Below are 122,500 nucleotides of genomic sequence, written 5' to 3' on the forward strand. Positions count from 1 at the left end.
TTTCCTTTCCTGGCTGTGCCCTGGGTGCCCTCCAACGGTGTCAGTTTGCTCTCCATCAGTTCCGGCTGGGTGCCTGACACAGTGCCCTGCCAGCCTCACCCTTCTCTCTCTGACCTTGTCCATGACGTGCCGGAGGCCTCAGTAGAGGCTGATGTGTATGGAATCGGATCACTGCCAATACTCCTAACTTCAAATAAAGGTTTCAGAACCTTGAAAACCTTTTTTGCAAGACTGAAAACTCGTTTCGAATCTCTGAAAAAAGTGTTGAATCTCTGAAAAAAGTGTTGAATCTCTGAAAAAAGTGTTGATAGGCCGAAAAAAAATTTCAAAACTCTGAACAAATATTTTACAGTGTTTCGCCAACACATTTTCAGAGTTTCAAATTTGTCACAAACACACTTTCAGAATATGCATTTTGGCACTGTTCTCCCTGGGTATTATTTTGTTTTACATGTGTGAAACCTTGTAAACTCCTGACTTAAAATAAAGGGTTCAAAAGGCTTGAAAATAATTTCAAGACTGAGAACTGGTTTTGAATCTTTGAAAAAAGTGTTGATAGGCTGAAAGTGTTTCTCAAATCCTTGCAAACACATTTTACAGTGTTTCGTCAACACCTTTTCAGAGTTTCAAATTGGTCACAAACACACTTTCAGAATATGCATTTTGGCACTGTTCTCCTTGGGTATTATTTTGTTTTCCATGTTAGAAACCTTTTAAATGGGAATCGTTTTTGAAACTAGCAACTTTATTGTTGAAAGACTGAAAAAAAAATCAATGGTTAAACTTTATTTTGAAACTGTGATTTAGCGTCACACACACAGCAGCACATTCTCCTCAAATCTCTGAACACACACACACACACGCGCGCGCGCACGCACACACACAGCAGCAGCGGCGGCAGAGGCATGCCATAAGTGTTGAAACTCTGAAACTGCTACTCGAAACCTCGCAGGGAGGCGGGGGGGAGCGGAGGTGGGACCAGAGGCGGGGCCGTTTGAAGTCCATTCCATTCGCTCCAAATGACACACTTCAGTTTTATTCATGGTTTACACAGGAAATAATGAACTGATTACAATAATGTAAATTCTCTCAAATCAGTAACAGGTAGGTGATACATATGCCCATCAAATATGGTTTTATTGAAAGGCAATCCAGGTACCAACATTCGGGGAATATCTGACGGCTTGGAGCGCCTCAGTGCGGCTGCAGAGTTCATCTTGGAATTTGTCATTACAATTTTACTGTAATCCACATTCCTAAACCCCCCCACTCCTACACCCCCCCCCCAAAGGGACCCCCCCCGAACCCCCCCCCCCCCCCTGGCCCAAGGGGTCACTCATAATAATTCTATATCAGCATATTTTGTGCATTCAAACAGAACAGTTGCGATTTCATTTGGCCAGATCTCTGGCAATTGTACTTGAATTCTTATAATTTTAATGTTTATATGGTCTTTCAAGTTTATATTTTCATTTGGTATCAGTCATGAATTTATTAGAATGTATTAGAATTCATTTTCTCTATTGATATCAAGCCGGATTTTTCCACGTGCGCAAGTGCATGCTGTAACATAATAATACACAACGTGTACTGTACATATATATAGCCCACTGTAGGCTAACATTTTTGGGGGTTTTAGCTATGGACCCTCAAGCTCCAAGCTCCACCTTAGCGCCGCTAATGGAGCAGTTTCAGAAAAGAAAAATGAAAAAAAATAAACCGAAAAAAAGGTGTGTCTGTCTGTCTGTCTATCTATAAATCTATCTAAATATCTATCTATCTATCAAACTATCTATCTCCAGCATGTTGTTCAACAAATAGCAGATCTACAAGCTCACAACAACTGTTATTGTGAGCTTATCTGCTATTTTCAAATAGCGTATGTATAAAATACGTCTGAATTGGTTAGTGATTCATAATATAATCATTTATATCTGCGAAGTGTAGGATTATTATAATTATTATTATTATATCACAATTAAAGTAAGCGCATTGGTTAGTGTGATTCGGTCGGTCTGTCTGTCGGTCTGTCTGTCTGTCTGTCTGTCTGTCTGTCTGTCTGTCTGTCTGTGTATATGTATCTATCTATCTATGTATCTTGTAGATCGATCGATCTGTCTGTCTGTCTGTCTGTCTGTCTGTCTGTCTGTCTGTCTGTCTGTCTGTCTGTCTGTCTGTCTGTCTGTCTGTCTGTCTGTCTGTCTGTCTGTCTGTCTGCCTGTCCGTCTGTCTATCTAACTATCTATCTCCAGCAATATGTACCACTTGCCTACAGCTGCCCCCCCCCCCCCCCCCCCAATAAATAATATCAGTCCAGTAATGACAGCCCCAGATGTAAGCTCCCAACGCGGTGATTAGCAACACGTTGTTCAACAAATAGCAGATCTACAAGCTCGGTTACTGTGAGCTTGTAGATCTGCTATTTTCAAATAGCGTATGTATAAAATAGGTCTGAAGTGGTTAGTGTATGGTTCATAATATAATAATTTATATCAGACAGACAGACAGACAGACAGACAGACAGACTGGTTCAGTCCATTAATGTTGTATTCAGAATAATAAAAAAATATATATATTATTATTATTATTATTATCATCATTATTATTACCCTTATTATTATTATTATTATTACCCATATTATTATTATTACTACAACTTGTTATATCCACATAATAAGGCACGCTACTAGAAGGGTGAGCTTTATAGGTCCATCTTTACTGGGTAACAAACATGTACGCTGGCAACGCACGTTACAAGCCGGTACAACAACAGAGCAGTCACACTTTACGGTCTAGTGTCGTAAACACAACGGTACACTCATACACAACATTTCCCCCCCCCATAGAAAACCATGAAACACAACCCCACCCCCCCAATGTCTTATGCATTCAGAAATTGGTAACATAGTCCTTGAGGTAATCTGGTCGAGCCCGGTCTCGAACTGGCCGTGCCACGGGCACCACCGGGTGGTCATTAGGTGCCGGAGGGCGCACCGGGGGCGCACCGGGGGCAAGTCCATATCACCTGCTGTAAGTATTAGCCCACATACCTGCGGCAGCAGGCGGTGTAACAGGCATGGCAGCCTCCGGCCCCACGACAGCAGGTGGTGGCACTCGCCGAATGCGCCTGGCATGCCAGCGTGACCCATCGGACAGGCGGAAAGTGGCAGGCCCCAGCTGGTCGGTTATCTGCATAGGCGTGGACCAGAAAGACTGCAGCTTGTGGCCCCTGTGAGGGCGGCGGACGCGGACCCAGTCCAGGGCCGCGAACGATGGAGTCTTCACCCTCCGTGTCCTGTCGAAACGCTGCTTCATCTGACGCTGCCGGTGGCGGACTCTGTTGCGCCCTCGAGCTGAAGGTGGCACCATCACGGAAGCCCTCAGTCGATCCAAAGGCAGCTGCAGCTCCCGTCCCAACATGAGGAATGCTGGGGAGCAACCGGTAGTGGAATGCTGTGAGGCTCTGTAGTGCAGAAGCGTGCGGCGAAGAGCTGTAGAGAAGGAGAAGCCATCTGCCAGGTGAGCTCTGATGCCATTCTTCAGTGTCTGGTTAAATCTTTCCACCCCCCCGTTGGCCTCAGGGTGGTAGAATGATGTACGGACGTGCTTTATGCCCTTGTCCTCCAGGAAGGCAGCAAACTCCGCAGAGATAAACTGGGGGCCATTATCCGTCGTGATGGCCGTAGGGTGCCCCCAGCGGGAGAAGAGCAAGTCCAGGAACTCAGTCACCACGCGGGTGGTAACAGTCCCCGTGGAGAGCACCTCAGGCCACTTGGAATGAAGGTCGTACACCACCACCATGAAACGCTGGTGGTGTGGGACTGCATGAAGCTCCCCGCAGATGTAGAGCTGGAGGTGCTCCCAGGGCTTGTCAGGCCAATGCAGCGGTTGCAGCGGCGGCGGGGCGGGTGGGCCGGTTTTTCCACTGAGAAGGCAAGCTGTACAGTCCCTCACTAAGGCCTTGATGTCTCTGTCAATGCCAGGCCACCACACCAGGTCACGACAGCGCTGCTTCACCCTCACAATGCCCAGATGACCCTCGTGGGCCATGGTCAAGATACATGGTCTTAGGCAATCAGGCACCACGGTGCAGAGGCCGCGGGCTATGCAGACGTCATTCCAGCAGGACAGCTCGTCCTTGACCCGGTGAAAGGGAACCAGCTGGTCTGGGACCTTAGCGGGCCACCCCGAGCGGATAAAAGTGCGGAGCTGGGAGAGCACCGGGTCCTGTTCCGAGGCTGTCTGGAGCTCTTGGAGTGAGACTGTAGGCTGGAGTGGAGAGTGGAGCATCTGGATGAGGCCCTGCTCAGCGGAGTCAGGACCAGGATCTGGAGAAGGGCCGGGGGTTGCCCGTGACAGTAGGTCTGCTACTACTGTACGTTGTCACGACCTGGAGTGAATTGCAGGCTGAAGTTATACTGCTGGAGCCGCTCCGACCAGCGATGGATCCTGAGTGGCCTATGCCCTGTGCCAGACGTTGCGAGCAGAGCCGTGAGGGCCTGGTGATCCGTCCGCAGTGTGAAGGAACGGCCATACAAGTACATATGCCAACGCTCGCTCGCTCAGATGCAAGCCAAGGCCTCCCGTTCCCCCACTGAGTACTTTTGTTCTGCTGAGTTAGAGCCCGAGAGGCAAAAGCGATGGGCCGCTCAACGCCAGCATGGATCTGGGACAGCACAGCCCCCAGCGCTGGAGGCGTCACAGGTGAGGAGTGTGGGGCTTGCGAGGTCGAAGTGTGCGAGCACGGGTGGCGAGGTGAGCTGGACTTTGAGCTGCTGGACGGCGTCTGAACAGGCGGGGGTCCAAACCCATGGTGCGTCCTTCTTCAACAGCTCGCGCAGCGGGGCTGTGGTGGCCGAATACTGAGGGAGAAAACGTAAGTAGTAGGCTGTCATTCCGAGGAACGAGGCCACTTGGGCTGGACAGGCAGGCTCAGGGAGGCGTAGCACAGCCTCCACATTAGACTGGAGTGGACGGAGCCCCTTGGCATTCAGGCGGAACCCCACAAACTCTATCTCAGGCACGGCGAAGACACATTTGTCCCCGTTCAGAGTGAGGTGCTGGCTGGCAAGGACATGGAGGACTCGGCGAAGGCGCTCGTCGTGGGCAGCAGGCGTTGAGCCATGAACCACAATGTCAATCAAATAGATCGCTACCCCAGGGATGCCTGCTAGTATGGTGGCCATGATTTTCTGGAAACAGCTGGGGGCCGAGCTGGGTCCGAAAGGCATCCTCGTGTATCGAAACACCCCCATGTGTGTGACAAAGGCGGTGAGACTCCGGCTGTCAGGGTGTAGAGGAACCTGCAGATAGCCCTGCCGAAGATCCAGCTTTGTGAATATGGTAGAACCATGGAACTGTGTGGTCAGTTCCTCCGCTGTAGGCAACGGGTACTTGTCGGGGATGACTGCCTTGTTAACTGCCTTGAGATCAATGCACAGGCGCAGCTTCCCTGTCTTCTTCCGCACAGCCACCAGATTCGAGATCCATGGTGCCGCGTTGACTGGCTCAATTATGCCTGCCTCCAAGAGGTTGTTGAGCTCTCCAGCCACCTCGTCGCGCAGGGCAAGAGGAACGCGTCGCAGGGGCTGGATGACAGGGTGTACATCAGGGTTGAGGAGGGGCTGGTAGTTAAAGGCAGTGAGGCAACCCAGCCCAGCGAACAGTCCAGGCCATTGTTGGGGCCACAGTGAATCAACATGGTGGATAGTGAGCCCACTGTAATCCATGAGCACAAAACCTAGGTCAGTGAACAAGTCCAGGCCCATGAGGTTAGCACCGTGGCTTGCCACTTGGAATGTGAAAGAGGAAACAGTCTTAGTGCCATAGCGCACCGCAGAGCTGAAGGTGCCCACAATGTTAATTTTGGAATTACCATAACCCTTGAGGGGCACTTTGGACGGCGCAGCAAGCGTGTGGTGTGGGAAAAATTGTGTGACTGTAGCCGCATTCAAGAGGGACACGTTAGCCCCAGTGTCGAGCAGTAACGGCAGGCACACGCCATCAAGCTCCACAGTACACACCTTGAACGGCCGGCGAGCAGCACTCACAGAGTGTATAGTAGTCGTGGGTGCAGGGTCAGTAGCTGAGAAAGGCTGCCGTGGGGTGGTGGCCGGGGCAGAACGGCAAACCTTGGAAAAATGGTTTTGTTTACCACAACGTTGGCAACGCTGGCCCCTGGCGGGACAGTTTTGGGCTCTGGAAGCATGTGATGATGAGCCGCAGTTACTGCAGCGCTGACCTGGGGGGCGCTGTCGTCCAGCATAGTTTATGTGGGAAGCGTCCTGGAGAGGATCAGGGCTAGCTGAACGCGATGGGGACTCGACCTGCTGTGCTGTGAGTGCAGGCAGTGGAGATGAGGCGCAAGCCAATTGCCTGGCAAACCCCTCTGCTGTCTCAAGTTGAAAAGCTATTTCCACAGCCTTATGGAGAGTCAGATCATCTGGGGACATTATCAATTTCTCACGAACCTTTGGGTTGTTTGTGTGCTCGGCTAGCTGGTCTCTAATCATTTCGTCCTGTAATGCTTCAAACTTGCACAGGCTGGCCAAACCCCTCAGATCGGCCACATATTGGTGAACTGACTCACCCGCACGTTGTCGGCGCTGGCGAAACAAAATCCTACGGAGGATAACGCTTTGTGGGGCTGCAAAATGTCCAGACAGTAATGTGACACAGTCTGCATATTTTTCGGCGGTCCCAAGAGTGGTGAATATCCGCTGTCCTTCTGTGCCCAGGCAGTGGATTAAGATGGCCCTTTTCCGTGCATCGCTTACGTCCGTGAGTCCCAGAGCCGTGATGTAGGTCTCGAACGACCCCAGCCGGCGAGTCCATGGTACAGGAGGCTCGCCCGGGAACGATAAGAAAGCGGGAGGCGGTGAGAAAGTCATCTCCATCCTCGTCGTCAATGTTATATCCACATAATAAGGCACGCTACTAGAAGGGTGAGCTTTATAGGTCCGTCTTTACTGGGTAACAAACATGTACGCTGGCAACGCACGTTACAAGCCGGTACAACAACAGAGCAGTCACACTTTACGGTCTAGTGTCGTAAACACAACGGTACACTCATACACAACACAACTACTATTACGCTATTGTTATTATTATTATTATTATTATTATTATTATTATTATTATTATTATTATTATTATTATTATTACTATTATTATTATTATTATTATTACATTAATGTTGATGTTCTGTCACAGCTCACTGTTGCGCGCACGTTGATTGACGGGTCAGGGTCAGTAATCATCACGTATAGGCCTACTCAGAGACGCTCACATGCTGCAGGTTTCTCAGATGTTTTCTCGTTAATTAACCCACTTGTCACATCTCACATGAATAGTATACGCATCAGACAGACAGACAGACAGACAGACCCAGACCCAATCACACTAACCGATGCGCTTACTTTAATTGTAATATAATAATAATAATTATAATAATCCTACACTTCGCAGATATAAATGATTATATTATGAATCACTAACCAATTCAGACATATTTTATACATACGCTATTTGAAAATAGCAGATAAGCTCACAATAACAGTTGTTGTGAGCTTGTAGATCTGCTATTTGTTGAACAACATGCTGGAGATAGATAGTTTGATAGATAGATAGATAGATAGATAGATAGATAGATATTTAAATAGATTTATAGACAGACAGACAGACAGACAGACAGACAGACAGGCCTTTTTTTCGGTTTAATTTTTTTCATTTTTCTTTTCTGAAACCGCTCCATTAGCGGCGCCAAGGTGGAGCTTAGAGCTTGGGGGTCCATAGCTAAAACCCCCAAAAGTGTTAGCCTAGTGGGCTATATATATGTACAGTACACGTTGTGTATTATTATGTTACAGCATGCACTTGCGCACGTGGAAAAATCCGGCTTGATATCAATAGAGAAAATGAATTCTAATACATTCTAATAAATTCATGACTGATACCAAATGAAAATATAAACTTGAAAGACCATATAAACATTAAAATTATAAGAATTCAAGTACAATTGCCAGAGATCTGGCCAAATGAAATCTCAACTGTTCTGTTTGAATGCACAAAATATGCTGATATAGAATTATTATGAGTGACCCCTTGGGCCAGGGGGGGGGGGGGGGGGGTTCGGGGGGGGTCACTTTGGGGGGGGGGGTGTAGGAGTGGGGGGGTTTAGGAATGTGGATTACAGTAAAATTGTAATGACAAATTCCAAGATGAACTCTGCAGCCGCACTGAGGCGCTCCAAGCCGTCAGATATTCCCCGAATGTTGGTACCTGGATTGCCTTTCAATAAAACCATATTTGATGGGCATATGTATCACCTACCTGTTACTGATTTGAGAGAATTTACATTATTGTAATCAGTTCATTATTTCCTGTGTAAACCATGAATAAAACTGAAGTGTGTCATTTGGAGCGAATGGAATGGACTTCAAACGGCCCCGCCTCTGGTCCCGCCTCCGCTCCCCCCCGCCTCCCTGCGAGGTTTCGAGTAGCAGTTTCAGAGTTTCAACACTTATGGCATGCCTCTGCCGCCGCTGCTGCTGTGTGTGCGTGCGCGCGCGCGTGTGTGTGTGTGTGCGTGTGTTCAGGGATTTGAGGAGAATGTGCTGCTGTGTGTGTGACGCTAAATCACAGTTTCAAAATAAAGTTTAACCATTGATTTTTTTTTCAGTCTTTCAACAATAAAGTTGCTAGTTTCAAAAACGATTCCCATTTAAAAGGTTTCTAACATGGAAAACAAAATAATACCCAAGGAGAACAGTGCCAAAATGCATATTCTGAAAGTGTGTTTGTGACCAATTTGAAACTCTGAAAAGGTGTTGACGAAACACTGTAAAATGTGTTTGCAAGGATTTGAGAAACACTTTCAGCCTATCAACACTTTTTTCAAAGATTCAAAACCAGTTCTCAGTCTTGAAATTATTTTCAAGCCTTTTGAACCCTTTATTTTAAGTCAGGAGTTTACAAGGTTTCACACATGTAAAACAAAATAATACCCAGGGAGAACAGTGCCAAAATGCATATTCTGAAAGTGTGTTTGTGACAAATTTGAAACTCTGAAAATGTGTTGGCGAAACACTGTAAAATATTTGTTCAGAGTTTTGAATTTTTTTTTCGGCCTATCAACACTTTTTTCAGAGATTCAACACTTTTTTCAGAGATTCAACACTTTTTTCAGAGATTCGAAACGAGTTTTCAGTCTTGCAAAAAAGGTTTTCAAGGTTCTGAAACCTTTATTTGAAGTTAGGAGTATTGGCAGTGATCCGATTCCATAGATGTGGTCAAGTGCCATTCGTAGCATTCTTGTGTAGACACCATCCAGGGCCTTTTTCTGCTGTGCTGTGAGTGTCCATGTCTCGGCGCCGTACAGCAGTACTGACTCCACTGTAGCCATGGACAGCTGCCTCTTCTTCTCCCATGTCAGATTTCCACACTCTCCTCATCCCATGCAGGCCATTCCATCCTTGAGTCATGTAGCTTCAGAATCAGAACTGATTCTGAAGCTATGTGTGCAAGCACCCTGAGTGGCACGCACCATCACAGAGACCTGGATTTGCTTCTCAACAGGCTCTGGCTTTGCTGGGCGCTGCAATGAACACAATTATATTCTATTGCCATTTCTGTTTGCACATACAGTAGCTACAACAAATGTGTCTCAGTAAGTTTGGTGTATTACACTGAAGTATATAAACATCTAAATTATTTCCAATTAATTCAAAATATAAGCATATATAACCATATATAAAATATAAAGGTGAGACCATGTAAGACTAAGTGAACCAGATCACTTCATCACTGTCTTCATATATTAATGACCAATGCCCGTGTCCAAGTTTTGATCAACCCACTGAGGAGAATAATGTGTTCAGACAGAGAGAGATTCCTTAGATTCATATAGTAGGATACAGTCTGTCAACAGAAGTTCAACAGTGAGTATGTAAATATTTATATTAACAATGAAATGACAGTTTGACAATGTACATCCTAGTAGTCCATGTGTAAAGGGCACCAGAGTCCATGCAGCAGTCTGGAGTCAACAGTCAGTAACAGGTCTTCACATTTCTCATTATGGGGGTCAAGCTTGGTTGTGGAGCCTGATGGCACCTGACATAAAGTACTGTACATTAGGCTCCATGCAAAGCAGCTATATTAGAAAGATTTTGGGCCTCTTTCTTGTGTGCTTCAGAATGTGAACATTTTGAGAGTTCAACAATAACACTTTTACTGAAACAATAATATTGTGATGCCTAGATTGCCTACATATTGTTATAAATGTCCTTTAAGCCCATATGGGGTTCCTTGGCACCAGGAATGATGCATATCACTTTAACCACTTTAGAGTTTAGGCATTTAGCAGACGCTCTTAATCCAGAGCGATTTACAGTAAGCTTTAACCCTGGTGTCCTGGTTTTGGAGAGGTCATTATCGGCAGAAATTGTCATTCATTGCATGAAGTATTGGCATAAAAATTTACTTAAAGTACCAAAAGTAAAATGACTCATTATGCAGAATGTCCCATTTCACAAGTTTTAAGGGGCTGAAGTGGTTAGTGTGTTTTGTAATAATAATCAAAATCTACAAAGTAACTAGTAACTCAAGTTTTGCCTCTGAGATGTAGTGGCGTAGAAGTAAAAGTACTGAAAATTGGAAATACTCCAATAAAGTAAAACAATGCCTCAAAACTACCGTAGTACAGTACTTGAGTAAATGTACTTAGTTACTTTACACCACTGCTAAAGTATGGCAATAATAATAATCTAATCCTATCCTATTTTATATTTAAGTCATTTAATTATGTCATGCAAAAATAACGATCTACAAGCTCACAAGTCACAAAGTGTAATTGCAATTGTTGTGTCCTTCTAGATCTTCTATTATAGCAATGAATGAAATCTTCTGCCAATAATGACATCCCCAAAACCAGGACACCAGGGTTAAAGCTTACTGTAAATCGCTCTGGATTGAGAGGGTCTGCTAAATGCCTAAATTGTAAATTGTAAAGTGGTTAAAGTGATATGCATCTTTCCTGGTGCCAAGGAACCCCATATGGGCTTAAAGGACATTTATAACAATATGTAGGCAATCTAGGCATCACAATATTATTGTTTCAGTAAAAGTGTTATTGTTGAACTCTCAAAATGTTCACAGGGTCATACATGGCTGTTATTAAAAACACTGAATGACTTTGCTGTTGCAATAAAACAACTTATTTGTATGTACACAGAGTACACACATTACAGCCTTCACTATGTATAAGTTAAGAATTTCCTGTTATGCCATCCTCATATAGCCTATAGATCTAGCCTATAAAAGATACATTCTCAGATCATCAATAGCAACCCTTGTTTTCTATACTTTAGCTAACTAGCCAAAGTTCTGATTGCATGCAGATTTTTTTTTTGCATGTAATCATGTTCATACTTCACCCATTCATAATAGTCCTCTACTACTGCTTCTTTTTTATTTCCTATTCTATTTCCTATTCTATGTATATGCTTGACTCCTCTTGCGCATTTGATTGAGCACTGCTGCTATTGATTGGTGATTGTATATTCTGCACATTGCCTGCATTAAGCTGCTACTACATTATACGCTATTGTACCCAAAACCTCTCTCTTTCCATTACCTCCAGTATTTTATCTTTATTGTATATTTTTATAATAAATAAAAACCGATGAGCAGTAAATAAAAATATACCGCTCATCGGTTAGTATTTGGGACCTCGCTGCGCGGCCAGAGGCAAAAAAAGAATAATCTGCGCACAGTCCCTTTGGCCACACGCCTTAAGGGCCTCTCTATCCCCAGGCTGAATTAGGGGCCTAGCATGTCCCTGACTCTAAGTTAAACCTATTAATATGTTTTTCCTAACTGACCTAACCTTCTCCCATAGTGCTTACAGTGAAGATGAAAGAGTAAAGATAAGACCAGAAATGGGAGTATAACACCTCCTCACTGTAAAAAAATAAGTAAAAAAGGACATTAACTGCACCTCCACAAAGGCTTTAACTTATGAGGTCACCTTCCATTAGTGGCAGCTGTTTCTACAATGCTATTATCTAAATTATGAAACTATCAGAAGAAGATTTATATGGAACTGATAGAGCAGTTATGAATGTTGGGTAACTTAACAAAACACAACCTTAGATCATACTGCTACTGCATAAAAGAAAGGAGATAGTTTAAACCTTTTTTGGCCAGCATTAGTGACAGCATTTGTAATGTGAAATACAGTTTTGATATACTCAACTGAGTGCAAGGATTCATTTATAATGGGAGGGATATTTCGCTCCATTAGTGATGATTGTGTTTATACTGTAGCATTACTATCTTCAGAAATGTAATATAAACGTGATAAGAAGAACTGGGTCACATAACAAATTAGTAACATAATGAACTCAGATCAAAGGATCACAATCCAACGTATATAACAAATAGTGACATCTGTTTTATACTTCCACCTACTGTAGTACCTTAACCAGGGTTGATATCACAACCGTGTATATTTTTACATCATACTGTGCACAACTGCTGGACAGACTTTTTTTAGTTTTTCAATCAATTTAGAATTATAGTCCATTGTTTTACCCCATTTTTGCCGCCAATTTAGTCATTCTGCCAATTCCATTTCTCCCCACACATTTATGTGTTGCCACTGCTGTTGTAACCTATAGTACTGGCTCACCTGCCCATGAGGAGCCCCCACCAGGAGGACGTAGCGCCTCCATCCTATGCCTCAGTCCTTCTTGAAGTCGCCCTTCTTCCCTCCCCCACACACAGCCAATTTTGTTTGTATAGATGCTTTGCCAAACCGGATGCACCACGGTGGATTAAAAAATGTCAGACTCCGCAGTGAGTCTAAAGCACACTGCGCTTTGGCAGTGGCACCGGTCTACTCATGGACCACGCAAGTAGGAAACAATTTGGGACTACTGTACATGTCCCACCCGTTGTGCCTGTTGTCTGTGTTCTCGCTGCACCCGCATTGTTAGAGTACCCAGTACTGTACCCGTTACCACAGAACTAATAATGTTAGATACAATCAATGTGTTATTTATAAACGGGCACCGGCCTACTCAGCAATGATGCAAGTCAGGAACATTGCAAATGGGAATGCATCCCCCACACGTTTATGCAATACCGCTTGTCTACAGCACTTATTGTACTCATAGTACTTGTCAGAGTATCCAGTGCGGTACCCATGCACTATCATACAAGCGAATGACTTAATATGGAGGTACAGGGATCCCTGATATCATCAGAAACTGCTGATATTTTTTTTTCTGTTATTTTTTGTAGATAGAAGATATTATTTGCCTACCTAGTTATATTTACAGGTAGGTCTTCTGGTCCTACTGTGTTTCAACATTATACAAAGAAACAATTTCTGTGCATTATTTCCAACACAATATACTTATATTTCACTCAACTCAACTATGAAAGACAGCTTTGTTTTGTCTGACAAATTTGATCTCATCCAATCGAGAACAAAGGGAGGTGCTCTCAGACCAATCAGCTGCTGAATTCAGACTGTGCTCTTGACAGTTATGATGAAGTGAAAACTCGCAGGGAGGTCATCCTGTTGCCAGCGGTTACCGACAGGCTTTTAAGCCCTAAAGTAAACACACTATAACTCCCCAGACTTCGTGGTAACATTAACCCTCATTTATCAAAAGAGTGAAGCGGTGAACACTCCCCAAAGCACCAGGAGCCATATAAGATGGTGGCCTCTACTTGAAGTCTGATACACTTGCTGTGGTTGCAAAGCTTCCAGACGTCAACATGCATTCTGGCAGTTTGGAAAAAGAGGCAAAGTGAAGCATGGAGGCAAGAATGGGGAGTAATATTTGGTGCTCAGTATCTGAAGAGACGTTGCAAAAGTGAACTTTACATCAAGTCCATTATTTTATATTTCTAAAATGTGATGGATCTAGTGTGTAAAAGTATAGTTTTTTCAACCAAGGGACGTGTAGGCCTACCACAATGTATTACATTTTGAAGTTATGCTTGTTTTACAATTTATTTTCGCTATTTTACATGATGAGCCAAACAAACTAAAAAGGAATTTTGATTGTACGATGTATGGTTCACGAGTTATAGGCTAAAACGACATGTTATAGCACCGCCATGAGGCAGATAGAAAAAAGTGCAGTGGAGGTTAATTCTTCCTTGGCCTACTGGGAGTGTGCATGCAAAGTTTCACACTGATGTGTCCAACAGCTTCAGAGAGTAGCTGTACACACACACACACACGCACACGCACACGCACACGCACACGCACACGCACACGCACACGCACACGCACACGCACACGCACACGCACACGCACACACACACACACACACACACTCTTAATCTCCACCTCCCGGCCTTTCAGCCTGGCAGAGATAAATAATGCACATATGTATTGACTTTCCACTGAGCTGAGGCCGTGGTGTCTCCTTAGTAAATTCAGGATAAAAGCATACATAATCACTACAGACAAGTTATACAGAAAGCATAAGGAACAATGATAATGTACATAGCCTACTAAAAACTAACACACTATTAGGAAATGATTAAGAAGCTGAACTTTTGATGATCCCACGTGAGGGATTTAGCGTAAGTGTTCAAGCCAAGGATGATTATATATATATGAGTGTGTGCGTGCGTGGTTCGTGTGAGCTTATAGATTGGCTATTTTCGGTGAAGACATTTTGTGTTCAGGGAAAAAAGGAGCGGATCTATATAGATCCCTGGGAGACCTCGGTCAACTAAGTATAGCCTGTATAGGGTTTAAGTGGTCAATAGTAAATCACAACCAGAATTTTATAAACAGCAATCATCAACATGCAGTTACGGAGACTCAGGGTCTATTTTACACAAAGGACAGCCATTTGATTCAGTAGCAGTGTGGAGATTTGTGTGTTTGTGTGTCTGTGCAGATGTAGTGGAGTTTGTGTGTGCATGTACAGTATGTGTGTATATGGGACTACATATAGCCTACTGTATATGTGTATGGCAAAAAAGCAACAACCCAGAAAGTGGAAATAGTGGCGCGTTTTGGCCAGAGCCTTCATCAGAGCATAGGGTATGGCTGTATGCAGTATACTGTATACTATAATGTCTGCAAACATTTAGGTTTTTCTCTGTGAATGCCAGTTTTACAGAATTCCCACCCGTGCACGTGTGCATGCTCTTAATCACATAACCCTGTCATCCCTATTTTGGGCATGTTATTATAGGCTAAAATGTTCACAAACGTTTTCAAAATAGTAAGAAATAGCTGATCTACAAGCTTAAAATGCGTCACATTGACATATTGTGAGCTTGTTGATCAGCTATTTGCGCTATTTGTCACAGGACAAAGTATACAGGGCTTAAGTGGTTACAATAACAACCAACGCAACAACCTCTACATCAAATATCTGCCTTATCTGTGTTTGCATTTACAGATTGCACCGGCATTTAGACCAATAGTAAAAAATCATGAACACACACTCAGCCATTGTTCTGTGTTGCACTTGGAGCGAGTGACGTATGTTATAAAACATAAGACCACAGCATTGGCCAAAAACCATTAGCACTGTGTGAAATAAAGTGTCCTTCCCAGTGTAGACAGCCAAGATATCCACCGAGCGTTTATAGGAAAAAATATCTGTATAATTAGTTATGAAAGATGGCTTTTAAGAGTGGGTTTCAACGCAATTGACCTGATCTCATCATCTGTGTTTTGAGGTCAGTGTGAGGGTTGTTGCCGTTACTATGAAGTTATTTATTTAACCTTAAGTTAACTTGGCCGTACCATCGAATCAAAATTGGACCTGGTACAAAATAGCAGATAATATCACTGAGAAAGACGCAGATGTTGTTTACATAGCGCCACAGTAGCGGAGAAACACCAAACAACACTATTACATGCAAAATAGAGTCAAAGGCCAACAGTGAGAGCAGTTGAAATTTACCTGAGTGAAAACTTTTCTAGTTTCTGACTATCTGACCATCTGTGTTGAGAGCGCTTCCATTGACTGTGACAATTAGCCCGCTAGTGGTGGGGCTCTAAGGATGGCAATGTCAGTACGTCTGTCCGTCCATTTCGCCAAACATTTTGGCTGATTCCAACATGTCTCAAACACTACTGTCTGGATTGCCACAGAATTAGCTGTGCACCTTCCTGCTCCCCCAATAATTAACCTACCAATTTTGTGACCCCAAATGACCTTTCCTGTACCGCCACCCTGCAGGACAAAATTCCCACTTGCACACAACATATATCTCAACATCTTGTGGTTAGCTGGCCTCATGCTCCCCGGAGTATGAACCCATGACCTTTCCTCTAGCACCACTCTTAGGCCAAAATTTGTTTTCTTAAAATGTTTACTTAAAGTAATACTAGGTAACGTTTTCAACAAAACTAAAGTTAAATTGTATATCTTTTGTCAGTGGCAAAAGTTTCACAACACCCACTCCATGAATTTCACCCCCGGAAGCCTTTTATTTATATATTTTCTATTGAACGGTGAAGGGGGGGACTTTCCCGGGAAAATGACGTTCCTGGCCAACGTCATGACGTCGTGGCCGACGTCCCCAGGAACTACCGCAACGGTTTCCTGTTTGGCCAGGAACTACCGCGGTAATAGCAAAAAGGAACCTCACGCTGATGTTAAGAGAATGTAGGATTGGAAGATCGAAAAAGAACAGAAAAAGAAAGCACAGCTCATGGTAACTAATGCTCCACTGGCTAAGAGAAACGATCCGTAGATAGTATAAAACAATTAAAAGATCGCTTTTTGAAACGCTTCCGGCTTCCGGTGAAAACGAATGGAATTCTGGGTAATCGAGGATTACGGAAATTGTATGCAGTGACGGTAGTGACCAGCAGAGGTTGCTAAAAATCGTTATTTGGGATTCTGCATTGTACAACTTTAATATATATTAGTTAGCCCTTCAGAGAATATATAGACAGAGCAACTTTCACTTGTAGCTGAGTAATATTTAACCAGGAGTATATACTTTGACTCAAGTAGTTTACTGGGGTTGAGTCCACCACTGGTGAGAACGTCTCACAACATCAAGATCAAGTTCTTACTCCTTGCAAGAACATAGATTTACCACTAGATGGAGACATCACAACACATATTCTCAACTCTGGTCCCGAGGAGTCAGTAATATGCCTACTTCTTTATATTATAAAATTTTAGTTTTCACATAAAATACATATGAAAGGCATAAACAAAATAAAACAATAATGCATTTTTTAAACAATCTAATGCATCAATAATGGGTTTAAAATTAAGCCACATTATTGAAACAACCAGCTTTTTAGTGAGATTTTTGTAATTTTCTTTTAAATGTACAATAGGCTACTCAATTCAAGGATAGTTGAGGGATATAGCATAGACCCTGCTGGTAACGCCATTTAGACTTTTAAGTCCATTTAAGTCAGAGAATGTACAAATTAATGCTGGTACCATGCTGGTAATTAATGCTGGTAGTACCACCATTAATTCATGCTGGCAGTGGCAGCATTAATTAATGCTGGTACCAGCATTCATTTGTTGTAGCCTACACTCTCGAGTTGCATTAAGGAGGATGTAAGAGCCCATTGATTTATGTTATTATAGCTCATTAGAGCAGTTGTTCTCAAACTTTTTCATGTCAAGGACGCCCAAATTGATATGTAATTGGCTGCGGACCCCCATCTAAAAATATTTTATAAGAGAAGATTTATGTAAAAAACATGTATATATATTCAAAACATTAAACAAACATTTTCAATATTTTTCAAATATTCTCAAAAATAGCAGATGTACAAGCTTGCAGCACAGCACGAAGTGACGTACTGTGAGCTTGTAGATCTGCTACTTTTGAATAGCCAACGTATAAATGGATGTGGTTAAAATCATTTTGATGCTATGTTAACTACTTTTGCTGGGGACCCCCTTGAGAACCACTGCTCTATACCCTAACATGATTTTAAAGATTCCAATACTGTTTTGCACTTGCTCTTTGCATGCCCCTCTAAAGTCCTATAGATAAACTGGATAAACATGCCCTTAAAAAGCATTATGATGGTTTCTTTCTTGTAACATCTACAAAGTGAATGTTTAGGCTATTCCTTCACTTTTCAGTAGGACGTTTGGGGCTGTTATTGACATGAATGACCAAGCCCTTTGACAAGAAATGTAAAGTTATTAACAGCGTCTATTTCACGCAAAGGCTCGGGCTAGGGGCCCCTGGAGCCCCCTGATCTCTTGGGAACCCCCCTTGATTAGAGGTCAAGGCCAAGGTTGGCCTAGTACTTAGTGTCAATCAAGAGCAGGTGTGGTTGATTAGGAAGAGACAAATTGTTTTTGACTGTGCTCTTTGTGCTGTGCTGTGCTCAGATTACATTTGGGCTGTATTTTGGCCTCAATATTTTTGTAGGCTCACAAGCTACTGAAACCAGTGGTGTAAAGTAAGTAGATTTACTGAAGTACCGTGCTTACGTAAAGTTTTGAGGTACATTTACTTTACTGGAGTATTTCCAATTGTTTATACTTTTACTTTTACTCAACTACATCTCAGAGTCAAATATTGTACTTTTTTACTCCACTACAATTATTAGAAAACTTTAGTTACTTTGTAGATTTGGATTATTATTACAAAACATACATCAACCACTTCAGCCCTATTTAAACTTTGACTATTTGAAAATAGACGATCTACAAGCTCACAATGCCAGGCGTGGTGTATATTTTATACATAATGATACCACATTCTGCATAATTAGTTATCTTACTTTTGATACGTCAGTAAAAAAAATAAGTATTTTTTCCACCACTGCCCTGTACTGAAAGTGACAGAAATAAATAGGCCAGCCTAATTTGTCATGAACTAGTGTTTGGACATCCGTTCTGTTGTTGAGCACACTCATTTATCTAATCTAATTGGTTAAAGACAAGTACAGGACTATTATTTAGAGTAGCAATTATTGTTTTACTCCTTTTTCTCCCCAATTTAGTCGCTATGCCAATTGATTCCTCCCCACACACATTTCTGTGTTGTCACTGCTGTCATATCCTACTGTCTCACCTGCCAGTGAGAAGCCGTAGAGCCTTCGTCCTACTCCCGCCCAACACTCCCCACTGACAGGTGCCGACCCAGCCTGTAGGAGTACGTGCTCTGGGTGTCCTTGAAATGAAAACGTTTGAAAATGACTGCAGTAAATGTCATATCCAGCAGGTGTCACTGTTTAACCATTTATGTTTACGGCGTGGCTCTGTCTGTGTATCTGTTTGTCCAGAACTGATCTCACAAACCGCTGGACCGACCAGCGTCCAGGCAGGGCTGGCGCCAGCCAGGCCAGGTTCATATGTATTTGCATTTTTCACTGACACAAATGTGTACGGTGTCTTTTTGACATGACACAGTGTTAGTTGCATACATATATTTTCTTTCTGCATACATAGTTATTTTTTTAACGACACTGTCATTCTCAAAGACACCTGACTTAATATTTTGAGTTCGCCCCCTTTAGTTTGTCACCCGCCCCCTCCTCTGTTCTCCATTCCTAACGGTTCCCAAATAATGGAACCAGAACCAGTTGAGCCTGCTCTTGCTCGCGCAGCTGCAGCCCATCAAGCCTAATTTATGCTCCGTCCCTCAAAGGTGTCGCGCGCAGAGGACGGCCGTGAACAGCAGACCTTTAAGCTCACAAGTAACGGTCGCATCCGCGACGCGGTTGTGAGCTTGTATGTCAGCTATTCTCAGCGCTGAGAATGTATCAAAATTAATACATCTTTAAAGACATGTGAAAATGTGGGCTATTTTTGAAACATAATATCATCAACACCACAAATCGTATTATATGGAGGTCCCTGGCACAAAATGTTTTCAGATGTGGGTCCACGGCCAAATATACAGCGTTATTTTGTTGACTAAAAAGTTTGAGAACCATGGGGTCGCATTCCCTGCCGAAGAGAGCCGGACTGTGCCAAGTGTTCAGTGTTCACACTCGTGTGTCTAGAGACACGCGGAGGAGAGACTGTCTGCTGTCTGAACTGAACTGAACTGGAGACTCACTCAAACAAATCCCCTGATGGAGGAAGGAACTATTCTGCCTGCTCAGATCACTTTATTCCGCTTTTTAAGGCTTTGTTAAAGATTATTTCCACTTTCTACGTCGTTAAAAGAGACAGCTATAAAACTTTGTCTACCATGGGGTGATTCTGTAGCCAATTAAAAAGGGAAACAACATTCCTGAGCTTCTGGAAGACATTTGCAGGTGAGGCTCTTTTATTTTTATTATTATGCTTTAATCAACTTGTATTACACAACATATTAATTTTTATTCTGTATTAGTATTTAAACATTCAAGCTCAAACGAAAATGTGAGTTAATGCCTGCTTTGTAGAATAGCATAATATATAATATAATGTAGCTAATATAATGTAATATAATAGCCTATAAACTATTGTCTTAAAAGTTCACATTTGAGTAATGGCAGAAATGAGAACGGACTACACACACTACAAGGACAATAATAACATGCCAGCATATTCCAGCCCATGTTTTTGAAAAGTCACAAATATTAGGCTATAGCTATATTTTGAGGAGAGCTATTATTTGCAGGACATTTACTTTTAATTAAATCTGCTTAAGTCTATGAATCTGTATAGAGGGATATTGGACTGGACATTTTTTTTCTTGCCCTGGGATTTTAAGCCGCACTGCTTCTGCTGAATTATAGATCAACTTTATTTCTGTATATGCATGGAAATCCCCCTGGGACCACAGACAGCATGGATGGACCCTGTGTAATGAGAGAGAGAGAGAGAGAGAGAGAGAGAGAGAGAGAGAGAGAGAGAGAGAGAGCGAGAGAGAGAGAGAGATGATTGTGTATTACCTATACATTATGCCTGTAGTTCTCAAACTTTTTCATGTCAAAGACCCCCAAATTAATATGTAGCGTATTTGGCTGCGGACCCCCCGACTGAAAATGTTGGGGGGTGTTTAATTATGTAAGAATTAAGCTATTAGCTTGCAGCATGGTGCCTACAATTCAATTAGTTAAAAAAATTAAGTAAGATAATATCAACTATTGATCCTGCTATCTATCTAGGGTCATATTAACTACCTACTATTGATTTTGATTTGCTAATGCATCCACTCACAAAATGTTTACCTTGGTGGCGTAGGCCTACAGTATATATGCCTTCTCATGTTTCTCTGTGCGTGCATTTTACACTACTCTATAAATAGTTATGAGAGAGAAAATTAACCACTTAAACCCCAGCATCCGTATTGTGGGGAAAGCTTTCGCAGAAAATCGACAAGCAGATCGACAAGCTCACAATGCGTTGTGAGCTTGTCGATGTGTGTGGGTTTTGGGATGGTTTATAATATATGATACAGGATTAAGAATAATGGCTTTCATACCAAAATGCTGAGTAGATTGTAAACATAATAGTACAGTCACTGCAGGGGGGTATCATGCACCCCCCGGAATTATACTTCTAATCAGGTTTTTCTTATTGGAAAAAATTTGCTGAAAATGATGAGCTATGATAAAAAGTTGTCAAAATGTCCCACCTACCTCAAAATCCCCTTTTTTGTATATGGCTCTGGCGAAATTATGTAAATGCAAATATTAATTCACCAAAATTCCATAAATAGACATGGTAGTCTGAAATGTATCATGGACTATCCTGACACATAAGGGTAAGTAGCAGAATAGCATTTTGGGGCTTGCAACCATTGTATTTATAAATATAAAAAGTCCTTTTCATAGACTATAAGTCTGTTAAAACACAACAAATTACTTTAAAAAATGGCTGTAAAATATGATTGCACTCAGAACATATATCAGCTATTGAATAATATTAACAGTTTTTGTCATTCAATTCTCCAACACAGAAATACACATTAAGCAAACATACCAAAAAGAAAATCTGCACCCGCAGCACCTCCGGTTATATGCATCCTTCATGTGTCATCCTTATCAGATCATGGTAATTTTACACCCCTCACAAAAATCAAAGGAACTGCTGAAGAAAAACTACAGCGACTTCATAAGATCCGGGACCAACGACTCCAACAATCACATGAGTCTCCATATCGCATGCAGTCAGTCTGTGACCAGATCCCTTCAACTCTCCCTGATGACCTGGAAAGTGTCGGATATCACCGCAACTGTTATCTGCGCTTTACTGCCAACCTTAATCTCCTAGGACATGATGCCGAACCAGAACCAGAACCATCAACCTCAGGGGGGTATCGATCGCCTCGCCGATCGTCATCTGGTCCCATCTTCCCACCAGAGTGCATTTTTTGTAACAAAGTTGCGATCAAAGTCAGTCATCGGAAAACAGAGAGACCTGAATTGTTCTCATCTTATAGGAACAAAACAATTGCATGGGAGAAAATTGAATCAAGGGCAGAGAAAATGGGTCTAGTTCGACTTCATAGACAGGTGAAAGGCAAAGATCTCTTTGCTTGTGAGGCCAAACATCACCATTCATGCTTTAACTCTTTCCACACAGCATTCACTAACTATGAACGCAGGATTCAAAGAGCCAAAGGAGCCAAGGGTACTGAACAGGATTGTATGTCAGCTGCCCATGAAAAAGCATTCATCTCGGTATTGGAACACATTCAAACTCATATCATCCAGCAAAATGAAGTCCTACAGCTATGTTCCTTACGCTTGGTCTATGTCGAACAATTGAAACTGAATGGGCACGAGAACTCAAATTATCGTTCTGAAAAGCTAATGAAACGCCTACAGAAAGACCCCATCAAGGAGCATATCAACTTCACGAAGGTAGAACATCATAAAGCTGATGCCATTTCATTCTGGCTTGTGTACAGTTCACATCTCACAGTTTCTAGTTCTCTTGCACAAGCTTACACTCTAGGAAGCACAGACGAGCACCAAAATGTTGCTCTCCAACTTTGTCAGAGTATTCAACAGGCTTCCAGCGACTCCAAAGACCTACCGTGGCCTCCTACAGCCGATTACATGGAGCTTACATCTGAAAATCTCTTGCCCCCAGCCCTTGTTCGGTTCCTACGCACGGTTATGACTGGCAAGGAAAACATGGAGACTGATGAAAAGGTGAATCGTCTGGTATACTCCATTGGGCAAGACATTATATTTATACATTATATTTTTAATGTTAAACACCACATCAACATAACACCACGTTATACATGTATCATTCCAGGTTATTCAGTATCAGGAGCAAAGCAACATTGCATTCCAGCTCCTCGTTAAGTCTCAGAGTCAAGATGAGCCATTAGTCTTGGAAGAACTGATTAAATACTGCCTGGTGCCTGTACCCCCCAGCCTAGGGACTTTCTCCAAGACCAATAAAGCCTCTTTCTTACACTACCTTCTGGAAGATTCAACCCCTGGAAATCTGACCTACCCCAAGGATGCTCTCTTCATCCAGGATGGCATGGCACTGCTTCATGTTCTTACCAACCTTCCCCCAACCTGTGGTGATATATGTCTATGTCTTTTTGTTCTCAACTGACAGTTACCATCCAGACTCAATTAAATCCCAAGAAAGGTTGAGGCGTGGCAGCTCAGAGAGAATCATTTTGGCTGGACCAGCAACTAGGAAGCCATATGACTTCAAGACGTTTCTTGCCAATGATGACAACAAAAAGCAGTTTTGCCAGCTCCTGCTACGTGTATGGAGTGACCAACAGGCAGCTTCAAGGCTGGAGAGAACAGAGATGGCAGTGCTGATCGTGGAGGGGAAAGCCCATCAACTGGCCTCAACAAATGGAAAGGTAAATAGGAAGCCTATATTCTTCTTCTTGAGATTTTTTGTCTAGATCTAGAATTGGTGGTGAAGTAATCAAAATGCAATGGCCCTGTGTTTCAGGTTGAGGTGTGTGAGCGCCCTGAAATCTACAGCAACCAGGAAGAAACTGACACAAGGGTGGTGCTGTACCTTCATTATGCTGCTGTGCTAGGATACGAGAGTGCTGTGGTCAGAACGCCTGACACAGACATTTTTGCTATTCTTCTGTACCATGCTCATGCCATCAAGTTGACAGTTTACCTAGATACAGGATCAGAGAAGCATCGCCAACTTCTCAACCTCTCTGAGCTTGCAGAATCCCTGGGAGAAGACTACTGTGCCACTCTTCTGGGATTCTATGTGTTCAGTGGAGAAGACTGCACCAGTGCATTCAAAGGGAAGGGGAAGGTGGGAGCCCTTGAAAAAGCTGGAAAATAATCCCAGGTTTCACGAGGCATTTCGTCAGCTTGGTGACGACTGGAATGTCAATCCTGAGGTGATGAGGCAGTTGGAGCAATTCACGTGTCTGTTGTATGGACAGAGTCGCGAGTCTTCAGTGGACATCGCCCGTGCCAAGTTGCTGCAGAAAATGGTGGGGGCGGATGACAAACTCAGTTCTAAATCTAAAGTTGACCTAGCTCGCCTTCCTCCATGCTACTCTGCTCTGAAGCCACACATCCAACGTGTGAACCACCGTGTTGCCTTTTACAAGCGAGCTGATGAAGCTATTGTGGAAAAACCAAACCCCTATGATGAAGGGCAGGGATGGTTGAAAACCGAAGGGGAATTGACACCAGTGTGGTCCTGCGGTCCAGTCCTACCAACCTCACTGGTTGATCTCCTTGACACTGGAGATCATGGACAAGAAGACAACGAGATTGAGGAATTTGAGGAAAATTTTGACTCTGACGAGTTCTATGATGACTGATTAATGTGACTGTGCATTTTGTTCTGCATGGTGCAAGTTAGTGTATATGGTGGACACTGTTTGTACACTGTTGCTTACAAATGTCCCTGTGTACAGGGCAGGATACTGTAATGTGTGTATTTAGTTCATTGTTCATTACAGAGGATGTTGTTTTGTGTGTGATGTTATGCTATGTTATAAAGCTTGCTTAAAAACTCTGTTTAGACATCTTATTTGCACATAGAAACCTATTGTTGGATTCTAGGCTTCTAGAAAGCTACTGACTGAATTTAATATTTTCTCCGATTTGAGGTATAGTGCAGACTTTTGGCTACAGAAAGAGTAATTTTCAAGATAGAAAGGTCATCTTGGGCTTAAATTAAAGCTTAGGGATATGGGTAGTTTTCTATATACAAGTGGGGCAGTGATACTCACAAAAAAGTGCTGGAAAATTACCATCTTTGTTGTTGTTTGTCAAGCTTACAGTATATTTTTCTGTGTTTCTGGGGATTATATAGGTCATATTTATAAATACAATGGTTGCAAGCCCCAAAATGCTATTCTGCTACTTACCCTTATGTCATATAATTTCGCCAGAGCCATATACAAAAAAGGGGATTTTGAGGTAGGTGGGACATTTTGACAACTTTTTATCATAGCTCATCATTTTCAGCACATTTTTTCCAATAAGAAAAACCTGATTAGAAGTATAATTCCGGGGGGTGCATGATACCCCCCTGCAGTGACTAGACTATAATGTAAACTAATTTATAAAACAAAACAACTTTTTGTCTGTTGGATATGAATCATATAATACTGCAGCATTTTATTATTAACCAAAAAGGTACAAAAAGGTGTAGTACTTAATCTAATTTTTTGCTCATGCCATTAATTATGTCTGTCTTTCACAAATGAATGACTACTACTAGGGCAGGGCCACACACACACACACACACACACACACACACACACACACACACACACACACACACACACACACACACACACACACACACACACACACACACACACACACACACACACACACACACTCAAATGTCACAGGTGTTTACAGGCCTGGCATGGGTTCATTAGTCAGGGGGTGCACTGCACTCCACTGAGGGTGAGTAGAGGGCCAGCCTGTACTGTTTATATGTAAAACACTATTATGTCAATCGAAACCAGAAGTACTTTTGTATAGTTTAAAAGCCAAAGGTCACAACCAAAGTTTAGTTTAAAAGTATTATGCCCATATTTGGTACAAAGGCAATATACTGTTTACTTCAGTTCTAACAACTATATGGGTCAAACATGAGATGGATAATGTTAAGATATACAATCTATGATCATTTTGACTTTGTCAGACAGCAGTACAGAAGAAACATTGCAGTCTGTGTTTTACTTTACACTTTAACATGTTGACCATGGGACAGGACTTTTGACCGCATTTTGCAATCCACTGTACCCTGCAGACTCCGTTTTAATCTATAGACTCTGATTCAGTCAGGGGACATGTTTGACTAGACTTCAACTAGACTTCACAGGTTTACAGGTGTAAACAAGTGTTATTTCTTTTTCGTAGATGCTCCCATCATTTGCAGTTTTCAGGAAAGGGAAGAAGAATAGAGAAAGAGAAAGAAAGAAAGAAAGAAAGAGAAAGAAAGTAATATAACAAGGAAAACAGGTCAGATATTCCAAATATTGTTGTGATTGTTGATTAGAGTAACATAAATATACTGTACATACATAAGTTGCATGGTGCATGGTTAGAAGAAATGGTAATGGAATGAGGCAGATAAAGCAGATAAAGCAGCAGATATATATACTGTTGTAACAGATACTGATACAGTGCATGAGCAACATTAGAGCAGTGCATTGCAGCAATAGAATAGCAACAGATTGTTTTGACTTTGTGCATGTATTCAATTCAATTCAATTCAATCTTTATTTCAGACCCAGGGAGATCCATATCACAATTAAAAACACAACACAATAAAATAACAGAAAGGAAAAGAAAAAAAGAAATGCAAATAGCCCACATTGTTCAGTTTCTGAACAACAATATATATAGTCTCATGAGCAGGTGAGACATCATTTAGCAGCATATCAGACATTTCAACATACTGTAGGTGGCAGACTAGAATCTGTTTTAGTCACGGGACATGTCTGTCTTTAGCCTATAGAGTCTGTTTTAGTCACGGGACATGTCTGTCTTGAGCCTATAGAGTCTGTTTTAGTCACGGGAACATGTCTGTCTTGAGCCTATAGTTTGTTTTAACCAGATAAGGACTGGCCATCTGTAGGCTATGACTATATTACAATTTACAATTTAGGCATTTAGCAGACGCTCTTTATCCAGAGCGACTTACAAGGCAAGGCAAACACATACATCAAATGCAGAGAGACAGTGTAGTGCAGTGATATTTAACTGGTGGCCCATGGGACAATGCCATGGGGAGTTTTCTTGTGAACCTGGAACACATTCCATATTCCACTGTAAAAAAAAACAATGGTTGTACAGGATGACCATTTTGAATGTTTTTCATAAACGTTAACCAAAGCTCATGAGTGTTTAATTAAGGCACTTACGTCACATTTTAATGTTTGAGAGGATAATATCTTTGCCAGGCCTTTAGAGTGAACAGGCTTTGAATTTGAATTTGAGAAGGAAGTAGGTAGCATATTTCAATGTGTTCTGTGCACGGGTAAATTTTGTCAAAGAGAGAAGAGATTTGGAGAGGCATGCTGACATGGTGAAAGATTTTCCATGTTCGTATGAATGAAAGTTTTTTTTTGTTCATGTTTGAGCACCTGTCTGTTCACTAGGAAAGACCAAGCATCAGACAAAATAGATTTAAGGTTGTTTATTGAATAAACCCAGGAGTATGGTCGTTTATGGGCGCGTCGCATGCGCAGCATGGGACGTGCGGCATAAACGGTCAAGGATGCAGAGTGCCGAATGTTCATCTAAGGTCATCACTACACGCAAGCGTGGAGTGTGCGGCTTAGATGGCCAAGTCACGAACAGCATGGGGGGTGCTGGTGTGGTCATCTAGGTCATCACTACACGCAAGCGTGGAGTGTGCGGCTTAGATGGCCAAGGCACGGAATGACGTTCGGGGTGCCGGCGTGGTCATCTAAGGTCATCACTACACGCAAGCGTGGAGTGTGCGTCTTAGATGGCCAAGGGCATGGGGGTGAGTGCCGGCGTGATCATCTAAGAAGGTCATCACTACCTTACCTTTCCTTGTTGAGGCGTGGAGATTCCTGGGGGGGGTCGTGGACCCAGATACTTTGGCTTAGGGGTCCGAGGCGTAAGCCATGCGGAGGTAGGTTTAGGGACCTGGAAACTAGCACACCGCCATTTTTTAAATCTGGGTTTAAATACCCCGGTAGTTGGCAGGGGAGGAGTTGTCGGCTTGATTGGAGATGGGTGAGTGGTTGGCACGGGGTGGAGTTGCCGGTGGCTGGCTAGAGTTGTGATTGGTTGTCTTCTCCTTGGTCAAACCTCCCGAACATCAGTTGTACCCAGTGGCGTACCCACCATAGAGGCAAGGCAGGCGGCCGCCTGCCCAACTAAAATCTCGCCACCCCTAGAAAATAAAGTAAAAGACTGACAGACAGCGGCCGTCATTCACGCGGGCAGGCAACAATCACTACCGTATCCATTCAGCAGAGCGACCCACGCCTATAGTGATGCATATCATGTATGCCATTGTCTTCATGGGGTACTAGGAGTGCCAGGAGTGGGGGTCTAGCTGGGCCATCACCTGTACTCGCCTGACATAAAAAGTACACACAGAAGTACAATGACAACCTCTCGCCTAGTCTGTGTCTCCTAGCGTTTGAGACATTTATAGATATTTTCAAGTGCAGCAAGCCCCGTCGTCTCATGTTTTGAGACATCACTACATGCTTGAAAACTATTTGATTTGGCTGTTATTGTTACTGTTGTAATCGCAATGTTGAAATGAGTCAATAATTTGTGCAGGACATCATGTTCTGTAATGCTGCTTTTTTTTAGAATAAAAATACATACATTGATTATACTTATTATTGTTTTTATTAACGTTTTTCAGTTTTGTAGTCAGGTAGTGTTGTTGTGTTAACTTGTTTCCCCGAGATTTTCCCCCGAGTACCGCCCCCCCCCCCCCCCTTTGGAGGGGGGGGGGGGGGGGGGGGGATCTCGCCTGCCCTAAATGTAATTTCTGGGAAAGCCACTGGTTGTACCAACTCCATTTAAGGGCACACATGCTGTTTCTTGAACCATTAGCTGAGAGTTCATCATGACATTCAGCCCAGGCTGCTATTGAGTGATTGAAGGAAACATACAACTGTGTGAAAGCTAATGGATGAGATGGAGAATTCTTTCTTTGGTGTGATGGACAAAATCCACTTAAAACTCAGAAATGGATAGCTACAAAAAAAGGGTGATGGGTGATAGACGAACTGCAGTCAAAACTCATGCTGTGCTCTTTTGTGTTGATGTGCCATTGAAAATGTAGTGACGTAACCTTTGTCAAGCTATTCAGCTACATGGTGAAAAGAAAAAAATCATCATTTTGAAAGTAGTGTAGCCACAAGCTACTTGGAAATGTAAGCTGGACACACTGACCGGTGTAGGTCATTCACCTGAAATATTTGTACTGGGACAAATTATCCAGTCTCTTTATTTATTTATTAAAAGTTTTCAAAAAGTTAAAATCGGTTAATTATAACGCAATGAGAGAAACAAAAAACATGTTTCTGGCTGTTTTGTTTCTTTGTACTATGGAAAGCTTGATACTTTTACTTTTTCTTTTGACACTTGATTTTAACACCAGATACTTTTCTTAAGTACATTATGTGAGCTAGTTTAACATTTTGACCCAAGGGATTTCCTTATGGGTGAATTTAACGTTTACAGGAGTAAAAATATCTTTAACCCCTACAATCCGGGAAAGCATCTGTGTCATTTTAAATGTTGCCAAGGTTTTTCAGAAAACTGTTGGGATTTAGAAGGTGTTTTTAGAATCGGCCTCAGGTCTAAATGGGTTAGAGTCAGTTTTAGTTTTACTCAAGTATGGCTTTCAAGGACCCCAATGGAACAAGATTCCAAGGACTTTTTTGGACGGACCTTTTAGACAAAGTATTATAAATGTAATTGTGCTGTTTACATTTTTTTGCCTAATAAAATATTCAATCAATCAATCAAAGTACTTTATACACTACTGTTTATTTCTCTATGTATAACTTAAGGCAGAATTGGGCAGTTGCAGATCCAGGCGTCCCTTTGGGTTGGGAAAGTATCTTATCCACAATAAATAAAACAATAAATAAGATAATAAATTAACCGTTTAACCGACCGGCTACACATTTCTTAACGGTTTAATAATGAACATTTTTTTCCCCTTTATTTTTGTCTTTTCCCATTATTTTTTACATATCTGTACATTGAAACATATTGTCAGGGAAGCTCTCTGTACATGTGGTGCCAGACTGAAGCTCCACTGTAATACCAATGCATGGTAAGTTTATTTGTACAGTATAGCACATTTCAACAAGGCAGTTCATTGTTTTACACAAACATTAAAAGTATTAAAACACATCACAAAAGAAGAATCAGAATCAGCTTTATTGTCTCATCACAGGATTACAGGCGTAAAGAAGTGGGTGGAATTATTGCGCTCCATCATTTGTTGATTTTGTGAGAAAAGAGAGGATAGAGTTATTAGAGTAAGAGCTGGAGAGACAGGAGAAAAAAGGTGTGTGCATGTTCTTTAACATTGGCATCATATGCAGGTGTGTGCATAACATATGCTGCCATGAGGCAAGGTTACATTAGCAGCACGTACAGTGTTCTTAAGGTGCTATGAGCTATACCAGTTGGTTCAACAAGGAAAGGTAAAAACCACATATTTCACATACTGTAGGTAAAATCCATGCAAGGTAAATCCACATAAGGAAGCATGAACGTCTACATGAGGGAAGTGCGACAGGCCAGCCTGGTGGCAGGCAGTGTTCATGCCTTGTTCAACAGTCTGATAGAGACAAAATAAACACATTATGAAATTACATTTGAAAACTATGAGAATATAGTGCAGTGCAAGAAATTAATCAATAGTGTCAATAAAAGGCAGCGGGCCGGGCAAACTGAAAAGGCTTCAGCTTTGATTTAAACGAACAGAGATTTATAGTACCGGGAGTTCCATATACATATGTGGTGCTTGCATAAAAACTGAACAAAGTGGAGTGCAGTTCATAACACAGCAGAAGATCAGAAATGTACTTTATCAGTGCAAGATCAGTGCTTTATAGACCAATAGTAGTATTTTGAAGATGTGAGAGAAAGGCAGAGCGTGGGACGGATACAGGGAGACATCCACATACTGCAGTAGGTCTAACTGTGTTAAATCCACATCAGCACAGCTACCTGTCTATGAGACCAGAAGCCATTTCCTCACAGCCTGCAATTACAGCCTCTAATGTTGCTAAATTACGTTACAGTCACACTTGACCTGAGGTGAAACACGACTTACAGCTCTGAAAAGGGATACCTCTGCTCCCTGCTTCACTGAGGTTTCCCCAAGCAATGAGTCAGATATATGAACTCATGTTACTACTGCTTAAAAGCAATAGAGTGAACACAGCTAATATATCGCTGTTGTTCGGGCAGAAACCCCCTATCTCCATATTCTAACGTCTTTTTCGTAAACGAACGCCCTACTTGGTCATACTGCAGCGTCACATGAAAGCATCAAAAGTAGCAGATCTACAAGCAAAGCGACGCGTTTCGAGCTTGTAGATATGCTACTTTTGAATTTGAATCCTGAAAAGTAACAGTTTTGGACATATGAGGTTTCCACCCGACAGAGACAATATACTAGAGAGAGAGAGAGAGAGAGAGAGAGAGAGAGAGAGAGAGAGAGAGAGACCTACTGTAGCCTGAAGTAAACGATGAATAAATGGCGTGTATGGAGGCTAGTATTTACAATTCATTCACTATTATGAATGAATTGTTAAATGTGCACTGAGTCACCAGGACCCCTTTTTCTTTAAACCTCTCAATCATTTTTCCATCATCATTAGATCATCATGGTGAAGGAGAGGCTCCCCCACTGGGTGCACCAGGGCCCTGAGGAGGGCCTGGTTCATGTGAACGTAGGGGGTCTGAAGAGGAGTCTCTGTTCCAGCACTCTGAAGAAGTTCCCCGACACCAGACTGGGAAAACTGCTGGCCTGCGACTCTGAGGAGGACATACTGCAGGTTTATACATCACACAACATTAACCACTTAAGTCCCTCAGGGCTTTTCTGTTTTCGCTCTACATTAAATATCGTCTGTCGGGTGGAAAGTCTGGAAACCTCATATGTCCAAATTAAATTACTTTTCAGGATTCAAATGTAAAAACAGCAAAAGTAGCAGATCTACAAGCTCAACGCTTGTAAATCTGCTACTTTTGATACTTTTGTGAGACACTGTAGTATGATCAAGTAGACCAGTAATTTACGAAAAAACATAAAAAGTTAAAATATGGAGATAAGAGGTTTCTGCCCGACCACTGAACACCACTGTCCAGCACTGAACATTACCATTAAAACTATCAAAGCTTTTGTCTTTCTCATCGTTCCTTCCTCCTGTGCTGTAGGTGTGTGATGACTATGATGTTCAGCAGAAGGAGTTTTACTTTGATAGGAACCCTGGTTTGTTCCCCTATGTGCTCCACTTCTATCAGACTGGAAAACTGCACATCATGGACGAGCTGTGTGTCTTCTCCTTTAGGTACAACAATCCTCTGTCTGTCTCTAACTTTGTCCTGTCCTGTCCTGTCCTGTACTGTACTTTGTACTGCAGTGGTTCTCAACCTGTGGGTCCACACATGATTTTGGCGGGGTCCCCAGATGACAGTGAAGTGACAATTTCAGGACTTTGAAGACCTTTTCAATACCTAAAAAAGAAAATACTGTGTTAAAAGTAATCAACAAACTATACTATACTTATACTATAAGAACAGGTCAAACATTGGCCAAATTGTCAAATAATATAAGAAAGAGGCAAACATTTTGAAAATAACTACCTATCTACAATCTCACAAGGCCTCGCAGCACGAGCCGCTGTGAGGCCGGCCTATGACGTTAGTACTATGACTTTAGGTACTCTCCATACGTATGGGGATTTGCAGTTTTTTGGGAGATCCGCTGATCCGGCCGACTTTCCACTTTGTGTGTGCTAAAAAACTGAACCCATCTTTGTGAGTTCCGAAAGAATAAAAAAACTGAACCCATCTTTGTGAGTTCCGAAAGAATAAAAAAACTGAACCCATCTTTGTGAGTTCAGAATGGATTATTTTCTCTTCTCCGCATCCAGCCAGGAGATCGAGTACTGGGGCATCAATGAGTTCTTCTTGGACAGTTGCTGCAGTTACCGTTACCATGACCGCAAGCTGGAGAGCCGCCATCGCAGCTGGGATGACGAGAGCGATGTCAGCAGCATTGACACCTCTGTTGACGAGATATCTGACCTGAACAGGTAAAAGAAAAACTAAAGAAAATATATATCTGACTTAAACAGGTAAAAGAAAAAGAAAAGGAAAATGCACCTGGAGGTGCACACACAATATGGCACACAAGCAGCCACTTGGTGATTAGGACACATGACTGTTCCATGACTTGCTCATGTGCTGTATGTTAATCGAGTAATTGAGAAGCAGGTTTTTTGTTAACTGTATTTTTCATTTCTTATATATGTTACAGGTAAATTGGCATTCCAGGTAAATTGGAAAAGGTGCGCTTGTTTTCACCGCCCCCCAGGCAATTCTGTAGAACCAACGCTAGAGGGCAATGAATGCACACTGAATCCACACGCATGCACATGCGCGTGTGTGTGTGTGTGCATGTGTGTGCATGTGTGCGCATGCACACACGCACACGTGTGCGCACACATGCGTGTGGCGTGGACACTGGATAGTAACCATAGACTGTATGATAGTAACCCATAAAAAGATATATTCTCCCCCTATCGGGTTACAACTCGGACGGCGCTGTCGACTCAGCAGACCTTCGGCCGGTCGGCGCGGGCACTCGCGCCTCCTCGGCCTCAAGCTCTGCTGAGTCGGCGCGCCTCCGTCATGGACAATAACTATTATCACGTGCGGTCCGCGTCGCATCAAAGCCACGCCTCGCGCCTCCTCCTCCTCGCGCCGCCTCGTATCAAAGCCCCGCTTCGCGCCTCCTCCTCCTCCTCGCGCCGCCTCGTATCAAAGCCCCGCATCGCGCCTCCTCCTCCTCCTCGCGAGCCTCGTATTAAAGCCCCGCTTCGCGCCTCCTCCTCCTCCTCGCGCCGCCACGCATCAAAGCCCCGCTTCGCGCCTCCTCCTCCTCGCGCCGCCTCGTAACGAAGCCCCGCATCGCGCCTCCTCCTCCTCGCGAGCCTCGCGTAAAAAACCCTGTCTCGAAAAGCCCCGCCTCGCAGCCCCGCCCCACGCCTAAAAACAAGCGCTCCACTTCCAATTGACCTGGAATGCCAATTTACCTGTGACATATATATCAATGTGCTGCTGTGTCGATTGGGGTCCCAAAGATTATAAACATTTCCATTAGTACACTTTCAGAATTACAAACCTGTAAGCGTACATTTGGAACCCTGGTGGGCCCCGGACCAGATGTTGAAAAACTGTGGTTTAGCACCCTCATTTCCTCAGCACTGGAGGGTTCTGTTCAGTCCTTGGAAAATTCCCTTGAGCCCTATTGGCAGAGCAGAACAACAGCACTACTTCCTGCAGCTCCATTTCATGAAAATCTGCCCTTTGACCTGGACCTTGACTGTGACCTTTCGACTCAATATTCATCAATGCCTTCTCAAGTTCCTTTGCTGACAGAAAAAGCTGTCATGAAAAGCTGAAGCAAGGGTCATAACACAACCTCAGTGCCCCCTACCAATAAACAAGGGGAATTACAGTATGATGGGCTGAGCAATTAACCGAAAACCGACATTTTGAACCTCTATCCGACTTAATCTTGCTCATGTACGTTAATCAATAACTTATAACTTTATTTTTGTATTTCTTATATATTCACAAATCAACAATAAAAAAAAACACGTTTTAATCAACTAAATCGATTAGTATAATTAATCAGTTAAAGGACAACTTAGTTTTTTTTACAACAAGGGTTATTTTATTAGTTTGTAATGATAATGATTTTTAAAAAATCATGTATTGCTTTCTATCGTTATAGTGATTTTAGTGATTTTTAACTGGGGGGCAGGGGCATTCTGTCCATTGGTAAATAGTCATGAACGCAGCCTTCGATTTCCGTGAAACTTTGTACGCACATCCCCACTAGGCCAAGGAAGAAATGCCACCCTACATTTTTTAAATCAGCCTCATGGTGGCGCTGTTAACAGGCAGATTCACGTTTTGGCCTATAACTCTTGAACTGTATAGGCCCCCGCCTCCCAGTTAAAAATAACTAAAATCACTATAACGATAGAAAGCAATTATTTTTTTGAACACTCATCTTTTAATTATTATCATTACAAACTAATAAAATAACCTTTGTTGTAAAAAAACAACCTTTAAGCCCTGTAATTATGCTTCATTGTACAATGGTGGCATGCGAAAATAGCCGATCTACAAGCTCACTGAGTCTGTTGATCGCTATTTCCACTTCTTTCTGTGGAAATTTTGCCTCGTAATCGAGGCAAAATGTTTAAATAATCGTGATATTGATTTGAAGTCATCGCCCTGCCCTGATAACAATCCATTGCTCTCCTCCTCCCCTCCTGCATACAAACCTGCTACATCACTCAAAGCATAGTAAAGCATCCAACTTGGCTACCGGCAGCCACTTTCACTTATATTTAAGTAGTCTGGGAGACTTCGCCTCAGAGCCTGGACAGCAGTTCTGATTCAAATCAACAGCCAATGAAGAAAAGGGGGCGGGATCCACATGTTTGCCTCTCGTGGGACTGTTTAGACGAGTTGCACAGCTCTCAGACCGGTAAGAGGCGTGTCCTCTCAGATTCTGAGCGTAAGTTACGTTCCGTCCACAAATACCAGGGCTCTGGCCCAGAAGTTTCCTCGCCCCTCCCGTTTGTATGCGAGAGCTGGCAAAAACTTCTGGGAACTCAGATTAATATTTAAGATAAAGAGATAGACCTTCTTACCCTGTTGTTTTTCATCCCTTCTCTTGGCAGTTAAAATCTTTTATTGTAATTGTATTTTACCTCAGTTTAGCTGGCTGTGTATTTATTAGATTTGTCCCTGTTCTGTCAAGCACTTTCTTTTACATTATTTTGAGTCCAAAACAAAAATGTATAAAGCAACTAAACTGGTTATTGATTTGCAATTAGATTGTTTTAATGTCCATTCAACCAACGTGCACTTAGCAGTCATCTATGCCATAATACAGTAATAGGAAGTATGGGAGCATATTTTAAAGAGTGTAGTATGAGTTTCAATTAATTAATATTACAGAGGAGGGTGAGAGGGTGTGCTTTACCGTGATTATTGGCACAGCAGTGATGCGCTCAGGAACAAGGCGGAGCCGAGTTCCGCAAGCATCAGTGCCAATAAGCACGATAAAGTTACCCTCAAGTGTAATATTGCACTTGAGGGTATTCCGATACTATATCGGTATTGGAATAACTCTAGAAAAAACACATTGGATCGTTTTTATCTTCATCAAGCAATTTTCACACGGTAACCAAACAGCCAGAAAACTCCCTCTGTTTCCTAACTCCCTAACCTAACTCCCTTTCTCTCTCTCCCTTCTAGACGCAGCCGTCTATAACACGGTTCGTCTGTATCTCTGTCTGTCTCTCTGTCTGTCTCTCTGTCTGTCTCTCTGTCTGTCTCTCTGTCCTCACAAAAGTCAAGCAATCATAGCGAGCCACACAGCTCCGCTGACGCTGCTACGCCAATCACAGTCCCCACTAAAGTCGACCAATCACAGCGAAACACACAGCTCAGCTGATACTGCTACGCCAGTCACAGTTGCCACAAAAAGTAGACCAATCACAATGAACCACAGCTCAGCTGATGCTGCTACGCCCATCACAGCTCACCTCACGCTGCTAGAGCTGGTCCAGAGCATTGGCGAGTTCTCTCTAACGCTCTGCCATAGACTGTAAAATGACCAGCTGTACGATCACTACACTTGAGCAAAAATAAAGAATATAATTTTGCTGCTCACGGAAACAAAGGCAGTTTTATGATGTTGAAAGCCTATCAGCATTTTCTATTGACCAGATCTGTAGGTGGCGCACTTGAAAAACGTTCCATCTGGTGGACAGGACATACTTAATTTTTTGGCCAAAAAGTGGATTTTACACAAAAGGTGGGGTTCTGAGAGGCTTCCCACCAGCTAACGCTGTGGACCAGAGCCACGATGCTACGTGCATACAGCCAACCACGAGGCCAAGCTTTGTAGCACACGATCAAGCACATAAGCACACAAAGCTCACGTTAGCACATCGGCGGCGCTTCATTCACAAACTGTGCACAATTAGTAACTTGCTATCCATAGCTACAGACTGCACAGGGAAGCTACAGTGGTATTAGACTCTGTGTCTTGTTCTCAAACATCACCTCGTTCTCCTTCCAGAGACATTCTGCACTTCCAGGACATGCGCTACGGCCACATCAGGAAGTGTCTTTGGCTGACCCTGGAAAACCCAGGCTACTCCATCCCCTCCAAGCTATTCAGCCTGGTCTCCATTGGAGTGGTCCTTACATCCGTCGCTACAATGTGTATCAACAGCATACCTGAGTACCAGGTTAGTATGTATTCATGTATACATGCATGCATGCACAGGCGGGCGCTGAAATCCCTTATGGCCACTTCTGCTCTTGTCCCTCTCAGAACTTTGATGAAGATGGAAAGTTAATTGAGGACCCCACCATGCAAGCCCTGGAGGTCTTCTGTACCTCCTGGTTCACTTTCGAGGTAGACACACAATTATTTCCATTGATTGATTGAATACTTTATTAACAGTTTGCTAAAAGTGCAGTGGTATAGTTATACAATAATGCTAAAAGGATAACACAAAAAGCCCTGGGGGCTTGTTTCCATTGTGGTCCTATCTATTCAATTCATCAAGCTGATTGGATCACACATAATTCATGTGCTATTGTGGTCCTTTGAGTACAAATGTGTAAGGCAATCATTTTAAACACATTTGCACTCAAAGGATAACAATGGAAATAAGCTCTCAAACATTTTTGTGTTTTATCCTTTTGACAGATATTTACTAATATATGTTCATGTATACTGTTTTGTCAAAAACATAATTCAATCAATCAAATACTGTAGGCACAGAAATGCTAACATCGTCATGAAGTGTGTTGCTATTTACTGTCTCTCTTGGAGGTGGTGACCAGGCTGCTGTTGGCTCCTAACAGGAGGAAGTTCTTCCATCATCCTCTCAACATGATTGACATGGTGTCTGTGGTCCCCATCTACATCACCCTGCTCTTTGACCTGGTGGTGGGCTCCGAGTCCGAACTGTCAGACGTGGGACGTCTCATGCAGGTTAGACCCATTTGGTTTATTATTATTTGATGTGATATTGTTTACACATTTATGATGTGGAACAACTTATACATTGCATCCAATAACTTATTTATGTACATTATGTGCAAGAATGCATTCAGTATTTATGTCTGCAGGTTGCTGAGAAAGAATTTATCAAATACAGGACGTTTTCCCCCCAAGTCTTTCTTTCTTACTCACTTAACCTCATGAAAACACTATTTTCTCCATCACTTGACTGTCTGGAGAATTGAATGAAGAGAGGGAAGTAAGACGGACCACAATGGAAATGAGCCTTAGGGCTTTATTGTATTTTTATCTGCTATATGTTGTGGAAGTGCTGATGTGCTTTCCTTTTATTACCAAATAAATTCATTCATTCAAAGAAAAGAAAACATCTGCACACTATGCTTGTAGTTCAGAACTTGTTAACTGAGCAAAAAATATCAGGTACACAAGGTTTCGGCGAGACAATCCTGGCCAGGCCTGACCTGAGAGGGGGGGGGGGGTGCAGACGGTGCCCAACCTGCCGCGGCCGTGTCAAACACCAGCGGGACTAGACACGGACTCACAACGGCCGAGCTGAATGCCTGCAGGACCAGTAGCTGTCCATTTGATTTCAGGAAGAAGTCTGGCCTGAAGGCTTATCTGGGCGTTTCTTGCCCGTTCACCAAATGAACTCACCTATCAGCGTCCTTAGCCTGGTAAAGCCCCTCCTCGCTCATCGTTCTGTGATTGACAGCGAAAGTTGGCCAATCAGGTGGCGAGTTCGATTGAACCCGAATGGATCCGAGTGCAGCCGACCAAAATGGAACGGCAGCCATTGTTTTCTGTGCGTTATTTTTACTTTCGGTTTTAAAACTTTAAAACGCTCTCAAACTTATTTTTTGAGGCAAGGAATTTACTTTTAAGATATCGTTTGGATAGAACTTAGTTGTTTAACTTCATATATGTGGTCAATTAATCATGACAGAGCTTATTTAAAAATTTAAATTCAGAGAACCGGCAGGGGCGGGCAGTGACACGCATGTATCCGAATAAGGTAACCTATTTTGGGCATGGCCGTCTCAAAAGTCCTGTTGCGTCTGGAGGTGGTAAAAATGCACTGCTGATTGGCTGAAGGGGAACACTGCTGATTGGCTGAAGGGGTTGTCAGTCAACGGTATTACTCCGACCCAACTCCAGCCCACAGCCAAAAATACACACAGGTTCTCATGCCAGACTCCTTCCTGAAATCAAATGGAAATTAGATTTTCCGGAGGGAGGGGCTTTACCAGGCTACCTCCATGCCTGGTCCTCACCACTCACCAGGTGCGACGCCAGCTTGCCCAGACCGACACCAGGAAAGCAGTGGGACCGGATAACATCAGCTCTCGGGTGCTGAGGGAATGTTAGTGTGCAGCTTGCTGTTCCGTTCAGGGACCTCTTCAACCTCTCCCTGAGGCTGGGGAAGGTGCCTCAGCTGTGGAAGACGTCCAGCATTGTCCTGGTCCCCAAGAAATGTCATCCCTCAATGTCATCACAGGTCATGAAGACCTGGTCCTGCAGCAACTGAGACCCCTAGTGAGTGAACACCTCTCTCTCTCTCTGTGTCTCCCTCTCCTCTCCCTCTCTTTTCAGGTCTTCAGGTTGATGAGGGTCTTCAGAGTATTGAAGTTGGCCAGACATTCAACAGGGCTCCGCTCTCTGGGAGCAACACTACGGGTGAGGAGACAGAGTTTAACTGTGTGTGTGTGTGTGTGTGTGTGTGTGTGTGTGTGTGTGTGTGTGTGTGTGTGTGTGTGTGTGTGTGTGTGTGTGTGTGTCCTGGGCATGACGTTTAACTGCCCCGTTGTAACTACCATCGTCAATGTAGTAGGTGCAGTGGATGCATCTGCACTATGTAGCGTGCATACAAGAAGGGATTTCTCACCGGTGGACTCTACCAACAGCCGACACTACGTGACGGCGGCCCCTCCCGTGAACAGCTACCGGGAAGAGCGGCAATAGACCCGGTGGCCTTCCCGCGGCGCGGTGGGTCTGTCCGCTGTCGGAATAGCAACGGGTGGACTTCCAGGCCCATGAGAACAACTAGAGAGAGCGCTTTAACACCAAGCAGCAGTGCAAGACTAAGAACTTTGTTTCCTCTGGTGATCCAGCCAAGGACATACCCACGGACTGTTTGTTGGAGGGTTTCGACACCTTGGGATGCCCAAAGACGAGGCAGAAAGGCTGGCAAAGTATTGTGCTGTCTCTGCTGCCATGTATGGTGGAGCCGCCGCTACTTGGAGTGCTGAGTGACATGTGTTTTGTATCACGAGGACCTATCCATGAGTTGGTGAATGTAACCTTTACTGCGCCTAAAGCATTTGTGTTCCTGTATGCTTTCCCTGTGTGTGGACATAAATAAATATTTAAACTGTGTGTGTGTGTGTGTGTGTGTGTGTGTGTGTGTGTGTGTGTGTGTGTGTGTGTGTGTGTGTGTGTGTGTGTGTGTGTGTGTGTGTGTGTGTGTGTGTGTGTGTGTGTGTGTGTGTGTGTGTGCAACCCGTTGCCACGTCACGGATCCACAGCGATCACACACGCGTGCACGCAGCCTCGTCGCTCCCACAACCATGAGAAGTTGATGTTTAAGCTGTTTGAGCGAAGCTATGTGAGCTCGCGTGCGACCAGTCACTGCACGTTACATTTTGGGAAAGTGAAAAACGGGCGTCGTTATTTTGTGCATATGCCAATGGTCAATGCCTGCAAATTCAGATCAATTGCTCCAGCCACTGAGGAGAACCGGGCAGAACAGACAGGTTTTGATGACAGAGGTTTCCTTATTTATATATAGGATGTCAATGAGTAGTACAAATAGATCAAATTACACTATCTTCTATTTTAATATGAACATTTGTCACCCAAAATCCACTTGATATGCTTGTCTGTTTCAGGTTCATGTTTTGGTATGAATTCCCCAAGCTGGAAAACATATTTTAGCCTTTTTAATACATTCTAACCACACAACGTTAAATGCTTGTATAAAAGGGTTAAAGTGGTTAAACTGACTGTGATGCTGGGGCCCCTTGGAACCCCTTCAAGGAGTCCTGGACCCCACTTTGAGAACCACTGATTTACACTATCTTTAAATGTAGCTGCTCGGTGGCCAATAGTACAAGGCTGTAATCATACTGGGAAGCTCCTAGATGTGTGTAACTGGGGGAAAAAATGTATTTATGCTCAGTAAAATCCTTCCCTGTTTAAACGAAACTAAAAGTGTATGCCTAAGTGCATTCACTGGTCTCTCTGCTGATGTCTCCCATCTTTCCTCGTTATACCATATGAAACATTTATCAAATGCTAGGGGAACGAGGGTGTTTTTTTTTTCTTCCCATCTCCATTCGAAGAAAGCAAAACAATAAAGCATCGTGTCCTAGTCCAGTCACAAATCAATAGACGGTAATTGTATTAGAGAAACAGCAGAATCTAGCAGTTCTGTTATTAAAAGAGTTTGAGCGGAAGAGATGTTATTTTGGCTGGACTGCCAGAGAGGCTGAGTTAAAGCAATGGGTCTCAACATCTGGTCCGGGGACCACCATGGGGTCCCCGGACCGCAAATGGACCGCTATACTGTAGGTCTGTAACGGAAATTTGTTTTTGTGCAAGCTCCATCGTTTTTGTTGTTTTTAGGAAGAGAAAAGGGAGGAGAGACAAGGGTGAGCAAGGAGAAAGGAAATCTTTCAAAGATATCTACATACACAGCATAATCCAGCTGAACTGTATGCACAGGAGGTTAGACATTAGGCTGCATGAGGTCAGGCAAAAAGGTGGTAGCACTTGGATAGGTCCACAAAGCAGCATTATACATCAGATAAAGTGCAAACAGAGTGTCAACGTATTATCAGGTTCAACCACGTTTACAGGTCAAATCCACATGTTAGATTCCCAAGGACAAGTAAAGGTCCACGGCCAGCCTGGTGACAGGTGGGTGGTGAGGCCCTGTTCAACAGTCTGATGGTAGTCGGGTTGAAGTTGTTCATAAACCTGGTGGTCTTGCCCTTGATACTACGGTAGGCCTCCTTACTGGCCGCGGTCGTTGTAGGGGTATGAACAGTTTGTGGCTGGGGTCCTTGATGATGTGCTGAGCTTTGACTACACAGTGAGCTTTAGTTTTTCTTTTAGATTAGTTTTTCTTTTTGGGCGGTGAAACCGCCCCTATAAGTGAGGTTTGGAAATTTGTACAATTATCTTGGGCAGTGAAACCGCCCCTATAAGTGAGGTTTGGAAATTTGTACAATTATCCTGCGCTGTGATTGGCCAATCACAATCTATTCAGGACTGTGATTGGCCAGTGTCACATGACACATGTGCATAGCCCTATATAAGAAACCATAACTTTAAAAAAAACATAATTTGTTTTTTTAAAGTTATGGTTTCGTCCATCATAAAGAGTGTTTCAATAAATGTATTTATCTTTTGTACATGATTGGTTGACTCCATTCAGTATTGTGATTAGCTAGCAAGACACCGCCCACTTCACACAGGGTGTGATTTTTTATATGAATGTTATATTATCATTAAAATCTTAGTGTTTTGGCAATTATTTGGGGGCCCACTTGCAATACCCTTGCGGCCCACCAGCGGGCCCGGGCCCACAGGTTGAGAACCAGTGTTGTAATAATCTTCCATGTGTTTTCCGTCTACAGCACAGCTACCGGGAGGTGGGCATTCTGCTGCTCTACCTGGCTGTCGGCGTGTGTGTGTTCTCTGGAATGGCTTACACTGCTGAAAACGAGGAGGTATGGTCTGGCTTTCATCTGGATGGACGTTTTGTTGATGAGATGACTGAACTTTTAAAAATCTGAATTATTATTTATATTGTTCTAGCTTGAGTAAATCAAACAAAAATAAGCTGTTCTCTGTCTGCCTGCCTGTGTTCATTCTCTAATCTTACAATGAATGGGTGAAATCTCTGTCCGTGTGTCCGTCCGGCTGTAGTTCACGTATCTCGAGGACCGTCTGATGGACCGACCCCCGAGGGTGTGACACGCCTAGTGGGAAATCGGTTGGATCAGTGGATCTGATAAAATTTCATTACATCCACAAATCCCCATTTATGGAGTATGCTGATAATAATAATAATAATAATATGGTCCCCACTCCTTTGGGGTATTTGTAATGTATATTCGCACATATTATGTGAAATGTGTCCTCTGCATTTAACCACTTAAGCCTCATATGGTTGCGCGGAATCCCTCAGGGCTCTATACTAGTGTATTTTCAGTTTTCTTGTGTTCTGCTATTTTCAGCTAAAGATATCCCCACAGTATGGATGATGCGGTTTAAGTCGTTAACCCATCCTAGCTATTAGGAGCAGTGGGCGCTACCGGGGCAGTTAACAAGCCCCCATGACCGCAGAGGATTATTGAGGCTGCCCTGTCCTGTTGGTCAAATCTGTTATTGCAAGACTTCCCCATTTAAAGCTCTACTGCGCCTGCTTAGTGCTCAATCCGTGCTCAGTTGCTTCATGTGCTGGGTGAGCGACTTCATTGAAATTAATAGGTGGGGGCAGGGCCGTCCGTTCTCTAGTTCTTATACTCTATGGCAGTTCAATCCGAGAACGCATCTGTGTCATTTTAGATTTTAGCTTTTTACTTTGGCTATTCAAAAATAGCAGATAGCAAGACAATTGAGCTAAATACATATAATTTTGGGGGTCCTTGACATGAGAACCACTGATATAGAAACATATTATGTTTTTTCAGAAAACTGTTAAGGGTTACAGTATGTGTCTTGCTCAGGGACACTTCGACACAAACCGTGGCCGGGGCGCGAACTGGACACCTTCTGTTTCCGGCCTCTACCCACTCAGCTATGGCCATGAATCTCTTCAGTCTCCCTCCCTCCCTCTCTCCCTTCCGTTCTCTCTCTCTCCACCCTATCTGTTTTCATCATCATGTTCTACTTCTACTGAAGCCTCCTATAACCTCTTGTCCTCACCCCCCCCCCCCCCCACCTCCAGGACGTGGGTCTGGACACCATCCCGGCGTGCTGGTGGTGGGGGACGGTGAGCATGACCACGGTGGGCTACGGCGACGTGGTGCCCGTGACGGTGGCCGGCAAGCTGGCGGCCACCGGCTGCATCCTGGGCGGCACGCTGGTGGTGGCCCTGCCCATCACCATCATCTTCAACAAGTTCTCCCTCTTCTACCGCAAGCAGAAGGCCCTGGAGGCCTCCGTGCGCAACAGCACCTGGAAGAAGCGCCGCGTGAGACAGGGGGACAGGGACAGAGGAGAGGAAGAGGAGGAGGAGGGGTCAGATGGAGACAGCAGGTGTTTGGACGAGGAAGATGATGTGGAGTTTGAGGAGGAAGGTGGCGTGGTGAATTACAGCTACATGGAGCATCCATCCTACGTCCCGCGAGCCTGAAGCTGGCTGGCGGGGAGCCAGAATGGATTTCCTCTTCTGCACTCATCTTCCACTTCCTCTATAGCAGTGGTTTTCAACCCTTTTCATGTCAAGGTCCATTATTTATTCGACATTTGAGCCACGGACCACCATTTCTCTAGTTGTGTAGACTTCTTGTAAATTAAGTAATGCAGATGTTTAACAATAATTTAACTCTTGAGAGCGTAAAATGAAACCAAATGGACCCGTAAGGGTTCATTTGGTTTCATTTTACGTTCTCAAGAGTAAAAGATCTATAAGGGTCCACAACTCTCCATCATTTAGCTGGGGACCACCTGGAAACTCCTCAAGGACCACTGGTGGTCCCCGGACCACTGGTTGAGAACCACTGCTCTATAGCAGCGATTCCAACCTGTGGGCTGTGAGGACATTGCAAATGGGCAACCAAATAATGAGCAAAACACTAAGATTTTAATGATAATATAACAGTTTTTTTTACATTAACCTAATTTAGTAATTTTACATGACAATCAAGCAACTTAAAAACTGTCTGGGGTGCTCTCAAAAGCCAGAGTAGACGTTAAAATGACCCCAAACATGTTTGAAAGTGAAATATCCCTTTAAGTGGTGAGATGGGTGGGCCGCGAAAGCCTTTGAGATTTTCAAGTGGGCCCTGGTCCAGAAAAGGTTGGGAACCACCACTCTACAAGGCAATGTTCAGGAACACTGCTTCTATTACGGTTGAGCAGACCACAGTTCATTTTCACAGTGGGCATTTGGTTGCCTGGCTCCAGCCCTCCAGCTACTAGTCACCCCCATTCAAAAAAAAAACCTTTCAACCAGGTGGAATAACTCCTGAGAGGATGGCGGCGTAACATTAGCGGATGGAATTTATGTTGAAGCTGTTTGTTATTGAAGCTGTTTTGAAAAGGAATTACCGTTACATCCTCCTCCATACTGACAAATGTTCGATTAGTAAATTGTTTACATAAACTACAACAATGTGACAACTTTACCATTTGCAGTGTCGCTTGACAAAGACATGAACCGCTTTACTATTGTGACTGGTTCAGGGATGAACTAATCGCTTCTGCACTTCGGCTACGCCTGCATCTTGGGAGCACTTCCAGCCTGATTAATGTGAAACTAAATGGAACTTCAGGCTAGCCGAGTATCAGGCTAGCCTTTTTTGAGGTTTGGGTGATTTTTCGGACGTGTGTCACTGTTCAAATTGATCACATGCTGCATAAACTCCAGTCTTTATTTTACTAATCACTTTGGTACTCACTATTGGCTCGTACTGTGAAGTGACATGGATCAGTGCTGGCGACCTAACAATGATGATTATGACATCATATTTCTTTTACTTACAAGCAAATGGACTCAGCCGATGAGTGGAACTAAGCTGAAATGAAGTGAGCAGCACTGAAAAAACAAAAAAAGAGCCAGGAAAATATGAAACGTTAATTTCTGAGTGTTTAAGGACAAGATATGGTTGGCACGGTGGTTAGCACTGTTGCCTCATAACAAGGTCTTGGGTTTGAACCCAACTGGGCCCTTTCTATGTGGAGTTTGCATGTTCTCCCTGTATTCACATGGGTTTCCTCCAACACCAAAAGGCATGCATATTAGTCTTGCCAGTGCTCTTGAGCAAGGCATAGGCCTCAGAGCTGGAGCTGCTCAGTGTCTTCCCACTGCACCTGATTGATAGGATGGATCAAAGGAAGATTGTGAATGTCCCCACGGGGATCAATAAAGAATATATAACTTACATGAAGATCATTTCATGATGCTAAACCAAATGCTAGACTACCTGTTCGGAAGAACGTTTGGGTTAAGGGTAGGCTGTGGAAATACAATTGCATTGTGCTGTATATTTTCTTGACTTATAGCTGTACAAACATACATAACCAGATGACCTTTAACCTGTGTAATATGTTTGTGTCCAACAGGGTATCTTGTAAGATAACTAATGTATAATGGGGGGTGGGGTGTAATTCACCATGCCACCTTCCTCTATGCATGAACTATGGTCGATTTTTTTGAGGATGATACAAGAGTTCCATTTGCTGATTTCCAACACAGCTGTCTATAAAGATTAATTTATTTGCACACCTGAGCTGACTTGTGCCTTTGAGAAGAATGCACTGCAAAAAAGGGTATCACCCTTGACGGGTCCATTTACATTTGTTTGATTTTACAGTGTGGGTAATGTCCACACCATGTGAAAAATCCTACATAGGCCTACTATCCCATAAAGTACTTGCAATTACATTCCCAGACATTCCTAGCCTGGCTCCAGCCCCTGAAACTAAACGAAATGAAAATTCAGGCTGATTGTCAGGCTAAGACATTACCATAACTAACCTGTATAGGTCTAAATAGAGTAGTCTAGTAGGACAATTTAGATATAAATCCTAATACTGGATTATATCAGTATAACAGGATATGGGGAGGAATGCACACAACTTGAAGAGACGCGGTCTATGGTGAAAAGTATGAAGGAAAGTTGTCGCACACTCGTAGCCACAATGCAAGAAAGCTGTATGTAATACAATCTAACAATGTTTTGACATAAAATCTTCATCGTAGTGAGGGGCAGACTATCTCATTAGTTATTTATATAGGGGACGCAGCTGTGTTTCATCAAGTTTTATCATTAGAACATCCAAATGCCACTGTAGTGACCAGATATGTTTTCTAGATTTTACTGAGTATTGTGGGACATGTTGAGGACCCTCAAATGTGATTCTGTAATGTGTTTCTCAATGGCGGTGGTACAGCCCCCCAGGGGGCATACAGAGAAGTTTGGGGGGCGCTGGAAGTAATATTTGTTCAAAGGGGGCACTGAGGTGGTCTCCGGGCCTTTTTTGGGCCTTTTTTCCTTGACTCTGCAGTCCAATGAGGCGTGGTCTCTGAATTGTGTTGAGTTTTTTATTGGGATGATGAAGATTGGCTAGATTTGTAAGTGTTGAATGGGGTTTGTACAGGTAGAAGCATGTCTGGAAAGGCTGACCATGGTACTGACATGATACTGATACTGACATGACCATGATACTGACTTGATACTGACATGATACTGACCATGGTACTGACATGATACGGACCATGATACTGATACATCATACTGACCATTATGCTGACCATGATAATCATACTCATGAACAGCAAAAAGGCTTGCACACTGAAAAGTGAACATTGAGGCTCTTTGGATGCAAAACTATTGTCTTTTACTTACACAAGTGCAAAAAGGGTCAGGTGACAATGTCAATCAAAATAAATCTTACATTTGAATTGGGTCCCAGAAAAGGTTGAGACACACTGGTGTAATGTGTTCACTATGGCAGACATTGTAGTGCAGGGATTCTCAAAGTGGGGTCTGGAGACCCTCAGGGGTTAATATACTGTTGCATCAAAATAAGTTTAACCCACCACTTTAAGCCTATATACTGTACTGTGCAATTTGAAAATAGCCGATCTACAAGCCCACAATGGGTCGCATCGTGACACATTGTGTGCTTGTAGATCTTCTATTTTCAAAAACAATTTTTGATTGTTATATTTTTTTAAGTTTGTAATATCTTTGAAACAACACAAATTGTGTATGGGGATCCTGGCACTGTAATGCATCCACTATGGCAGACATAACTAATATTGATTGTCTTCAGCCACTGTTTCAGACAGCATCACTATGAGATTTACTGTAGATCCAGTCACTATTGATTCCAACATTCAAAGTATCAGGTAATACTACTGATGATGTCTCAGCAAATTCTTGTCAATACAATCCTGAGCCAGTTCTGTTGCTAGACTGAGCATGATGAGCACATGTCATTTATTGATTTTGATTGATTGATTTAATACTTTATTAGTCAGAAATGTAAACAGCACTTGGTACAGTAAGACATTAAGGCTAAAAGGATTTAACAAAAAAGTCCAGGGGATTTGATTCCATTGTGGTTTTATGTATTCAATTCATCAACGTTTAATCATCACGTTTCTGAATACTTTCCTCGATGCTTCATGTCTTCTCTATTGCAAAGCTATTTAGTCTTTTTTAGTCATTTAATCTCTTCCTCATCTGCATTAATGTGGTAACATTATGGTTACTCATTATCACTATGAGCTTTAGTAATGTTTTCCTCCATAGCTGGGATTGATGAATAAAGATTCAAAGACATGCTGTCAAATAACTCCCAAATCCTCCTTATTTGGCATAATTTTACTCAAAAAATTATACATTTACAATTTTAAATACTTTTTTGTATTTTGTAATTTGTATTTGTATTTGGCTGGAATGGGGAAAAAAATAGACGTATTCTTGTTTGTATCAAGATACTTTCAGAGATTGTATTTTCTGTATTTTAAATACATGTTATGTCATTTTATTCTAAAATTGACACATTTTAAAAATGTACACAGGTTTATACTGTTGGCTTACCCACCCTCAACCACAAATGAGAGGCAGATTAGGGCACGTCTTGAGTTGAGACCATAGACTGTAATGTATAGGTTGAGACAGACTTCATTTGACCTTGCCTCAACTAGTGAATATTTCCTTTTGGTGTCTGTGAGGTACAGGCGTAGAGGCAGCTCTGGGGATTGTGTATTCAGTCTTATGCCATAGTTCTTGTCTAGACGACGATAACAAGGTCACTCTGGCCTGCGCTCTCCCACACGGTGATAAACATTTTGGCTGCCTGCTCCAAAACACCATGAAAAACACATTTTACATTTGGCAATCAATCTATGAATTGACTAATCATTGCATCATTTTAATGTATTTTCAAAATACATATTTGTATCTCAAATACATTTCTCAGACCAGTATTTTGCATTTGTATTATATTATTTTTTACCCAGTATTTGTAATTGGTATCAAAACACTTTTTGATGCATTTTCGCCCATCTCTGTGTGTGTTTGATTAAAAAGGTTAAGTATTTCATTCTCACTGGCAGCGTGGCACAGGAAATAATGTCAGGAGTTTATAAACCAAAGGTTCTAGGTTCAAAACTCAAAAACAACTATGCAATTAAATTGGTGTGATATTAAAAACAGATATCAAGCCAATGGAAGGGAAAAAAACACAAATAAAGGATCAATAAATTGCCTCAAGGAGGCACCATAGATGACAGGGAAGCACCATAGATGATAGGGAAGCACCATAGAAGACAGGGAAGCGCCATAGGAAGCACCATGGAAGACAGGGACGCACCATAGGAAGCACTTCAGAAGACGGGGAAGCACCATAGAAGACAGGGAAGCACCATAGGAAGCACCATAGAAGACAGGGAAGCACCATAGGAAGCACCATAGAAGACAGGGAAGCACCATACTGTAGAAGACTGGGAAGCACCATAGAAGACAGGGAAGCACCAGTCAGGCGACCAAGACGGACAACATCCGGGGCATCAGCCTGAGCTCATAAGTCACCAAGACAGCCAACCAGATGATCCTCAACCATCTTAGACCCTCAACTGAAAACAGAATGGCTTTCGCCCTGAGCAACCAACAGGCGGGCAGGTAGTTCCAAAGTTTGCGGGCCCTGGGTAAGCAACCCAGCCTGGTGTTGTAAAATGTTATTGTCAGCAGTCTGTGGAACATCTGTATGAATGAATGACCATTATACTCTTGAATCTCCACACACACACACGGCTTGAAATGAACACCAGACCCTGCACATAGTCAATGAGAGAGATCAGATTTGTAGCCGGGCGATTAAAAATTCATCAGTGCTATTTTGGCTCGCCACAGAGAAAATAATGAGATGGAAACATGGTGTGGCTCAAAAAGTTTCAAATGATTACGATAGATTTGGTACAACAATGGTAATTTAAAAAATTAATCCTGCCGTTTATTGAGATTTGCACAGTGTAGACTATCGTTATCTTTATACTGGTCTTCTGTTTGTCTGTTTGTCATGTTTGTCCCCTGATCACCAGAATGAATGTGCATGGCATGCTTTACATTTCTTCATTTTAAATATTTTGTACTAAATATGAGGTGGTTAAGTGCCTTGCAGACGTTGGGCGAGGGGACAAAGAACACAAAAAATATCCCTTAAAATATGTTTTATTAATTAGAAAAGAAAAAAAAAAGCACAAACGAAACAGCAGTGATTCAAAATGTACCCATAACTTACACAGTATACTTTTTAAGGCATGGAGACATACATACAACCAGTTTTTGTAGGAATTAACAGCAGATTTATCAGAGCCAGCAGCTGTAGGAACAGTTACAATAGATACGTGAGTGAGTGAACAACAAAGCAAAGAAAATAATTTCTGCAGGTGTAAAAAGAAAACCAAACGTTTAAGTGGCCTGAAGGCTTTACAAATCCTTTATCCTCCTAGTGCTCTTCATGACAAGTCATTAATATATATTTTTTGACTGTAAAATGGCTACTGTACTGTATTTTAATTACCTCTCCACTGTGCTTGACAAAAAAAAGGAAACAATTTAACAAACTGCCAAATATGCTCAATAATCCTCGCAGGTTCTGTCTGACCTTTTGTGACCTTGTCCTGAATGAGCATGGTTGGAAGAGGAAATCTATTTGATCTCAATCATTTCAATGTTATTTAAGTAAAGTTTTGTATTTTTTTTATTTTAACAGGCAATCTGGATGGCTCTTGGTAGAAACCTATTTTTTAAAACAAGTGCAGAGAATTACATTGCCGTTGGGCAGAAAACTCTTATCTCTATATTTCAATTTTGTATGTTTTTACCCTACATTAATGCCCTACTTCGACATACTACAGTGTCACACAAAAGTTGCAAAACTAACAGAAGTCATGTCTGAGGAAGTGAAAGGCAGACAGAAAGCACATCACAGCTCTTTAAAAGTGGACAAAAGGATGACAGAGCTGTTTCTATATATGGCTCAGGTTAAACTGTTCTCCAGTGATTGCTACTTAATTAAATAACATCTGACTCATCGTTGTCCAACAGTACCAGCATGGTGGCCTTGCCAGCAACAAAAACAGCTCACGCATCAGTTCCAAAGTCAAAAATCTAATCCCAACTCCAACATAAATACATCAGCATTATTTTCAATGACATAACCTCTGTAGATATAATAAAAAAAACTAAATCAACAAAAACTAAAATCAACAAGAATCAATCACAGCAAAACACAATCAGTTTACATCACTGCTACAAGAATTAAGCAAAAGAAAAAAAAGGACAGAGTAAAATCTTCAGTGTTCATTTAACTCTGATGGTGTACAAGTCCATTTGTATAATCTTGAGTTAAATTAAGCTTTTTAGTAGTACATCCAATGCTGACAAGATAAGGCAGTATAAAGCATTCCCTTTCGCTTTGCCCGCAACCATTTCAGAGAACTCAATTGATGCCAGTCACAGGCTGTTCACACAGGCTGACTAGAAAAAGAAGCTCTCCTTTTCTCCAGTCTTTCCATCAAGATGACAGTGTCATTTCTAATGGTGAAAAGGCCATTCTCCAAACATTCCATGACGCCCAACTATTGTGCTTACGACTCCTCCTTAGCATAGGAGTGTAAGTCTGGAAATTCCTCCTCTACAAAAGGTCTCCAACTCCAAACTGTGCTTTTATCATTATCATAACTTATACAATATGTTCCTGTACTCCTACAGATACGGCACCTCTATATATAAATGATTCCCTTAATATCTACAGCAATTACCACACACACACACACACACACACACACACACACACACACACACACACACACACACACACACACACACACACACACACACACACACACACACACACACACACACACACACACACACACACACACACACACACACACACACACACACACACACACACACACACCTGAGGAGTTCTTTATGACCTGAGACGGTACAGTAGCTTCACCTGCTCTCGCAAAAACATCCTTGGAATAGAAGCAACCGTGTTCAGTCTCTGCACTGACTGACTGACTTAACCAACCTGTGTAACTATTAACTACTAAATCTACAAGTAGAAAAATAAACTGTCCCTTTACAAATGTGCTGGACATGTACAAAAAAGGAAAACAAGAGAAGGAAAATAAAAAGCTTCAAGCGTATAAAGAACTGCATATTGTCACCGTTGGGCGGAAACCTTGTAACTCCATATTTAAACTTTTTTCTTTTTGTAAATGAATGCCCTACTTCGTCATACAAGAGTGTCTCACAAAAGCAGTGAAAATAGCCGAGCAGTGAAAATAGCCAATTAAATAACCGTTTAGAATAATTAAAAAAAGGAATGGTTTCAGACATACAAGGTTTTGACCCGACTGCAACAATATAAGGGGCCAAACGGCTCCATGGACTGTCTGAAGCCAAGTCCAGACAGACCTAGATTCATATTTAATAGTCATTTATTGAACTGTAAGATATCGCTTTAGCCTGCCAGTAAATTGCAGAACCTCCTAATAATAATTGGATCCAGGTCTATGAACAGACCTTTGGGGGGAAAAGAAATTGAGAAAAAAGTACACGGCAAAATTGGAAAACCGAAGGTAAATCATATCAATAAAATCCCTCAACATCTTAGTTTTTTGTTCTTAACACCTGAATGAAATTCTCATATCTCAACATTTAAAAGACAGTTATAATGTGACACATTATTTGAATTGACAGAATGTAGGCCAATTATTACAGTATTCCCATTGGTCACGCCAACCGGACCCCCCCCCCCTCCTCTTAAAAACAACTTTGTTCGATACCACAGTCTGTTTTTCATTTTCATTTCAAATGCCTTCCCCCCCCTCCCCCCCAAAAAAAGACATGAAAATGGGTTTACAATGACATGTCTAGCGAATATCTGGATTGAATGACTATATTTTCCCCACACTTTTTTGCGTAATGCCAAAACCTTGCAAGACTAGACAATTACTAGATTCATTTCTCATCCCCTTTCCAGACCCTGCATAGGAATGAGAATTAAGCACCAAAAATGTCTTGAGTACCAAAGAGCTTGCAACAGAACGTAAAAAGACGTTTGTACCACAATAACAAGATAATAACAAATACTTAAGCCTAATTTATGCCCCGTCCCGTGATGGTGTAGCACGCCGATATGTTTGCCGCGAGACACCATCGCGCGACGAAGTATGAATCGGGTTTTAGAGGTCTGAATTGCTCTTTCACAAACAGCACTATAGCATGTGTGCAAGCTTGGCAGAAAGCAGTAAGCCTGGTAAAATAAGGAACAATAAGAAAAAGCCACAATGTCTTTTGTTTTTAGGAGGGGATAATTACGCTCCAACTTGTTCTTGAACGTTGTTCTTGAGGTTTCCAGGCATGTGAAGGGTCAGTGTAGACAGCTTGACGTCAAACTGAAGCGATAGATTCCATCAGTGACGTGATAGTTACTCCTAGTTCTTGAAGCTTTAAGAGTTCTAAGTTCTAGCTGACAGTCCCTTTGTGGAAACCGTCACGAGACCTGACGCCGTGGCTTACAGAAGAAGAACATAATAATGTCAACGTTTAATGGAGTCGCTCGCGGGTTGTGTAAATACCGAAATGTGTGGCTGATATTTTTACGCTGTTACTGAAAACATATCCAATCTTAAAATCTCATGAATCAGTGCAAAATAACCTGTGAACTATTCTTGTAGGAAAACATGTATTTATATGTATCTATGTAAGATAAAATCTTGTGTTTAAGGATGATTTGTCCCAAAATGTCCTGGTGACATACTGTAGAATAGAAGCATGAATTGAACCAAGAACCTCTGTTATGCTAGACATTGTGACGATATTTACGTTGACTCGCAGCGTTGCAGAGACTGTATAAAACGTACGTGGGATATCATCTCCACGGGCGAGGAGGCCCTCAGAAGTTCTGCTGGCGGCGTTTCTTGGCTTGGATGGCATCCAGGATGGGCTGCCTCTTGGATTGGTAGCGCTGGCGGATCTCCTCGATCTCCTGCTCCATCTGGGGGTCCAGAGAGGCCAGCCGCGACCGCAGCTCCTCCACCGTCCAAGAACGCATCTGAACACAGAACACATGCAAATGCATGCACGTCAATATACTGTATGTTAATGTTTACATTACACAAGTAAACCTGAGTGTAAAATTGGTTGTGTGTGTACGTATAAATATATACAGTTGTTGTCGGTTGGAAACCTCATAATTATGTCCAAAAAGGTTACTTTTCAGGAGTCAACCTAAAAAATAGCACACAAAAAACATAAAAAATAAATAGCAAGCCTTTAACGTTTTGAGCTTGACGATACAATAGACAGACTCTTTGACGGGAAATGATCAGAGCCCAGAAAACAATCTGATCACAGAGAGTCTTTATTTTCAACACTGGCCATTTGGACGAGAGTACCCTGCATTTTTCGGCTGGGGGGAAAAACTAACAATCAAACAAATGTTTTGTTTTTTCATAAAATAAATTCCTACTTTGTCATGATACAGTATCACATAAAAGTAGTATCAAAGATAGCCAATCTACAAGCCGTCATACAGAGTACAGACTGTCATACATTATCAAAGTGCATCACAGTGGCATACAGTAGGAAGATTTAAGCACAAGTTAATTTTATGACATGAAAGGCCACAAGCAGAGATCCATATCTCTGCCACACAGTCTGGCTGCTCGAGAGCTTTTTCATGAAAACCTAAAAATATCTCACAATTGATAATAACAACATCAAAAGGGGGGATAATTTAAGTAACTAGGGTTCTTTTGGTAAATGGGCACTTAAAAATGCTCTGCACGCGCCTTCAAATATCTGCCATTGACAATATTACTATGTTGTGCTAATACATAGTCAATTATTTACGAACATCAACCTTAGCCATTATTTTTTATATCTGATAGAGATATAATAGTCAGAAGATAGACCTAATGCTTTCATTAATGGCCACTTTTGAAAATCTTTAATAAGATCTTATATCTCAAATATATCTCAGTATTGACAGCAGTTACTATTATATCTCACCATTGACAGCAGTTACTAAAGTAAAGTACTACAAGTGCATCAATGTTGCAACCCTGAGAGAGAACCTGATGCCTTCATTAACCCATTCAATCCGCATCTGTGTCACTTAAGATTTCTTTGGCTGTTCAAAAATAGAAGATATACAAGCTACAAGCTTGTAGATCTGCTATTTTGGAAAAATCGTGAAAAGGTTGTGCAAATCTTTGAATATATATATACATTTTTAACTCAAATCTGTGCTTCTGGGGGTCCCTGGAACAAAATATTTTGAGATGGGGGGAGGTCCGCGGACAAATACATATCATTTTGGGGGCCCTTGACATGAAAAAAGTTTGTGAACCAATGATATAGCAACCAATGATAAAAAGAAAAACTGTTAGGATTTAGAAGACATTTGTAGGATCCCCAGAAGCAAAGATTTATACAGTATATTCAAAGATTTGAACACATTTTCAGCATTTTCCAAAACTAGCAGATCTACAAGCGCATAGTGAGGCTATGCGCGTGTATATCTGCTATTTTTGAATAGCCCAAAGAAATCTAAAAATGACACAGATGCGTTCCCGGATTGAATGGGTTAATGGCCACATAAGACGGACAACTATCTTAGAATTACCTAGCCTCTTGGACTCGGATCACTACGAGGGATCTATTCTGGGCTGTTATCTCTTGGCATCTGTTCAATGCGGTGTCTCTACGTCGAGGGTCTGATAGGGACACGTACAGGGCCTGCGTTTGGCTTGTCCCATGGGGGGACCCCCCCCTCCTCCTTCTCTCCTCTCAGCTCTTACCAGCAGCACTCTACTCTGCTGCTATTTATTACTCACAATCAATGGAGCTAAAATAACACAGAATATCGTTACGGTCGGGCGGAAAACCTTGTATGTCCACAAACTGTTTGCTTTTCAGGAGATGGACAGAAAGAAAAGCTGTGTTCGAATGGATCCAATGTAGTTATTATTTTAGTCACACGCTCTTAATACTTTCATCGATTTAATATTTATAAAACCCGCGCACACACTTAACCACTTTCACTGTAAAGATTTTTGCAAAAATACCACATCTACAAAATAGCAGATCTCACAACGCAACGTGTTGCGAACCTTTAGATCGGCTGTTTTTTTCTGCTTTCCGCTTATGAAAAAATAAAACGTAAAAAGTTGGAGTATGGAGATACGAGGTTTCTTCTCCCCGACGATATCTTCCTCCCTGGATAGATCACTTTAGAGGCTGAGAGGTCCTACTCTACGTTATGTCTGACCGCACCACAGCCAAACTGTTAGTGATACTTTATAGTAGAATCTAAAAAAAAACATTATTTGTCCTGGGATCATGACGTTAGTTTAAACCATTCAATCCAGGAACGCATCTGTGTCACTTTAGATTTCTTTGGCTATTCAAAAAGTAGCAGATATAAAAGCTCATAGCCCTCATAACCCCCAAATTGATATGTATTTGGCTGCGGACCCCCCGTACCTGTTCCCTGCCTAGACAATGAATGCAAAGACACTGTTAGATCCTGCTTGATCTGGGGAATTTCTTTGTGGAGTTTGCATGTTCTCCCACTGTGTTCATGTGGGTTTTGACCCCCAGATGCTCTGGTTTCCTCCCAAACCAAAAGATGTTCAGCATGTACAGTATGTTAGGTACATACTCCTGGAAGTGGCCTCGACCACAGACACAGACCTAAAGCTAGAGCTGTTTGTGCTCTAACTCAGTGGCTGCCTAAATCACACTGCCCAGAAGGGTTGAGATGAATGTATTCCCTCTTAACAGCACAAAGTGGATAGGTAAGGTAATATATTTAGTGTGCGAACTCTTTTCTGCCTTGTACTGAGGAGGTTACACTTTGTTATACGTCTCTGTTTGAGTTCAGCACCTGCCTTTAAATGGTTTATGGATGTGCATGACCGCCTCTGATCTTTGTTGAAGGTAATATATTTAATCAGAATTTTTGTTAAACACTAATTCAAACATACATACAGTATCGCATACATATTATTGCAATTGTACAGCAGACCTGAAGACCACATTCCAGTTCTGACAGAAAACCGTGTACAAACAGAGGTTGTGAGCGTGTGATAAAACCGTTCTAAGCGGTTCCGGAACCGGCTCGAAATTCCGTTTCCGGTTCCTCAATGTTGAATCCAGTGACGGATCACAACCCTAGTGCTCAGAACAGTTAGGATAGTTTACACAGGGAAGAATAACTAAATCTAACTTAATGCAAATCAGTTCAAATTATTTTAACACAAACAAAAAGTATTGAAAATTCATACGAATAATGTGGTTTCCTGCATTGTAACAGTCAATCTTAACATTATAACTTTTAATTCAAGGTTCATTCATTAAAAAGCATGGAGAGATACAATGTAAGTTATACAACCTTGCAAGGTTGCTGTCAACCTTGTTTTCCTCCCTAGTGCGTCCCTAGTGGCCAGCCGCGGTGCTACAGGAACAGGGTTGCGTGCGTGTCTCATCTCATCTTTATTTTAAAATCACACAGTGGCCCTGTCATCTTCTTATTTTAGTTGTACTTCCCAGTTGGATGATCCACACGCAAATGATTTATTATTGAATTTCATGTCGTTTTTCGATATGGGTTGGAGACAAATTATATTTGTGTGACGGTTTCTGTCCATCACAAATGTGTCCTTGGTGCATTTATACCTGGATTTATTTTTGCAAGGAAGCATGCCGTTATCCTTGAGGGGATGTTAAGACTATTTTAAGGCATCGGGGTGGCCTCAAAGTTATGTTGAAAGGTAAGGAAAAAGTCCATCACATGCATGCATTATTTAAAAAGACATGAGAGCAAACATCAAAACATACATCCATTTGACCAAGCTGAAACTGCCTCGACTTAATGGAAAAGTGGCTTTGCAAGCCACAAGGGACTGGGAGCCATGGTTGGACTGTTAAGAAACCCTTTAGTCACACATGTACTGTACACACATGTGCACACACATGACGGTTTTGCAAACGTTTGGGGCCACTGCACTACACATTACATTGAATCAATATCCCTTTACCTTAAACATAACCAACCTAACCTCAAGATTAACAGATGCATGTATAGAATGTAACTTTGCCCTGCGTTTACATAACAAAACATAGCATGCATTTCTACCCATCATTTCCCTCTATACCAGCAGTTATCAGCCACCTTCCTCTCTAGCTGTATTGTGATGTTTTCACTGTTTGTTTTGGTAGACAGGGATGTTTTTGGGCTACCAAAACAAACAGTGAAAGCACAGCGAGAGGGCAGTGTGTTTCTGCACGTAAACACCACAACACTACTCCAGTGGCTGAAGACTGTGGTGACATGAGAAAAGGGAGAGAGACAAAGAACAAGAGGTAGCAACAACAGAAATAATAAATGGAATTGAATGGAAGCATGTTGAAGAGCAGAGTGCTGCAGTGACTGTCAGTGACCTGTAGTTCATGTATAATGCACATGTGTGTGTGTGTGTGTGTGTGTGTGTGTGTGTGTGTGTGTGTGTGTGTGTGTGTGTGTGTGTGTGTGTGTGTGTGTGTGTGTGTGTGTGTGTGTGTGCTCGCTCGCTCTCCCTCCACATGTTGTACAGCTACCACAACACAAACAATGGAGTACAGCAACTACATTATGAAGACTCATATAGCACAGGACTAAAAGACTATGGAGTACTTTCCTTCTTGGCTGCAATCAGGCTTATGAACAAGCACTGAATAAATACGCTGCTGCACGCACACACAGAACTTTTGTTCTAAACACAACTTCTAAACAAAATTTATTTCTATGTGTGGTATGCACACACACCACACAAGACTTCTATCTTAGATAGGACATTTAGCATATAGGCTACTATCTACACCAGTGATATTCAATTGGCGGCCAAGGGGAACATTATTTGTTTTCATAATCTTGGATTGGAGGTTGTACAGGATGACCATTTTGAAAGTTACTGTTTGAAAGTTATCTGCTACTTTTGAATTTGAATCCTGAAAAGTAACAGTTTTGGACATATGAGGGTTCCACCCAACAGAGACGATATATATTTTAGCCACTCTCATCCTGGAGTCTAGTGTATTTTGGGGATTATAAGCAAAATCTTTATTATTAGTTCATTTATTTGTATTACTTTCCACAAATGTTCAAAGATTTTAGAAAATAGCAGATCTACAGTGAGCTTGTAGAGCAGCTATTTTCACAATAAATGCAGGTGTGCCTTGAGATTTTGACCACCCCAAAAACATTGAAACCAGTACTAAAGAATACACAGCAGAGATATTATACAGCCAGAATACTGTATGTCATCAAAGCCTGAGGCTTATGTAAGAGAGTATTCACCCCCTGAATGACACCTAAGGCAGTGGTTCTCAAACTCTTTCATGTCCCCAAAATTATATGTATTTGGCCACGGACCTCCATCTCAAAATATTTTGTTCCAGGGACCCCCAGAAGCAAACATTTGCGTTACAAATGTTGGCTTTAAAAATATATATAAGCTCATAGCGCGGCACTCAGTGCCCCTCTATGAACTTGTGTATCTGCTATTTTTGAATAGCCAAAGTATAAATTAATGGTTAAAGTGGTTAACATGATTGTGATGCTATATCAATTTATTTAGCTGGGGACCGCCTGGTACCCTGCCAAGGACCCCACTTTGAGAACCAATGACTTAAGGAATAAACATAAGACATGCATAGACAGACTGTACTATGAAAAAGTACCAAGTAAATGCATTTAACGCAGCTCAGCTACATCTTCAGCCTGATTTGTTTTGTTGGGATTACATTTAGTTTTTATTGGGACATTATCATAAGCCACCAATGTACATTTAGTTTGTCCTACCTGCATAAATTACAAATTTGCTGTCCATCTGTCAATGTTTTCATTTCAGTCCTTTTTGTTTTCTTCTTTTGCTTCCGTGTTCTTTTTACCACCTGCCCTATACAGCCTCTCAAACTTGTTCACGTCAAGGACCCCCATCTGAACATATTTTGTGTCAGTATACATTTGATATATTATTTTGTGTCAGTATACATTTATATTATATTATATTTTTGTTGATATATAAGAATTAAATAATTCTTGCATTTGAACACAGAGTTTTTTCTTTCATTACATTGGGGCCCTCATCTGGTCTTCTCCTCCGCACCCGTCGCCTTTGTAGGTGCGCAAAAGACTTGCTTTTTGAGTGGTGCCAACCACTCCTACATTTGACCGTGTCTGTGTGTCTGTGTGTCCGTCTGTGTGTCCGTATGTGTGTCCGTATGAGCACGGCCTCTCTGTATGTTTGAGCACAGCCTCAACAGCTACGGCTGATTGCAACACAAAGATGCAACCATACAGGTACAGGTACAGTACAGTACAGACCGTACAGTACAGTACAGTACAGTACAGTACCGTACAGTACCGTACCGTACAGTACAGTACGGTACAGGTACAGTACAGACCGTACAGTACAGTACGTACAGTACAGTACAGACCGTACAGTACAGGTACAGTACAGTACAGGTACAGTACAGTACAGTACAGACCGTACAGTACAGACCGTACAGTACAGTACAGACCGTACAGTACAGTACAGTACAGTACAGTACAGTACAGTACAGTATAGTACAGTACAGTACAGTACAGTACAGGTACAGGTAGAGGTACAGTACAGTACAGACCGCAGAGTACAGTACAGTACAGTACAGACCGTACAGTACAGACCGTACAGTACAGTACAGTACAGTACAGTACAGTACAGACCGTACAGTACAGTACAGTACAGTACGTACAGTACAGTACAGACCGTACAGTACAGTACAGTATGTACAGTACGTACAGTACAGTACGTACAGTACAGGTACAGTACAGGTACAGTACAGTACAGTACAGTACGTACAGTACAGTACGGTACAGTACACACACACACACACACACACACTTTTGAGTAAAAATACTTAAAATGAGTAAAAAAACTTAAAATGAGTAAAAATACTTAAATATTAGTAAAAATACTTTAAAGTTCCTAAACTGAGTAAAAATACTTTAAATGAGTAAAAATACTTAAAATGCGTAAAAATACTTAAAATATGTTAAAATGAGTAAAAACACGTACAAATCTGTACAAACATTTTAAAGTACTTAAAATTAGTAAAAATACATTGAAGTCATCAAAGTCTGTAAAAAGTAACTAATGAAATGAACTTATGAAAGGCACCACTCTCTTCACACTGGGTGTGATTTTTATTGATATAAGGGGGGAAAAAAGCGTATTAAAAAATCTTGTTTACAAATACACCAGAAACACCACCACAGAGAGGGTTTTACGTTGCACACTGGCTGTGCTCGCCATCAACATATTGCCCCAATAACAGAAATGGCTCCTGCTTACAAGTCTAAAATTAGAGCCCTCTCCTTACTGTCAGCACAGAGCTGTCAACAAGATGCTTCAAAGTAATATAAAACTCCACAGAAGTCTAATGGAATGCACAAAGTACCAAAACATTGGATCTGTTTAATTCTGCTATGTAGTGCACTACATCACAAACTTTTTCATGTCAAGGACCCAAAAAAATATGTATCTGTATATGTATGTTTTCTGTAAATAATGTTAATATTTTAAGCACAGTGTTAGATTATAATGTAGAATATTCATGAGAACGCGTATTAATTACCCACAAACAACTGCAAATGAGAAAATAACAGCGCTGGCTAGTGACCCAATTCTGTTCATGTACTGTGTGGTGTTGCTATTGAAGATGATAGCGTGCTCATGTCACCTGCCACTGTGAGCTGCATCTATTAAACATGAGGCCATGTGTTACTGCATAAAAGTATAATACACCTTAGTGTGTGTGAGTGTGAGTGCTTTCATTCGTTTGACTGTGGTACCGCTACTGTAACATGACTTTTTTGTGTGTGACAGCGATGTCATATTGATGTGTGTGTGTGCGCTCGTGTATCTTTATGTGACACAGAGACTGGGTGACACATTAAACGTAATGAAGTGTGTATTATACATCAAATGAAGACCACTCAGTGTGTGCGAATGTATTAGAGTGGTGTGTGTACTGTACGTGTGAGTAACATTTTGTGTTATACGTCTACTAGCAAAAATGTCATGTCATGCGCACGCGCACACACACACACACACACACACACACACACACACACACACACACACACACACACACTCTCTATTTAAGCATGACAGAGTCTATTCCCTTTGGGACCAAGGTGAAGCTGGGTAGATTACCTGGCTTCAAACTGATGCTTAGAGACACATAAGTGACAAAAACTAAATTAGCAGTTTGAGTAAGCTGCTTCCATGTCTCTGCAAAAATATCTGTTTCTCAGTATTTCACACAACCCCACTATCTCTGCAGATGCAGTCTACCTTTTTTTAGAAGTAGTATTGTTCTCTAGATACCTTTATTTCAGCCCTACTTTATTACCACAACAGCAGAATGTGATTAAAGTGAGTAATGGAAGAAGGTATAATGTGTGCCTCCCAACAACCAGTACTCTTGTTTACATGACATTTCTGAAATCGAGGTACTGCCAAAAGTGGAGAGAGCCAGGACACTAAGGCACAGTGGGTGACAAAAGTTTGAACACCGGAGACAGTAAGTAATTAAGTAAGTGGTAATTAAGTGTACAGCAAAGTTTTAGAGAAGGTTAGGCTCTCACTCAGGCACGTTTTGTACCATCCAACAGTCAAAAACAGCATATAATTATGCTTGTTTTGTTAGAAATCACTTACGAAGTGTGCATAACGGCACAGAATTTGTGCAGAAACCGAAGATGACCTCCCCATCTGGCTTACTTGTAATTTCTCTATTCCTGTGAGAATAAAATAAAATTTTACGGTGCACACCGTCTGCGCGCACAATAGGAAAACTCGTATTATTTAAGCAACGTTGCAGTCACATAGACCTTCATCAGGCATTCTTCAGGTGTTCCTATTGTGCAAGTGCAGACGGTATGCGGGTCATTTTATTTCATTCTCATACGTTGATCCCCGCCTACGCACCCGTCTCGGAGCCGATCAGGTATGCATAACACTTTGTTTCCTTCCATTCCTGTGAGGACATTGTAAACAATAAAGTTACACGACACATTACGTTTAACATAATCTAAATTCACTGGAGGTTGCTGAGACAGCCAACCGAAGAAAAAGTGTGGGTGTAATAGCACACTCGAAAAGCCCACTTGATGCACCTTGCCCAGCATTCCTCCTCCATGATCCCAAGTCACTGTCTAACCTGTTGAACAAGGCCTGACCACCGCCTGTCACCTGGCTGGCCTTGGACTTCCCTTTTACTTGTACAGTATGTAAATCTACCATGTGGATTTTACCTGTGGAAGTTACAGCCCCTGTGGACTATGTGGTTGAACCTGATAAATATGTTGATACTCTGTTTGCACTTTACCTCATGTGGAATGTGCCGATACTCTTTAGCACCTTAATGTCTAATCTCGTGTACATACCTGCTGCTATATGGACCTACCGAAGTGCTACCACCTTTGTGTCTAACCTTATGCACCTTATGTCTAACCGCATGTACACACTGTACCAGGCAGCCAGATTATGCTATATGTAGATATCTTCCTGAAAACAACAGAAACGATGGTGCTTTCACAAAAACTAATTTCACCCACTTCTTTACACCTGTGATGTGACAAATGAAGTTGACTGTGATTCTAAGCAGACAGTGGATTTTAGAAGCCATTAGCCACAACCTGTAACCTGTACTCACCACCTCCAGGTCTCCCTCTGTAGCCTGCTTGTTGTTTTCTCGTCCTCCTCCTCCTCCTGCGTCGTTGTGACTGTTGGCCTCCTTCTCTTTCTGTTCAAAGTACTGCAGGAAGGACGGCTTTGCCGGCTGCATGGTCTCATCTCTCCCTGGACACACGAGGAGGCAAGGCACACGCATTGGTACAGCAGCACATTTTCATAAACAATTCAAAGTGCTTTACGAGGCACAAAAAAGCATTTAAGGGGAAATAAAGAACAAGTGTGAACCACTTAAACCCTCTAGTAGGGTTGCAACAGTAGTTGGACCGCTTTTTTTCCGTCTACACCAAATCTCTTTGCCAAAAATGGAGGTGGTGCGCCTCATCTAGTATTTTAGTGCTCTGATCTGATCACACAGTCACACAGGACGCACTGTATGGCAACACCAGATGAAGGTTTATGGACACAAAGCTGGACCTTAATGGAAACAACCCCAGGGGGCTTCTTTTGGTTATCCGTTTAGCATTCTTTTGTATAAATCTGTGCCACCATGCCTTTTTTTGCAAACTGTTAATGAAGTATTCAATCAAAAATCGATCAAAAAAGCCAACGGTGAAGCAGCACTAAGTTAACAGTAGAGACTGACTACCCAAGTGTGTGTGTGCTTGTTAACGGTGTTTGAATAAGGAATTAAAAATATATATTCTAAGGTGTAAAATGCAGTAACAAAGGGACGTACATTACATGTAACATTTTGTCCTCACACCATCATCCAGAAATTGAAACAGGTGTTAACAACAGACAAACATTTCACAAATTCCACATAATCTACAGTATATTACAAGCAACCACCATTACGGCAGGGAAGATATCAGGATGTGCAAGGTCAAATCCAAAGCTCAGAAAATGCCTGAGTGCTAAGATTAAAAAACATTTTTGAAAGGGAGAGTATCCTCCAAGGTTATCTGCTAGAATAGAATTTGCGATACAGCAGGTACTGTAGATAAGGTTTTGTGAATGCCTTTTTCCACACTGCGCGACACAATGGCCCATAGCTTTAGTTAACTTTTGTAATTAACAACATCCATCATCATAGCAGTTTTCTTTGTAGATCTAATTTCAGATCTCTTTGGCAGAGGTCTTAAACTGTTGGGAGTGGAAGTTTGCCTGCTGGTCTTTTTGTCTTCCCTGAACAAACATGAAGAACAGACTTCTGAATAACAAAACCTTTTCAAAATGAATGACTTCATTGTTGATGGCGCCTCAGATCATTTCCATGATCAACATTAATAAAGGCTAGTGGCTACTGGCTAGGCCTGTCACAATTGTTACATAATGGCAATTATTTCAGATAATCACCATTATTTTTGCATAACCGTCATAATCGTATCCATGTTGAACAATGTTCATACATTATCAAATATTTTTAAAAAACTGCGGAAATACAGATCTACAAGGTGCAGATTGGCTATTTCCATTAGTATGAAGTTATTAAATATGCCAATCATTTCTTTGTTTATTAGATAAAGGTATATCTATCCATCTATCTATCTCTCTCTCTCTCTCTCTCTCTATTCTGGAGAGGATAGTTTGACAGACTTACAACAGGAATTCTACAATAAATGAGCAAAAGCTGTCTGTCTGTCTGTCTGTGTGTCTGTAGTTTCACGTATCTCGCCGTGCCTGGTGTCAAGTTGGTCGGATAGGCGGTTGTGCAGAACCGCAGATCCGACCGATATGCCCATATCGGTCGGATCAAAATTCGCCGTGTGTATCACAGTGGACCTGAGGGCATGATGCGCCTAGGGGGAAGTCGGTTGGATCATTGGATCTCCCAAAGAATACGTCACAGTAGACTCCATATTTAGGCATGCCTGACACGGAACTCCACATATGGGCATAAAGGGGGACAGACAGAGAGACGGACGGACGGACGGACGGACGGGTACAGAGTACAACCTGTACTCTGACAAGGGATATTGCATAACTGGGTGGGCATGCTTTTCCAACGTGCATCGTTCCAGAGTAGGCCTGTGCCAAACGGCACCGGCCAATATACATAATGATAGTTTATTTGATTCAGTCTTAATATCGATTCGTAATTTAAAGTCTACACAGTGGCTTTTAGCTTTCTCAGCATATTACTCAACCGAAGTGCATGATGCAACCAAATGGCCTCTTTATTGATTCTCTTTTTTCCGCCAACAATATGGAGAATCTAAGCTCACAAATACTTCCTACTGTATAAGAAACAAGCAGTATGACTGGCACTCTCCTGTCTGCATTCCTAATTCTACTACAGTAAGAGCAAGGCATCCTGCCCGATACATTAGTACAGTTCAGTGCCTGATGCATGGCTTTAATAACCTACGGTGCTGTGGGCGAGAGTGCTTTTTGACAAAACATCGAGTCTATAGGGTAAGATTCCATTGTGCTGACATTAAGTATACTGTACTGGCATTTAGCATTATTTAACATGATTAAAAAGGCAGCAGAGCTACTGCAGGGCAAGTCTAAGTCTCCAGGGAGGTGATTTTAATGTGTACATAATGCGATAATAATGTTAAGACATTATTTATAATGCCCTAGCTATTATATTCACTATGGCCCATGGTGCCTGTTGGGGTGTAGGAAGTGGTTGTGCAGGAGTGAAATGAGTCTCTGTGGTCTGATTTCTATAGTTTATGAAAAATAGTTTCAACTTTACAGTGTCCTGAGTTAACACTGCTGCAGGTGTGCAATGCACTTCCATGATTAAAGGTAGTCTATACAACAATATGACGTTTCCCTCAAAGTAATACGTGCACATAGAACTGTATATCATATTGAAAAGCAATCTTCAAAGTAGTGTACGTATTGCATAGCCAAAAAGCCATAACACTTGTCAAGATGTTATGTGTATTTATGTGTGCTTGGTGTATAAGGAAGCCAGTCAAGCTTAAGTGTTTTCTTGTAAAATGATCAAGGGGAAGATTTTATTGTGCTAATGTAAGGTCATCTTAAAAGACTAATTAGTGATGTGTAGTCATGTCATATCTACTCAATAACTAACTCCCACGCATAATAAATAAGTTATGTGTATCCTAGATTAAATTTAAGAATTTTTTTGGAGAACTGAATGAGGCCTGGATATGTTTGGTGGAACTCCAGGTTGTTGACATTTCACTACATCTGACCATCCCCTGGGCCCAGTGTAAGGACCTCCAAATGAATATGTAGTTGGCCACGGACCCCCATCTGAAAATATTTTGTGCCATACAAGATTAGTGAATACAAAATGTGAAAAAAAGACGATCTAGAAGCTCACAATGTGTCGCAATGTGTCGTGAGCTTGTAGATCGGCTATTTTCAAATAGCCGATGTACATAGGGTTAAAGTGATTTTGATGCTATATTAACACATTTACCGGGGACCCCCCGGAAACTCCCTCAAGGACCCCTGGCGGTCCCCGGGGTCTACTTAGAGAACCACAAAAAGAATAACTCTCTCCTTTCATCTCCTTTATAAAGTATAATTTATGTGTCTCTTCCACCCGACAGAGAATTAATAGCCGTCCATTTCCTCTCCAGCTAAGTGGCTAGAACTGTCAGCTCACTGCAAGTGCTTCCTGCATTCAATCCTTAAAGCTGGCCAATTCTATGTAATAATTCTAACCATGTTTTGAGTACAGAATGTACTGTAGTCCACTGGTTCTCAATGTGGGAGCTAAATGACTGGTAGTTAGGAACTAAATGGGCCCTTGTGGGTCTGTAACTCCCACCCATAAAGGGCTCGAGTTAACTCAGATTGGAGTTAAATTATTTAGGATTTTATTTTAAACTGTGTACTGGGGTTCCCAGAGCTACACATCGTTATCAAATGAGGGTCTGTGGACTAGTGCATATCAAACTGGGGGTCCTTGAAACTAAAAAGGTTGTAAATCACTGAGGTAGTGCATTTACAGAGCAGTAGTGCGATTCATATGTAAGCTAGTGCGCCAGCACCGTCAACAGTCGATCTACAAGCTCACAAGCTTCGCACTGTGATGCTTGAGAGCTTGTACAGGAGTAGATCTGCTATTTGTTTGTGCACGACCTGGCGTGCAACCAAATGTAAATCAGGCATTACATTTACAAGCCAAGAGAAAGACATGCTGGCCTCTAACCAAATGACTGAAATCAGTCATGGTGATTGAGAACTTGGGTTCCATGGGTTCAAGGGCTTAAAGTAAGTATCCTCCCCGTTCCTCTGCCCACATTGTAATGATCTGTCCTTTCTAGGTCTTATACTGATGAATGCTGCTGTGAAGTTTTTACACCAGAGAGGTTTAAAGCAGTGGTTCTCAAAGTGGGGTCCGGGGACCCCCAAGGGGTCCTTGGGGGGGTTGCAGGGGGTCCCCAGCAAAAGTAGTTAAAATAGCATCAAAATAATTTTAACCTATTATGTTGGCTATTCAAAAAATACCAGATCTACAAGCTCACAACGTGTCACTTTGTGACGCGCTGCGAGGCTTGTACATCTGCTATTTTTGAAACATTTTGGAAAGATCTTGAAAATGTTTGGAAGATGTTTACATCTTCTCTTCTGGGGGTCCCTGGCAAATGCATTTTCAGATGGGGTTCCGTGGCCAAATAAATATCAATGTGGGGGTCCTTGACACAAAACAGTTTGAGAACCACTAGTTTGAAGCATGCTCTTGTGCTCATTCATCAGTAACGGTGTGCATATACCCTGACCTACACCTTCTCCTCAAGCCAAAAGTCTGTTTAATGAATTGTACTTGGTGAATAAAGTGATATATGTTCTCTAGGTGTGAATGTATTTGCAAGTCTGAGTGTTGGCCATGATTTAGACTGGCGATCTGTCAAAGCTGTCTCCCTGTCTTCTGCCCAAATGAATGCTGGGTAGGAACATTAACTGAATTACACTGGTCAAGTGAGGTCGTGTCCACACTAGCTTTACAAATCTTGTTTACATTCTCCGTGAATGAAACGAGTGTTGTGATTGGTCGACAACGATCGTTTCCGGGGGAAATACATACGGAAGTCCCACCCCTGTAGCCACAGTCATGACCAGGATTTTCTCCTCGGAGATGAGTAAGGCTGGGAACGAGGCTAGCCTCTCATCCACTCCGTTTGGTTTGTAAACAGGTAAAAGATTTTCAAAAATATCAGTTTCAGTGTAACCGTGCAGACATGTAAAATGGAATGGAGCCCAATTTGCGCATGCCCATTGTTGCGTGCACCTGGACACGACAACAATAATGGTGGATATGTACCGGGTTGTTTATGTTTGGTTGGAACTGTTAGGACTAATCACACATTTATAAGATCAACTGTACCACTTAACCAGCGAGCAAAGGTGAATGCTGCACCGAATATTTCTTAGTCCACAGCTTAATGTCCGACAGATACGACTGATTTGGAATAACCCCAACTGCGACCTTAGTTTAACCCATTAAGACCTGGAACGCATCTGTCATTTTTTTATTTGAGCTAAAAAGCATTATTTTACACTTTGGCTATTAAAAAATAGCAGATATACAAGCTCATAGCGCGGCACCGAGTGCCGCACTATGAGCTTGTAGATCTGCTATTTTTGAAAAATAGTGAAAATGTGTGCAAATGTTTGAATATATACATTTTTAAAGCGAACATTTTTAACTAAAATCTTTGTTTCTGGGGGTCCCTGGAACAACATATTTTGAGAGGGGGATCCGGGGCCAAATACATATAATTCTGGGGGTCCTTGACATGAAAAATATTGAGCACCACTGATATAGACACATACGTTTTTCAGAATACTGTTGGGATTTAGGAGACATGTAGAATCGGCTTCAGGTCTTAATGGGTTAAGGCCTACACAAACTAAACTAACATCGTGTGGACATTAATTATTTTAAAGAAATTACGGAGATCGAAAATATTTGTTTTGAAAAATATTGAAATGCGTATAAGCGTGTAATCAAGGCCTGAGTTTCACTTTATAACTGAACAGCGGGGAGCGAAGCGGGAAGGATGGTGTATTCCTCTGCATGCATTATGCCATCCCAGTGAAACTCCATCCTCACTGTCAGGTGAAAAGAAGCAGCAGCTTCTGGAGGAGACATGTGGTTGTCTAAACAAGTGGTTCTCAAACTTTTTCATATCAAGGACAACCAAATTAACCCCATCTGAAAATATTTTGTGCCAGGAACCGCCATAAGAGAGGATTTGTGTAAACATTTTCAAAGCTATTCAAAAATGTTCAAAGATTTTCTAGATTTTTTTTAAACTTTCACAACAAAAGCAAGTTTATTATTGTCTATCGGGTCCGGGTCGGGACCCATTCTATTACCGCGGGTCTCAGGTCAATTTATCATTGTGTAGAATACCTGGGTGGATATGAGAAGACCTCTGATCAGCACTGAACAGGACAGGAAGTTGTTGTTGGGTGTTAAGATTCTATAGCAATGGTAACAACACAGTCTTGTCTGTTTTAATTAGTCCTCTCTTTTTAAGTTTTGATTGAAATGGTTGTTTCTCGACGCAGTTTCAGGGAAGGCCTGTTTTAAATCATCTGCAAAGTAAACTCTGCTGATCCGTTCCATCGATGTAACCCCCCCCCCCCTTCTGATTAAAAAAACAAATGCTTCCATCCATTGATGAATGAACAGTAGTATAACTGTCAATGATCAAAAATGGGTCTTCAGACCCCACAGGGTGTTTGAAAACATGCTTTGCCACTTTCCACAGGAGACATGGAATAGCAATGTTTGGTCCATAAATAGTGATCACCCTAATGCTGCATTCACACTGACAGCTACGAAGCTGCAGTCTACCATTTACCAGTCTCTTTTTTTTAGGCTGAGACAGAGTACTAGAACTAAATGATGTATCAGAGGCTACATTATGGTTCATTTGAATTCCTTTTAAAACAAACACAAGCTAAATTTGGTTAGAGCTAGGGGTGTGCCAATACACTAATTTCACAATGCGATACACGATATTGGGCTCACGATATCGATACGATATATGGCACTTTTTTATTATGAAAATATGTGGGGGGGGGGGGGGGGAAAGCTTATGAAAATATATGGGGGGGGGAAGCAAATGCAAACAAATACTTTTGTTTTTGCATTATTATTATTGCCAAAAAAAAAAGGCACACCCCTAGTTAGAGCCATATTCAATACTGTTGCTGTGTTATGGGTGTGCGTGCGTGCGTATCGAGGAATGCGAGTGTCCTTGCACATTAACCCATTAAGACCTGAGGCCGATTCTACAAATGCATTGTAAATCAGTAGTTTTCGTGCCAAGGAGTGTGAGAGTGTGTGTGAGAGAGAGTGAGTGTGTATGTGTGTATGTGTGTGTGTGTGTGTGTGTGTGTGTGTGTGTGTGTGTGTGTTTGTGTGTGTGTGTGTGTGTGTGTGCGTTTGTGGCTGATGGCTAATCAGTGCAAATGAAAAGGCTTCTTTTGTGCAGCTCCATTAGTAAGGATCAATATCTGATTTAATACATTATGCTGCACACACACAGAGATGTGAAAAACACACACACACAACAAAGTCATAAACAGATACACACATCCACATGCGTGCACAGACACACCCACGCCACGCCACACACACACACACACACACACACACACACACGTTTCTATTGATATACTTGTGAGGACATAAAAATCTTAGGACAGCATTGAAAATAGCAGGGAAAAAAAATAAAAAAGTAGATCAGCTATTTTTAAGTGTGTGACATTGCCGCATAATGTATAATGTATGTATGTATAACAAACTGTAACCCCAACCTCTAAATGCCTTATCCTAACCAGTGACCACAACCTGAATCTTTTCCTAACCGTAAGCCTAACTCTAAACATTGTCTTCAACTATAAAACCACCATTTCTCTTGTGAGGTCCAGGAAAATGCTCCTCACGATGCCTATTGCTCAAATTATACAATAATTGTGGGGATATTTGGTCCTCACAAGTATACTATACCCCACGCACGCACGCGCGCGCGCGCGCGCGCGCACGCACGCACGCACGCACGCACACACACACACACACACACACACACACACACACACACACACACACACACACACACACACACACACACACACACACACACACACACACACACACACACACACACACACACACACACACACACACACACACACACACACACACACACACACACACACACACACACACACACACACACACACACACACACACACACAGCTTAAGGAAAGACAAATGGTGATGTAATTACAGTCTAAATGTTCCTGTGTTAATGTGGTTTAAAACTGCAGGAAGAGAAGATCCATGCTAACACAATACTATGACATTAGACTCGAGTGTGTGTGTGTGTGTGTGTAATATAGGCTAATGTCTGTAATCATGTACTGTATAGTGCATGGTGTGAAATGCACAGGTTTGAGCGAGTGTCTTAAATATATACATTTATCTGTAATTAAGCCAACAATCAGAATTTCGAATTAATAGTCGTTGCTTTTTTAAGGTTTTTCATGAATTTATGCTCTACTTGATTATACGTCACACAAAAGTAGCAAAAATAGCCAATCTACAAACTCAAACCGCTTTTGAGCTTGTAGATCTGCTTTTTTAATATTTTGGACATATGAGGTCTCCACCCCACAGCAACGATATCTTCAAATTCAGCTTTTTGTGTGTCTTTGAACTAGTATCTCTGATGTATGTATCTTGTGTGTATGTGTGTGTGTGTGTGTGTGTGTGTGTGTGTGTGTGTCACATAACATGAGGTCATAGCATGAGGTCATCACAAACTGTCACTTTATTTGCAGCACAATATTCACGCTCTGCGTGGATGTTGCCATGGCACAAACGGCGGTTTAAATTATTGTGAATAAATTGCACGAAATAAACGCTCCCTGTGTGTAAGGACCTCTATTCAGACAAATGTGTTTAGGAGTCAAATGTACTCATTAATCATTCTCCTGTAGACTCCAGTGAAATACACATATCGTTGCTGTCGGGCAGAAAACTTGCATCTCCATATTTCAACTTCTCTATATGTGCTATTATTGCCATGGACATACGAGGTTTCCACCCGACAGCAACGACATGTAGGGAAATGAGAAAGGGAATAATCATGTATGTTTATTGTTTATAGGGTGGATACTAGGATACCTCATTGTGCACCAGCAATACTGCGCTTTCAAGACCTTCTACAATGAATTTCAGACCTAGTCACTAAATTGAAGTATGTTTAACCACTTTCAGCCTGGCAAAAAAAAATCAGACATTATCAGAAAATATCAGATCTACAAGATGACTTTGTGACGTGTTGTGAGCTTATAGATCGGCTATCTTCGTGCTATGAAGTAAACAGAGCTTAAGTGGTTATAAAGGGCAACTTTGCCCATTTTTGATCTAATCAAATCTAATTGTTCTTTTATGAGGACATGAAGAATGGGCTCTGTCACTCCTCAAGCTGCTCCTGGTTTTCATGACCTAATATGGCCTTTCCTCTAGCACCACCGTGAGCCCAAAATGTCAACTACGCACACAAGGTATATCTACTGTATGTAACTAGAAGGTCGCGGCCCTCCCGTCTAGTAGCCTGGCCCGCACATCGGAGACAGAGACAGAAGAGCGTGTAGACGTTCCTTGCAACACCGGTGCTTGTTTCTCGCACATGATTTGGCAACGCGCAAAACGAAAGCGAAACCTAACTGCAGCATGCAAACCGAAAGCGAAACCTAACTGCATCATGCAAACCAAAAGCGAAACCTAACATGCAACTGACAAACGGACAAACTGACAATTTCCCACTGACAATTTCCCAGTTACAGCAAGTTTGCCGATTGTCATTGTAGTATAGATGTGATTGTGGTGACTCCAAGGCCGGCCCACACACAAACTCACACACTCACACACTCACTCACACACACACTTCCTGTGTGACCTCCTGGCCACTAGGTCTCATCCTGTGCACATTTACTGACATTATTTACTATACATAAGGTGGGACTGAATCAATCGTCTAACGCTAGCATCTTGCCTTTCCAGAAAACCAATTAGAAGCAGACAAAGCATTGTTGGTAAGTTATTATATCGTTATTATAACGCATTATGTATATCATCACCTTGCTAAAATAATGGCATATGTAATTTTTTAAAGTTTTACAGAAAACCAAAAAAAAAACTGAATCAAGACAAAATATGATATTTCTTAATCATTTCACCCAAAACGTTTGTAACAATAACTATTGACATACAAATAACGCTGTCTGTCAGTTATGTAAAATAAGAGGATTAAATGTCTTAGGCCAATTTGTGTTTTGACTTAGGTTATTGTAAATCTGACTTAGGCCAAATTATTTCTGGAGTAGACTTCACATTTTCTTTGACTTAGGCAACATAAAATGGCCTAGGTCAAACTCTTGACATAGGCCATTATACTACTTATTACACATTTTTAAAGGATATAGGAGATTTTACCAGAGGTGGCCTGTGTCACGAAGAGCTGATTTAGGCAAAAATTACATATTTTAGGAAGGTGACACGAGCGAGCGAGAGAGAGACTAACATCATAGCAAATCAAATGAAATAAGCATTAAGTTTCTAACAAAAGTTTTAAATCTTTGTTTCAGTCATGCAGAGGGTAGAATGGAGATCTATTCTAGATGCTTTGCCATGAACAGGATGCTGATTCTGCTATGCTGCATAATCTGGATTTTCTCACTAACTGGTAAAACGTGCAGCTTTGAGCACACTATTCCTTTTACCAAAAGCAGCATCGGTCTTTTCTGAATCAGGGTCTATCGAAAATCTTGAAAGCGTTCACAGCCCTCCTAGACCCTCGAGACAGACTGCTGGGTCACACAATTTTCAAATGCTTCCACCTAAAGCCTAAATTATGGTCCGTCACGCGATGGTGTCGTGCCCCGAAGGACGGCAGGGAATAGCAGACCAACAAGCTCACAACGCGTAGTATCTGCGACGCGTTTGTGAGCTTGCAGATCTGCTATTCTCGAGACTCTCTCCGTCTCGCGCCGAAGTATGGATCGGGCTTAACTATGAGTACAACGTACGGAAGCACTGAAAATGCTGAGAGAATATGGTGAATGTCCGGCCTCCCCTCCACTAACATTTAGTCTTTGCAGACGCGTAAATAAATCCTACTGTAAATCAAATTAATCAGAGCGTACCGAGGTTGCTGCTTATCAGAAATGTTAATTCAAAACTATATTTGAAAGATATTTTAAAATGTATTTTCGTGCAAGGAAATGACAAAAATATGACAGCTTTCCGTTCGCAACTTTCAGGAGGTGTAATTACAGACTCGCTGACACATTGGAAGATTGTATAAGAGTTTTCTGCTTGAGAGACTACAGCCCAGTGCCCACCCATCTGACCACTTAACACAACAGCCTTAGAGCAAAGTACAAAAATTACCTCATGTTATGTGATCAGACTTCCATGAGAGGAGTAGTATACTTTAAGTTCCTAGTTATCTGTATCATAGTGAAAAAAAATCTAGGAAATCATTTGGATCTCGGACTGTGAGTGAGTCATCTATGACCCATCTATGGCATATGATGACTCCAACTTTGGGCAATGTTTCTGCACAATCACCGCTCCATTGCTGTTCATTATAAAATTCAAGTTAAATATTTCAAAAAGTATAAAAAAAAGAAGGAAAAAAGATTAGTGGTGGTTCATCTGTTGCATTCTGTCACAAAGTTTAGCGCTGATCTGTCCAGTGGTTTGGGTTAGGGTTAGATAACTAGGCTTGTGCAGAGCCATTACTGTTAACTCATTGAGTGCCATTAACGTGTTTCACGTGTTTTAGCGCTATGGTAAAAAATAGAAAAAAATGAAATGAAAAAAAGAAAAATAATAATAATAATAATTTGCAGCTCCATCCACTCCTTGTTTAACTTATAACTGAAAAAGGCTGTATCTCGCTTCCTAAGCACTTTTTTTTTACTTTGAAAAATAATAAAATCGTAATGGCCAGAAATAGATTAATAATAAGATTAATAATTTGGGCACTCAATGAGTTAATGTTATGTTATTAAAATCTTAAGTGTTTTACCATTTTTTTTGGGGCACACTTGCAATACTCTCACGGCCCACAGGTTGGGAATCGCTGCTCTACAAAATTAACACAACAAACCATTTAACTCTGAGAGTGAACAAATGGAACCAAATAAATGAACCCTTATGGGTCCATTTGGTTCCATTTGTTCACTCTAGGAGTTAAATGAACACTAGGGATTTCCCCTACATAATGGGGGTCCCAGGCCTAATGAATATCAAAGTGGGTGTCCTTGAAACGAAAAGGTTTCAGAACCAAGTTTGGTTTATTCAATTTCCACTTTCCTCAGATGGGGACATCATCTCCCAGCTGGCTGGCAGCACGGTGACGCTGCCCTGTACCAACGAGTCACAGAGCAACCTCATCCAGCTCGTATGGAAGAAGAACGGGGAGACGCTGTTAACCGTTGCACCACGGAAGGGACAAATCCACGCCCATCCTAATGGTACCAGGCTCAACATAAACATGAGTCTGAGTGCCGCCCACTTTTATCCACTGGTGTTAAAGAGAGCAGGTGTCTCGGATTCAGGAAACTACACCTGTGAGGTATATAGCAGGACAAGACTCTGGGAGCAGCACTGGGAGCTGCTCATCACCACAGGTGAGCTGATTCCTCATGGGACATAATGTCTGCAATCAACTGGCTTAAGCCATTCAATCCAGGAACGCATCTCTGTCAGATCTACACGCTATGAAAATTTGTGCAAATATTTTAATATATATATTTTTAAAGCGAGCATTTGTAACTCAAATCTTTGCTTCTGGAGGTACCTGCAACAACATATTTTGAGATCGGGGTGTAAATCCTAACAGTTTTTTGAAAGAAAAAATACTATGTTGCTATATCAGTGGTTATCAAACTTTTTCATGTCAAGCGGACAAAATGATGATGTATTTGGCCGCGGACCCCCATCTCAAATCATTTTGTTCCAGGGACCCCCCTAGAAGCAAAGATTTGTGTCACAAATGTTCCCTTTAAAAAAATATATATTCAAAGATTTGCACAAATGTTCACGATTTTTAAAAAATAGCGGATCTACAAGCTCGTAGCTATGAGCTTGTATATCTGCTATTTTTTAAAAGCCAAAGTATAAAATAATGGTTATAGAGCGTGCCAAAAATCCTGAAGGGGGCGTCAACAAGTGTCTTTTGGTAGCTGCGGACATCTTTGAGGGGTAAAAACCAGGTTGACTTAACATTGCCCAATGCCACGCCCAATGCCTCGCCCCCCCGTGGTGACGACACGTTGGCACGCTCTATAGCTAAATTCTAAATTTACACAGATGCGTTCCCGGATTGAATGGGTTGATAAAATGATTACTGTAGTAACAACGCCTTCGGTGTCCAATAATAACTGAGTGACTTGGTTGGAGTGAAATTGCCAATGTTATCCTGGTGTCTCCTGTTTTGGGCATGTCATTATAGCTGAACATTTCCTAAATGTTAAATTTTTTAACACACATATTTTTGCTACTTTTAAAAATAGGGCACAAGTGGTCAATCTGACCTCACTATCGATAAAAGTCATTACAGAGAGATAAACTACTGTGCATGTTACTACCTGCATAGTGTAAGTCAGCCATTCTCAACTGGTGGGCCATGAGGATATGGCAAGTGGGCCCCCCAATGATTGCAGCTTTAACTGAAACAACTTTGTGTGGAGAATATATAAATAATAAAGCAGACATGACACAAGGCTCACTAGGCTACTACTTTGATTTATAAGTTCCAGAATAATAGACGTTGGTCAGACTCCTGACTTCTGCTTCTTGTCAAAACTATGAATAACTGAACTATAGCCAAAACTGTTACATGATGCAAACGTATGCACAGGCATAAATCAATGATTGCTTATGGATATTATAATTCGACTCTTTTTGCAGATGACACGGTGAATGACACTGGTATAAGTGAAATGAGAAACCCACTGGTGATGGCGGTAGTGGTGAAAGCTCTAGCAGTGTTGCTGATCATTGTGGTTTCCTGCTTCAGCCTATGAGCCCGGTAAGCCCCGCTCCAGCCGTGTGACAATGGTGGGCCCAGTCACAACATCTCTCACAACACCCCCAGCTATCATCCATTAACTAAAGCTCACACTATTTTAATTTAATGTATACACACCGTAGTATCGCTTGCCAACCACAACTGATCTTCAAGCTGACAACGCATTGCATCACTTAAGAAAAGTCTTTACATCTCATTACTCTTTTTACCTCAAGAGCCCATCTTCGAAGTATGCAGAAAGAAACAAGAAACTAAGAATAGATTGCATTATCAGGATAGAACCAAGATGCATTCACAATGCAAAAGAACGACCATTAATCTCAATGTCTTCCCAGAGGACACAATCCACCTCCATTAACACAAAGGGTAAATATCAGAAGTAACCAACATGACAAGTAGTATCACATCGTGCAGCTTTTTTAGTGTTGACCTGACCTCTTTTATTTAGTCATTATATTAATTATATTGCCCTTTCGTTCATTTTTCATGACACTTTACATTATTAAGCCATGTATTCTTCTTCTATCTGCTCTTTTTCAAGGTGCAGCAGAAGCACAGAGAAGACATGCAAAATGCCTCAAAAGTACTGAATCCACCTTTTTGTTGCCAAGTACGGTAACTGTCAACTGAAGTCAGGTATAACTTGAGAATACAAAGGGAAGAGGGATAGGGATTTTGCATAATCGTCATAATCATTTCCATGTTGAAAAATGTTCATACATTTTCAAATGTTTAAAAAGATAGCAGATCTACAAGCTTATTTATTTTTTAAAGCTAGACAAAGTTTGTCATTTACTTTTATATTTAAGTTATTTGTCCTGCCCTGAGGATCTTTTATTTATGAAGCCAATCATTCATGTGATCCAATGTTCAATCCCCAAAACACAATTTATCGTCAAGTAAACTGTCATGATCGTAACGGCCCTAAAGAGGGACGTTGTTTGTTGGAGGAGGTAAAAGCTTACTCTAAGATTCAAATTGCATTGTGAATAAATAGCAAAACCACAGTTTTGTTTGTTGTTGTTGTTGTCAGACAATCCGACACTCGCCTATACTGCCCTGCCAAGGTAAAGTGCAGTAACTACGAAAAAAAAAATCACTGAAAAATGGGTTTAAAAGTGATTCAACTGGTCAGCCAAATGAGATATCGGCATATAAGTGATATTACACTAATTGTACATCTGTTCTTGAGGTAATTGAGTATCCCCCAAAATCACAAAGGCTAATTTGACCTTTGGGATACACAAATAAGTCGGTGTGTCCAAAAACGTAGTTACTGCACTTTACAATGGCAGGGCAGTATAGGTGCTATAGGCGAGCTACAGGTGTGAAGATGAGGGGGGTTTCTTCACACAACTATTTCTACCACTGAAACTCCCTCTGTGTGTATGCCTTCTGACTGTTCACATTGTTGTGAGCATTAGCGTCAGTGTTGCCAGATTCTGCGAGAGAAACAAGCAGCCAGGTCTACGAAACAGGCCCAAAAGCAGCTACAAGGCTGCATGATTTTCAAGTTTCACCACTAGAAACCTATATACACTGACTATTTGAAAATAGCCGATCTACAAGCTCACAACATGTCGCAATGCAACGTGTTGTGAGCTTGTAGATTGGCTATTAAAAAAAAAAAAAATCAGTCTTTTAAACATTTTAACAACACAAATCTTGTATGGGGGACCCTGTCATCAAATATTTTCAGATGAGGGTCCATGGACAAATGCATATTAATTTGGGGGTCCTTTGAGAATCACTGGTTTAAATAACATTAGGATGGAAGTCCAAATAAGCAACTACACTTTAGAAACAAGCCCCAAAAATAAACCAACAACATTCAACTAGCAATAATTAGGAGCGACTTTACAGAAAAACAAGCCCAAAGTCGCTTATAATAAGCGGACTTGGCAACACTGATTGGTGTCACCAGCACCACCAGGCATCTGGTGCTTCAGCCCCAAATCTATTTGACAGGAAAACATCTATAATCATAGAGGTTCCTTTACCAAGTTCTGCACGGACTGAGGAGACATGACAATCCTGCTTCCGTTAGCCCCAGGCCAACAGAGCTGTAAGCCCTGGACTAATGGTGGCCTTTAGCAGGGCTAAACATAGTGTGAAAACGCCTCATGGTTTTATTTCTTAAAAGGGTATTCATTTATTTTCCCCAGTCAAGGTGTCTGCAATTCAGCGGGGTTGAATTGCTTCGGCAATAAGCGCTTGGGGGGGGCAACCCTGTATACCGGCCATAAATTAGAATTTTTTCTCAATACAGATGATACACTTTTAAAAAAGGGAAACTTTGCCTTTGACGTTTCCTGTCAAGCAATTATTAGCTGTTAGGACTCAACTGACCGGTATATTGTGCATTGATTGATTGATTGAACACTTAATTAACAGTTTGCAAAAAAACACAGGAAGTACAGTTCTATACAAGGTCTGCTAAAAGGATTAAACCCAAGGTTAGGAAGCACTATGGCTTGAATCCATTGGGGTCCTGTGTATTCATTCAATCCATTGAAACATTTAGTGATGGACAAATATAGTAATAAAATATAGAGTTGTAATCAAAAATAAAAATATGTACAGTAAACAGTTCGGGGGTGGGCATTTCTGGTGATAGGCTTGGACTTTTTACAGGGGCCAGTTCCGAATTGCAGCCACCTGTAAGCGAGTATTATCAGAATATAGTGCTTAAACCTTTTCATAAAAAACATTGTTTTAACCAAAAAATATCACTTACTCTACCTTTAAAAGAATGAAGGATTATGACTTTAAAACATTGCAGTGCTCATCAGTGGGGATGATTTAGGGACCCATTTAACACATTGTGTGCCAGAGGTTTATTAAAATACTGTACGTTCAGTGCCTGCATTTCTTCCATCCACTTACGTTGATACGTTTCGTGCTGTAGAAGGCCCGACGCGGAAGTGCATGTAAACAAAGCGTGCGTGCGAGACGGCGGAGGGTCCCGACTAACGCCTGGAACAATAATATTTCTAACGCGATCCTCCATTGCAGAGTGATCCACCACGTTAAAAAGAAATGGAGATATTAAGCTTTTAGTCAAGGAGTTAACATTGGAAAGGCCGACCGGAGGGATTTTTGACATGGATCCACATCCGGCCTCTCCTTCTCAGAGACTCCTTGGATGATCGCCCCACGTATAAAAAAAAAAATTGGTCAAAAACGGTCTGGACCGACATGATGCATGGATTCTCAAAAACGGTCCGGACCGTTTTTGGCACACAATGTGTTAAATTAAGCCCACAAGTCATTTTAGACCAATTATTTTAATGATGGGACAGACTTATGTAGCCGATTAATATGCATGCACACATACCTACACACAGGCAAATAATTATGTAAAAGATACCTGGCTACACCCCTCCCCTCACACACACACCAATGCTCTACAGCAGGGCTACTCAACTTAAGATGGCTCAGGGGCCACTCAGCAAAATACCAAAAGTCCAAGGGGCCGCAAGCTAAAATGTCCTATTTTGGATTTTTCGATTATGTAACACACACTACACATTGTTATTGTTATAAGAAAATGTACATTTTGACATCATATTATTTTCTCTGTACCTGTTTATTTTATGTGTATGTCCAGTGGCATCAGTTACAGCAAAAGCTAAGGTATGGCAAGGTTAGGGTTGCCAACTCCCAGAGATTGAAATAAGGGACACCTATCCAAAGCCGCGCGGCCGAAAAAAAATGGGGGTCAAACCCCCCAAAAAAACCTGAAATGCATAAAAAACTATGCATTATACCTGTAACAATTGATGCACCTGTATGTATGTCTGTCTGTTTGTTTTTGGAAAAAAATTAAGCAACCCATATATTTGAACGGAAATGTATATAAAAAGAATGGTTTTGACCATGAGGGGCCGCAGAGACGCTGCGTTGGGGCCTGGTTGAGTAGCGCTACTCTACAGTGTGACACTGTGACAGTGTGAATGTGCCCCCTAGTGGCTATAAAAAGAAGTGCAATGTGATTCAGCAGCTGTTTGCTATCCTGGAGGTTTCACATTCAGGGTTGGGAGAAAGAAATGACAGTTACTGTCCGCAGCCAAATACATATCAATTTGGCGGGTCCTTGGTCCTTGAAATAAAAGGAATTAAAATGCGTCTTACTCTTCATGGTACCGCAGTCCTCGTCGTCCTCCTCATCAGAGTTGATGACCATGGTACCGAGCTGGGACTGCATGGTCCCCGTGTCTTCATCGTGCTCTATCATGGTGCGGGCCGTCCCGCCCATTGAAGAGAGAGAGCGGACCGTCCCGGAGTCGCCCGTCCCCCCCGCTAACACCATGGTCCCCTGGTCAACCTCGTCCTCGTCCTGCAACACAGGAGAGAAGAAGGGCTGAGGGAGTGGTTCTAAAAGTGGGGTCTGCCGGGGACCCCCAGGGGTCCTTCTGAGGGTTGCAGGGGGATGCCCACAGCAAAAAGTGTTGATAATACAGCATCAAAATCTATTTAACCACTTTCATCCTATATTATACATCGGCTATTTGAAAAGAGCAGATCTACAAGCTTACATCACATGGCGATGCGTTGTTGTGAGCTTGTAAAACAAATATATATTAAAAGATTTTAACGACAGAAATCTTACATGGTACTGCCACACAATATTTTAATGGGGGTCTGCGTTTTTAACTCGTACGGCTGTACTTTTAAAAATGTAAATTATAAAATATATAAAATATTCAATCAATCAAACAAAGCTTTAAAGATGGCACCGGATATTCCAGAATGTTATTTCCAGAATTGGAATACAGCCCTGGTCTCTGTTTTTGGACGATATCCAAAGTTAAATTCTGTTCAACTAAACTTTTTAAACTGATAATTGTGTTTTCTACTGCTACCATCTTTGCTTCGTTCCAGATACAGCATCTAATGTGCGTGCATGGCAAAAGAACAGCGAAATTACAGCAGTGTAGGCTTGAGTATTTCCAGTATTGTATGCCGTACTGTTAAAATGGGCCACCAAATCAGTGTTTGTGTGCTAGTTCTGAGTGCAGCATGTGTGTGCGCGTACTCACTGAGTTGTCGTCATCCTCTGCGTCCAGTTCTCTCTGTTCAGCCTCCTCCTGTTTCTTCAGCTTGATGTCCATGGCGTCCGTTATCAGAGCTCTGAGGATGGAGCTGGACTTGGCCGCCCGGATGAAGGGATGCTGTCAAACACAACAGAAAGAGAAGAGAAATGGCTGAGGCATGTGGCGACAAACACATGGACCCTAGCATCCCTATTCTGGGCATGTCATAATAGGAGAGCATTCGGCAAAGATTGTAGATCTACAAGCTCACAACGTGACGAGGGCTGAGTACAACAGACCTCTGACTGCAGTCAACAAAGTACATTTCGGGGGTTTCATTGGTTAAAGGAGTAGTTCACCCAACTCGCACGACTCAACAATTACTACCAACATTAGCGCATCAAATACAACTACCAACCAATTCTAACAACTACATTTCATTGCTGTTTGCAGAAACCTTTTATCTCTTATTTCAACTTTTCATGTTTTTTTTGTTGTAAATTAATACTACTAGACCATACCCGGTGAAGTGCGCAGGCAAAAGTAGTTGCAAACGTGGGGTTATTGCACGTCCTACTGTGCATACATACATATATGCACACACACACACACACACACACACACACACACACACACACACACACACATATATTCTGTCATGCATTGTACTTATATTAGAATGAATTGATTACTACAGCAAAAATAATTATACAACACTGTTATTACAACTTGTACAACTATTATTTCAACTTAACAACAACAATATAATTATGTGCATGCAGATATGCACGTAAAGGGTGCACATTCAACAGTGGAGAATGTATGGGCGTCCTTAACAAAGAAACGCTCTCCACCATTCGTTGCGATACGGGGCGACCGTGTTTAGGGGCGAGACAATTAGGCGCAGATTGCTCACCCCAGACCGTTCGGTGCGAGCCTGGGCGACCGTGTTTAGGGGCGAGATTGTGGAACGGTCGTATCGTTAGCTTGTACAGATTTTCGGAGAGTCGACATGGTGTAATGGCTAGATGAGATTAACTTTTGTGTCTCTGGTGGAGAGATTTACGTAAACGCGACGTGCTACCACCTTTGCACGAAAAGATTGCATTGCATTGCATTTCATGCACACACTCTCTCTCTCACTCTCTCACTCACTCTCACACACAGCTCTCTCTCTCCCCCTCTCTTTCTCTCTCTCTCCCCCCTCTCTCGCTCTCCAGGCATCATAAGCATGGCGAGATTGTCTGATTGAGACTGTGTTTGACATAAAAATGCGAATAAACAGCTGAGATTGTAAATTGGGCGAAGCACGTTCAACACACACACAACACACACACGCGCGCGCGACCCGTTGCGAGCGCTCACACACACACACACACACACACACACACACACACACACACACACACACACACACGGTACTGCGGCCCGTGGCCCGTCGCGAACACACACACGGGCGTCGCGCAAACACAAATAATGTACATTGTGACATGTCACACGTGCCTCCCCAACGTGCATGCGCACGTGCGTGTCCACGCATACACGGGCGCGGACCCAAGTTGTGGTGCGATCATCTCACACACACCACCACGGAGCCACGATGTAGAATGAAATGTGACTCCCTGGCGTAGGCATGTTACTCGCCCGCCCCCTCCCGCTCCCACCCCGGCCCAGAGTGGGCGGAGTCTATGGTGTGACAGACTTTGGTGTTGCCATGTTCGCCTATTGTAAGCGGTTTAGGGGCAATATTGGTGGAAGTGTGTTTTTGGCGTTGGTTGTGAAAGTGCAGGTGGGTGTGGGGACGCGTTGTGAGCTTGTAGAGCGGCTGTTTTCCAAGAGGCAATGTATATGTGTGACGGTGCTTCGTTTGGCCTTCTTTTCATAGACCTTGTTGCTTGTAGGGCTCGCTTCGTTTGGCCTTGTTTTCATAGACCTTGCTGCTTGTTTGTCTCGCGAAACCTGGCAACCCTGCGCAGCGTGATCTGCCATTGTTTGACACATAAACGGTAATAAGCAGATGTAATGGAAAAACGGGCTTCACAGTTCCATGCACATGGTAATGGTCAATGGCTGTGCGCAATTTGAGATCAATAGCTCCAGGCACTGAGGAGAACCGGGCAGAAACATTTTGGGCTCAGGGCTCAGAGGTTTGGGCTCACAGGTTGGGCTCACAGGGTTGGTCTCAGAGCTTACTGGAATTATAGTTAGATACTAGTGTCACACAAAAGAAGCTACTTTTGAAAATGTTTTAATATGAAAGTGGTTATGTGTGTGTGGGGGTCGTTTTTCTTTTAACACATTGGGTGCCAAAACCGTATATATACGGTTTTGCGCATACTAACGTTGAGTGCCAAAACCGTATATATACAGTTTTTGAAAAAAAAAAAAAAAAAAAAAACTTTTTTTTTTTTTTTTTTTCCTTCACAGCAACAGGAAATATCACTCCTACAAGATTTAGACTCCAATCCACCTCCTGGTTAACTTATGACTTCAAAAACCTGTATCTCGGCTCCTGTGCACTTTTTTTTTTTACAATGTTAATTTAACTATTTTCAACTGGCTGCAACTATGGAATGGATTTCCGAATGTTTTAAATTTTTTCCCCCCGATTGTACGAGACCTGTATGTGTGTAATGAGGGGATCACCGTGAGGACGGTGATCACTGAAAATATTTTGTGACTACTTGAAAAAGGTTCAAAATGTTTAAAAAGTCCTGGCACTCAAAGTATAATATTTTAATAAACCTCTGGCACCCAATGTGTTAATAAATATTGAACCAATGAAAAGTATTAACCAAAGCTTGTGACTAAATAACAACAGCACTGGATCCACTGGAACACAGGTTATTTTATTTCCTGAAAAGTAACAGTTTCCGACCGACAGTGACGATTTACAACTTGGTTTAATGTTACCTGTAGTAACTGGGTGGCGGTAGCTTTAACTGCCAGAGTTATACACAATCTACCCCCTTCCCTGCCAGAGACAATACATTGCAAAAATAGGTAAAATGTGAATTTTGTCTCCGTTTATTTTTTAACATTGAAGTGAATGGAGCAGAAAATCTTTGCATCGCGTTATCTCCTGCTTCCTTTGTGATAAACGAAAACATTTTAAATGACAAAAAAAAAAAACGTTTTTCTCGTCGACGGCTGGCTGAGCCATGCAGAGAAAAACGAGAAATCTCGTCAATGGCAGGTAAAGAGTTAATGTTACCTGTAGTAACTGTGTGGCGGTAGCTCTGTGTTCAGGGTTTTAATGTTACCTGTAGTAACTGTGTGGCGGTAGCTCTGTGTTCAGGGGTTTAATGTTACCTGTAGTAACTGTGTGGCGGTAGCTCTGTGTTCAGGGTTTTAATGTTACCTGTAGTAACTGTGTGGCGGTAGCTCTGTGTTCAGGGTTTTAATGTTACCTGTAGTAACTGTGTGGCGGTAGCTCTGTGTTCAGGGGTTTCATGTTACCTGTAGTAACTGTGTGGCGGTAGCTCTGTGTTCAGGGGTTTAATGTTACAGTACCTGTAGTAACTGTGTGGCGGTAGCTCTGTGTTCAGGGGTTTAATGTTACCTGTAGTAACTGTGTGGCGGTAGCTCTGTGTTCAGGGTTTTAATGTTACCTGTAGTAACTGTGTGGCGGTAGCTCTGTGTTCAGGGTTTTTCACCAGACACTGGTGGACAAAGTCTCTGAAAGGTTCTGTCCAGAGGTCTGGGTTCCTTAACGTTGGAGGAGGATTGGTGGGGATCATGAAAATAGCCTGGAAGACAACACACACACACACACACACAAAGATTGAGAATGGAAACGATTATGACGATTAACCCATTGAGACCTGAAGCCGATTCTACAAATGTCTTCTAAATCCCAAACGTTTTCCAAAACAATATATGTTTCTATATCAGTGGTGCTCAAACTTTTTTATGTCAAGGACCCCCAAAAATTATATGTATTTGGCCACGGACCCCCATCTCAAAATATTTAGTTCCAGGGACCCCCAGAAGTAAAGAATAGAGTTAAAAATGTTCGCTTTAAACAATATATTTTCAAAGATTCGCACACATTTTCACGATTTAAAAAAAATAGCAGATCTACAAGTTCATGAACTTGTAGATCTGCTATTTTTTAATAGCCTAAGTGTAAAATAATGCTTTTTAGAATCAAGAATCAAGAAGTGACACAGATGCGTTCCAGGTCTTGTGAGGTTAAGCAAATCAATTGCGATTATCTCAAAAAATTGCCATCAGGTGATTATGTAATAATTGTGCCAGGCCTCACCCTCATGGGGTGTATGTCAGCGTACGGGGGTTTGCCCTCTGCCATCTCTATAGCCGTGATGCCCAGCGACCAGATGTCTGCCACACAGTTGTACCCGATCTCCTGGATGACCTCGGGAGCCATCCAGAAGGGCGTGCCGATCACTGTGTTCCGCTTGGCCATCGTGTCCTCATGGGGAGAAGAAAAGAGGAGATGGAGGGAATGACAGGAGGAAAGAAAGAACAAGCAATGTACCAAGAAAATAAAGAGAAAGAAGGAAAGAGAGAAAGAAAGTCAAAATAAATCATTATTTCATCCAGGTTTTCCCAAATGTACATACACTTTCATCTAAGCATATACATTAAATATACTGTAGTAATGACAATTAGGGGTGAAATGATTGCTTAATAGATTGACCGACCATTAATTGAATTCATTTTAGCAGTTTAGCATAATTATCTTAGTCATCATGCTGAAATGTCTCCATCTTAACTTGATAACATTTTGAATGCTCGTCTTTGTTCCACATTAAATGAAATGGGTGTTAATTTACGAAAAAACACAAAAAGTTAAAATACGGAGATAAGAGATTTCTGCCACAGCAACAATATCTAACCATATTCTACACATAAAAAGTAGAGAGGATAGTACTGTGTAGGTCTGGTGCTTACAGTGAGTTGTCCAGCGACTCCAAAGTCAGCCAGTTTGGCCTGTCCCTCCGCATTAAGCAGAATGTTTCCTGCCTTGATGTCTCTGTGGATCTTCCTCATGAAGTGCAGATACTCCAAACCCTTCAGGGTGTACTGCAGTATGCAGGCTATCTCTTCCTCTGTTAGCTACAACACACAACACACAATACCCTGATTGGTAACACTGTCCATGACGCCCATGTCTATACTGCATTATAAATATACTTATAATGCATTAACATCTGCTTATAACACTATACGAGTATAGTTATAAGCACACATAATGCTTTATAACAAAAGTACATTATAAAGCATTTTTAAATACTTATTCTCTTGGCCAGGATCAAAGTGAATTATAATTCTCATAGTTGTAATGCATTATAATAATTGTATAATGTATTACAAATGGCATAAAAATGATGCAAAAACAACACACAAAACATTTCTGCCTACACCTCCAGGAATGTTATTACTTTACTTTAGTCTCCATGCACATTCATACAGACCAAATCCCCCCATAACTAAAGCATTTATTTCTAAATATATGGAGCACTATGAAGTCATGGAGCAGTGTTTATCAACCCTGGCAAACGTCCCAATTTTGGGCCGGGGCTACTGCTGAGGTGTGCCGCGCCGTTTGAAGAAGGTTTGAAAAAAATATATATTTTTAACAATAATAATAATCAGGCATGCAAACAGCCCCGAGGTGAAAAGGGTGACAAAATGCTGTTTTTTTTTTCGGGTCAGGTGTCACACTATTGCCCTATTTGGATTCAAAATGGCTAGTGGAAGCTGAAAAGCTACAAGTTTGCATGTCTGAATAATGCAAAAACAGAAATATTTGTTTGCATTTGCTTTTTTTCTCCCCCATATATTTTCATGATAAAAAAGTGCGTATCGTATCGTAATCGTATTGAAGTTGTGTGCCCAATATCGTATCGTATCGTATCGGCACACCCCTAGTGTGTGTATATAGATATACCGTATATATATATAATTATATATACCGTATATCTAGGTGTGCCCTGGGATTTTTTGGCTATGCCAGGTGTGCCTTGGCACAAAAAAGGTTGATAGACACTGTCATGGAGGATACAAGATTTTATGATCACTCAGCAACACAGTTATTGCAACAACAAATCAATTATAACTTTATGAACAGACTCGACTAGGAATTGTCAAATAGTTGTCCAACGCAGCCCAAGTAGCTCTAGGCTTATGGAACTCCATATAACATACTACTGTCCTGTGTTTTTAGCAGATAGGCCTACATCAGAACAAATAAATAAAAATGTGTTGTTAACTCTCTCAGTGCCACGCCCTGACATATCCCGAGTTTTTCCCGAGTACCCTCAGTGCCAGCACGAGAAATCCCGAGTTTTTACTTTTGACTGTGGTCGCGCTATTCTGTATATTTTTCATGATCACTTTCGCTTCCTGACTACTTCAGACTCACCCGGAGCCGGATGTAAAAAAAAATGTTCATTTCCGGGTCACGTTGTTTTTCTCCGGTGATTTTCGGCCAGAATAGGGAAAGTCACGGTTTTTCACACGGTATAAAAAGCGAACGGAGAGGTCCACGTCTACTCTCTTTGGTCTGGGTGACGATCAGTCATCGTAGTCGTGTATCGCATCGTAATTTAGCCCGATCAACGAATGTCAAAAATGTCAACATCCGGTTAGGACCGGATATGACGTCAGCCTGTTTGGGAGGGGGCGAGTGAGCCAGCGAGATCATCAATGTGTCGATTTGTTGCTCTCTACTGGTAGAACTGTATTATGGGTTTAAAACCCCAATCAGATCATTTATTTGAATGAAAAATAAAAAATTAAAAAAAACGCAAATTTGTGGCACTGGGGGAGTACTTTATGAAAATACTCTTGGCAGTGAAAGAGTTAATATCCCTAGTTGTTGCATCATATTTGAAGAGCTTTGAGCTTGAGTATCTTTTTATTCATATTGCTTTTGCTGGTGCTACCCAATAAAACACCAGGAGGTGGAAGTTACTTTCTGACTCTCATATTCAAAGTTGAGCTGGCTGCTATACAGTAAATTCCTCTGTGTTAATTTAACTCAGATAATATACAAACATAACCAAATGGACCCTTACCAGTCTGTAACTCTGAGAGTGTACAAATGGAAAAGTGTTCATCTGTACACTCTCAGAGTTAAATGAATAATTGTACGTATAACTCTGTACAGATAAACACAAGGGAAGCAATAGAATACTACTTGGATGCAAAAACCTTGATAGTCCTAGTGATGTACTGTGTGTGTGTGTGTGTATGTGTGTGTGTGTGTGTGTGTGTGTGCGTTTGTGTGTGTGTGTGTGTTATATTACCGTTTTGTTGCGTAGCCGGATGATGTCGGACACAGATCCTGCTCCACAGTACTCCATGACGATCCACAGGTCACTGTTCTTAAAGTAGCTGCCGTAGTACCGTACCACGTGGGGGCTGGATACAAGCACATACATACAGTAGAGACAACATTACCAAATGTGGATGTCTCATTGGCTGTTTCTCTAGGAAATAGGGATTTAATCTCTATCTCTATCTCTAATCTCTAATCACAATCAAAATCGTGTGTCTGTGTGGTGGTACAGTACATCCCTTGTGTCATTCAGGTCGGTGCAGTTCAAATCATTAACTCATTCAGTGCCACTGGACGTCTAAAACGTCCGTTGTAATAAGCCCTGTGCCACTGGACGTCTTAAACGTCCAAAAAAAAATCTAAAACAAAATCTAAAAAAAAGTATTGTTCAGCCAAATATATAGAGACGCTTTGATGCTTCTAATTCTCCCACCTTCGACGTGAGCAAGTAGCCAATCTTGACACGCATCATTGATAGGAGCGTCATTGACGCTTTCCTTCTGTCAGGCCAGGGCCTTCACTCTTGGTGGGACAGACTGGGGGGGGGTTTGACGTATATCTGGTAGGTTCGGGGAGTGGAGTTGCATTAACTGCCGTCTATTGTTCCCCTTAACACATTGACTGCCAATCACGTAGATCTACGCGAACCGCTTTAAAGCCGCCACGTGCCAATCGCGTAGATCTACGTGAAGTGAAAAAAAAAAAAACACCCAAAGACCAAGGAGATATGATTAGTTGAAGATCTAGACTCCTATCCACTTCCTTGTTAACTTAAAACTTAAAAATGCTGTATTTCGGCTCCTGAGTACTTTTTTTTTTCCAATGAAAAACTCTGGCACTGGCTAAAAAAATATGAAATAATTCTGGCAGTCAATGTGTTAAGTCACCTACCCGCAACAACACTGCATGCTAGGCTGCTGCAGTAGTGAGAGACAGCAGCGAGAGAAAGGTCTGAGATCAGCTGTCACACAGGTACTGTGCATAGGCTAATAAAAGGGTCAGGGTCATTTTCTTCTTCCCCAAATCATCTCATGGGCCGCATGCATTTGAACCCCAGGCCCCAGGCCAGTTTGACACCCTTGTGCTAAAAGAAAGGCCATTGTCAGTAGGGGCCATCCTCTGAGGAACGTGAATTTCATGGCAATCTGCCAATTGGATTTTGAGTGAAAAAATTTGGTGGAACAGGCAGACCAACATAGCCGCCGTCCTCGCTAGCAGGACTGAAAAGTAATAACTGAACTTGTATTTAAGGTTTTACTTGGTGACATTGAGTTATCTATTTTTGGTTCATTGCATTAGGGTTTCTCCCCACATCATTCCTTTAGTCTGTGATTTAACCCATTAAAACCGGGAAACCATATTTTATACTTTGCTATTCAAAAATAGCAGATATACAAGCTCATAGCGCGTCACTTCATGCCACACTATGACCTTGTAGATCTGCAATACGTTTTTTTATCGTGAAAATGTGTGCAAATCTTTGAATACATATATTTTTCAAAGCAATTTTTTAAAACTAAAATCTTTGCTTCTGGGGGTTCCCTGGGAAAAAATATTTTGAGATGAGGGTCTGCGGCCAAATACATATACATTTGGGGGTCCTTGACATGATAAAAGTTAAGCACCACTGATATTATAGTTTTTCCGAAAACTGTTTTAGAAGACATTTGTTGGATCGGCCTCAGGTCTTAATGGGTTAAACACCTCTGCTTCTTGAATAAAACAGAACTGAAGCTCCACATGGCCCACATTCCAGATTCATCTTTGGCACCAACATATGACGCAAAAGGTTGTCCTCTGTGTCAACATGTGGACACCAAAGCAGCACGATTATGACCATGAGAGCATGTTATGGAAGATAACTTATTTTGCATATTTATGTAAAGCCACAGTCAACAATACATCAACACTCAATAAATGAAGTGCGGGTTGGCGAAAGGGCCTCTCTGTGTGGAGTTTGCATGTTCCCCCCCTGTGTTCCCTAGGGTAGGTACCCTCACAAAAACATGCAGTAATCCTGGTCACTATACTGCCTCCCCCTGGCCAGCCGGGGCGCCTGATGGAGGGGATAACTCCTGGTTGGAATAACGTGTTCCTTCCACGCGCTACGTCCTACCAGGGAAACTCTCCCCTGTCAGGTGACAAGAAGGTCAGTTGGCTCTCATGCATTGAAGGAGGTATGAGCTCGGCCCTGGCCTCCCTAGGTTGGCAGAGGGAAGGTAGTGCCCAGGATTACATAGACAATTGGCACTGGGTGTAAAAAATAGGGTTACAAAATCGTGGGATAAAAAAAAAAAAAATTAATAAATAAATAAAGTGCGGTTGCCGTGTGGCCGTGGAGAAAAGAAATGGTGCACAAGTAGGGCTGGGCAATGAAGCGAAAACATATTGAAACCAATATTTAGAAAACTCATGTAAGTTAATCGAATAAACAAGAAGCTGTATTTTTAAGTATATAGATATATACAGTGGTAGCCAGTTGAGATCATCACGTTGGGTAGATCTGCTATTTTCAAAAGATTTGTATACATTTTATACATTTGAAAAGTTGTGAAATGGGACATTCTACATAATGAGTACTTTCTACTTTTGGTACCTTAAAGGAGGAGTTCACCCAAAAAATTACTTATTTTCTATCAATTAGGCACCCCATGAAGCCTTGATTTCATGGATTTATTTTTGTTTTTGTAGCATTACTAAGACAATAATTTGATGACCGTGTGTATTTCCGGTAGGAGACACAAATAATCTACTTTGTGTCTCCTACCGGATACATTAGCCGGTAGGAGACGGGAATCAGCTTAGGAATGCGACAAAAACAAAAAAGAATCCACGGATTCAAGGCTTCATAGGGTGTGATAGAAAATAAGTAATTTTTTGGGTGAACTCCTCCTTTAGGTACATTTTGATACCAACACTTTTGTACTTTACTCAAGTACATTTTTATTTCCTCACTTTTACTTGTAACAGAGTATTTCTACTTTGCAAAAGCTAAAAAAGGCTAAATTTAAATTATCGCCTTATGTTGGAATCAAACCCCAACTATTAGACTGCGAGTCCACGGCCTGGACCATCAGGCCATTGAGAACACACTCTTGACAGTTGAAAGATCCACTATACTATCTTGTACATCTGCCATTTTTTATTGTGTAGGAAAGTAACTAAGTACATTTACGCAAGTACTGTGCTTAAGTACAATAATTATTTTGAGGTACTTTTACTTTACTGGAGTATTTAATACTTTTACTTCTACTCCACTACATCTCAGAGGAAAATATTGTACTTTTACTCCACTACAATTAAATGAAAACTTTTGGTTAATACTAGTTACTTTGTAGATTTTGATTACAATTACAAAACACACAAACCACTTCAGCCCTAAATATATTTCAGCCGATTGAAAATAGCAGATCTACAAGCTCACAGTGAGTTTGTAGATTGTAGATAAATGTGGAAGGAGATAGTCACTGTGATGCTGCTCAGTGTGAACGCGCCACCCTGTGGCTGAATGGCCACACTACATGTTGAAATTAGATACAATACATCTGGGGGGCGTGTCTGAGAATCTGGGGGTGTGGCCGAAAAAGGTACCTGGGGGTGAAAAAGGTACTGGTTTGAAAATGGTGAAGAAACCAACTGGCTACCACTGAAGATATTTAATTTTGTATACATCAACGAATCGACATGAAAAAAAAATGAATCTATTTACTATAATCGACTTTTAGTCCGATTAACCACTTAACCCTGCATTATGCTTCATTGTACAATGGTGGTGTACCAAAAACATAGCGAAAAAAGCAGATATACAAGCTCACAACGCATCGCGTTGTTAGCTTGTCACATCGTTCATTAATTGTAATCGAGGCAAGTTTGAAATAGCTGTGATATTGATTTGAATTCATATTGCCCTGCCCTGTTTTGAGCTGGTAAATCTACATACAAAGTGATTGAACGTTTAGATTTTCCATTTTATTGGGTTCTGTGTGATGATACAAAGAAAAATAAGTGTACCTGTTACACTGCTGCATGATGGAGATCTCTTTAATGATCTCCTGGAGGTCAGACTCCACTGGAACCTGTTTGATGGCCACAATCTCTCCAGTCTCCTTATAATGAGCCTTAAACACACTGCCATACGACCTGCACACACACACACACACACACACACACACACACACACACACACACACACACACACACACACACACACACACACACACACACACACACACACACACACACACACACACACACACACACACACACACACACACACACACACACACACACACACACACACGACAGTTTTAATACAATGGCAACAATCTTTTCCATCTTATGACCCTTAAACACACTGCCATGTTTATAGCAGATAGACACACACACACACACACACACACCCACACACACACACACAGTAACACAAAGAGAAACACATACACAACCCTCACTTAAGGGTCACAGTGAGTCACACAGTGAGTAAGACCAGCGGTTGGAAGAGAATGATGACAGTGTCAGTCACACACACACACACACACACCCCCACAATCAGCCGTTCAGAAAAGGAAGTGAGTTGAGAAACAGGAAATGAAGAACCACTGTTTATCATGGTGGTGTACGGCCAGAGGGAGGGGCTTAATGAGAAAAGAAAGCTATGGAGAATATGAGTTTGAGTACAATGAAAGTGTGTGTGTGTGTGTGTGTGTGTGTGTGTGTGTGTGTGTGTGTGTGTGTGTGTGTGTGTGTGTGTGTGTGTGTGTGTGTGTGTGTGTGTGTGTGTGTGTGTGTGTGTGTGTGTGTGTGTGTGTGTGTGTGTGTGTGTGTGTGTGTGTGTGTGTGTGTGTGTGTGTGTGTGTGTGTGTGTGTGTGTGTGTGTGTGTGTGTGTGTGACTCACCCTTCACCTAGCTTCTCCAGGACATCAAAGACTTCCTCTGGCTGCTTGGTCAGACTGTCCTCACTCAACTTCTTCAACTGCCTGTAGTCCCACACAGATAGACGGACAGACACGATGCACAGGAGGGACGGAGGGACAGATAGAGCAGGAGAGAGATGTGTGTGTGAGTGAAAGAGGGAAGAAGAGAGGAGAGTCGGGAGGGGGAAATAATGTAGACAAGGTAAGGATGGGATTAGATCAGTGGTAGGGCTGTCATGATCATGACATTTTACTTGACAACTAATGGTATTCACACAAATAATTGTGATTAATGAACATATAAATCGAAAATAAATTTCTGGTTGGCTTTTAGGCTTTGTAAACAAAGATGCCATAGGGCAGATATGACAAATAACTTAAATGTACAAACATATTTAATAACTTTATACGTTTCAAAAAATAAATAGTGGAACTAGCCGATCTGCAAGCTTACAACACGTTAATTGCGACGCTTACAAAGCTGTCATTGAAATTTGAAACTGCACTGTACATTTCTCTGTTCGTTCTTATTGTACCCTTTCTGTACTCTTGGGATGTACTGCACATTCTCTAGCCTAACTTTCATGTAGGAACTTTTTTTAATAATAACCTACGGACAAAAATAGCTTCAAACACCAGAGCCATGCCTAGAACAGCAGCAGACTGTCAAGATATGAGACATCAGGTGAGACTAGACTCAACTTGCTCTCCTTTTTCTAACTAAACATTTCTACATAAAATATGTGCCCAATACAGGCTTCTGTGGGTACTGATACTTGTCAATGGTAGAAAATGACATGACTGGGATGCTGCTCAGAACTAAAGGTAGGCCATGTTTTATTTGGTGTCCTTGCTGCCCTGGCGTTTGGCCTATCTGCCCTGACAACAGCAAAGGCCAAGGGACCTTGCCCCTAAAATAACGAAATTCCAGGACCTGGTGTGGTATACCATCCATCTACTTATTTTTCCACGTATTGCATATACTCACTTCTAGTGTGCGCAGCAATCAGTTTGGTTGTCACAAATATAGATTTTCAATGTTCAATTCAAATCTGTTTCAGTACTCATTTGCCACAATATCGATACCAGCCACGTTCTACTATGACTGTTCTCGTCTCTGTCTAATGTCTCAAGAACGAAATCTGCATCTTTCTCACTTTGCTGCGACACCCAGGATGCCCCCCCCCACACACACACACACAGTTCTCCACACTCAACTTGTCTCATTTGCTCCACTTAAAAAACACGTAGCTGTCACAATGTGTCTTTATTTGAGGGGGTTAACTTGCTAAAGATGACAGGTGCGCAGAGCCTCTGTGAAGTGTGAACAGTTTTTGAGCGACAAATATGAGGCGCTCTAGACTAAAATCAAATGATTGCATTTCCTCTTTATATCTCTCCCTAATGTGACACACTTGTGGCTAATTAACGAATTCATACAAAAGACCCGCAAGCAAATTGAGTGACAGTAACAGACAGTGACAATGACAACCAAGGGTGTCAAGGTATTGCTTCAAAGTTTTTACAAACGTACATTTTGACATAGAGATGGCAAAATAAAAATGCTTATTCCGGTGACTGACAGTGAATCACCTAATTGCTTTGATGGGCTTTTTTTTTTGTCATTGTTGCCATGAAAAACGTATGTTACCATACAGCAACATCAAAATGACACAGATGCTGTCCCAAATTGAAGGGGTTATTGCACTTAGGGCAGATTGCCATGAAACCTGCTGAGCGCATTCCTGTTCCCAGGAAGATGAATCCTAACTATTTCACAAATAGATCAACAGATACTGTAGCTCATAATCTAAAATAATCTATTTAGCATCTTTTAAAATGTTAAATCCCCAACAATACAAAGTCAGCAATGACTGTACAAGAGTAGATCAATATAATAAGATGCAAATATAGCAACATAAGGATCAATGGCTTAAAATAAATGAGTCATGTCAAACTCCTGCTTTAAGCACTTAAAGGATATAGAGTTATGAGAGTGTAGACAACATGTAAGACATTTACATAAATAAAAGTAGGTTATTATTGTGTAGTCATGTCACTGTGTTTGGAATTGCTGTTTTTAGAATGAGAATGTAGGCTCTATGAAGAGGACATATTCTAAATATGAGATGTGGATGGTAACTGTCAGCCAAAACAGGGCCGGAAGGATGTGGAACCAAAACTAAAATTACTTCCCAGCATCCCTGCTACTGTACATATAATTACAGGAAACAGTGAACACGTGAGCAGAGGAGATAAGACCAGACACCCCATAAAGGGACTGAGGCAACAGTAGGAACTTATCAGTTCCTACTCAGTCAAATCCTCAGTGTCATTTTAAGGGTCCATTTATACTCTCTTGGAGTTAAATAAAGACTGATGATTTCACGGACAACACAACACAGCTTACATCGACTATCTACGTAAACGCTTGTTTAGCATGGCTGTCTTGCATATTATGTATTGATAATTCCAACAGAACAACAGTTAATACTGTGAAAACTTTACAAGTCATATTGCGGCATTTATGGGGGAAAAAACTGCAATGTTCCATCTACACATTCTAAAGTCACACATTTTATGTTAATTCCCTTAATTACACATCTCAACGGCCTATCCATGATAGATGTGTCATAGTTCAACACAGTTGCACAGCACCAGGGTCAATGAGAAGGTTTGGAAACAGTTTCCTTCTCTGGAACAGAGGTTTCAAACATTTTCATGCCAGGGACCCCCAAATGTATATGTTTTAGGCGCAGACCCCCATCTGAAAAGATGCTGTGCCAGGGACCACCAAAAGAGAAGATTTGTGCATAGATATTTTATTTATTTATTATAAAATAGTTTTTTTAGATTTGTCAATCGTTTTTCTTTTTAAGTTTTTTGTTGCGTGCAGATTGACTATTTTCGAATAGCCATATAAAAAGGGTTAAAGTGGTTCAACTGATTTTGAAGCTATACTAGCTAATATTGATGGGGACCCCCTGGTACCTTCTAAAAGGCCTCTGGGGGACCCTGCCTGGACCCCACTTTGAGAACCACTGCAATAAAATACATAGTGTTATTTCGTTGTTGACTTACCTGCGAGGGTGATTCCTCATCTGTACTTTATCCTTGCTCTCCATGGTGGTGGTGTGTTTTTGGGGCAGGTAGTTGTTGCACCCCAGCTACTATGTCCAAGTCCTGTCAAAACCTGTGTGCACAGTCTAGTAAGTAGCCTACATGCAGTGGTGGAAAAAGTACTCAAATTTAAGTATTAAAGTATTAATGCTGCAATGTAGAAATACTCTGTTACAAGTAAAAGTCCGGAATTCAAAATGTACTTCAGTAAAAGAATGTCCCATTTCCCAAGTTTTCAACTGTATAAAATGTATTAAAATCTTTTGAAAATAGCAGATCTACAAGCTCACAATGCATCGCATCGCGACACATTGTGAGCTTGTAGATCTGCTATTTTCAAATGGCCGAAATGTATATAGGGTTGAAGTGGGTATGTATGTTTTGTAATAATAATCAATATCTACAAAGCAACTTAAGTTTTCAAATAATTGTAGTGGAGTAAAAGTATCATATTTGCCTCTGAGCTGTAGTGGAGTAGAAGCAAAAGCATTGAAAATTGGAAATACTCCAGTAAAGTAAAACAATATCTCAAAATTGTACAATACTTAGTTACTTTACACCACTGCCTATGTAGCTTTTACTCAAAGTTACATTTTGAATAATTAACTATTCTACATTATGCTTTTACTTCAGTGAGTTCATTCTGTCACCAACTGACTGTAGACAGAATTAAATGGACTGTGTGTTGTTATCATTCTAACTGGCTAGCACTCAGACCCCTTTATACTCCCTAGTACGACGGTGTCGCTTCTCAACAAAAAAAAACAGATCTACAAGCGAACAACGCGCTGTGATGCGACGCGTTGATAACTTGTAGATTTGTTATTTTTGACAGTTTCACGAGACTGGTTAACTGAAGCTTTTCTCTAGCACAGTTAGCTGGCCAGCTAACCGCTTTCAGTTTAACTGTCACACAAACCTGTCAGGGTCGGTTTTGGAATAAACACGAAGCTCATACGTACCGTTATATTCTCCTTTCCGGCTTCATTATGCAGCTGGTTTCAGGACGACATTAGACGCGTTGGCTGATAATGACAGTTAGTTGTTGTTGTATTATGCTAGCAGAAACACATCCACTTCTAAGAACCAGGAAGAGGAATATCGCGCTGGGTGAGAGAGGGAGGTATAACGTCCCATTGCCCGAACGGGTGGCCCACAGACTCGCACTGCACTCTGATTGGCTTAGCTAGGAAAGGTTGTACTGTACACCCCATAGCCCGGACGGGCGGTCGCAGACGGACTCGCACTGCACTCTGATTGGCTTTTGCTTGGTTGTCATAGACGCGGTGGCTCTCAAAGTTGGGTCCGGGGACCCCCGGGGGTTCTTGAGGTGGTTCCAGGGCGTCCAGAGCTAAATGTGCAAAATCAGTATAACCACTTTAACCCTATATACATCGGCTATTTGAAAATAGCTGATCTACAAGCTTATGATGCGTTGTGAGCTTGTAGATCTGCTATTTTTAAAAAAAATCTTGAGAAAATGTGAACATTTCTCCTTGATGGCAGGCAGGTCTTACATCAGGGACACATAAGCTGTTATTAACCTGACCACATTATCACTCCGGCATTTAATCAAATGCGGAAAACACGTATCAATCTTGGACAACTTTTCTTTATTGTTTAACCGCCCAACCACATCCTCTTCAAGCCCACCTGAGGCACCACGTGTCTCAGAGAGATCAGCACTGGACAGCGACAACCCATCCCCAGTCGGATCAATGGGTTCAGCTCTGGACAGCGACAAGCCATCCCGTCGGATCAATAGCTTCAGCAATGGACAGCGACAACCCATCCCCAGTCGGATCAATAGGTTAAGCACTGGACAGCGGTACTACTAGTGTCCCTGATAACCTTAGGTCTCGAGTCTGACTTATGTTTTCGTATAGGTACGAAAGCATAGCCTATTCAAGCAAGTTGGGTGGTTCACTATATAACCCAACCATTTTTCCAGTAACGATTTAAGAGGGCCTTGTACAGTATGGGAGAAAAAACAGCCCAAATATTGTATGGGGGTCCGTGGCACAAAATATTTTCAGATGGGGGTCCGCGGCCAAATACACATTCATTTGGGGGTCCTTGACATGAAAAGGTTTGAGACCACAGTCAGTGGCATAGACATAGACGAACCAACCAGCAGGCATTATCTGAATTGGGAGAAAATGGGTTAAAAAATATAATTGAATGAATGAATGCAAATGGCTATCAACCCGCCATTTCCAGATCTAGCCATGAGCATGTTCATTTTTGAAACATTTTATTAGGCCGTGGACGCCCGTCTGAAAATATTTTGGGCCACGGACCCCCATACAATGTGTAAAACAAAATAATCTAAATTAAGTGGTTAATTTGTAATGTAGCCTACTTTCTCCCTTCCTAAAATGCGAAAGTTATAAGTATCCAAAAATACAAATACTGAAGTAGCTACAGATACTCAAAATGTGCTTACGTACAGTAGGCTACTTAAGTAAATGTACTTTGTTACTGTCCACCAGCACTGAATGTGACAGACCATGAGGTGGTGACATGGTCTCAAGTAGATATAGCACCGCCAGCTGATGGCGCTAGAGACCCTAGTATCCAGTTGTTTCATGGACTAAACAAAACGTACACAAATGTTTTGCAACTCCTCAAACACATTTATGATACTTCAAATATGAATGGCTTTTAAGAACACGGCCATAAACCACTGTTTGTTTTGTTTCTATTGTACACTGTTAAATACAGTGTTAATTGGAGATGGAAATTAACACAGAGGATTGATTTTACTTTATACAGAGAATCCTACAATGCCGGTAGTCTCAAATTCATTAGTATCTTAACCACTGCAACTGCAATATAAAAAAAGGTTTTAAAATGGTTAATAAGGGGCATCTCAACATAATGACATTTCATGAATTTCCCCCCCTCAATTGTACATCTGTTAAGATCATTGATCTGGGTACTTGTTCACCGTTTCTCCTTGGATTGGTCATTATTTTATTGTATGTTCTTACCCCTTTTCTTTCCTTATCTATTGCACACAACTGGAGTATAATACTAAGCATTTCACTTCAAGTCGTCTCTTGAATATGTTTCTCTTGAATGTTTGACCAGTTGTTATAGTATAGTTTGTTGATTACTTTTGAGGTATTGAAAAGGTCTTACTTTACTGTCATCTGGGGACCAAAATCATGGTCCCGACCCACAGGTTGAAAACCACTGGCTTAGACCATTCTCACATCAACCACAAGCATGCATAGTATTAGCATGAAGTAACAATTTGCTATTTCTGACAGTTATCAGAATAGACTACATATTCTTCTATAGGTTAGTTTAACAATCAGTGCTGAAAAGTAGTTTCATCCATTTAAAAATGAAGACAATGTCATAACAATAATAGTTTATTTAGAGGAACATATCAGCATAGCGATGTTCACATCTGATCAGTAAATAACATCCATGGGACAAGAAGATCTTCAGACCGGGAATGCACAAAGGGGTAGAAGCTGGAATGACAAAAGAAAACAATAAATGTTTGCATTGTCTAATGGTTCTGGGGATGGGGATATTATGAACAAACAAATTATTATGCTATTTGAATAAATATTAAAGAATAAAGTTAAGACATGTATACAGTATGTTTGAAGTAATTTTAACACATGGCCCATTTCAGTCAATAACCAAACAGACTGAAATTAAAGAGGACTTCACCAATGTAAATCCTAAATTATTTATTCTGAATGCCGGACATGAAAATAAGACAAAACTTCAAAACATGGGCACCGATTTGATGGGTGCTTCGGGGCCCGAGCGCCCATGGAAAAAGCCAAACATATGGAAAGGAAAATGCACTGCGCCAGTCGAGCGGTTAATGTGTTATTGGTTGACGACATGGTTGGGTGTTGGTGACAATCAACTAAGCACCCACCGGCAGAAACGTCAGCATGTGGCAGTATATATAGTTCTACATTACTGACAGATTTCTGACCTACTGTGACAAATTCACAGCAAAACGGTAGTATGGCAAACTAATTCATTCCATTTCTCTGATCAAACACAGCCAACAAAAAGTGTATTGTCAAATCTGTGACAAAGATTGATGCTGTCACAGATTCTATATCTGCCCGACAACAATCTATATATTTTCCCCTGACAAAAGTGCTGCCACATGTTCAAATATGAGCTGTAGGCCTAACTTAAAATGTTTAAATAATAATCAACGCGGCCGATATATCTGAAGGACGGTACCAGCCGATTTTGGCCTGTATCTATCTGCATTGGTGTATGTTTTGGCTGAAGCAAACTCAGAAGAGGGCTTAATGTAATTTTGAACAGACCTCATCAGCATAATCTCTGCCATAGTCCACTGTTAACACAGCCTCTACCAGGGTCTGTATCACATCTGGCCTCACGAAACTACTGTTTATGCTGAGCATCCAATATTTATATAGAAATTCATTGTTCACCTGTATCCTGCGGCTCCTGCCAATGGCTGCCATCAGTGCACACTAGGGTTGGGCAATACATTGATATTATATTGATCTTGTGATATGAGACTAGATATCGTCTGCGATTTTGGATACCATAACCATACCATCGTGATATGGCATAAGTTGTCTTTTCCTGGCACATTTGTATGCCTTTGTGGAACACTTTGCAAACCAAATTGATGTTACCAAGTAAATCTTGAATAAAACCAAAGCCTTGCAGTACTTACAGTGCGTTTACTCTCCTGAGGGCCGGACACTTTCAAAGACTCCTGCTTCCCTCATGTTGTTAAACTCCTTGACGGCATCGTACTGCTTGTAGAAGTCAGCGTAGGCCTGCTTCCTGGGTTCTGTCACTGCGTACTGTGAGAACAATAAATCAATCAGCCAGATCTTTTCTTCATGTACTAGCAGTGTTGATTTCGTCTAAAACTATGGCGAAAAATGTCTGTCGATACCATTTTCACTTACGAAAAACAAAATAAAAACTAAGCTATGATGACTAAAACTATGACTAAATATACCGACAATTTCATCAACAAATAAAAACTAGACAAAAATGTTTGGGAGGGACTAGTGGAGAAGAGATTCAGTAGAACTAAAACAAGTCATTATGGGTGCGCGTGGGTGTCAGACGGAAAATAGTTCATTCCATTTCTGTGATCTCGGATCGCTGCGATGCGTTGTGAGCTTGTAGATCGGCAATTTTCGGCATATAGCTAAGTGAAAATCATTTCGATGCCATCACGGCCCACCAAAAATAAATTTTTGTTGACTAAATCAACTGTAGGTTTAGTCGACTAAAATCTTATGATATTTAGTCGACTAAAACTAGACTAAAGTAAAACATTTCAGGTAACTAAAATATGACTAAATCTAAACAGAATATTATTCAAAAGACTGACTAAAACTAAATCAAAATGTACTGTCAAAATCAACACTGTGTACTAGACCTAAGTGGCACAAGCGAGCCAAATGTTGCCAATAAAGTATTTGTGATTTGAAAAGTCTCACCTTGAATGCAATGGCAGCGATTACGGACAGGGTGAAAGCGATGGGCAGATGAAACCTCAGGCGCTTCCCAAGCAGGTTCCTCATCACAGCAGGTTTGGGCAGAGACATGGTGAACTACTAGAAGAGAAAGACAAACAAACATTCTTTTCACTGTGGCAGGCACGTTTCCATCCCTTATGGATCCTGTTCTATTTTAACCACTTATACAGTATACAGAGACCCAGGGCTCTACACTTGGTCCGCTCCTTTTTTCCCCTCTACACCAAATCTCTTAGTTGAAATTAGCCCATCTGCTGTACAAGCTCTCAACCCGTCATGTTGTGACCTTGCAGATTGGCTATTTTCATCGAATATTCACCCCCAGAATAATAGGGAAGCTAGGTTTGAAGTGGTATTTAGCCTATAAAATAATGCAACTCAAATAATGGGTCATAATATCAGCGTAAGATAGCAGGATTTAGATAAGGATACAGACGCAGAATGCATTTATCAGTATAAACAGAACACAATGCATAGTTAACGGTCATGAATCATGAGCACATTGCTGATTTGCTGCACAGCATATTACCGTGAAGCTCAATTTTCTTTTTGCTACTGTATAATTATTTAGACTGCCTCTATTTATCCCCTCCCCCCCCCCCCCCCACACACACACACACACACACACCAAAATCAATATCATGATCATCAGTAAAGTGTCAAAATTCCAGTAAATTCAGGTTGTGAAACTATATTAGGCTGTAGGGAAAAAAGTGCTTAATAACCAGAGGACATTCTTAGTTCCAATATCAGTAAATATCACAATCCATCCAGTCCAAGGACAATAGCACCTCAAATTGCCTAGCTCAGTGGTTCTCCAACCTTTTCATGTCCAGGACCCCAAAATTATATATTATAAATGCATTTGGCCACGGACCGCCATCTGAAAATATTTTGTGCCAGGGACCCCATACAAGATTTGTGGTATTAAAATGTTTCAAAAAATATCTACAAGCTCACAACGACAATTTTCAAATATCCGGCGGTTTAAGTGGTTATACTGATTTTGATGCTATATTAACTCATTTGGAACCCCCTCAAGGACATCTGGGGGTCCCTGGACCCCACTTTGAGAACCATTGGCCTAGCTGATATATTCATCGAAGTGGACTGACTGCAAGGTAGCAGGAAGTCAAACTACAACTGTACTTTCCAGATGGCATTGAAGTAATTTCACAAATATTATGCAGTAATAAGTAATAGTTAGTTTGTAGTGTTCATTTTTGCAATACACTTGCAGGGCAGGATTCTCAAAAAGGTCCCATAACAAACCCAAACCTACACCACAGGCCAGTGAACGCCATTTTTTCACCCTCGTTTACTTCCTGTTTACATTTAGTGTAATTCCGGGTTCCACCGGATGCGCCCCGTCACTACCGCCCATTGTGAACTTCCGACAGAATCGGCCACAGACGGCATTAAAACACTTATTTATTGAAAGATATGGATTATTACATTAAACTACTACCCCGTAGAGCCAGTTAATATTTGGGGCTTGGGGTTAAGCACCTTTATTTTCACATTTGTACATGTTTGGAGTGTCTACGGGGCATAGTGCAGAAAGTCCAGGTCTCCATGGGGCGTGAACCCTACAACTCTCGTAGATTGAAGACGTCAGAATCATAAATACGTCTACGAGGGTTGTATACTACAGCTACGTGACTGTCATATTATATGGCAGTCATGGTTGAACTTCAACCTGGTGTTTGCATTTTCTCCATTTACAACCCGTATAGCCATGGTTCACATGACGCTTGTATACAAGCGTCATGGTGCCGAGTCCCCCTGGTCTAAAGTTGTGTTCGGTCGATTTTTTCACATTGCCATCTCTCACATAAACATAAACGTTCAGATTTCAAATATAAAGTGCTTACCACCGAGCCACGGATGTTACAAGGCGATGCGGACCGCGATGAGTACCCGTATCTCCCGTATTGTTCAATAAAAAGCATTTTAATCCCATCGCCGGCCATTTTCTCCAAATTGTCTCCGATACTTTCAACCATGCGACACTAATGGTTGGGAGGTGTATTGCACTCTGATACATTACAAAACAAAAAAAAAGAAAAAAAGAAAATGGCCGGCGATGGGATTAAAATGCTTTTTATTGAACAATACGGGAGATACGGGTACTCATCGCGGTCCGCATCGCCTTGTAACATCCGTGGCTCGGTGGTAAGCACTTTATATTTGAAATCTGAACGTTTATGTTTATGTGAGAGATGGCAATGTGAAAAAATCGAACACAACTTTAGACCAGGGGGACTCAGCACCATGACTGTCATGGTATGACAGTCATGTTTCAGGGCTACAACCCGTACATCTACATAAACGTTCAGATTTCAAATATAAAAGTACTTACCCCATGGCGACGGATGTTACAATTATATACAGGCCATCGGAAGTACACGTATCTTCCGTATTGTTCAATAAAAAGCATTGTAATCCAATCGGTGGCAATTTTCTTCGTATTTCCTCCCTATGATTTCATCTATGCGACCCTATCGGTTGGCAGGTGTATTGCACTCTGATACATTATAACTCTATGAGAAAATGGCCACCGATCGGATTAAAATGCTTTGTATTGAACAATACGGAAGATACGGGTACTTCTGAAGGCCCGAACATATTTGTAATATCCGTGGCCATGGGGTAAGCACTTTATATTTTGAAATTTGAACGTTTGTGTAGATGTACATGGAGAAAGTGCAAACACCAGGTTGAAGTTCATCCATGACGGTCGTGACAGACGACCGTCGTGTGACCCATGGCTAGCATTCTGTCTGACTCAATATAAGACCCATATAAGAAAATACAAATCTAACTAAGTCGGGGTCAAACAAGTTTCTGCTTGCAAACTAAAATCAAGAGTGTAGAAATGGAACCAAGTGGACCCATGCGGGTCTTGTTGTTGACATGTACTTAAATGAACCTTGCAGGACAGGCCGGTTTATGACCCTCTTAACCTAGCTTCACCACTAGCTACCACCCCTACTTTAACATTCATAATCATCATGGCTTGGCTAATAGCTAAGATGTATCTATGTGATGATACTTCATAGGAACTGACGTTACATGTACCAATCATAACATTACATTACAACTCATCCTCACCGAGCCTGTGTTTGTTGGCTAAATTCGTTAGCTTGAAACACAGCTTGCGTTGAGTTACGTGAGTAAAGCAACATGGTGTGAAAATGTGGAAAGCCAAATGCTCTTCATAGAGTTCAATAACAACACTATGAACATATATAAATTAACAATATGACTATTAATTGACTAATTCTGTGAATACTCACGAGTATAACTCACGACCTTCACGGAATATGTTGCTAGCACTGTGTGTGTGGACGCCGGAAGGAACTGCAAATGAATCTACATTCTACTGGTGCCGCAGAGGGACGCTTTGTGGTGATGGTCTGCATCCCATAGCCCGAAAGGACGTCGCGCTGTTCTCCTGTGCCCGGCTGGTTAGCAGTGGTGGAAAAAGTACTACTTTGTTTTACTCAAGTAAAAGTATCAATACTGCAATGTAGAAACACTTTGTTACAAGTAAAAGTCCAACATTCTAAATTTACTTGAGTAAAAGTACAAAAGTATTTGTATAAAACTGTACTTGAAGTACTCATTATGCAGAATGTCCCATTTCAAGTTTTCAAATGTCTTTTGGGAAAGAGCAGATATACTGTAGATTGGATATTTTCAATTGGACAAAATGGGCTGAAGTGGTTAATGAATGTTTTGAAATAATAAATCAAAATCTACGAAGTAATTTACGCTTAAATAAAGTTTTCAAATAATTGTTGTGGAGTAAAAAGAGCAATATTTTCCTCTGAGATGTAGTGGAGTAGAAGTACTAAAAATTGGATATACTCCAGTAAAGTAAAAATACCTAAAAATTGTACTTAAGTACAGAACTTGAGCAAATGTACCTAGTTACTTTACACCACTGTTATTAGTTAGTTAGTTAGTTAGTTAGTTAGTTAGTTCAATAAGCATGAAAAATAAAACAATAGGTAGTCTGACATATTTTTATTTTTTTTGTATTTATATCTGAACATGTATAGAGACACACGGCCGGAAGCGGAAGGCCTACAAATCCACGCCCACTTTTGACACTCGGGGTCCGTTAGAACGATGAACTGCAGCTCTCAATGCAATCTCTATGAGAGGCATTGTAAAATACCGTCATTTCACTGGTTAACTACTGAGGCTGTAGCGATTTTTTTTGTGTTCTAATAATCTGTCCCATTTGTTTAATTTGTCCTTTTTAATGTCCCATATCTTTCATCTCGATATACTACCCACAATATACTATAATATACTCCATCAGTATGTCAAAACCGCTAGCATCGGAGATCCAGACTTTAAGTGGTCGCATCACGGACGCATCCCTTGAGGTTTTCAATACCCAGAAAACTGGCCGTTTTCAATAGGTTTTGGTCATTATCTCTGGAACAGAAGGTCCAATCTGCTCAGTTCAAAGCTTGTTGGATGCGTGACTTTGAGGACATTAAGCACGCAATGACACATTTTCGGGTTATTTTTTTTTTTAGGGGAGGCGAGATCTTAGTTGGGCAGGCGACCGCCTCTCCTGCCTCTACAGTGGGTACGCTGTCGGTCGGCGCTCGGCGCTCGTAAAGACAGTGATGTCACTGAAATGCCTGTCTGCTGTCTACCCTCTGCTGTGTTAGCATTATGGGTAACTCGTTAAAGTGGCAAATTAAATGTGAAACACATCAACTATTAAGAAAACAAGAAGATATGTTGACAAAGACACTCCATACATTTGGAAACATATTTTTATTTAAATCAATATCGTCTCCAGTTAATGTACGAATATTTCAAAAGTAGGCTAATTCTCATATCCTCTCATAGGGATTGCATTGGCAGCTGCAGTTCATCGTTCTAACGGACCTCGAGTAGCGGCGCTGTCTCAAAAGTGGGCGTGAAATTTGTAGTCCCCGTGTGTCTCTATCCATGTACTCCAATAGAACTAACAGGCCAATCACAGCATCGTCCCCCGGGCTATGGGACCTAAAAGGTTCACCTCGGGACAGAGAACCGTTATGACCCGCATGATCACCTGCTGCCTGAATATATATACAGCATGATATCAGTCAGCTTATTATCAGTGGCGGACACATATTTAGTACTACTCAAGTATTCAAAATGACAAATAATGAGGTACATTTTCTTGTTAATATCAATGCATTGCTGTTATGACATTCAGAACATTTCAATAATAATAATAATAATAATAATTATTATTATTATTATTATTAGCAATAATCAGAAATGTTCAAGCTCACGCTATTTTCACTTGAAATAGGGTTTATTAGCCTATTCTTAAGGAACATGTCCCATGTCCTTATTGGTCCTTAGTTACCCTGACGGATGGCAATGTCTTACGTTATTGTATGCAAATGAAACTATCATGTCCTACCCAGCTGTATTTCAAAGAAATCTTATATAAAAAAGAAAAAGTACCTATATATATATATATATATATATATATATATATATATATATATATATTTATACATATACATACATAAATATATATATATCTCTCTCTCAACATTCAACCAGCAATAGGAATTGATTTACCCTTTCTCTCATCCTGCTAGATGTGAAGAACATTTGGCCTCTCTGCCTCTCTGGGTTTCCTGTCTCTCTACACCAGTTGTTCTCAAACTTTGCTGAATCAGGGCCCACTTGAAAATCTCAAAAGTGTTCGCAGCCCACCCATCTGAAAGTGGTCACATGGGTGGGCCACGTGCATTTTCAGAGCACGTTTATTTTAATGATCAATCAACCGATTATGTTCCGGCTTGGATCAATGGAACTAACGTAATATACTTTAAGTTCCTATTTATTGGTATCACAAAATAATATATTATCATACCAATCTTAAGGTTTTGCCAACTATTTTGGGGCCCACTTGCAATACCCTCGTGGCCCACAGGTTGAGAATCACTGCTCTACACCATCTATTCTAAAGCAGAAAATGTGAAGGAATAATCTTTAAGAAAGAAAATACAATTGTGTTTGATCTACAAACACACATAATGCTAATCAATCATAAAGGAGACCTTCAACCACTCAAAATACCGCAAAATGTCTCATTATAACTGTTGATTTACTTTACTTAGACCACAGCATCATACATTTTTGCACATAGTAATCTTAGAACAGTCCAAAAAGTGTGTGTGTGTGTGTGTGTGTGTGTGTGTGTGTGTGTGTGTGTGTGTGTGTGTGTGTGTGTGTGTGTGTGTGTGTGTGTGTGTGTGTGTGTGTGTGTGTGTGTGTGAGAGAGAGAGAGAGAGAGAGACAGAGAGAGAGAGAGAGAGAGAGAGAGAGAGAGAGAGAGAGAGAGAGAGAGAGCTCTCACACGCAGCTGGGCAGAAACCTCATATTTCACTTTTTTGTTTTTTCATAAATGAATACCCTACTTCATCATACAAGACAAGTGTGCCACACAGAACGGAAGTAGTGAAAATAGCAGATGTACAAGCTTAGCTATTTTCACTACTTTCAGGTTTTCACCTGACAGCAGCGATATACACAATTGAAATTGCAGTTAATGTTGACATTGAAAATCTAGGAAATAATCTTTAAGGCTTATTGTGCTTTCCATTGCATGGAATCACTCGTGACGTAGGGTGGCACAGATGTCATAGTGGGCTGGTGCCAGGGTGAGCCCAAAGATGGGTTCCAGCCTGGGTTTCACACCAGCAGGCATGGAGAAAGTGAACCTCTGCATGAGGGAGGTGAAGAACAGGAACAGCTCCATCCTGGCCAGGTTCTCTCCCAGACACACCCGTTTACCTGCAAAACAACAACATTGTCAACGTATGGAAGCGATGTGAGAAGATGTTTCCTTTTCTATGGGTAGATTTGGTTAGTGCAAGATCCTCAGAATTAGAACTTTATTGTCATGTCACTGGTTTGCAAGCATAAAGAAGTGGGTGAGAATGAGATTCGTCTTTGTGTAAGCTCCATAAATTTTGTCGTTTTCCATATAAGAAGAAAAAGGAGAACAGGTCAGGAAGAGGGAGAGCAGAGAGAAAAAAAGACGAATCCAACATTAAATAAGCATGTCAAAGAGAATATGAAAGAAAGATTTCTACATACTGTATACAATTTAAACACATAGGACCATATAAGTCCAGCAGCGATGTAAGAGTGCGGTCTAGCCAACACCAGCTCGGGACTCCTGAATCACTGCCCTCCACACTCTCCTATCTAGCATCAGGGTCTTGAGCTCTACAGTTAGCTAAGCTGTCGCACCGCAGTGCATCTATGTAGGCGGTGCGCTTCTTGCCTTTCCTGGCTTTGCCCTGGGTTGTCTCCCATAGTGTCAGTTTGCTTGACACTAGTTCCAGGTGCCTGAACGCAGTGCTAGCCTCATCCTTCTCTCTCTGACTGTCTTCTTCTTTCGTGTATCATCCTCAAATGTCCAACTCATCATCGTGTAGCCACGCCCTTATCTCTGGTCCCAATTGGAAGAGGCCGGCCTCCGAAGGTGGTCTTTACAGTGGGCAGGTGTTAATTATGTGTTCGGCAGACTGCTCAGGCTCGCCGCACTCGCATGCTGCACTGTCTGCCAAGCCCCACTTCTTCATAGCTGATTTGAAGCAGCCGACTCCAGTGCGTAGGCGGTTCAGTAGGGTCCATTGCCGGCGTAGTAGGTCCTCTCCTTCAACAAAACAACGACTTTGTCTGCAACCCGTGGTAAAACCCCCGTAAAGGACCACATTTCTGATGTGGTCCGTCCATGTGACACCTATGCCATAGCATTCTTGCATAGACTTCATCCAGGACCCTTTCCTGTTGCGCTGTAAGGGTCCATATGTCTCAGCCCATACAACAGTACTGACTCCATTGTAGCTACGAACAGCCGACTCTTGTGGTCATCTCCCATGTCTGATTTCCACACTCTCCCCTCCGGACCTTCAGGTCCTGTTCCGTTGAAGCAGTCCAGGCCCCGACTGCCTCGAGTACCGTCCCGTCCGGTCCGCAGTGGCAAAGACCAGCAGATACAGTATGTACATGAGGTCAAGCATAAGGTGCAAAGTGGTAACACATTGGTAGATCCTCCACAGCTATAAAGAGTCTTTATAAAGCCACTTCATAACTGACTATGGTATGGCTGAGCTTAAAATGCATATATGACCAAAACGTAAACATAAACCTTTTTATAAGTTGTTATGCATAATTATAAACATTTATAACGAGTGTTATGAAGCCTTATGAGTGCATTATAATGCATTATAGACCCGATCTTTAAGTAAAGTGTTACCAGAAAGGTTAACTCAAGCACATTAATGATGATGAGTGGTTAATTGATGCTCCTCCTTACCGGCAGAGAACGGGAGGAAGGCTGCTCGTCTCACAAACCTGCCGTCCTCACTCAGGAAGTGTCCAGGGTTGAACGTGAAGGGCGTGTCCCATTCATGCTTGTCAAACAGCACCGAAGTCAAATTGGGGATTATTGTCACACCCTGTTCATTGGATGGGGAAGTCGTTAGAAAGCAGCAGCATCAGTTTAAAACTTTTAAAGTGATTGTAGGACAACATGTGGGTTTGATATCACATCCCAATGTCCTGGTCAAGTAGTTGATTTTTTTTAAATTATCCACACTAAAATGATTGAGAAACGTCCAATGGAAGCTTGTTAGCATTTTGTAACATGCTAATGGAAATAAATATGGTCAGCAGTGTACCATAGACCCTATTTTACAATGGTTACAATACCTGTGTGCAATCTCACACCAAAACTATAGAAGATTTGAACGGGAAACACACATAAATGAATACAGTTGTGCACAGAACTGAATGTTTGCATTGTTTTGGGAAAGAGACCTTAGGAACCGTGTAGCCTCCCAACTGGACGTCCCTGGTGGTCATATGAGGTAAACTGAGGGGAACTATGTTTGCCATCCTCTGGATCTCATGGATGACGGCGTCAGTGTAGGGTAGACCAGTCTGGTCTGCCATGGAGGGCAGTCTGGATCGTCCAATTACTCTGTCTATCTCTGCCTGGACCTTTTCTGTGCAACAGGGGGTGATGGGGTAAGAATGACATTATTTGTAGAACAGGACAGTGGAAGGCGGATATAGTTTGCTGTTGGGGTCAATTAACATTTTGAGTAATGCTGCTTGGCCGGCCAATGTTCCTACTGTCCTAAATCTCGACAGAAGCCCTGTTGAGCTTAAGGGCCATTCACGAGCACTATAACTATAATGATAACTGACATCAGTGTATCGGTCGAAAAGTGCAGCGGTCCAAGTCAGGATCGAACCTTCGATCCACGGCTCACTAATCCGGCCAACAACCCCCTGCGCCAAGAAAGCTAGTTGCTAGGATGCTACACTATATATATCGTTCAGCATTATCTTTGTTATTCAGCTTTTTTTTCATAGTATGAGATTCCTTTTAACCACTTTAACCGCATACATCATACCGTCATTTGAAAAAAGCAGATATACACTATCCGTCACATCGTGACGCGTTGTACAAACTATTATATGAAGCCACTGGCATAAACGACTAATAATAAGGACACCCATGATCCTACCCTGAATCTCAGGGTACTTGGCCATGTAGAGGAGGCTCCAGCGCAGGGTGGTTGATGTGGTTTCAGTGCCAGCCCCAAACAGATTCATGCAACACATCACCAGGTTCTCCTCATCAAAAGTTGACTCCACATCCCCTTTACTCTATATGTAAATATAAACAATATCAAGACAAATCACAGTTCACATTGATAGTAAATTTAAGTTATTTTCAGAAATGCACATGGTTGATATTATTATAGGTCAGGATAATAACACATTGATGTATAAGTAAAGTATTGCTACTGGTCAACACAAAACTTCAACTTCAATAATTTGACATTATGTCAGCTGTCAATCACCTCGTGTATCTCAGTCAGGTAGCAGTCGATGTAGTCTCTGGGATTCATGGGATCGCAGTTCTTTTTGTGCTCTGCAATCTCTTCCCTTATCAAGTCCTTCACTTCATTCCAGATGTGAAATAAGGTCTTATGTGGCCCTGGCAAATTTCTCATCAGCGTAGGAAAGGAGTTGTACAGCTGCATAATTATGGAGAATTAAATTTATTGAAGTGTCATTGGACATTGATAATATATTTACAACACCGTAACCTGGAGGAGAGCATCATACATATACATAGAGTGCATCATACATACATACATACATACATACATACATACATACATACATACATACATACATACATACATACATACATACATACATACGTACATACGTACATACGTTACATACATACATACATACATACATACATACATACATACATACATACATACATACATACATACATACATACATACATACATGCATACATGCATACATACATACATACATACATACATACATACATACATACATACATACATATGCACATAATGATGAATAATAAGATTATTGAGTAGAACATGTGGAACCTACTGTACCTGTGCCCAAATAGAGCCATGTAACTGAAAAGCACGGTCAAACTTCCCAATCAAATTCCTCAGCTTCTCATCAGTGTATTCAAAGCGATGGCCAAACACCAGGGAGCAGATAATGTTGGAGACAGCATTTTGGAAGGCAAAGTGGGGCTGAAAAGGCCTGCCTAAACAAAGGAAATGTATTACATTGTATTAAATGTCCATTGCAAATCAGTCCATTACTTTATGTAATGTAATGGATGTATTCACCAAAACTGTATGCAGACTTGAGACTTATTAGGACCAGAACTGGCAATACAGATCCCATAGTTGGAGGCATTAAATAGCTTGAATTTGGAAAAAAAGAAAAAAAAAAGAAAAAAATAAGAATTGAAAAGAAAAAACAGAAAAGAAAAGTGAAAAACAGCTTCAATTCATTCAGATATACCAACCCACTGGAAATAAAAATGCATGATAATGGCCATGTAACTTTATAAAAGTACCTGCCTGGTGTGGTCCTTATGACACATGCTCAGTTGATGTAATTAAAGCTGCGCTTGATTGACCACACTCAAGTATTGGGGCAACAGGTGTGTATATAGGCTATGTGTAGCCCAGCCTTGTTGGGTCACGGTGCATCAAAGTCCTTTATAACTGCCAATGAGCTAGCGGTCTCCACTGGAGACTCTCTGGTGTTGTATAGCAGTGGTTCTCAAAGTGGGGTCCGGGGTTCCAGGGGGTCCCCAGCTAAATTTGTTGATAGCATCTAAATCAGTTTAACCACTTTAACCCTATTGGCTATTAGAAAATAGCTGATCTACAAGCTCACAAAGCGTCAACGCGCGGTGAGCTTGTACTGTAGATCTGCTATTTTCAAAAAATCTCCTTTTTGAAAAGTTGGGATTTTTGAAACATTTTAACTAAACTCTCAATTACTGCTCTGTACTGCTCCCATGAGTCACCCCCTGGCTCCAGCCACACTTGAGTGAGACTTCACAGAAATGCTAATAAACAACTGAAGAAAAGTGAAGAATTGGCTTATGACAATGGTCCGTGCCCATGTGCAATTTGAGATCTATGGGTCAACCCACTGAGGAGAAAAATGGCTGAAGGCAGAAGGACAGAGAGGTTTCCTCATTTTATAGGATAGTAGGATATTGTCGCCTTGCTAAACTAATGGCCTATGTCATTCTTTTTAAAGTTTTTCAGGAAAAAAAAAAAACTGATCCAAAACAAAACTGTATGCTATTTCTTAATCATTTCACCCAAAATGTTTGTAACAAATTATGACTATTAAAATACAAATAACACTTTCTGTCTATTTAAATAGGTTTAAATAGGATTAAATCTGACTTAGGCCAAAATAAATGTAATTTTTTTTTAAAAAATGGCCTAATTCAGTAAATAATTTGGCCTAAGTCACAAAACCATATGACTTACTGTAGGCCAAAAAAAATCCTATTTTGGCCTACTGTAAGTGATCCATTTCAATTAGGAGATGGGCGATTTTACCAGAGGTGGCCAGTGTCATGAGGAGTTGACTTAGGCAAAAATATCATTTTCGTCAATAAATGACTTAGGCCATTAGTTTAGCAAGGTGACGATATCTGAATCTTAAAGGAATACTTAACCCCTAAAATGACCCTTTTTCTATATGAATCTATCAAATAAAGAGTGAGGAACCTGCCTGAGCATGTGCCTGTGAACTCGTAACCGCACACGTAATTGACAGAAACAAAGTCATTTCCTTTAAGAATGGAAGCAGTGTGTTGATTGAAACGTGTATTCAGTATTTACCTTGGTGCTCAGAAAATTGTTTGGCTAAATGTGTGAATTCATCCTGGACATCTGGTTCCAGGGATTTCTTGCCAACACCAAAGTGTTTGAGAGTGTAAAGAGCAAAACGCCTTTGCTGTTTCCACAAATGTCCACTGCAGAACACTAAACCTGTGGAGACATTCTAATTAGCTACACAAACCTATAGCAGAAGTACAAACAGAACCTGGACAATAAAAAATAAAGAAAAGAACGTTTTTTCCACTGCCATGTAACAAACATGGCTGATACTTAAATATGGTTTTGTTTTTATTTGATTGTGGGAGAGATTTTAATTTCCTTCATAAGTCCATACAGTATTATTATGTTATTAATGGGTATATTATCACATTAAATTGTACCAACTATGGTAATCATTGACTCGGGTGTGTCCACATGCAATTGCAAACGTTTATCAAGGGCTGCAGGAAAGGTTTATCTGTGTGGTCACGACCACATCTACAGTATCTCTTAACTAATCTCTATCCTTCACTTCTACAGTCAAACTTATTTACATCAGAGAGTATATGTTTAGCCTTTCTCTCAAGTAACATCTATTGTATTAATTGGATTTAGAGACATGTACAGTATGAGTACATAGTTGGGAATCACACAAGTTAACGAACGGCTGACACGATCGTTCTATGAAGTTCAACGACGATCAATGAATGAATTATGGTTAGAGATCTGTTCTCTCACCTTTATGGTTGCATATGTCCTCCTCCAGATAAAGGACTGGCCTATCTGCCACGCAGTCTGCCTGGGTTACCAGTGCCTCTTTGATGACCTTGTATCCATTCAACACCACTGTCCAGCTCTGGCCCAATCTCATGCTGTACACATCGCCATACTTCTCTGACAACTGCAAGGAGTTTTGACAAAAGTGATTGAACAACTTCATTTCTCACCCCAAAATGTTTGCCAGGATGAAAGATGAAAAATGATTCTTGTAATGTCTTACTTGGAAAAAAAGAGTATTGAAATAAACTAAACTGAAGCCAGCTCAAGAGACGGTCTAGAACATTATTTTGGTAAGCACATGCAATGACCAGTGGATACTTCTTGAGTAGCTTGATATTATGACTATATAAACTGTCATAATATATAATAATAAACACAGTTGACATGATTTCTCAGTCAGCATACCTCAGTCAGACTTGTGTGGGCCTGGCTAAAGTCAACAGTGAATATGTTCCCAACGAAAGGCAACATCCTGGGCCCCGGAGGGAAGCTACCGGACCGACGGTTCTTGAAAAAGTCTCCTAATATTGAGAAGACGATGAAGAAGATGAGCAGAAGCTGAATGTCTGCCCAGTGCCACATGGACCACACAGATACAGCAGAGGATGAATCCATTTTCAGTACAGTACAGGCTCCTACTCTATAATAAAAAACATTCCTCTGCCCTCCTGTTGTTTTGCCTTCTGTCAAACACTGATCAACCTTAGGCAATCGACAACCTATCAAACACTACTTATGCCGGACTTTGACCTTCTATTTGTGGAAAGCATACTTTAAACACTGTTAACCAGTTGCCCCATCTTAGTCTAGGACCTGGCTAAGATGTGTATGCACTTAATGTAGGAGAGAATATCTCAACTGTTCTTGGCTAATATGACCCCAGGGAACAACTTAGGAACTTTGACTAATTCTCTATCCGGGACGAAATACCCGAAAATGACCACGCCCTTTTTTAAATGACCATAACCGGTGCACTATTTCCAACATGGTAAACCGTTGGAGCTACAGATTTACTGAGGTGCTCAAAATGTTCAGAATACTTACGTTTAGGGAAACATAGTAGTAACAAGTAACAAGTAACAAGTGTAACATTTCTAATTTGATATTGTATGACAGAACAGCCAGGGCTTCAGTCTGGATTACAGGGCCATAGGGATATTTTTGTGCGAATCAATCTAAAAGCACTACATTTGTCCCAGATGGAACCCAGGGCATGCTCTAATGATTTAGCATGGGTGCCCGAGCCAGCGACCTTCAGGGTCATCATAGTGGCCAAATCCAATACGCCACCTGCCAAAGTCTTTGGCTATAACGTTTGAACCACACAAGCTAAGAATGCAAACTTGGTGTCTAAATCATGTTTTTTGACAATTAGAAACATGTTTGAATGCTCATCTTTATGATTTAATCTATCTAGAGGACACTAATGTGATTATCACAAATATGGCCACTATGTTATGAAACAACCAATGTATCTTACAATGTAATTTTATTGAAACAATAGAATGATTTAAGAGTAGAACTCATTCCTAATGATACAGCTACAGCTAGTACAGTATGTGCAACAATGCTCAGCATAAAATGTAATACTATATAGTATTACTATTCTATACACCACTGACCAGTACACACATGGGCAACATACGGCCCGGGGGCCGGACCCGGCCCTTTGACCATCTTAATCCGGCCTGCCAAGTTCTCAAAGAAAAAAATAATGCTCCAAGGTTGACTGTTTCATAATAAAATTATGAAATAATTTACAAATATGGTTATAAATATGGTTATCATATGGTTAACCATATCAAATATGGTTATAAATATGGTTATAAATATGGTTATCTTTATAAATATGGACTCAAGGTTGAACCTTGAGTCCATATTTATAACATAATGCAATGTGTTTGATCAGTGACCTATGGAGTGGTGCATATCAGACAAGATAAGATACTGTCTAAATTTATAGGCTCATTTAAAAGTGGATACGGCATTGACGTGGATTGTTTTATGCAAGTAATCTTTTTATTGTAAGGCCAGAGTACACCAGAGTGATACAGTACAGTATAGCTGTGAAAAAAAACCTGAACATTATTGTTTACAATATGTTTATATCACATTATGGTCTTGGTGTTACAACAGCAACAGCTTTACTGGCACCTGCAAGATCCAGTAAGGTTCACAAGTCTTATGGAGTCCCAGTACCAGCACAACCTATTGAAATCTGGGATATTTTGTTGGACGGAGGTTGTCTGATCCAATAGAAGCTGGTCTGAAGCAGTTTTTACATGCTGAATCAGCGCAGCTTGGGTGGGAGGAATGTTCCTGAGGGACTGAGAAAAGCCACTGTCAGGATTAATCTACTCTGCTGTGACCACAGCTCTTGCGTATATGATGATGACCATACACTCCAATCTTTAGACATGGAAATTGGAGTTGATCTTTTCAGGCTCCAAGGTGAGGGTGACCAGGGTTTCTGTGAGATACCTGCACTCCTTTTACCATAGTCAGGGAAGGCTGATGTTGGTCAAATGGTACCAGGTCACTTGAGAACCTTCCTCCCACCCAAGTGTCAGAACCTTACTGGACCCATCTCGCAGGTGCCAGTAAAGCGTGCGCTATCCTCCTCCACTGTGGCTGCAAAAGTCATTTGGTGGACACAGCAAATGCTGCTAAGCTGGAGTCTGTTGCATTTCGAGATGTATGATTAGGACATTAAAAACAGTCATCATTGTGTGTGTGTGTGTGTGTGTGTGTGTGTGTGTGTGTGTGTGGTGCAGTACTGTATGTATCAGTTATTGCAGAGCTGTTCTGTTGTTGTAGTAACACCAAGACACATTCCTAGCAAACATTTGTTGTTTAGCAATTAACTTTTCTGATTCTAATTTAAACATATTGTTCAAATTCCATACACCTTTGACTATTATGATAGTGTTCAATGTATGCTGAGCATTGATGTGCATAGTGTACTGGCTGTTGCTGTATACTTTGGGTTCTATAGTCATATTATATTGTTTCAATAAAATTACATTGTTTTCTCCAGTTTGATCTTAATTTGATCTCATTCCTACAACTACTGTATACACTCAATCTGGATGAAACTTTATACATAACATAACATAACATGTTTGGTATAAATGGTAAATGGTGCATTTATATAGCGCTTTTATCCAAAGCGCTTTACATAGATTGTGCCCTCTCACACACACATTCATACACCGATGGCGGAGGAAATGCAAGGCACCAACCTGCTCATCGGGAGCAATTAGGGGTTCAGCATCTTGCCCAAGGACACTTCGCCACCAACTCTGGAGGAGCGCCCCAGCCCGGGATCGAACTGGGAACCTTGCGGTTTCCAGTTCACTCTACCCAGCCACTCTACCCCTGAGCCACTGCCGCCCCAGATTTGGTATAGTGGCCATATTTGTAATAAGCAAGTCAGAGTGATCTAGATGGATTCAATCATAAATATGAGCATTCCAATGTGTTTCTAATGCTCAAAAAACACCAAGTTTGCCAAAAAAGACAAAGATTAAGGTAAGTAAAACACATTTTAAAAACTAATATTTCTTTGAAATATGTAAAATAGAGGTCCAGCCACACCCAGTCACAAAGATAAGCATTCCAACATGTTTCTAATTGTCAAAAAACATGATTTAGACACCAAGTTAGCATTTATAGCTCATCTGGTTCAAAAGTTATAGCCAAAACCGTTTTTTAGCTGTTCTGTCATAACATTTTGAATTAGAAATATTGCCCTTTTCTATGTTTCCCTAAACATAAGTATTCTGAACATTTTGAGCACCTCAGTAAATCTGTAGCTCCAACGGTTTAGCAGATAGAGCCATGTTGGAAGTAGTGCACCGGCTATGGTCATTTTAAAAAGGGCGTCATTTTCGGGTATTTCGTCCCGGATAGAGAATTAGTCAAAGTTCCTAAGTTGTTCCCTGGGGTCATATTAGCCAAGAACAGTTGAGATATTCTCTCCTAAATTAAGTGCATACATATCTTAGCCAGGTCCTCTACGATCTAGCACAGTCCTCTGTCTGTCTCTCTTGTATGGCCTTGCCTTCTGTTGCTCTTTAATACATAATTGATTGTGTTTTATGTCGATCTAGTAAAGTATGTCTTTGTAGGGGTGCAGTGTTGTGTACACCCAAACAAAGAAAGAGAGCTGTAGACCAACCGGTCTGCAGTGGGACAACCTGAACATCTTCAATGCTAAACCTTGCTGACAAACCTCTAGTCATACAAAGCTAGCAGAATAAACACAGCCGGGTGTCTTACCTAAATGAATACACTGAAGTGACTAGGGTTGCCAACTGTCCCTTGAAATACGGAATTTGTAAAGTAAAATACTACGTGTCACTTATTGAACTGATAAGGGGCACTTTGTTGTGTGGGAATCAATTAATGACACACATCTTACAAGTTTAAACACCTCATATACTATAATGCAGGTTGTTAATTTAATACACAAAAACTGGCTTGCAGTACACAACAGCCAACAGAGCTGCATGTCAGAGAGACCTCTGCCAATAATGAGAAGTAAATGAATAACAGCATTGAACGACATGACTGTAAACAATGCATTACAGTGGTGGCTGTGAGTGTTTCATCCATGCCACTACAGCTGTCCAGCTAAAATAGCAGCAGCATCAACACTGTGGTGGAAAGTAACTACTCAAGTTATGTACTCGATAACATTTTGAGATACTTTTACTTTACTTGAGTAATTACATTTTGTTTATACTTTATACTTCACTACATCTCAGAGGCAAATGCTGTACTTTTCACTCAGATTTTTATTATTATTACAAAACATGCATTGACCACTTATGCCATTATTTTTCATTTTGGCTTTTCAATCTATAGTCAATCTACAAGCTCACAACGCATCACATTGTGACGCATTGTGAGCTTGTCAATTGGCTATTCTGACTAATTTGAGTACTTTTACTTTGGTACTTTAAGTATATTTTGATGGCAATACTTTTATACTTAAGTTTTATACTTATTACTCAAGTACATTTTTGAATACAGGCCTTTTACTTGTAAAAGAGTATATTTATATTGCTATCAGTTAGTACTTCTTCCACCGCTGCTCATCAACCAATCGAATTCAAACAAGTCACCAGCGCTTTATCAACCTACAGTATGGCTCTCACTGCCAGTATAGTGTTAGCGTCGTCTCTGCAAACTCCTTCCTTCCTCCCCAACCTCCTGCTATTGCCTCCTGCCATTATCCCCCAAAAAAGGAAAAGAAAACAGACAAAAATCCAAGATCAAAGTTT

At 41.4% G+C, this 122,500-nt stretch overlaps 5 protein-coding genes across 8 annotated transcripts; 2 read left to right on the forward strand and 3 right to left on the reverse strand.

Annotated features, from left to right (window-relative positions):
* The first annotated feature begins 19,920 nt into the window (after positions 1-19,920).
* LOC308082418 (delayed-rectifier potassium channel regulatory subunit KCNS2) lies at positions 19,921-44,706 on the forward strand. The gene is made up of 10 exons (XM_080424158.1): positions 19,921-20,251; positions 31,756-31,932; positions 32,315-32,448; positions 33,034-33,195; positions 37,272-37,443; positions 37,530-37,613; positions 38,037-38,198; positions 39,819-39,902; positions 42,866-42,958; positions 44,182-44,706. The coding sequence occupies exons 2-10, from the start codon at positions 31,762-31,764 to the stop codon at positions 44,587-44,589; spliced, it is 1,470 nt and encodes a 489-aa protein (XP_080280284.1). The 5' UTR covers positions 19,921-20,251; positions 31,756-31,761; the 3' UTR covers positions 44,590-44,706.
* A 7,595-nt stretch (positions 44,707-52,301) lies between these two features.
* LOC308082585 (serine/threonine-protein kinase 4-like) lies at positions 52,302-99,750 on the reverse strand. 2 transcript variants are annotated; one of them, XM_080424412.1, is made up of 12 exons: positions 99,619-99,750; positions 98,618-98,729; positions 95,519-95,599; positions 94,635-94,763; positions 90,592-90,706; positions 88,232-88,396; positions 87,582-87,749; positions 86,926-87,063; positions 83,321-83,452; positions 82,413-82,617; positions 64,241-64,386; positions 52,302-54,545 (listed from the first exon to the last, which is right to left on the reverse strand). In XM_080424412.1, the coding sequence occupies exons 2-12, from the start codon at positions 98,659-98,661 to the stop codon at positions 54,387-54,389; spliced, it is 1,482 nt and encodes a 493-aa protein (XP_080280538.1). In that variant the 5' UTR covers positions 98,662-98,729; positions 99,619-99,750; the 3' UTR covers positions 52,302-54,386. The 2 variants fall into 2 exon arrangements, with proteins under 2 accessions (XP_080280538.1, XP_080280539.1); XM_080424413.1 differs by having other exon boundaries at positions 98,618-98,719; positions 99,619-99,745.
* On the forward strand, positions 74,204-78,875 carry LOC308082586 (uncharacterized protein). Of its 2 annotated transcripts, XR_013932938.1 has the most exons (6): positions 74,204-74,271; positions 74,824-74,921; positions 76,564-76,875; positions 78,158-78,307; positions 78,614-78,644; positions 78,826-78,875. XR_013932938.1 is itself a non-coding variant. In XM_080424414.1 (5 exons), exons 2-4 carry the CDS (start codon positions 74,840-74,842, stop codon positions 78,271-78,273), a joined length of 510 nt encoding a protein of 169 aa, XP_080280540.1. In that variant the 5' UTR covers positions 74,204-74,271; positions 74,824-74,839; the 3' UTR covers positions 78,274-78,278; positions 78,820-78,858. The 2 variants fall into 2 exon arrangements, 1 of the variants encoding a protein (XP_080280540.1); XM_080424414.1 differs by lacking the exon at positions 78,614-78,644 and having other exon boundaries at positions 78,158-78,278; positions 78,820-78,858.
* Positions 99,751-102,020: 2,270 nt separating the features above from the next.
* Positions 102,021-107,603, reverse strand: LOC308082483 (cytochrome c oxidase subunit 6C-1). Of its 2 annotated transcripts, none has more exons than XM_080424240.1 (4): positions 107,475-107,603; positions 104,137-104,253; positions 103,353-103,485; positions 102,021-102,141 (listed from the first exon to the last, which is right to left on the reverse strand). In XM_080424240.1, exons 2-3 carry the CDS (start codon positions 104,242-104,244, stop codon positions 103,360-103,362), a joined length of 234 nt encoding a protein of 77 aa, XP_080280366.1. In that variant the 5' UTR covers positions 104,245-104,253; positions 107,475-107,603; the 3' UTR covers positions 102,021-102,141; positions 103,353-103,359. The 2 variants fall into 2 exon arrangements, with proteins under 2 accessions (XP_080280366.1, XP_080280367.1); XM_080424241.1 differs by having other exon boundaries at positions 104,137-104,250; positions 107,475-107,586.
* A 3,221-nt stretch (positions 107,604-110,824) lies between these two features.
* On the reverse strand, positions 110,825-117,827 carry LOC308081931 (cytochrome P450 2J6-like; the record flags this gene model as incomplete). The annotated part of the gene is made up of 9 exons (XM_080423547.1): positions 110,825-111,006; positions 112,541-112,682; positions 113,044-113,231; positions 113,760-113,901; positions 114,099-114,275; positions 114,681-114,841; positions 116,454-116,603; positions 117,171-117,333; positions 117,618-117,827. The coding sequence occupies 9 exons, from the start codon at positions 117,825-117,827 to the stop codon at positions 110,825-110,827; spliced, it is 1,515 nt and encodes a 504-aa protein (XP_080279673.1).
* Between the last annotated feature and the right edge of the window lie 4,673 nt (positions 117,828-122,500).

Source organism: Gymnoscopelus braueri, assembly GCF_963280865.1.
Source record: "Gymnoscopelus braueri genome assembly, chromosome: 3".
NCBI lineage: Eukaryota > Metazoa > Chordata > Actinopteri > Myctophiformes > Myctophidae > Gymnoscopelus > Gymnoscopelus braueri.

Coding starts and splice junctions, on each gene's coding strand:
- LOC308082418 (XM_080424158.1), top strand. CDS start 31,762: ATGGTGAAGGAGAGGCTCCCCCACTGGGTGCACCAGGGCCCTGAGGAG. Junction 38,199..39,818: donor ACGTGGGACGTCTCATGCAG/GTTAGACCCATT, acceptor CTCTCTTTTCAG/GTCTTCAGGTTGATGAGGGT. Junction 39,903..42,865: donor CTCTGGGAGCAACACTACGG/GTGAGGAGACAG, acceptor TTCCGTCTACAG/CACAGCTACCGGGAGGTGGG.
- LOC308082586 (XM_080424414.1), top strand. CDS start 74,840: ATGGAGATCTATTCTAGATGCTTTGCCATGAACAGGATGCTGATTCTG. Junction 74,922..76,563: donor CTGGATTTTCTCACTAACTG/GTAAAACGTGCA, acceptor CACTTTCCTCAG/ATGGGGACATCATCTCCCAG. Junction 76,876..78,157: donor GGAGCTGCTCATCACCACAG/GTGAGCTGATTC, acceptor CTCTTTTTGCAG/ATGACACGGTGAATGACACT.
- LOC308082585 (XM_080424412.1), bottom strand. CDS start 98,661: ATGGAGAGCAAGGATAAAGTACAGATGAGGAATCACCCTCGCAG. Junction 95,600..98,617: donor ATGAGGAATCACCCTCGCAG/GTAAGTCAACAA, acceptor GTGGGACTACAG/GCAGTTGAAGAAGTTGAGTG. Junction 54,546..64,240: donor CAGAGGGAGACCTGGAGGTG/GTGAGTACAGGT, acceptor TTCTGTGTTCAG/ATGCGTTCTTGGACGGTGGA.
- LOC308082483 (XM_080424240.1), bottom strand. CDS start 104,244: ATGTCTCTGCCCAAACCTGCTGTGATGAGGAACCTGCTTGGGAAGCGC. Junction 103,486..104,136: donor TCGCTGCCATTGCATTCAAG/GTGAGACTTTTC, acceptor TTGTTCTCACAG/TACGCAGTGACAGAACCCAG.